This window comes from Tripterygium wilfordii, chromosome 18 (genome assembly GCF_013401445.1).
Source record: "Tripterygium wilfordii isolate XIE 37 chromosome 18, ASM1340144v1, whole genome shotgun sequence".
NCBI lineage: Eukaryota > Viridiplantae > Streptophyta > Magnoliopsida > Celastrales > Celastraceae > Tripterygium > Tripterygium wilfordii.
In genome coordinates this window covers 7,808,056-7,936,251 of record NC_052249.1, presented here as the reverse complement: position 1 = coordinate 7,936,251, position 128,196 = coordinate 7,808,056, and the positions used below count along the sequence as shown (strand labels likewise).

Sequence of the window (128,196 nt, the reverse complement as noted above, 5' to 3'; positions counted from 1 at the left end):
CTAAGATAGAAAAAGGGTGGAAATTTGTGGCTCGTCAATTTCAATTCTGTGGGCCAAATGTTTCGGGGATTCTGAATGGAAAGTATCCTGTGCACCATCCTCCTTGATTTGTTTCCCAAGAATTGTTGTGAAGGTGTTGAGGCTTGTGGTGATTTCTCCAAATCAGGTTGTCTCTCTCCTTATCTAAAACAAGTGTTGTGTTTAAGCTTTCTCCCTCCCTTTATTTATTTGCATTGATGACCATGCATGTTCTTAAAGTTTGGGGTGAGAGTTTGCTTAAATTATTAAGTGTTGATGCATACATGGTTGATTTTGTAGGTACAACAACGTCTGGCTGAAGACATTAAACTTAGCGCTACTTGGGAGGCAACCCAATGAAGTATATCCTTTTGTGTATCCTTTTGTTCTTCATTATTCCATTTTTATTGACAAAATCTTGTGTGGATGTTAGTTTGAATGTGTTGGAATCTGGCTGCAGGAAAGTTTAAATTTCTGGGCATTATGTTTACAGCCAGACCACGCCTAGGCGCTTATTGTGAACGCCTAGGCGCGTATTGTGCACGCCTAGGCGCACTTTATACACGCCTAGGCGTGTGTGTTTACAAAAAAAAAAAAAAAAAAAAAAAAAAAAGGGTCATATGCAAGAAAGGGTTCATGAAGACATTGAAGAATTATGGCTAGGCCAGTACCCCAATCCACTCGATGCATGACTCCAACCCCCAGGTTGTATTGTTTCAACTTGTCCTCTTTTTAGTGCATTATTACATTGTTATGTTTTGCATTGAGGACAATGCATTCTTTAAAGTGTGGGGTGGTGGACTGCATATGGATTATCTTGTGCCAAATTTCACATGATTTTTGTTGTAGCTGAATTTTAAAAAAAAAAAAATTCAGTGCTTGAATCTTGCATATTTATGGGAATTTTCTGTTGAATTGAGTGCTATATTGAAATGCAGCTGATCTTGGTTTGTGGAACCCATCTTATCCTTCTATATGCTTGACGTCTACTCTATTGGATAATCACTTGAATTCACTTGCACAAGAATGTATGCTTGTGGGGTATGACTTGGGTGAATAGATGTTGAATGTGGACTTTCTTTAAGATGATCTAGAACACCGTGTTAGTGATATTCTTGGCACTAGTTAATTACATGCATGTTAAAAAAAAAAAATTGATGATGAATAAAAGCATGTTCCGCTCTTGTGATCTTGCTGAGTAACCGGGGCTCTTGTCTAACCAACTCGAGTTTCGCGTAAAAAGGTAAGACAATCTTGATGAACATACTAGACTAGCTTAACTTCGAAGCCTTTTCAACTCGAGTGATTGATCCGAGGTGTGCTTTATCACATAATGCCCTAAACCAACTGGTTGGGAGTCATTGGTTGAGAACTTGTTACATGGGTTGACTAGAAAGCTTAAAGGAGTGAGCATTGCACGGGCCTAGTAAGATGAAAATAAAAAAAATAAAAAAAAATAAAAAAAAAAAAAAAAGAAGAAGAAGAAGAAGAGAAGTATGTACATAAATAAAAGTGCCTTGGTATTACTACTTGACTGTTCTTGGAATTCTTGGAATGTGACTATGTTTGGCGCCTATGAACTTTTGGAAGCCAAATATTTATACATTTCTTCTTTGCATGTACTTAATTTAGATGAAGTGATTGAGTAGACGGATAATCTTCACTGAGTATATGTTTGGATGAAGTGTGGGGTCTCCACATCTTTTTGATTGCATGACATTGATGTATATTGTTTCGATTCTAGCAATTTCCCTCACATATGTTTGATTTGAGTTATCTTGAAACATTTGTGGGTGTCGTTCTTGTAAGCCCTCAGGAGACAAAACTCCTCCACTAGGGACACCTAGGGGTTTAACGGCTTGTTGCATATGCTAAATGCAATCGCGATTCCTGCGTTAGTGAGTTAGGATGTTAGTTGGTAGATGTACTTTGTTTAGTTTTACTTGAGGACAAGTAAGGTTTAAGTGTGGGGTGTTTGATAGGTATGATAATACCTATTGTTTTTGGTAGAAATATCCCCCTCTTAAGCTTTCTTTTGATAAATAATGAGTGTATTTATGTGTTGATTTGTATTTTGATAGGTTGATTGCGGTTTGGAAGAAAAGCGACGGAAAAAGGGCTGAATTGAAGAAAATGTCCACCGACCTTCGTGTGTTCAAATAGTCATAACTTTCTGTCACGTTATTAGAATAGAGCGCAACAAAAGGCATTGGAAACTAGACATCTCAAGCTTTCCGTAGAATCTAAAATCATGCAAATCTGAGGTCATATGGAGAAGTTATGGTCATTTTAATCATGTGCCTAGGGGTAACGCGCCTAGGCGTGCGCCTAGGCGTGGAACGCCTAGGCGCACAATTTGTGCACGCCCAGGATCACTCCTACACACCCAGTACAGAGAGTTGGACTTAAATTTGAAGTTGTGCACGCCTAGGATTGCGCCTAGGCGTGCGCCTAGGCGTGTGCCTAGGCGTGGTGCGCCTAGGCGTGAAAACAACGCGCGCCTAGGCGCAAAAAGCAATTTTCTGGGATGTTTTAAGTCGCGATTTGTCCGAGCTGCGGGGACTTTTTAACCGAGAACTGATTTTCTGGGGAGCGAAACCAGAGGGGGAAGGCGATTCTTGGAGCTAGGAGGAGAGATTCTTCAGCTCAACTTGGATCTACTCAACTAATTGGGTTTATTCATGATTTTCTCATCTCTCCTTTTGTGTTTTTCTCTCATTATGTGTAACTAAATCTCTTGTGCCAAGGCTAGGATGAAGCCTTGGGTTTGATGACTTTGTTTATGACTTGATTTACATATATATGAGTTGATTTGGGTATAAATCTTGTGTTTTTATGTTTGATTGCAATTTCTTCATGCTTGTGGTGTTTGGCCAACACTTTAGGTTTTTGGATGAAATTGTTTGGAGAATTTGCTTAGACAATAATATGTCAAGTAGATTATGCTTCTTGAAACACTTGATTATGAATGTGTCTCCCTTTAATTAGGTGACAATTTTGTATGAATCCTAATCTCCATAGAACTCCATAAATTCCTATGCATGTTTAGACCAATAAGATGGCTAGAATGTATTTAGGAATATCCGACCTAGACCAATAAGATGGCTAGTAATCGATTTTAGGGAGATTTGGCTTAAGTGCGCTAAAACCGACTTAGGTACGGATTCGTTATGCCCGAATTAGCAAATATGTGTGTGAATTTATGTCATTCCAAGTCATTTCCCAAGGGGGATTCCGAAGCCTTGGTGTTCATCTCATATTTGTTAAATCATCTCATTTGCATTAGTTGCATCCTAATTCTAAGAAAATACCAAAAACACTTTGCTCTTTGCTTGTTTTAGTTGAATTACCAAACCAAACAATCTTGAGTTGAATTTTACTTTTGATTGCATTGTCCATATATACATACAAATATACATTTGGATTAAACATAACACCGTCCCTGTGGATTCGACCCTTGCTTATCATTGTGCTGTAGTCGCCGACTAGTACACTTGCTAGTAAGGTTAATTTAGACCCAACAACCATATACACATCCTAACACAAAACTCTATTTAAGAATGTAGTTTTAACATCCATCTAATGCAGCTCTAGACCAAAATGAGCCACAATAGCCATAATGATACGAAAGGAATCTTTAGTCGAGACAGGTGAAAAACTTTCTTTGAAATCAATACCTTCTCTTTAACTAAACCCCTTGCCAATTAACCTTTCCTTGTATCTTTCAATCTAGCCTTTAGAATCACACTTGGTTTTAAACACCCATTTGCAGTCAATAGGTTTACAATCAAGTGGCAACTCAACCAAGTCTCACACACCATTCTATGACATGAATGCCATCTCATTAGCCATTGTATTCATGCAGAGGGAGGATTGTGAACTAGAGACTGCGTCCTGGTAAGTAACTAGATCTGAAGCAGCAATGATGTCATACTCATGTTCATGTAGATAGACAATATAATCATCAGGAATAGTTGATCTGCGAGCCCTATGTGATCTCCTCAATGAGGCATCACTAGTTTATAGAACATCGAGCTCAACTTGATTAGCAAGCTCATGAGTATGTGCAGGTTCCACAACAATAGGAGATTTTGAAATGGGAATAGGTGCAACAGGTACATGGTAGTGAAAAATATCTTCCCTAAATTCCATTTCTCTTTGGCTATGATCTGTATCATCACCAAAATCATCCTCAAAATACACAACTCTTTCCGACTCAATAATTATGGTGGTATGAGATAGACAATAAAACCTTGAACCTCTTGACCCTATGCAATAGCCAACAAAGAAACCACTTATGGTTTTAGGATCAAGTTTATTTGAATTAGGATTGTATGGCCTCACCTTTGCTTTGCAATCCCAGAAACGAAAATGGCATAAACTACGCTTTTTACCTGACCAAAGCTCATATGGAGTCTTTGGAATAGACTTACTTGGAACCTGGTTCAAGATATATGCAGCTATCAAGAAGGGTATGATTCCTCCTTTCTACAACACCATTGTGTTCAGAAGTGCCAGGCATTGTATAGACTGCATCAATACCACACTCAATTAAGTATTTTGCAAAAGGACTAGGATTACGTCCAGTCTCATCATATCTACCATAGAATTCACCACCTCTATGCGATCTCACAGCCTTTATTTTCTACTCTTTCCGAAGTTCAACTCTAGTCTTAAAGACTTTAAAAGCTTTTAGGGAATCAGACTTCTCACGAAGAAGTTCAATACGACCATAAAAGAAAAGTCATCAATGAAGGCAATAAATATCTGAAACCTCCCAAAGCAGTCAGAGTAAATGGTCTACAAATATCAGTGTGAATCAACTGAAGAGTTCCATCACACTTATCCAATTTACTCTTTCTTACCTCAGCTGTCAATTTACCCTTAATACAATATACACAAACATCAAAGTCACCAAAATCAAGATTAGGAAGTATGTCAACCTTCACTAACCTTTCCATTCTTTGCCTAGATATATGGCCTAAACTCTTATGCAACAACAAAGAGGACTTATCACTCGATGTAGGTCTTTTGGCCCCAATAATATAACTAACAAAAGAAGAGACAATAGACACATTAAGCTTTCATAGATCATCGCACAAGCATCCATTACCTATTAAAACGGTGTCACGGTACAGGCTGAATTTTCTGTCTCCAAAATTAATACAATATCCTAACTTGCCCAAAAGTGGAACATAAATTAAATTCCTCCTAATGGTAGGAATTTAAGCCACATCATATAACTCTAAAATATGTCCCAAAATAGTATGCAGGTTAACTACACCTAAATATTCAACCTTCACTCTCATACCGTCACCCATATAGACATACCCTTCTAGATCACTCGAACTTCTTTTGCTTATTAGTGCCAGCAATGAATTAGTTATATGAATTGTAGAACAAATGTCTAACCACCAAGTATTCAAGGGTATATTAATGACAGTAGTTTCTAGACAAACCATTATGGAAGAATTACCTCTCTTTTCTAGCCAAGTTTTGAATTTCCTACAATCTACCTTCTTATGCCCAAACTTACGACACCACATGCATTTACCTTTAAAGCCTTCATTGTTTGAGTCATTAACAATAGAAGTAGCATTCTGAACACTATCCTTGGCCTTAGAACCCTTTCCCTTAAATTGCTTAGAGCTATCAGAATTCTTAAGATTACACTTTCTCTTTTGACCTTGATTAGTCACCATTGAAATGGCACGAGACCTTTCCTCCTCTTTTGTCAATATGGATATCATTTTATCGAAGGTCCATCCTTTCTTTTGAGCATTGTAACTGGATTAAATTGGATAGAACTGTGAAGGGAGAGTCCTCATAATATGCCACACCAAATAATCTTCTCCAAAGTCCATAACAATTGCTTTAAGCTTTTGGTAATAAAAAGAAATCTTCATGACATGGTCTCTAACACAGCTAGAGCCATCATACAGTGTCAAATGAAGCATATTCAACAATTCATTCTTTTCATTCTTGGAGAATTTGGCTTATTTCTTGCCTATGGCATCAAGAAATTCTTTGGTAGTGGCATACTGAGGAAAACTTTCACGTACGGATTCCTCCATGTAAAATTCCACAATCATCAAACAACACCGGTTTGCATAATCCCATTCTTCAAATTTCATTCTCTCCTCAGTGGTATTAGTATTAGTGAGTTCCTTAGGCTATGGAATCTTGAAGGCAAAATCTAACTTCATCAAAGTTAAATTCATCATGAGAGAGTGTCGCCACATCTTATAATTCGTCCCATTCAACGTCATAATACTAGACATTTGCAGAGAAGCAGTAGAATTGCTAGTAGAATTGCTCATAGCTAAGAAAGAACAAACAAATTATCAAGAGGCATGTAGAACAAAGTCATGCTATATTTTCTAATTTCTCAACTCTTAATGAGTTATAAGTCTTTGGGTCAATATAACGACTTTCACAAGTTAAGGGCAATTCATCAAATGCATCAAACCTTTCACTGATAGGGTAATAAGGAATTTGCAGTTTTTGGCATCCAACAAAATCCCTTGCTAGATAACAATTAAATATCGTTAGGATAATTTAATTGTCCACATGGATCTTAGTATTGATTCCAATGGATCGTGGGAGAAAATTATGAATTTCAGATAGACAGTCCACCATACTAAGACTTACGTTAGGCAAGCACAGAGCATGTAATAAGTGTGTGATTATCGCATCAACCACTTGACATGATTGGTCTCACGAGAGGCAAGCACCAAATCACTCAAATGTCACATTTCCCCCAATTTCATCAAAATATATCCTTTCTTAATCAAAACCATCAAATGGTGCAGCGAAACGATCAATAAATTATGAGAAAACGCCTTTTAAAAAACCTATGATCAATAAATTATGAGAAAAAGCCTTTTAAAAAACCTATTTCATTACTCTCACTTTGTGAGTAAGCTGTCTGGACGACACCTGTCTGGACACCCTGGATAGGTGTTTGGAAACTACACAATTTTTTTAATTTAATTTGACTATCCGGACATCCTATGAAGTGCCCAGACACCCTATGAAGTGTCCGGACACCCTATGAACACCTACAAAGATCTGCTACTGTAACAATCACGAAAAACAAGTATCCATGGCTGATCCGGTGAAAACAACTTCAGAATCACTAAATAAGTTCTGATCATGGTTTAACAGCCTCAAAAGCAAATGGATTGGGCTCCGATACCAATTGTTAGACTCAAATCAAGCTCCCAAGAATCCAATTGATAATTGAGGCATATCAAACCCATTTAAAACAAAATCAAGGACATACCTCCATATCCATTGCTCGATGGAGTTTGTGGTAGTTGTGGAGTTATTGGTGTTGTCGCCTGAAGTGTAGTTGGAAGCTCAGCCATGGCACGCCCAAGATGGAGATAGAGATCTATAGGTGTGTGTGTTTGTGGGTGTCTTGATTTTTCTAGAACTCACTTCCACACATTTCACGCACTTACACATGTTTCAAATACCCTAAATGCCCCTATGCCATAACTTTACAAAACTGTTCGAATTTCTCGCTTTCAACAATTTTAAATGGTAGCTTTTTGCTAATAATCCACTCAATGAGAGTGTCCCGAATCAGATTAGCATCAAATTTGTGAAGCCTCGTTTCATTTTTATACCATCACAAGATAAGATGAAATTGTCCATTAGACCTTTCTGAGATTGTAAAACTTTGCACTTCATGATGTGCATCTTCAAATTTTTTGTTCTATGTTTGTTTGGATTAGCCATGTACTTCGCACCACAATGCTTGCACTTAACTTATAGGTCTTGCCCTTCAATATGTATTCTATCATAATGCTCCCACATAGAACAAAAAATAGCAATCTTCTCTTGTATTCATTATGTATTCAATTAATTGATGCACAATTTATTGAATGTCATGAACCTGATCCAAAATAGCCTTATTATCAGTCATCTTAAAATCGAAATAGTTACTTACAAGATAACTCTTGTTGCCAGAATCTTCAGTCTTGTATTGTTCGTCCAATGCCTCCCAGATATCCTTTGCTGATTTCAGCGTTGAAAACATATCGAACAAAGAATCTGTCAGACTGTTGAGAATAGTTCCTCGACAAGTATAGTTATCCTCCTCCCATTTTTTCTTTGCATCGATCTGATCTTGTATAGCTTTCTCTGCAGGGACTGTGGGACAGGTTGTTTCCAACACATATCGGACCTTCAATGTGGTAAGGAGAAAACCAATCTTCTCTTGCCAACGTTTGTAATTATTTCCATCAAAGTGATCAAGTTTGGACAAATCTTGGGGCATCGCATTCAGAGATGTAATACCAGTGATCAATGGATTCATTGAAGATGAGGAAGCCATCAAATAATTGTTTATGAATTGTTAAGAAATAATAACTGGTATGAAAACTCAAAACACGAATAGAAGGTTTATGAGATGATGGGAACGCTTGCTTCAAAGATAGTAGGCGATTTTCACTCTATCTCATAAACAATTATTGCCACTCTTTATGCAATTGAGTAAACAACGGGCAAATTGTTTTGGGATACAAACTGTCTTGGATAGGAAAGTGTGTATTGCAACCAAACTCTCACCAGAAAAAGAGCAAAAGATAGCCTAGAATAATCAGTAAATCTTTCCTGTTGTTTGTTTTATATTTATAGAGGTCAAAGATGAAGAGTTGTATCCAAAACTAGTATCTCTTCATGACCAGTTGTAACTATTCAAGGTAAAAACTACCTTTTGGTAGTTACTTTCCTACATTCATGCTAATCAACTGGTGCCAAACTTAACAACAAGAAGACATTGGGGTTTGAAATAATCCAACAATCCTTACATAGAGACTGCCAAGATAGGACGTCGGGCAAAGGATTCCAAGCTACGCAGTTGACAGTTTCACCAACTTCCCAGACCCTAAGACATCTACGCGTCTCAACCTCCCAAACACGCACAGTTCCATCAGTTGAACCTTACAACCAAACATTAAGCCATAGAATAATATTTTTTCCACATTTTGAATGAAATTGTAATCAGAACAAAACTTTACATATACCTGAAGCAATCCATTGCCCTGAAGAATCAATAGAGACTGACAAAACAGCACCCTTGTCACCTCTATACTCAAGATAGCATGCCACAGGGTAAGGCTTAAGATCTTTTCGACTTGGTATAGCTTGAGTTTTAAAGATTCAGGGTCGATATTAATCTAGAAATATTAGAAGGAAATCTTGATTAACTTCATAATGAGTGAAACAAATTACAGAAGAAATCTTGCAAGAGTCTAAAGAACAATTAAAACTTTAACTTATGATGCATGAATAAAAGAAAAATTAAGGAGTGGCAATCTTACTCGCTTTTTTCGAACTCCAGGGCACAAATATAGATCCAAACATCGTTCAAAAGATTCCTTAATGATATTCTCATATGCTGGTATACTTCTCAAAGATGTAAATGTTGGACCTATGGTCCTACATGTCTAATTTTGATGATATTAAATCATTTGTAAATGATAAATGAAACATTAAAGCAATATTTGATTTATGTGAATTGAATTTAAATGAATATATCTTATTGATTACCTTACATGAATATATCATTTAAATGAGGCTTTTGCCTAATACTATGTGAATTTGACATTTAATCGTGCTTGATATGTTGCTGGAAATTCAGAATTGCAAACGAACTAGAATGGACTAAGTTAGAGCATTAATTTTCCAATTATCATATCTTAAGCAACTTAGGTCCAAATGACTTGACACTTGAACCACATGCACATGAAGGTCTAATATATGTTCTAGGACTATAATCATGAGAAATTAAGTGCATCACATATATATTTGATCATATGCTTAAATTCCGCCAAAACTAGGTTTTACCTAATTTTGTGCATGTGTTCTTTGTGAACGTGGTGAACCAAATGAACTCCGATTTAAGTAAAATTTTGTGTACATCTTAGTTTCATCATTATAAACATATTTGAATTAGTAAAGTTTAAGATAAAAGATCATTTACACTGAGTTTGTAAAATGACATTGAATTTACACTTAGAATATATTGGTTTTCACTATTAGTGACCTATTTGCTTGGTGGAGTGACCAAATGATTTCCGATGGTTATGAAATTTTATATGGACATTCTAATACATATAAAATGATTTATCATGTAGTAATATGAATTTTCTGGGTTGTTTTTATAATATAATTAACCTATGCGCTTCATATGAAGGTCTTTGAGCTTACATGTAATTGGGGAGTTCTACCTCCAATTTCCTTGTAGGTTAATCATCATTGTGGTCTCATATGACTCAAAATTCAGTATGTTCAAGAGTTTCAAAGTCTGGTTTCTAAGAATGAGCTTGGAGCTCTAGGCAACTATGGAAAATCCTATTTTCACCAACTTACCACTAAGGACTTGACATGATGATCGAAACGAGCCTTAGGGCTAAGCATTGAAATCATATGGAAGGTATTCAAGTTGTCATTGGAGTAAAAAAGGCATGAAATGAATATGTGCAAAATTCTATACCCGAGAGGAAAACCGATCGATCGGAACACGTGCAGGAGTACCATCTCGTGAATGTCAAGAAAAGAAGGAGAGAAGGAAAATACTTGGAGGAGACTCGTCCAACAAGGCTTTTACCAAAAATATACAAACATGTGGGACAAACCTTGTACTCTCTATTAGAAGTTATATATTCTTTGTTTGGCTTGTTCACTCAAGACTTGTGCTACCAAGAAGATTAGTTTGGTGCAACCAAACAAGGCCCTTGCCTAGGGTTTGCTTTTGAAGTTTTGGAGCCAAAATGGATGGACAAGATTGGTCAGTACATTTTCATCCTATGGCTGAGGTTTACTTGTTGTACTACACAACTTTGAAGGGCAAAGATGGAGACCAAGAAAGGGAATCAATGGCTGTGGTTATGACAACCATTTTGCTTGCAAATATTGCCTTACTTGAGACATGTGCAACGGCTCTATAAGGAAGGGTTGAGATTTGATTTGTTTGAGTTATCAATGGCCAAGATTAGGAGCTGCAATGAATGGTAAAGATCAACTCTTGAAGTTTGATCCAATGGCTGCATGCATAGGAGAGCATTGACACAAAAGAGGGGTCTTCTCTTTCATTCAACTTGGAGAAGCAAATTGAAAATTATCCTTGAGAGAAATTTCTTGCTATCAAGTTCATCAATCAACAAGCTTTCTTGCTATTTGCTACGACAATCTTCTCCAATACAAGCCTCTACAATCAAGGACTTCTCGCTACTCTTGCTTTTGCAAAGGAAAGTTCCTATATTCTTACAATCTAAACCTCTCTTGTTCTTAAAATCCTACCTTTGAGAGTGTTGTTGTAATCTTGAAAGTTCCACACCAAATACCTTTGAGGTAACTTGTGAGAACCTTGGCTGAAAACCCCATTGAGAAAGTCCCTTTGTTAGGGCAAATTGTAAACATTGAAGTTTGAAGGAGTTCTTAGAAACCCTTGGTGTAAGGAGTTTTGTGGGTCTCTTAAATCCACACCTTAGTGGAGTTGGGAAAATCCTAGGTTGGTGAATCTAGGTAGTAGACGTAGGAGAAAAGTCTCCGAACTACTATAAATCTCTGTGTTTATTTGCTTCTATTTACTACTTGTTTCAAACTGCAGGATTTTCAAAACCCTAATCTGTCCGAGATTAGAAGGCTGCCTTAAAATTTGAATTTTGATCTGAAATTTTGATATAGGGTTTAGTAAGGTGTTGTGACATTTCATATAAAATTTCGTTGCATTTCGACATTATTTGATAGATGAAATATATGAGTTGAAAAATCTATACGTAGTGTGTTGTTTGAAAACCTGTTTTGTGCAATTCTTGATTTTTTTGATATTTGATCATTACCATATTGTAGCACATCTTGCATTGGATTGACTATTGATTAAGATAATCATTAGAGTTCAAATTTGTGTGCTATTTGTTAATTACCATTAATTTGTTTGAATTTTAAAAAAGAGGATTCCAATTGAAATTTGGGGACACAATTCACCCCCCCCCCCTCTTGTGTTAAACTCGATCCTTCAGTAAACCTAAATTATAACATTATGATTATAATGACAGAAATCAATAAATAAAACAAGAGGATGAACTTCAGAACTAAGAAATTTCATCAGGCATTATACATTACCTTTTAGGAATAAATTTAGGGCGATCCTCCTCTTACATAAGCGGGTACAAATTAATCTCTTCTTGTGTTGGGATATATTCTGGAGAAGGATTGTATGATTCCTCATGACCTGAAAGGGAAAAAAATTATAGAATTCCAGTACGTGCACAGGCAAAACTGTTATTTTGTCAATTTTTGAATATCAAGAGATGGGAAAATAAAAGAGTACCTGGCAGCTTGGGTTTTGGAGCAGGAAAATAAGTTAAGTGCCCAGCCTTTTCAGCTGAGCTGGAATCATCTCCCCACATAAGATATACTGTTGGTTCTTCTTTTGGCTTGTCAAATTTTATTCATCCTTCACGAATTGCCCTAACTAAACCAACAACATGTAAATTCACAAGAGGAAGCTGGTACGTGTCTCCACACTCCAACTGCCACATCATCACCTAGGGGTGGGACCATAAGCTCTAATCAACCAGTACTCTGATGGAACAGAACAAGACTTGATCTAGACTTAGGAGTCTATGCTTTTGTCCTTATGTAGTCTCTATTGTTATAGCCGTTAGGGCTCTTCCTTTAAGTAGTTCCTCCAGAGAGGACTTCTATAATTAATTATGAAGTATCTTGTAACTAAGTTTCTTTGAAGTAATATCAGTTCTTGTTTGTTTAACTACGAACATTCCATCTGGTATCAGAGGTAATCTGTGCATGGTCTATACTCACAAACAGCTCTCTGAGATGGAAAGCGAGTTTAGCAAATTTGCAGAGAAAATGGAACATCAGTTCCATGATCTCACCGCAGCTGTGGCCAGTCTCCAACTGCGGTGCGACCAGATCTCCAACGATATGAACAAAGAGAAGGCAACCACATCAGTTATCCAGGCCCAAAACAACGGGGATCGCATGGGTCGAACAAATGGGCAAGGAGGTGGGTACAGAACGGATTATCATATACAAACCCGCACTCGTCTCGACTTTCCACGATTTAAATAAGGGGACCCAGCTAGTTGGATCTTCTGGGCGGAGCAGTTCTTTGAGGTGCACTTAACACCCATGGATCAACGCATTAAAATTGCTTCCATTCACTTAGATGGGGAGGCACTGGAATGGTTTCGATGGACTTCCTCTACCGCTCTTTGGGAATACTGGCATGATTTTAGGGAAGTCCTCACCACCTGGTTTGGGCCCTGTGATTTCGAAGACCACGCTGAACTCTTGGCTAAGCTACGTCAGACGGCACAGTCAAGGAATACCAACACGAATTTGTGCGTCTGGCAAACCATGTAATTGGCTTAACTGAAGGTTTTCAGGTTAGTTGTTTCGTAGGGGGGTTAAAAGATGAGATCCGACTCGAAGTCAAAGTGTATAAACCCACATGCCTTAAAACAGCAATAGGTCTAGCTCATCTGTTTGAAGAGGAGCTTACTTTGAAAAGGCAGAAGACTATTTGCCACCAACAACCTTAGTCGAACCAAAGAAATTGACCAACACAGATGCTTTACCCCCAATTAAGAGGTTATCACCTACTGAGGCAGTAGAAAGACGTCGAAAACACTTATGTTACAACTGCGATGGGTGGTGGGAAGTGGGACACAAGTGTAAAAGCAAGACATTATTTCTAATTGAAGAGGTCGAATCTTTGCCAACTGAAGAAGTGGAAACTACAGTTGAAACAGAATCCTTACAGATTTCTATCGACGCTTTGGCAGGGGCTCTATCGCCAAAAACTATGCGAGTTACTATCATTGTCAAGGGTCGACCCTACACAGCACTGGTGGATGTAGGGAGTACCCATAACTTCCTCCACCCTCGGCTCACATCTCACCTTTCCCATAAGGAGCTGGAACCACCGGAACTCCAGGTCCTCATAGCGGATGGGGGTGCTATGTACAGTTCAGAAGTGTGTGCTGCCTTACCATTCAAGATACAAGGTTACCAGTTTCAGGCCGATTTCTTTGTATTATCCTTTGGTAACTGCGATGCTGTTCTGGGCACCTCTTGGCTACGCAGTGTGATCCGGTTCTGTGGGACTTCGATGAACTTCAAATGTCCTTTAAGCATGCTGGGACTCAAATCGTGATTCACGGCTTAAGACAAGAACCCATCCGCGCCATCGAAGCTCATCAGAGGGAGCGATGCCTTAGCAATTCAGACACCATGGGGGCTTGGATCTCATGGACTCAAGTAAGCTCACCCCAACTCTTTCAAGTTTCTTTATCTAATCATTCTACTATGGATATAGGCAAGGAACAGAGGACTTTACTACCAGTACCTCTTCCCCAATTCAAGACCTTGCTCGACAACTTCAACGATATTTTCAAAGAGCGTAAGGGATTACCACCTCAGAGACTACATGACCACAACATTTCCACTCAACCTGGGAGTGCCCCAGTCAACGTTTGACCCTATCGATATCCTCACTTTCAAAAAGTTGAAATCGAAAGAATTGTTGATGAGATACTTTGAACTGGAGTCATCCGTAATAGTAATAGCCCATACTCCTCCCTGGTACTGTTAGTAAAGAAGAAAGATGGCTCTGGGCGTCTCTGTGTTGACTATCGTGCACTGAACACGATCACCATCAAAGACAAATATCCCATTCCAGCCGTGGATGAACTACGTGGTTTAGTCATCTTTCCGAAGTTGGATCTCCGTTCAGGATATCATCAAATCCGGGTAAAGGAAGCGGACATTCCAAAGACAACCTTCCGAACGCATGATGGGCATTATGAATTCCTCGTAATGCCTTTTAGCCTCACAAATGCACCTCTTCTTTTCAACAACTTATGAATGATGTCTTTCGGCCATTTCTTCGAAAATTTGTGTTGGTCTTTCTAGATGATATTCTGATTTATAGTTGGTCTATCGATGAACATCTGAACCATTTGTCAACGGTGCTGCATGTGCTAAGGAATCATCAATAGTTTGTTAAGCAGAGCAAGTGCAGTTTCGGACAGAGCCAAGTCGATTGTTTGGGTCACTCCATCTCAGGTGAAGGTGTGGCTGTGGATGCCTCCAAAATTGAAAGCATGATGCATTGGCCTAAACCTTCTATAGTGACAGAACTTCGAGGCTTTCTGGGCTTAACCGGTTATTATCGACGGTTCGTCCATAATTATGTAAAATCTCAGCTCCTTTAACTGCCCTCCTCAAAAAGGGTTCTTTTACTTGGAGTATAGACGCAAAGAAGGCGTTTCATGCGTTAAAAGAGGCAATGACTACTACACCTGCCTTGGCCCTGCCCAATTTCTCAAAACCTTTCATAGTGGAAACAGATGCTAGTGGTAATGGATTGGGTGCAGTTTTGTCCCAATAAAGGAAACCTATTGGTTTCGCCAGTAAGGGGTTATTTGGCCGTCACTTAGGCATGTCTACCTATGAAAAGGAGTTCATGGCTATCATGTTTGCAGTACAAAAGTGGCCAACATATTTGGTGGGTCGTCGCTTCATCATTCTAACAGATCATCAGAGTTTAAAATACCTCTTAGAGGCTCACGCCAGCACCCCTCTACAGCAAAGATGGTTAGCTAAGCTCATGGATTATGATTATGTGATCACCTATCGCTGTGGCAAAGAGAATAAGGCCGCTGATGCCCTATCCAGATTAAATGGGCCTAACCTAGACCCTATTGTCCCCAAGGTTATCTCAGAAGTCACTGCAATTTCTACAGGCCAATTTTCGTTGATGGAAGAAATGAAGAATGGCATGGCTCAGGACAAGTGGATCTTGGAGACTGTCAACAAGATATCCCAGTCCACCTTTAAAGCTAAACACTACTCTAACCAGGATGGTTGGCTTAAGTACAACGGCCGACTGGTTATTAGCCCCCAATCCCCATGGAAGATCAAGATCCTTGAAGAACTACACGATGGTGTGGTGGGAGGACACTCGGGCTGTGAAAAAACCATGCAAACAATACGTAGAAGTTTTTATTGGCCTGGGATGCATAGAGAAGTTCAGCAGTATACTCAGGAGTGTGAATCATGTCAAAGAAATAAACATGAAAATATTGCTTCTCCAGGACTATTGCAACCACTTCCCATACCTCACCAAGTTTGGACTGAGGTAAGTATGGATTTTATTGATTCATTACCTAACTCTAATGGTTTTTCAGTGATTCTTGTTGTGGTAGACAGCTAATCCAAAGCTGCTCACTTCATTCCTCTCAAGCATCCTTACACGGCTGTCTCAGTGTCCAAAAGCTTTTTAGATCATGTTGTGAGGCTACATGGAATACCACATTCCATTGTATCAGACAGGGATAAAGTTTTTACAAGTAATTTTTGGAAAGAATTATTTCGTTTGCAGGGCACTAAGTTATCCATGAGTTTCGGTTACCACCCACAATCCGATGGCCAAACCGAAGTGGTTAACAAGTGTCTTGAAACTTATTTAAAGTGTTTTGCTAGAGAACACCCAAAGGAGTGGACCAAGTGGTTGAGTTGGACGGAATTGTGGTACAATACTTCACATCACAGCTCCACCAAAATGTCCCCCTTCCAGGTAGTATACGGCTATCCTCCTCCCCTGTTTGCCTCTTATCATGCAAGTTCTACTCCATCGCACAAGTGGACCAACAACTACTTTCCAGGGCACGGGTGTTGTAGCAACTCAAAGAGAATCTCATCATTGCCCAATACCGCATGAAACAACAGAAGGATTTACACAGAACTGAACGTGAATTCAACGTCGGTGACAAAGTTTTCTTGCGACTTCAACCATATCGCCAAAGCTCCGTCACTGGTGATCGGGCACTCAAACTCGCTCCCAGGTTCTATGGACCTTTTGCAATCACTCAGAAGATTAACACAGTGGCTTACCGTTTGGACTTGCCCAAAGGTTCCCGCGTGCACCCTGTGTTTCATGTGTCTCGTCTCAAAGCTGTGGTGGGAAAGAAGGATATCATTGTTAAATCCTTACCGGATTTCTCTACTGATGGGGAGCATCGTTTACTTCCTGAACGAATTTTAGAGCGTCGAACCACCCTTAAGCGAGGAAGAAAGGTTCAACAAGTTTTGGTGCTCTGGTTAGGGTTGCCCATGGATGACGCTACTTGGGAGAATTTGTGCGAAATTCTAGTCAAATTTCCTGATCAAATTCCTGAGCTAGATCTCGCGGTCGAGATTATTCTCCAAGGGGAAGGAGATGGTACGTGTCTCCACACTGAGGGATGGCAACGGACTGGGTCGCGGGGTGAAACCCGATCGACCCGTCCCTATCTAGTCTAAAAAAAACCCTACCCATTGGGTCATTGGGGCGGGTCTACCCGGGACCCGGTCAAAAATAGACAGGGTCTAGGGGCGGGTTGGGACGAGAGTAACCCGCCCCAACCCGACCCAGGGTATATATATATTTTTTAAAAAATAATTAGATATTATATATATATATATATATATATTAGTTATAAGTAATATTGTAATTCCCAAATATGTAATAACTAATAAGTTATAAAGTTTTTCTTCTAAAAAAAATAATAAGTTAAAAAGTTATAACTTAAAAAATAAAAATAAAAGATTAAAACTCAATCTGACATTCTTTCAACTATTAATGATGACTCTGTTATGGAGGATGAGGAGATGGCAAATTGAAAGTGTTGTTTGTTTTCATTGTTGTGTTTGTTTTCTTGCTAGTTCAATGGGTTTGTTTTAAACCAAAAATGATAACTTGTTGGACTTTTGTATTTCTTTTAAATTATCAAAGGTATAATAATTTAATTTTACTGATTTTCTTGCTAGATCACCCGCCCGGGACAGGATTGGGACAAAATATCCCTACCCGCCCCAGGTCTATGAAGCGGGTTGCGGCGGGATTTTATGAGACCAGGGCCGGGTTGGGGCTTCAAAAACCCTACCCAACCCGGCCCGTTGCCATCCCTACCACACTCCAACTGCCACATCATCACCTAGGGGTGGGACCACAGGCTCCAATCAACCGGACCAACAACTATCAAGTTACTAATGCTCTGATGGAACAGAACAAGACTTGATCTAGACTTAGGAGTCTCTGCTTTTGTCCTTATGTAGTCTCTGTTGTTATAGCCGTTAGGGCTCTTCATTTAAGTAGTTCTTCCATAGAGGACTTCTGTAATGAATTATGAAGTATCTTGTAACTAAGTTTCTTTGAAGTAATATCAGTTCCTGTTTGTTTAACTACGAACATTCTAGAAGCACAGTAAATGAAACAAATAACATATTCAACCTCAACGATTAAACCAGCTTCTCCAAATAAACAAACTGCTGAAATTAACAATAATCTGCTAAATAAATCATGAGTATAAAACAAAAAAGTGGTAGAAAATGAGGGGGCACAAAGACATAAATTTAACTCACCTTTTTAGCTTCCCATCTCGAATGAATGAACCATCTCTTTGGCTCTGGAGCATTTGATAATGGATGTTTAGCATCATCCCATTTAAACCAATCAACATAAGGCTGTAGCAAATACATTAGCCACTTAGATTCAAGACTACTACGTTTGATGTAAGGAAGTTATAAGGTAAGCAACTACATATAATTTGATGAACATGACGGTTAATAGGTATCACAGACTGCATGTGGTCAAAGTCAGCATGGGGTGCCTTTCCTTCCAGCAGTCTACGCACAATTTTCATCTCTTCTTTGGTCATCTCCACCTCTTCATCATTGTAATCATCATATATCTTGCGCCTAGAAAAGAATCAAACTTCTTTATGGTCAAGCATGATATCCGTCTCTTTGGCTCTGGAGCATTTGATGATGGATGTTTAGCATCATCCCATTTAAACCAATCAACATAAGGCTGCAGCAAATACATTAGCCACTTAGATTCAAGACTACTACGTTTGATGTAAGGAAGTTATAAGGTAAGCAACTACATATAATTTGATGAACATGACGGTTAATAGGTATCACAGACTGCATGTGGATCAAAGTCAGCATGGGGTGCCTTTCCTTCTAGTAGTCTACGCACAATTTCCATCTCTTCTTTGGTCATCTCCACCTCTTCATCATTGTAATCATCATATATCTTGCGCCTAGAAAGGAATCAAATTTCTTTATGGTCAAGCATGATATCCGTCTCTTTGGCTCTGGAGCATTTGATAATGGATGTTTAGCATCATCCCATTTAAACCAATCAACATAAGGCTGCAGCAAATACATTAGCCACTTAGATTCAAGACTACTACGTTTGACGTAAGGAAGTTATAAGGTAAGCAACTACATATAATTTGATGAACATGACGGTTAATAGGTATCACAGACTGCATGTGGATCAAAGTCAGCATGGGGTGCCTTTCCTTCCAGCAGTCTACGCACAATTTTCATCTCTTCTTTGGTCATCTCCACCTCTTCATCATTGTAATCATCATATATCTTGCGCCTAGAAAAGAATCAAACTTCTTTATGGTCAAGCATGATATGTGGGAAACAAAGTGTGACAACAGGATTTGCACTTTACTTGTGTTAGATAAGTTACTTTGTCATTCAACCCAATAAGTTAACTTGTTGGGTCGGGGCATTTCACATCATTTATATATAATATGTTCAAAACACTCCCCTTCACATGTGGGCTGGACAACTCCAACGGCCCAACACTAGAGGCAACAATAAATAGGGGTTTAAATTGCGGAAGTTAACGTTCGAACACAAGACCTCCCATTCCGATACCATGTTAAGATTAGTTACTTTGTCATTCAACCCATTAAGTTAACTTGTTGGGTTAGGGCATTTCACGTCATTTATATATAATATATTATAACAACTTGCATAGAAAAGAAAAGGCAATCTAATTTCTCGCTTTGCAAATATATATTTGGACATGTATAATCATGTAACAGGATCGGTTTCCAATGTTTATACCCAGATTCCTCACTTTGTATCAATCAATCTGGCTCCTTGTATTTCTGTGGGTTGCACCCAATTGATGCTTTAATAAATTTTAGCCATTCAAAAAAAACTGTTAGCACACCAAGAATCTAAACAAAGCCATCTTCCTAAGGCTCTAAACGAGAAGCAACAGCTCGAACCTTTGATATAGCATTTGCGTTTCTATGACAAATAATAAAGAAAGTGAATGGAGGATAAGATGACTTTTAACGAACATATACACAAAGCTATCCTACAGAAAAGATGTTTAAGCAGTTGGCAGAAAATATGCCAGGAATTTTGTCGGCAGCTTAAAACTGTTGAATTAAAACCCAAAAAGCAGGTTTAGAAAAAGCCCACAAAGTGTACGCAAACCCTCATATATAAATAAATAACTTACCAATTTTTCGAGTCATCAACACTGGCAAGCAACGAATCTAGCTTGTTTTGTCGTTCCTTTTTTCCTGAAATATCATATCCAATATGCTTCTCGTCTCGATAAAACTCCAAAGGAACATCCATCCCCAACAGCATTTCGAGGAGCAACCTATTATTATAAGGAATGCAGTCGAGTAATTCGAGTTCATCATGAGTTTCGACCCAAATTGAAAAATCCAATAATATGCAACAGACCTCATCTTCAGAGGAGTCACTCTCTTCAGCCCCGTCATGAGGTTCATCTTTTTTACCAAGATCGTTGTCTATCTCCGTAGAACCCTGAAATACTTGAAATTTTAATATGCAGTCAAGCACAAAAACACATAACCTCAAGTAAAACATTCACAAGTCACAACATCAAAAAATTAGAAAATAGACCACCCGCCTTGCAGTTCAAGTTGTACTTGGAGTGCATTAAACTCATTATCTATTAGGAAATCAAGGTTTAGAAGTGCCTTTGGTAAGAGGTAAAGTGGAGTCTCTTGGCAAGCCAACAAGGGGAGGAGATACATATAAACCTTTGTAAATTCTGACTGTACATAGCCAGCGTTCTTCATCATTTACTCAGCTCTAGTACACCAAAATCAACTTTGTAGCATAGAAATTGCTATTTTATCTTCCATTTCTTATTCAGAAACTAAATCATAGCCATTACTGTGCACCTCATCATCTCCAGAGGATTCACTTTCTCCATCATCCGACTGCCACAAGGATTCAAAATCTTCATATCCATCATCACTCTCTCCAGCTTCTGACTGCATCCAAAAATATAAGAACAGAAATTTTGTTCAAAAAATGATCTATTTCTAACACTTACTCATCTCCCCTATCCAGTCAAAGTTAAAAGGGGGATAAAAGAAAATCTATTTCACTGAACAACTTACTAGTTCAAGTTCTTAAAGTTCCAGTCACTGGCTCCATATTATCCCAATTTATTAGACCAAATTATAGCTTAAAAACCAAGTTTATAAAAATCTCAATGCAGTACAAGCTATCAGCTATGGATTACTCACACTCAAACCAAAACTAGAAAATGACATATTTCCTGATCCATACTCCACGCACTCCAAGAAAAGAAATCGATCAAGACCTCCGAGCAACCCGTAGCAAAAACCGATACGGACACATTGATACCCGAACTCGCACCATATAACGAACAAAACTAAGTCTAGATAACCAAAGACATAAGATTTTGAATCCCACCTCTTTCTCTGACAGCCGCGAAATCTGCTCGTCTGACAAGCGTAGTAGTCCTTGTTCTTGACGTTCTTCTCCGAACAAATTTGTGTTATTGCGTTCTGTTTTCTGAACTTCATTGTTCTTCACGTCCTCGTTCGCATTGCTGTTGTTCTTCTTCTCCTGCATTGAATTCGACTGGTGCGGGCGATACACACTCCCAACAATCGTGGCCTCAGACTATTTCACAAAATGAATGGAGGTTTTTCCACTCAGATCTATGACCCAACAGGATGTTATCAATGTAATCAAGGAGAGCATCATTCACAATTCGGTCTTCCCCAAGACATTATGATAGACCGAGGTATAGCCTTCTTTGGTGATCATGTACAAGTATTTGCCTTCAAGTATGGTTTTGAAATTTTGCGTTCTACATCATATTATGCTCAAGGTAATGGCCAAGCAAAGTTTACTAATAAAGTTTTGAAGAACGTCATTGAGAGAATGGTGGAAAGTAGGCCAAGAGCCTAGAATGAAGTCTTATCAGAAGCTTTTCAGCCTACCATACTTCTAAAAAGATAGGAACATGAGTCACCCCTTTTATGCACTTATGGGCAGGATGCAGTCATTCCTATGGAGATGACAGTCAAATCAACGAGGATGGCACTCAAGAATCAGTTAACTCTTAGAGATTATCATCAAGTCATGATGACAGAATTAGAGAATTTGGACGAGGTCAAACTTGTTGCCTATGAGTATCTCCAAGTTTAGAAATAGAATGTTGTGAAGGATAACAACAAGAGGGTGCGAGAAAAGATGTTTACCATAACAGATTTGGTGTCGAGAGCTGTTATTCCAATTGGCCACAAAGATTCAACATAGGACACAGTCACCATCCTGGGAGGGACCCTATCAGGTAACATAATTAAAGAAAGGAGGAGTAAACTGGTTACAAGATATGGATGAGACATAACACAAGCATCCTATAAATAGAACGTATCTCAAAAGATATCATCCTACCGTATGTGAAGGTATGGATAGAACTGTTCTGGACAAACTTTCTATCTTATAGAAAAAGCCAAAAAATACCTTCATCCTAAACAAAATTTCTACGATATCAGTAAGTACCAAAATAAATTTCTTACTCCATTCAAAAAGTTCTCAAATATCCATGAAAAACACTAAAAAAAAGGGAAAAAAGATACCACCATAAACCCAAAAAAATAAAAAATAGTCCAAAACAGCAAAGAATCCAAAAATGAAATTCTAGAGATTGTTCAGAAGTTATCAGGGGTTGTTAGTAGGGGGAGTTGCACCTTCAACAGAATTTTTCGCAACAGCATCATCACCAGCCTGGGGAGTATCTTCCGCTAGTACATTTGTTGTAGAGAGAGGAACTTCTTTAGAGGAACCACCAATTGGTTTTATTTGGCAATGGAACCTACAGTGTTGACTTCAACATAGACCTTTTCATCTGCAAGGGTGTAGTGTAGGCCCTATCATCCAGCTCCAATACCTTGGAATAGAAGTCTTTAGAGTTTTTGAGGGTGACAGCATTCCTCTGCAGGATGCTAGTGAAAGACTTCTCATGATCCCTCACCTTAGATTGGAGATCGATGATTTTATGCTTCAGGTCTTCAATAATCATCTTTTCCTCATCGTCAGCCTTCAGGGAAGATTGCGGCTCAGCCCCAAGCTTTTATAACTTGGCGTCAAGCTCATTTTTTCTATTTTCTTCAGTATTTAATTCAGAAAGGTGGACTTGGTTGCTATTGAAATCTTTGACAAGGATGGGAAGACCCTTCAAAAACGTTAGGAGCTTTCCCTAAATTGTCTCTGAAAGGTCTGAAGCGTTGAGGACATCTTCAATGGTGATTTTCAAATTTGAGAGCATGGAGTGGTGCAAGCATGACTCGGGCGCCTTGGCACAAAAGATGACTGATTGGTTTTGATGACACCGCGGTCATCACTGACCATTCGGCTACGGTCGGTGTGGTCAATTTTTTGGTTATGACCACATCGAACGTCTCTCTGACTCCCATATATGTATTTATGATTGACAAGTATGTTTTCCATGTGTGTATCTATCATCAGATGTATCTTTTAAGTTTGCCTAGATCTAACACAGCAGCTTGAAGGCGAAGGCGTGGCGCGGGCATGGCGTGTTTGATAATAAGAAATCGAAGTGAAAAGGGGATGGGACCTTCAATGCCAAGAACAGGCAAAAAAAAGGTCAAAATTTGGCCATAGGATCTATTTCCTTATCTGGACCATTTATTCAAATAATCAGTGGTGCAGATTGTAGATTCATAATATTAATATCTAATATTTAATATATATATATATAAATTATGCTTTTATATATAATTATACTTATTACCTACATATATAAATAAATAAATATATATATATATATATATATTGTAGTACCCGGTTTTCGTCCGGCCCAAAAAAAAAATAGAAAAATAGAAAAACTAAAAAATATAATAATAATAATAATTCAAAAGCCCGTTCTGGAGCCCGTAAGCTTACAAAAAAATCAAAGCCTATTTCTTGGACCCACAAACATACAAAAATCCTAAAACCCATTTCTTGGGTCATAAGCCCATAAAAATTCAAACCCAAACCCAATACAACAAAACCCTAGAAAATATCTAAAAAATAGGAGAATTAAATAAATAATAAATAAAACCTTTAAAAGGAAAGGTGACACCTTTAAGGTTTTTGCAAAAAACATTGGAAAATACCAAAATATTAGTTTCTTAGGAGAAAATAAATAGGGTTTGGGGGGGACATTTTGGTAAAAGGATGAAATAGGGTTTTATAGGGATATGGTATAAAAGAAAGAGAGATTGTGGGAAAGAGGGGGCAGCCGCATAGCACAAAACAAAAGGGGGAAGAGCAAAAAAAAAAAAAGAAAAACAGAGGAGAGAAAGAGAGAGAGCAAGGCAGCCGCACAACACACAAAAGAAAAGGAAAGAAAAAACAGAGAAGAGGGGAGAACAAAGAAAAGGAAGGAAAAAACAGAGAGAGGGAGAAGGAGAAAATCGGAGGACAGAAAAAGGGAGTATAAGAGAAAAAATAGGGTTCGTTTTCTCCATTTCTAGGAAGGTAACAATTAGCCTTATTTCTCTGGTTATCCATCTCTGATTCCATCTCTGCATTTTCTTAGTCCTATTTTTTGAAGAAGACGATGATGTATATTCTCTGGTTTTCATGCTGTGTTAATGTATGATATACATCTGATTCACATATTGTGTTGATGTTTGGCTTGCTATATCTGGTTTTGATGCTCTTGATATCTGGTTTTGAGGTCTCCGATGACTCCCTGTGGTAAGGTCTGTTGTTGGTACTCAGTTCTGGTTTTCTGGACTCGGATCTTATTTGCTCACCGAGTTGAAATCTGATTTTACTCTCTGGTGTTGGTGGTTGATTGGGATATCTGTTTTTTATTCTTTTGGGTCTTGATATCGAAATAGTGATGGATGAGTTGGTTTCTTGGGAAAAATGGCACTGATTCATAGTTTGTTCTATACGATTATTTGGGTTTTCAGGAGTCTATTGGTATTTGTATTGTGTTAGGTCTTGTATTGGATATATAGCATGAATATTGATTCACCGAGAATGAAACTTTATTTTTCGTTGGTGCCTTGATTTGGTTTACCTTGAGCACCTTAGGTTTGTGATGGTGAATGATCTTTATTGTGCTTGTTACATTGTATGATATTTTGTACGGAGTTTACTTGTAATTGGTTTGAGCTGGTGGCTGCTATGTGAAACGAAAATGGAAAAATCCTAGTTAAATTATCTGGTTTGTGCGTTGATTTGAGATTGTGTGGGATTGCTTATAATGTGGTCTTAATTTGATTTAAATCTTGATTTACATTTTGAGTATCCCATTCGACCCCATTATTTTTGTGTTTGATGTTGGGGCTTGAACCGGGCTTGATCCCACTTGGGTCGAAGGGCAACTTAGAGGACTTGGGCTAAAAGACATACATGGAAGAATTGGGTTGGATTTGAGCATTGGCCTTCATGGGATATATTTGTATTATATTTGTATTTATTTTTTATTATTTTTTAGTTTTATACATAATTGTAAAGTGTAAGCTTTGTAATAGTGTAGTAAAAATAGTGAAAAGTGCATACATGATATTTTAGGGTGCTAGAAGCATATAGACATGAGGAAATGATTTTTGTGAATAATGATTGCATTAGGATGCATGCTTAGGATTTTGATTTCTCACACTATGCCATGATGCTTAGATATATGCTAGGATTGTTTGAATGCAATGAAAATGAATGCAACGAGTTAGTCATTAGAATTAATCCAAGCCGTCTCACCTTAATAAACACACCAAGATTAACTTATGGAACCTTTATGTTTTGTTTAAATACCAAGGAGCTTTCAAGATATTGGGGTTCCATTGACATTCATCCAAAACATTTAGATTTCGTGGACCCGGAAAGCAAATATGTTTTTAGGGATTAGGAGAATTTATTTAAGGACCTAAAGGGGGGTTTAAAGATATTTGGCCCGTCCGATGGGCCTTAAATGAATTCTTTCTTTTCTCATGAAGAACATAATTGTGAGTAAGGCTTGAATTGAATCTTTTTCATTGATTGTGGGCCTTTTTGGTGCATCAACCAAGTTCCCAAAAATCTCTTCTCCAAAACCATCAAAACCCATTCCAATGTTCCTATCTAAATAGCCTTTTTTCCAAATCATCAAAAACATCAAAACCCATTCCGATATGGATTTTTCATCCAAGACCAAGTAAAACATTGTCGGCCGAGCCGGGAATGGCCATAGTGATCCCGTGCATCTTTTTATCCAGAACCACTTCAAGTGGAGTCTTTTATTAAATATTTTCGGCCAAGCCGGGAATGGCCGTAGTGATCCCGTGCACCTTTTTTTTATCAAAGACCACTTCAAGTGGAGTTTTTATTAAATGTTTTCGGCCAAGCCGGGAATGGCCGTAGTGATCCCGTGCACCTTTTTTTTATCAAAGACCACTTCAAGTGGAGTTTTTTTAAATATTTTTGGCCAAGTGGGGAATGGCTATAGTGATCCCGTGCACCTTTTTCTTTTTTTTATATCAAAACCCATAAAAATAAGATTTTTAAAATCAAATCTTGGTCTAACATTAATGGAATATTTCCACCCATTTGATAATACATGATTTTCCGGGCAAATGGAAAACTCATTAAAACATTTGGGACATACAATCATTCCTCAAAACAAAGTAGAGCCAATTAGGAAAACACTTTTGAAGGTAACCGTTTTCGGGAGTTGTGGGGTGCCTAATACCTTCCCCATGCTCAATAGACCTCCTTACCCACTTTTCTCGTAGACCAAAATGGATGTCCAATTGCATCTTAAAAATCAATTGGTGGCGACTTCATTGTTTTTCATGCCGGTTGCTTCATATATATATATATATATAATATATTTATTATATCAGTCGTTTTGATATTAACCGATTGGTCGGTTTTTAAAAAATACTAGAACCGACCAAACGATCAGGTGGTTAGGCCTTTTCAAATTTTTTTTGACAGTCCTAAATTCAATAAAGATCTTCATAGCTCTATAAATTAGAGACAAGACCATGGGAGCGAAGGAGCCCAACACAAGGCAAGATGGGTAAAGTCTTGGGTAATCTTTGAAGAACTCACACAGAATACAAATTTATTTAGCCAAAAGATCATAAATCAAGTATGTTCCTCATCAAAAATGGTTCACGTATTTTCTACATGAGTCTTGAGCTAGTAAGAGTAGGATATGTCCCTAATCTTAACATAAGTGAAGGAAGCCTTTTCCAGAGATTTAATTGCATTCTTAGCTTCTGGAGCATTGTCTATAGCAAAAGTGACCTCCGGCCACCTACTGACATGTTGCATGGGGCCTGCACTTGGCAATGGACAACCAATCACCAGAGGATACGTGGCAAGGGCAAGAGAGAGAATTTTTAAATTAACGTTTGCTCATTTTGTAGGAAGTGTTGTGTTATATGAGCTGAAATCCTTGAGGTAATTGCTGAAAATCAGGGATGTCTGAAGAACCATGTCCGAAAGGCTATAATCAAGAGATTTGTTGTCATAATATTTTATTCTAATTTAAAACAGTTTGTTAAATTAAAACCAAGATTTTAGTTGGATAAACGCAGAGGAAGTTCATTAGATTTTAGAGTTTGCAGCATACATGTTCCTAAAAAGTCTCAGACACATCTCCAACAATTACATGCCAACCATATTCCCACGTTCAAGCATACAGGAGCACTGTCAATATGGCAACTGTTAGCCATTTTACCTCAATAACAAGCACAATGCCTACAATCCATGAGAGTAGAGCAGAATTTATGTTTCTCACCTTGAAGGAGTATGACCTGGAATTCTCACCATGAGGCCCATTATCATTAAAAAGTTGCGGTTATAAAGAGTTTTGATCCAGCAATTCAAGCAATAAGCAAGAAGATTATTTCCATGCATGATCTCCCTAGACAGAACATGTCCAGATCGTGCCAAAGAAACAAGAGATGAAGATAACCATGATTACCATGAAGGCTATAAGAAGAATAAGAGAGATTTATAATTATCTCACGTCAAATACAGACTTCATGTCTATAAACTTTTCTGCTTTCTTAGTAATGACTCCGGTCAATTATCCTTAACCTAGCTATTTACTTTTCAAGCTTCTGTGGCTATAGCTTCCGCGGTTATGTTTTAGTTTAGAGTGTAAAGCACGCCGCTCAATACATTCCAGGAAGTTTTCTCTTTTCTGTTTTTCTCACTTGACACCAAATAAATTATAAGTTCTTTTCCTTGAAGGGAACCTAGAACTAGTTGTTGTGTTCTTAGACTACATACAACTCGTTTGGTGTTAGGTTAGATTCGGGGTCAGAATTCCCATATCAAGAATCTTTTGATGACAACAAGTCCTGGCACACCTAAAAACATACACATCATTCACAACCCAAACACTCATATTTCCAATTGTTAGAAGTAGCTGATCTCTTGTCCTATGTTGAAGAGAGCAAACACATTTTGAATGGCTATACTGGTAAAAAAATTAAAAAGCAGTGTTATACAGTATCGATTATTGATCGATTATATTATCTAAAATTGGAAGTTTTTGTGTGATTCTGTGGCGATTCCGGACCTATTTTTCGTAGTCGCACGATTGGGCCTTTGACACGTCCAAACCTGACCGTTGGATTCGTTCCAATTCTCCTCTCATCTGACGTCGTTTACAGAGTCCCACTACCGACAAAAGAAGGCTTACGACAGAGACAAAGCTTTCGTGCGTGCATCTCCTTTCCTTCACGGATTGATGGCGTCGTTTGGACGAAAGATTCTGGTGCATGCATATGCTTTTCTTTATGGGTTATTGGCGGCTTCTACACGATTTGTCTTGCAACATTTTCATCTTCTTTCTCTTCCTACTCATTCTCAACTGGGGTAACGGATTCTTTCCTCTTCTCTCTCGCATCGTTCTCGACTGCAATGAACGGAAAAAGGTGAGATAAACGTAGCTGGGAGTGCTTTACATGGGTGGGCAATCCTCAACCATGCAAGCTAGTTTTCAAGGTATGAGTTAGGCCCACTGCATCATTTGGTATCGAAGCCCAGACCCATGTTGACGGTGTGGGTGCCACGAGGTGGGGTCTCCACGGGGTAGGGGACCACACGTGGGACACGTGTTCTTTGGGGAGGGAGGGAATTGATGCAATGTTGTTGGTCATTCCCTTATCCCACATCAGGTAGGTGGGAGCAAGTGGAGTGCTTTATATGGGTGGACAATCCTCAACCTTGCAAGTCAATTTTCAAGGTGTGAGTTAGGCCCACTGCATCAAAGGGGTTCTCAGGCGTGTCCTTCCCCCTCTCTCTGTCGAATTTCTTACTCAATTTTTATTTGGTTGCAGGTCTGATTCATCTGCAAATTAACGTTGGTGTCACTGATTTCCAGATCCAAAGTTTGGCAAAGGCGATGAAGCCAGATAATGAACGCTTGGTGAGTTTTATGGTTTTGATCAAACCAATTTCCTCCCGCACGGGTCTTTTACAGTACTTTTGGGTTTTTCTGGGTTAATGCATCTTCCACGGTTCGTGCAACTTTGTTGAGTTTTGTCAGTTGCCTTGGATCTTCTCTCCCTAGGTAAAAACACAAATTTGAAATTTATTTTTGTTCACGACCCAATGGATTTTCTTCGACTGAGTTCATATCTTTTTTGGGTTCAATTTATTGTTTTCTTAACAATTTCATCTCAAAAAATGATGTGTCAGCTTTCATATATGCTTTTGGATGGGTCTATGAGATTGAGACCTGATTTTCAAAATCAAATTCTGGACTAATGGGGTTTGGATTGATCGCCGTCGTGGTTGAAGGGGAATATTGATAAGTGGAACCGGGTGATTTATCCCAATGTGAATAATGGGGTTTACAGGTAATCTTCTAAAACACTTCAAAATTCTTATCTTTACTGCAGAAACTAGACTATTTGAATGTGATTACCTGTCTGGAAGAAAATGGGAGGATTTTCTCTATTTTCCATCTCTGTAACTTGATGGAGATGGTGTTGGTATTACTCTGTAATAAAAGTAATGAAACAATGGGCTTTCACTGCTGATAGGATTTTATAAAATATATGTTGTTAATTGGCTTGGTGTTAGCTCTCCATTTTTCTCTCTCTCTCACCCTTTATGTTACTTTAAGCCTTGATGTAATTGAACTTCATCATGTTTGCCTTCTCTGCCACTTTGAGGTTCTGAATCTTGGTTCTTTTATCTCTTCAGGTTCATTTGTTTTGTTGCAAGGATGAAGAGACTTTGCTGCTAAACATCTGGGCTTCAAAAGTTTCTCAGTTGAAAAAAAGGTCAAGAAATTCCTAATCATATCGTGCCAAACAATATGGCATCAATTTAATTGTCTCATGTTCTGCTGGGGACTTCACTTTTCTTATTGGAGATTGGTACAAGACGAATCACTTGGTAGGTTCAAAATGATGTATGTCTTTCATAGTCTGTCATGTGTTTGTTGTAATGCTTAAGAGAAAAATTACCAAATTGGTAAGGAATGGTGTTTTATGGTTGCAGATATTGAAGGCTATATTAGATGGCTGTCATAGGCTTCCTTCCCCTCCTGATTAACAGTGGCGGCAGCGGTGCATTTTTCACTTTTGAACAAGTTATGTGCCTTGCCTGCTACTTTCGTTTTCTAATTAACAATTACACAACATGATGCAGATTAATAGCAACAAGACTTCAATTTCAAGTAAATTGGAAGACATGACCACCAAAGATGTTGGCGCGAGCTTTGATTTGCTACGGTGAGTTGGCGTGGGAACCTATAATGTAACTTTCTATTGCCATTGATTCTTATGACTGTGAAATCAATTTCCTATATATATACTCTTTCTTTGCTATTGATTCGTGCATATAATTGAAAGAAAAAGCAGCATAGGAGAGACAACAGACTCGGCGAGAGCCTCCTTGAAGACCAAAATTTGAGATAACGAGTGAGATTGGGGACTTTTAGCGAGTGATGCTAAGTTATGTTTGTAGTTATTCACTCCTGCTCCTGTCACAAATTACTGAGCTGAGGCAGAGTTTTATTTTTTTTTCATTTTATATCTCCACAAGGACTCGCTGGTGATAGACAGGTTATGATAAGACCTTGCGAGTTTTGTCAATTGAGTCTTGCCTTCATTTCCTGTTATGATTCTGTTTAGGTGAATTAGGGACTCTTTAGATGATTAACCATTTTAGCTGTATTGATCATGATACATAAGTTGTTAGTTTGAGGAAAAGATAGATCATGACAATACAAAGGCATTCACTCATGTAATACTCTATTGAATGTTAATAAGAAGAGTTCCTTTCCGCTTCAAATTGTCGTCTTTGTTTTGATAATCTTTCTCATATATGATTTCGTATGTTACATAGCTGGGTGGATTTTGCTTGGTCTTTTGCAACTAAACAGTCGGACCGAGTTGCATGAATTTCCTTGCAACAACTCTGTAAGTTATTGGGTACTTTGTGGGCATTCCAGGTATTGGGAATGTCTAAGCTTCTTAAGCATTTATCAAAACCATTGTCGCTTCCTTCTTTCTGCTCAGGCATCACATCCTCTTATAATTGTCAATATATGTTAGAGTGAACTTAATTCGCCAGTATTATCCAAGTAAAATTGATGTGGTAAGACTTTGCAGTTTTTTGCACCTAGGATAAGAACTCCAAAACACATCCAACAATGACAAATAGTAAAACCATCCCACGAAAGATCAAAAATAAAAAATTACCTGCCTCAAAAGGTAGAGTCCACCACATCTCAACAACGTTAACACACAATAACTCAACCAGAAACACATCTCAACTCTAACCCATAACACAGTTCCACAACCACAAAAACAAAGGCCGCCGCAACGCGCGGGTACCATCTAGTATATAATTATATAGATAGTGCCATATAGGGAAGAAAAAAAACCTCGGGATAATTGAGTTTAGACTATTTAGATTAGATGATCATGTTGGATTCTACTTTGTCTGATTTTATATATCTATTTTAATTTATTTTGATAAAAAAATAATTCCACCACCACCTCGACGCGTTCCCCCTAACACCGCACTTTGCCAACTAATGATTGGCGCACGTGAAGCGCGTCGAGTTTAGCATCATTTTATTTTCCATATTTTGATATAATTAAAGACAACAATTAAAAAGATCTATGTGCACCGTCATTCACTTTTATTAATCATCGTGATTAGCTCTCTCTTGTCCTTCATCTAAACAGTAGCCTGCCTGCAAAAGTTTCCAATTTTTCATTTAATGTTTTGGAGCAAAAAGTCAGGACTTTATAATTAGTTTTCTTGTTAGGATAGAGAGAGTATTAAATTTAATCCAAAATTTAGCTTTTCTTGTTGCGGAACTTAATTACGGAATACACGAGAACTAAAATAAATAATAATTATCAAGGGCTAAAATATTATATATATCGTTGGACTTCCACATTTTTCTCGATTATGTCCTTAAACTATTTTTTTTTTTCCTCATTCTATCCTCAAACTATTGTTTTTCACATCGTTTATATCCTGAGTCAGCTTTCCGGGGTTGACTCCGACAAAAACGCTGACGTGGCATCCACTTTTTTTTTAAAAAAAAAAAATTCAATTAACACGTGTATAATTGAGGTGGAAATTCTCTAAAAAATTATAAAAAATTCAATCTCCAATTCGCCTCTTCAAATCGTAAAGCACACATCTTATAAAACCCAAATTTACTAAGATTTCTATTCCAAAATGGTTGACTGCAAGATTGATATCATCAGTTCGACGAAATCGATCAAAGAAGTTTCAAGAAATCCAAAAGTTGGACATAAACCATTACAATAGTCATCCTAAATGATACCAAAAGTTTAACAAAAAATGGTCCACAACTAATTGATTTTTTTTTTAAAATACACTTGGATGCCACGTCAGCGTTTTTGCCGGAGTCAATCCCGGAAAGCTGACTCAGGATATAAACGATGTGAAAAATAATAGTTTGAGGATAGAATGAGGAAAAAAAATAGTTTAAGGACACAATCGAGAAAAATGTGAAAGTCCAAAGATATATATAATATTTTAGCCAATTATCAAGTGTGCTTAGTTTAGAGGACACCAATAACTCATGTGTGTAATATCTTATAGAGGTTTTGAGTTAAGGAGTCAAAACAAGAAAGTCATCTGAAATTCTGAATTGACTGTGCAAGAGTCCAACAAATGTCACTCTCACTATTCCCAAAATTGCGAAATAACCTAGAAAGAGATACATTTACTTAAAGAGGGAGGAGGCGGAGGCGGAGGCGGAGGCGGTGGACAGAGAACAGTATATTTTGTATATTCCCTTTTCTGTCCCTTCTTCAATATTATTTTACTACAACTTCCTGGGAATGAGGGAGATGTCCAGTTGAAGGAATCAAACATGCAGGGAAGGATTGCTAAATGCTAATGCTATTACCCAAACAATTACTTAAAATACATCATTTTACAATAATATAATGAGTGAAGCAAATTTAGTAGAAATGCATTAAAAAATAACTAAAACTTGTATGCTTTCTGCAACTTCTCTCTCTCTCTCTGAGGCCATGGAGTCCATGGAGTGAGAACATTTTTTCTCTCACAAACACAGAGAAGTAGAGAACACAAAGAACTAAGAAAAAATGGCCAGTTTGATTTTCTCTTTCTTATCCCATCTGCTCTTTTTCAAGTTTCAACTCTTTGAGAGAAAGAAAAGGTAAAAATGGCAGACAGTGAGAGAAAAAGAAACCAATATATATATATATGGGTTGTTCTTCTTTATTGTCTTTTCCCATTCGAGAGAGAATAAGAGATGCTTCAGACAATGTAGAAAGAAAGAATTGGAAGGAAATTTTACGCAAGAAATTATATATATTTACAAACATAGCAATTAAAGCAAATTAATATGGATATATAATATAATTAATACTAAACACAAACCACTATCCTTCTATACAACACTCTCCTCTTTGTCAGTCCCTTTGGACCAATCAAACTAACAAATTACATCTCAAACTCTTCCACAACACAACATCCTGATATAAAAAATCTCACAAAAAAATCACATATTGAAGCACTCTAATGCTCATTATCACAAGCTCAACTTCCAAACTGCAAAAAACAAATCCAACAAATCTCTATTTGATCATTCGAATTTTTTAAAGAAAACCAGACAAAATAAATGGAGTATCCCAATTAAGAGCAACTAACCACCACCGTCGTCGTCATCTTGTGTGAGTCATTGAGAACTATTGGGATCCTCATCTCCACTCTCACTATTCTGGGACTGCTGTTGTTGGTGCTGCTGCTGCTGATGATGATGGTGATGCTGTTGGTGTTCCTCCAACCGGTTATCTTGTTCAGAATTCATATTCAAGCCACCTCTGGAGTAAGCATTTAGAGCTGCCAACATTCCCAAGTTGGAATCAGACATTCCTAACCCAAGATGCTGCGATGGTTGTTGCTGATGCTGCATTAACATGGAACCAAGCTGTAGCGGACTCGTTCGCCCAGACTGAAAATCAATGTTTCCTGGTATGTTAAATCTTGGCATAAAATGCAGTGGCGCTTGCAATGTATTACCATTCCCTCCCGGTGCTGCCGCCGTCCCAAAGGGCCACATCTGCGGTTGTTGTTGTTGTTGTTCCGAAGGCCCAGCAGTGGCTGAAGGTGAACCACCACCACCAGCGGTTACAGGTAGCATCCAGAATGTGCTGCCAGCTACTCCGCTAGTTGGTGCGGGTGCCACCGCCCACATGGCGGCAGCAGGGAGCATATTGGGGGGCCTTAGTAGATCAGAAGATGCCGCTTCGGTTTTGGATAATTTAGATCCTCCTCCATCGCCTCCACCACTTTCGCTGTGTGGTTGATCATCTTCTTTGAACAAATCTTCTCTAAAGCGTTTTCTCATATAGCTTTCGCTAGTATCTCCACCACCACTCTCTCTTCCATTTCCACCACTCGGAAGCGCTTCTGCAATCTGATCTGCAGTCAATAGATGCTGCTGCTGCTGCTGGTGTTGATGAAACCCTAACAAAGCGCTAGTGTGTGCAAAGCTCTCTTCGTAGCGAGGATGATGAGCTAAAGCCAGAGCACCATGAAAGGAGTGAGGAGCGGATTTCGAAGGTGGAGCCAAGAGTGTGGATCCGCTACTCCGCAACGAAACATTCAGAGTCGAGAAGTTCGCCGGAATCGTGCCGGTTCCGGTGGAGGCAATAATTGCCGGCTCTGCTTGCTGTAACAACCACTCAATTGTCTCTCCGTCAGATTTATGCCCTAATTCTCTCGTCAATTGGAAAACCCGAGCAGCACAGGTTGCAGGCATACGTATGCGCCGGCCACGTCCGTCGACCTTTGTGTGTCGGTCCTTAGAGGACCGTTTTACCGTCGTTGTCGTGGTCGTAGTTGTTGCATCTGCTGTTGTTACTATTGCGAGATTCTGTTGATTCTTTTTGGTGGAATCAAGGAGAGGGCCTCCAGATCGGGAGGAAGGCTGAGAGTCGGATCTGGTGGCGATTGCGAGGGAGGCATCGACGAGGTGCGGTGGAGGAGCAGCAGCGGGGGAGGACGTGGAGGCGGAGGCAGAGGCGGAGGAAGAAGATGAAGGAGATGAAGAGACAGAGGATGAAGAAGAACCAGTAGGAGCAGCTGCTGGAGCATGGTGTGGTCCTGCAAGCCCAGCTTGGATGGAGACGGAGCCCATGAACATACCTCCAGATGATCTGGTGCCGCTTCCATCAAAACCCTGGTGTTGGAGAGGGTGGAGATGGTGGAGGCGGTGGTGTGGGACTTGTGAAGAAGTATTATTGTTTTGCTTGGTGGACTGCAAATCTGTGAGTTCCATCTGGTGGGGTTTGTGGGTTTCAGTTCAGAGATTGTTTTTTAAAAAATAAAAATAAAAATAAATTTAGTTGGATTTAAGATCATATGATATGAGCCCCATCTCACTCCCTCTCTCTATTCAACATGTACATTGAGAGAGAATCTTGAGAAACATTGAGAGAGAAGAGAAGAGGCCAAGTTGTAGTAAGTATGAGTATGTGGGGTTTGTTTGCTTTGTTATTGACTCTTGTCTTTCCCTCGCCACCATCATCTGCATGTGAGAGAGAGAGAGAGAGAGAAGAGGCAAGTTGGGCATCCTTATGAGGGAAAAAAAAGGTGAAATAATTTATTTATTTATTTGAAAGAAAAAAAAAATAAAAACAGTAAGTCCGTAAGACAAGTCCACTCGTGGGGTCTTGTATAAGGAATGTCCAAAAATTTGACTTTTCTTTTGCTGAAAAACATACCCCAAGTTACACACTCAGGTCAGTATTTTTCACTTTTTACTATCACTAAATTACTAAATATATGGAAAGAAAAAAAATTAGTAACTTTTTTCCAATCTAATTATGATTACTATTACACTACAACACTAGTGACCTAAAGTAACAAGAAATGTAATTTTGGATTCATGATGCACTATCATTAATTTTAATTGGGGGTTATAAGAGCATCCACATCAGATTAGCTAAACATGAGTCTGTCTGTAAAATTTAGAGATTTTGTCAAAATAGAGCTCTGCATCAGATTACCTAGAGGTTCCCTATTTTACAGAATATGAACAGTAGTTCCCTACATCTAGAGAACCACTATTCACTTCCCTAAACATAAAATAATATTTTTTACTACTTTATTTTCTCCTCTCTCCTCTCTCCTCATTTTTTCCCTCCTCTCTCTCCTCACTCCTTTCTTTCTCTCTCATCTCTTTCTCTCTCCTCTCCTCACATTTTGACTCCTTTCTCTCTCCTCACTTTCTCTCTCCTCTCTCTCTTCTTTCTCTCTCCTCACTCTCTCCTCTCTCTCTCCTCACTCCTTTCTTTCTCTCTCCTCTTTCTCTCCTCACTTTTTCTCTCTCTTCTTTCTCTCTCCTCAATTTTTTTTTTCTAATTTTTAATAACATTAATTTATTATTTTAATTAATATATTGTTTTAAATGTAATTAATTTATTATTTTAAATAGAAGTAGTTTATATGAATAGAATAAATAAAGGAAAGAGAAATAAATATTATTTTAATGCAATAGAGAATATGATAGGTAATCTGATGCAGTGTTGATTGGATAGGGAATCTGTAAAATAGGGGAAAGTGACATTTTGTCTGTATTTTAGGGAATCTGTTAAGAGAAACTGATCCAGATGCTCTAATACAATATTTGATTAGGTAAAGAAAGAATGAATGATTAGTTAATAGTAGTGGGTTGGTTTTGTTGTAAATAGATGTAAAGTTGGTTTTGTTTGTGAGTCTTGGGCAAGTCAAGAAAGCACAGGTAAGCAGCATATATAAAAAGCATCTAATGCAGCAGGACAGCTCATTCCAACCCAACCCCACCCCCCGCAACCCGATTATATACATTTACATTAATACTTTTATTCTCTTTTTAGGTATGAATGTTAGTTAGTCCATCTGGGCACCCCCATTCTTTTTATTATAGGGGCAACTTGTGCGTATGAAAAGACACAATTATCCTGCATCATTGTTTTTTCCCCTCCTTGTGTAGTTTAAGCCCTGAATGGTGGATAAAGTGCATTTTTGTCCACTTAATTTAGGAGGTGCCAAAATTAAAAAAAAATAAATAAATAAATTAGAGGTTGCCCAAATCATTTCAACTTTCCTTAAATTTTCAAACAATAAACACATTAAATAATTCAACAACACTAATCAGCCAGATAATTCATCCTGTGGACCCACTCACCCCCTCTTAATTAATTAAACCACTGTTGTTAGTCTGAACAGATAATCATCTACCATTAATTAATTAATATCAAATCCAACCCCACATCTTCATCTATATCTTCTTTTAACATATTTTAATTACACAAATATCATAAAATCTTTCATCCACAATAAATTAATGAAACTGCAGCAATACTGATAGGGGTATAAATGTAACTTCAGAAATAATTGACAAATTTAATTGACTGTATTGCCTGCTCCTATGGCAATTGGACAGTGGTCACTTTAAGAATGACTGTTCATACATCATCGCTCTCTTGTTTGGCTCTCCATATTAAAAAGGGATTCTTGATAGGGACCTCTACCCTGCCTCTTTTACTTTCTTTGGTCCAAAATTAAATTCTCTATTTCCCAACTAATAAAATTAAATAAAATTAATTCCTTCAGACATCACATTCCAAAATGATGGTGTCACAGGTCTGTCAGAATTTTCAGACAACCCACATGGTCTCTATCTACTTCTCTCAAAATGTATATAGCTAGGGACAAGACCGTCTAAATTTTGCACTTTTTTGTGTCTCAAGAAATTAATTAACAGAACAACAGCAATAAAAACGTAAAAACCCATCAGTCATTTTTTCAGTGATGATCTTCATTTCTTTCTGTTCCAGTTAACTTTCCCATTTTGACCTCTTTTTACTGTCTACTTAATCTGCTCTTTTGCTAAAGAAAAGGTAAAATTGGGTTTAATTAAGATGGTAAAAGCTGCAAATTTCACCTGGACACTTTTCAGTCTGTCTAGCTTTCTTATAAGGAGATGGTAAAAAATTTAAAATTTTGAACATTAACTATCATATAATAGTACATTTTTGTATTTTATCCAATACCATAAAAGTTTTCCATGCATCATTGTCAGAGTAGGACCAATTTTGCTCATGCCCTACAGCTGTAAAGATGAAGTACATTCTGCATGGAGTAGGTGTATGTACATGTACATTTTGTTGAGATTTACTTCAAGAGAAAATCAAATATTACCCAATCATTTTGAATTCAATTTTAATATATATGGAAGTTGTTCCAAATGTTAAATAAAAAAAAAAGAGGCATTTATTTAGCCAACTTAAACAATCTTTTACCCTGTTTTTTGCTTGTGAAATTATTTGTCTGGACCCTAATCCGAATTAGATTATCGTTCGGTTTATTTGTTCGGATTTATACCAATTCATGTTTGATCAGTTAAATACATCTAAAATCCAATCCGGATTAGGGTCCGAACATGTAAATATTTTGTAAACACATGTTCGACTCGAAACTCACTCGGAACCATTTTTTTCCACCCCAAATTTAAATATACGAATTTGAAGGCCAAAGAATATTTATTAATTAATTTGTTCCTTAAATTATAAATACTTGACAAGAGATTGGGGTTTGTTATTAGTTGGCTACAACCTAGAAATGCATTTGGAATTGAAGTTTGGGGACAAAAATAACGCAACATTAAAAAGCATTTAAAAAACTAACTTGAGATTTGGTGATAAAAGGGAAATACTAACTCAACACACATTTCTAGTGCTTGTCTCATAAGTGTGTTTTGCGAGTAAAAGGATAATGCTTGAGACCTCAAAAATTGACCCCCAAAACATTCTCAATTAATGTGGAGTGTTGGATGGTAAACAAGCCAAACATGTGTACTTTTAATCAATGATTATTTTAATGCTACATAGATATTGGATATTTTGGGATCACAAAATGAGAAATTTAGCATTGTCCTTATTTTTTTATATCTATAGATTTATCTAATACACAACCAAAAGGTATATATTATGTATGGAAAAGAAAAAAAAAAAACTGGTATTATAAGATACAAAAAAATATCTTGACTTGATTATATTTGCTAGGTTATCCTAACTTGTGGGTAAAAAAAAACTTAAAAAATAGCTAGAGATGGAAAGATTGAGGATACCGAAAAGGCAGAAGGTTAGAGTAATAATAAAAAACCATTTGCGGCCAAAAATGCCATAACGCATTTAGAGCATCCACATCAGATTACCTAAACATGAATCTGTCTGTAAAATAGGGAAAGATTATAGAGATTTTGTCAAAATAGAGCTCTGCATCAGATTACCTAGAGGTTCCCTATTTTACAGAATATGAACAGTAGTTCCCTACATCTAGAGAACCACTATTCACTTCCCTAAACATAAAATAACATTTTTTACTACTTTACTTTCTCCTCTCTCCTCATTTTTTCCCTCCTCTCTCTTTACTCCTCTCTTTCTCACTCCTCTCTCTCTCCTCACTCTTTCTCTCTCCTCACTCCTTTCTTTCCCTCTCTTCTTTCTCTCTCATCTCTTTCTCTCTTCTCTTCTCTCTCCTCACTTTTTTTCTCTCTCTTCTTTCTCACTCCTCACTCTCTCCTCTCTCTCTCCTCACTCCTTTCTTTCTCTCTCTTCTTTCTCTCTCATCACTCATCTCTTTCTCTCTCCTCTCCTCACTTTTTCACTCCTTTCTCTCTCCCTGTCTCTCCTCACTTTTTCTCTCTCATCACTCATCTCTTTCTCTCTCCTCTGTCTCTCCTCACTTTTTCTCTCTCTTCTTTCTCTCTCCTCAATTTTTTTCTCTAATTTTTGATAACATTAATTTATTATTTTAATTAATATATTGTTTTAAATGTAATTAATTTATTATTTTAAATAGAAGTAATTTATATGAATAGAATAAATAAAGGAAAGAGAAATAAATATTATTTTGATGCAATAGAGAATATGATAGGTAATCTGATGCAGTGTTGATTGGATAGAGAATCTGTAAAATAAGGGAAAGTGACATTTTGTCTGTATTTTAGGGAATCTGTTAAGAGAAACTGATGCAGATGCTCTTATGACGGATTCGGGGGAGGTCCAATGCCAAAAAACAATTGACCCTTCCAGTGGATAATCTAAAGCCGTCAGATTAATCTGACGGTAGATAAGGTTTTTTTTTCCTCACCAAATATCACAATTAAAAAACTCTACCTTTATCTTCTCTCTCCATCCCTCTTCTTCCCCTCCCTCCCTCCCTCCCTCCCTCACTTTATCTTCCTGCTTCGTCAATTCTAGATGCTTCTATTGGATGATAATTATGTATATATGTGCTGTATATCTTTTATCATTAATTAGAGATCTCAGTAATATGTTAACATAATTAGTGGTCACAGATGGATTAGGCATGATTGTTGTAATAGCTTATAATTAGGCCTAACTTCTAGGGAAGAGATGTGTTCACATTGTAACTTGTCCTCCATATATACTGGAGTTGTACACATTCAACATAAGAAATATACACTGTCTTTACCGTGTTCAATTTCTTCATGGTATCGGAGCAAGTTCGTTCTTGAATTTGTTTAATCTCTTGTTCTTCTTTTCCGCTATTTTCAATCTCTTGGCCGATGATGGCATTTCTGTTGGAGGTTCCAACAATTCTGGAGCCATTACCACTTCAAAATCCATTGCGGTTCAATCTTCTATGGTTGAAGGGGATGTCAATCCTTCTCAACGGTTGAGCACTGTACGGTTGAATGAATTCAACTACCTTCCTTGGTCAAGAGCTATCACTCTAGCTCTTGGTGGAAGATCAAAACTAGCCCATATTAATGGTATTAATGTCGCTCCAGATGAACAATCATCCGAATATGCGTCATGGCAAAGTTCTGACCAACTTGTTATGACTTGGATTCTCAACTCTATGGAACTACATATTGCGGAGATCTTTAGTTATTCGGAGTCAGCTTATCTTCTATGGCAGGCAGTTCGTGACATGTATGGAAATCAAAATAACTCGGCCAGGATCTACCAGATTCAGTGCGATATTGCAAGTCTTCATCAAGATGGTAAGCCATTTGTTCAATTATTGGGAAGTTTTAAAAGTTTGTGGAATGAGTTGGAAGTCTATCGTCCTTTTACTACTGATGCTGTTAAATTGAGAAAAAGGACAGAGGAAGATCGTATTTTTCAGGTACTTGCTAGCCTTAGTTCTGATTATGAGGATCTTCGTAGTCACATTTTGATGAACCCAGAATTGCCATCTCTGGAAAATGTGTGTGCTACCATAAATCGTGAAGAGCTTCGCAGGAAAGTCATGACTCGTAATACCAGTCCCAGTTTTTCTGCTGCCCGTGCATATGTGTCCTCTCATCATCGGACCAATGACAAATCCTCAAAGGCAGAAGTGTGAACATTGTGACAATCTTGGTCATTCGAAGGAGCGTTGTTGGATTCTTCATCCTGAACTCAAACCAAAGTTCCCAAGGGATTCAAAAGGTGGTTCTAATCACAAGGCACATCTAGCTGGTCATTCCATTGATACTTTCTCAACTAATCCTATTGACTTGCTGAATGGGTTTGCTGCTTACCTTCAAGACAAGCAAGGTCAGGACATGAAACTTGGAGTTTCTAACAATGATCAGTCTATTGCTCTTCTCAGCCATTTTGCTGGTTTTTTGGACAAATTTGGATGTGATCCTGAGACAAGCCAAGGTATTTTTACAGCCTTTATGACTGCATTAGATATTAGTGTTGTGCATGATCTTTGGATTGTTGATTCGGGGGCTTCAGATCATATGACGAATAAATTAACCAACTTATATGCCTTTGAAAAATTCTCTTCTTATGTGTCCATAGCAAATGGGAAAGGAGCTTGTGTACTGGGTAAGGGTAAACTCAAACTTGTCTCAGATACGGTTGAATCACATGCCTTATATGTTCCTTCATTTCCGTTTCAACTACTTTCTGTTCAAAAATTAACCTCCTCTCTAAATTGCCATGTCATATTTACTCCTCACAAGGTTATTTTCCAGGACCTCGTGACTAAGAAGACGATTGGTGAAGGTTTTTGTTTGCATGGTCTTTATTACTTCTGTCCAAATACTCAAGGTTCCAAAGGACTTCACGTTGCTTTCACTCCTTCTCAAGATCATTTACTTTAGCATCGTTGGTTAGCACATCCATCCGAGTTAGTTCTTAGCAAAATAATACCAGACTTGGTCAAAGAATCTCTCTCATGTGAGACATGTCATTTGTCCAAATCTACTAGGCTACCTTTTATTTCCTCATTATCTAGAACTACTAAGGCATTTGAACTTGTTCATTCTGATGTTTGGGGTCCCTTTCCCGCTTCACTCGATGGTTTTAAGTTTTTTGTAACCTTCATTGATGATTTCTCTAGGGTTACTTGGGTGTATTTGTTAAAAACCAAGAGTGAAGTTCTGAATTGTTTTAAAGATTTTCATTTGTTGGTTGCCACTCAATTCTCAACTCATATCAAAATCTTGCGATCTGATAATGACACTGAATATATGTCCAAAGACATGACACAATATCTAACTTCTAATGGAGTAATACATCAGACTAGCTGTGTTGGTACTCCCCAGCAAAACGGGGTTGCAGAACGTAAAAATCGTGATCTTCTTGAAAAAACCTGGTCTCTTATGCTTCAAATGAATGTTCCCAAGTGTTTTTGGTCTCATGGCATACTTACTGCTACTTATATTATTAACCGCTTACCCAGCCGAGTGCTGCAATTCAATGCTCCACTTGCAGTATTACAGAGTAAAGAACCTGATCTTTCTCATTTGAGAATTTTCGGTTGCACTTGTTTTATGCATCTACAGGTTGGGCATCGTGATAAACTTGATTCCCAAGCTATTAAGTGTTTATTTTTGCGCTACTCAACAACTCAGAAAGGTTACAAATGTTATGATCCAATGTCCAAAAAATTATTTGTCTCCCGAGATGTTCGCTTTGTTGAAACTATGCCTTATTATACTGCATTAAGTCAGGGGGAGCAGCTAGATGATTTGTGTCCTTTGCCACTAGCCTCCAATGATGAAGCAGATGCTATTTTTGGAGATAAAACTACTGAAGTTAGTGATGAAATAACTGCTGGTTCTACTCGATATATTAATGACCAGTCCCTCATGCCAACTGTTCAGTCTGCCACTCCGGAAGAGTCTATTGATATTAGTCAGCAACTTCGTCCACGACGTAATCCTGACAGAATACGTGTTCCTCCAGCAAAGTTACGTGATTTCGTAACTTATACAGCAAGATATCCAGTTCAGAATTCTCTTGCTTATCACAGAGTGTCTTCATCTCATAAAGCCTTTCTTGCGGCTGTTTCTAATGCTGTTGAACCAAGAAATTTTCAAGAGGCACATTCTCAAGCTGTATGGCGTCAGGCTATGGATGATGAATTAACTGCTCTTGCTGAAAATCAAACATGGAGTATTGTTCCTCTTCCTAAAGGTAAACATGCTGTTGGAAGCCGTTGGGTTTCCAAGACTAAATTTCACTCCGATGGGTCCATTGATAGGCATAAAGCACGTCTTGTTACTCAAGGCTTTACTCAGCAATTTGGTGTTGACTACAAAGAAACTTTCGCACCAGTGGCTAAGATGACCACTGTGCGTGTTCTCTTGTCGGTTGCTATTAATCATGGTTGGTCATTGTCTCAAATGGACGTCAAAAATGCTTTCTTGCATGGTGATTTAGATGAAGAAGTGTACATGAAGCTTCCGCCTGGGCATCCTCAAGGTAATCATCCTAATTTGGTTTGCCGCCTACATAAATCCATTTATGGATTGAAACAGAGTCCACGAGCTTGGCATGCTAAATTGAGTACTGTTCTTCACACTTTTGGCTTCAAACGAAGCTCTGCTGATTCTTCTTTGTTTGTACGAATCACTCCTGTTGACAAGCTGATGATTCTTATCTATGTGGATGATCTCATTATTACGGGCAACAATGTTGCTTCTATTATCACCTTAAAAAGTACTCTTCAGCAGCAATTTCCTATCAAAGATCTTGGATCATTGAAGTACTTTCTCGGTATCGAAATGGCTGCTTCTAAGAAAGGGTTGTTCTTAAATCAACGAAAGTATGTTCTCAATTTGCTTCAAGATGCGGATATGCTGAATTCCAAGGCTGCTGTCACACCATTAGACAGCAAATTGAAGCTTGATTCTTCGGGTGAAGTCCTTCATTCTCCTCAATACTACCAGAAGCTTGTTGGTAAACTTATTTATTTGACGATTACGCAACCCGACATCACCTATGCTGTTAGTCTTACCAGTCAATACATGCACTCACCTACAGTACAACATTTGTGCTTAGTTAAACGTATCTTGCGGTATCTTAAAGACTCCATTGGCCGCGGTATTGTTATGCATAATAATGGTCATTTGAATATTGTTGGTTATACCGATTCTGACTGGGCAGGGAACTCACTTGATCGTCGCTCCACTACCGGCTATTGTATGTTTGTTGGTGGTAACTTAGTTTCCTGGAAGAGTAAAAAACATGTTGTGGCTCGTTCTAGTGCTGAAGCCGAATATAGGGCCATGGCTTCAGCTGCGTGTGAATTGATTTGGCTCAAAAGTCTTCTTTCAGATTTGGGTTACACTAACACTACTCCCATGACTCTTTTTTGTGATAATCAGGCTGCCATGCACATCGCCTCCAATCCCGTGTTTCATGAACGTACAAAACATATTGAAGTTGATTGTCATTACATTCGCCAACAAGTTCAGTCCAAGATTATTCAAACTCAGTATGTGCGTAGTCATGATCAGTTAGCTGATGTTCTTACCAAGGTGCTACCATCTACTCAGTTCCATTGGTTAGTGAGCAAGCTTGGATCCATCAATCTTCTTGATCCAGCTTGAGGGGGAGTATTGGATGATAATTATGTATATATGTGCTGTATATCTTTTATCATTAATTAGAGATCTCAGTAATACGTTAACATAATTAGTGGTCACAGATGGATTAGGCATGATTGTTGTAATAGCTTATAATTAGGCCTAACTTCTAGGGAAGAGATGTGTTCACATTGTAACTTGTCCTCCATATATACTGGAGTTGTACACATTCAACATAAGAAATATACACTGTCTTTACCGTGTTCAATTTCTTCAGCTTCCTTCTCCAGTTTAGTCTCTGTCTCTCCTAATGGTTTGAGTAAGGATTTCGACAGATCAATCGACTTTGATTAAGCATTTACCACAATTGATTGTTAGATTCTCATTATCCTTTTTTTTTTTTCTCTCTAATGAATACCGGATTTGGGCATCCTTAAAACCTTTCAATAGTAGTGGATTCTCAAGCAGCTTGTATTCGATGCCATATGATCTTTCCTGGTCCTTTCTAAACCTGGTAAAAGACTAAGGCTATGAAAAGGATTGGCAGATGTGTTCTCTCTCTTGAAAAGGTCCCACAATGCCAAAGTCCGGGACAGAGGAGTAGGAGGGGCTAAGAAGAGGAGATTCTTGCTTAAACCTTACCTTGCTCCCAGTTGTATTTTCATTGGGTTGGAATTTTTAATGGGTTTTTTAGTGCCTTTCTATTGCTCCTAAAAAAATTCTATAAAACCAATCAGATATCTTCCTCATCAGCTGATTGTCTTGAAAATCCCAAAACCCACCAGGAAGAAGAAAAGAAAAAGGGGTGGTTAAACACACCATTATTTTTGTTAAATACTACACCATTTGTTAAATACATCACAACATAAATTTAAAATATGTGTTTTTATAAATACATCACCCTAAATTTATTATTATACCCTTAATCATTTTTTATTAAAGCACATCCACACTATTTTTGTTAAATACAACACTTTGACTAAAATAATCTATTAGTTGTAAACATTGTTTTGTCAAGAAACAGATTTGAGAAGGAACTTGTTAGACAAAAAAAAATTCCAAACTAAAAACGCATGATTCCTTCAAGTGGCCTGTAGTGACATTAAGTAGTAACATGTGGGCTTGGAAATCACAAACTAAAGCTATCAACAATGTCTTGTTGTTCTAAGTGCCTCGTCATCTAAAGAATGCAAAACAACAAGGCACATGATGGGCAGCAAAATGAAATGAACAACAAGGCACATGAGAAAGTTCACTATTTGAGGTAGGAAGAATATCAAAAGTGTGTCACTGTAACTATACAATTTAAGAAAATATCATTGATAAGTAATCCAGAGTGCAGTTACACAAGCAAATTAAGAAGCTAACATGTATATTAACTATTGATGTTGACCTTAAGTAGCAGAAAATACTTCAGAATCAAATGCTTAAATTTCCAAGCACTTTTTTTTTGATAAATCTATGTGCATTTTATTGATACTGAGAAAATAAATTACAAGCCACTAGCTACAAAAAGCAGCCCAAAACAAGAGTAACCCAAACCCACAACATGCCAGAATCGAGAATTCCCAAAACATCAAAAGCCAAATAATGCCCAACAAACCATCATAAAAACCAAAAGAAATAGAAGATGAGCCCCAACAACGCCACAAGCAAGAAGACCACTGTAGAGCCAAAAGTAAACCAAAGCCCACAAAACCAGAGCTAAAATATATAGACCACTCCACTAGAAGAGGATACCCCACATCAGACATTTACCCAATAGCAGACTAAAGAGACATCAGAGGCCAAAACGTCGAAGCCCAAAAATTTCACACCGTAATAGTACATTAGATAAATCCATTTGTCGTGAGATCAATCAAATATGTTGTTGCTGTCTCTGATCCTACAAGACTCTTAAACCGATTAATGTGTGGTGTGTAAATAGCCTCCCACCCCAACATATCTATGTCTTGAAAACGTTGCCAAAACACTGCTATTGGTGGAATGGGAGCATCGTTCTTAAGATACACCTTTACAAAATGATTTCCATTTATAAAGCCAATTGTCAACTTTAGTGGATGGCGAGTTGATGCTTTTGTTCTTCGTAATGGAAGAAAAGTCAAGCATTGTTCCTGAGAAATCAAACACAATGTACAAGTGTAGCACGTACCTATGATATGTCCCATATCAGGCATTGTCATCCATCTATCATATGGGATATTGGACTTATGGTAGTCCAATGCATATCGTAGTTCACAGACTCTGGAATCCCCTCCATACAACCTTTCGTATGTAACTGGATGTGAGTCTAACTCCGCTAATAGCTCTATCCTCACTCTATGCCAACCATCATCACCATAGCCGACTAACCCAGCAATTGCTCTAAAGCCACAATGCCCATCAGAAATGACATCTTGGACACTTTTAATATACGGATGTAGACCTGCAGGGAAACCTACAATAAGATTTTGATAACTCAAACGTGGACGCACAAGCCTCCATTGTACATGATTTTTTGGACATACATTGTGTGTAGGGGGACGCACACTTTCAATTTTGCTTCCACTACTTAATACGGACAATTGACTATCATTTATCGACTCTTTCCTTTCAAATGCAGATAGCTCGCGACGGGTACTACTATCTAGTTTATGATGTTTCCTTGAACTTGGGCGTCCTTTGGTTTTCAACTTAGTAATTGGCTTTACTAAATGGGTCGTCTCAGGTCGTAAAATCTCTGTCAACTTCCTAATCAAAATATTTCTTTCATGATCACCTGCTTCATCGAGCCTTTTAATGATTTCCACAACAGAAGGTATTTGTGTTCTAGGGACGCGAGTATTCCCTATATCATCATATGATTTTTTTATGAGTTGTTATTATTTGCAGCTTCTTCCAATGAAGATCCACACATGATAGTGGTATAGGACGTCCCTCCAGTCTATACAATCTCATGGGCGCAAGGTAACCCGTGAGTTTTTCTGATCGGGCAACCGCATGTGTTTGAATTAGGTAAACCAATGCCATCCGCCTTTTTGTATTCTTTCAGGATGTGTTCCAAAGCAGTAATACACACAAACCCTCTAAGCTCCCTGAATTCCCTGGGTCTGAAGTTGTGTTGCACCACATTCGTACTCTTTTCAAATGATGCTTTTATATCGGTGTGTTGAAGCTCTAAAAGAGTATGGATCTTGTTCTAGCATGTGTCAAAGTTTCCTTGACTTGAGCCAAGTTCGCGTTTCAATTTCGAATATGCACTCTCAGCCCTGCAAGAAAATTATCATATTAATAAATCATAATTTTTTTAGTAAATTAATGCGATAGCATTCTCAAACAAACGAGTGATAAAATTTTCACCTATTTGACGTTGTAGAACCGTAGTGTCGATAATTGTCTGTCCAAGCAGACACAAACATCTCCTTGTAGTTGTACAACCATGTCTCTTTTATATAACTCAATGATCCTGGAACTGAAGAAAATTCTTGTTCCATTGCAGCTAGATTTCGAATATAGCTTGACTCATTTGTTGAACATGTCAAATTAGACCAACAACTATTAAATTTCTCCCATTTTGTAGTGCGAAACAATTTCTTGCATATAGCCAACACTTTTTCCCAATATGCCACCTACACAGCAACTGTTGTGCATCTGAAAAAACTATTGAAACTACATTAATCAATCCTAGCTCCCTGTCAGTGACAAAGTATCTAGGTAGTTCATTCTCATTCATCAATTCTCTCAATCTCGATAGTGCCTATATGTAATTGTCTTTGCGTTCAGCCTCTAAGTAGACAAATGCAACTGAGAATGTCAAGTTAGTAGATGTTATCCCAACGATTTCAAGCAACGAAAGTCGGTAACGATTCGTTTTGTACGTACAATCCATTATCAAAATCTCAGGGAAGGTACGTAACAAGTCAACACTTGTTGGATGTGCAAAAAACAAGTCTCTCATTGTTTGTGTATCATCATTCCATCTATGCCATTCAAGATATTTTCTCTCTTTCAACTTTCCCAACATTTTTTGCATTTGACTCCTACCGGCCCTTTCCTTGACACGATGTTTTACACGTGCATTATAAACAGTTCTCATGATAGAACAATTATCAGGATCCCTTTATTTGAGTGTTGCTAAGATGTCTCTGGGTCGTACCATAGAGTTTGACATGTCGGCAATAAGATTACTTTCTTGAAGACTTAACCGCCCAATAAACGAATGTTCCTCCATATTCACCACCGCTAAATGATTGTGAACTCCACACACTACATGCAACATCCATTCGTCTTTGTCTGAAACTTTATTCCCTTTCAGTATAAATGGACAGTTACATTTTTTTGTTCCGATTCCCTTTCTTCTCTTATTCTCGGGTATATCATGATCAGCTTTGACAAACTTTCTATATTTTCCACTTCGCTCGCATGCAAGGGTAAGTCGAAGTTTTCTTCGCTTCTCAGTCATTGTTGACCTCTTGATCACTAATACGAATCCATTCCTCCTTGCAACTTCACGCGCCCATTTTATCATCGCATCTTTGCCATTGAACATCTATGAGGTTGAGCACTAACTTTTTTAAATAACTAGGAAAAAAATAAGACTAAATAAAAACACAAAATTTTGAAAGTACCTCATGTGTCGTGAAATTTTAAGTGTAATCAACTATACACTATAAATTATCATTATCTGCATGGTTGACAACATCTCTCTCTAGATCCATTGACGACCGTACCTACCGTTTCAAGGACCTACAATAAAAATCATAAAAATATATGGTTGGAGCCCGATGACCAATTCTACTCTAAGAGAATGAAATTGAAGTAATAGTATGGGCGATTTGGTGGTAGTGGAGCTCTCATCAAATCTTACTAGTAGTAGTATTGGTGAAATCGTAGTGGAACTCTCATAAAATATTGAATGAAATCATAGTAGTTGTATTGGTGGTACTGCAACTCTCATCAAAGTTCATGATTGCAAGCATCCGATTGTATATGACGGCATATGCAATATAGAATTCCAACGGAGAAGATAGAGTATTGGTGGTAGTGGAACTCTTTAATTAGGGTTGTATTTAACAATATTAAATATTATTTTCATATTAAATTTTGAGTATGTACTTTTTAGTCATTTTGTAAAGTGGCATTATAGTCCAAAAAATTCTAAAAATTTGTTGGGTTGTATTTAACAAAAACAACGGTGTATTTAACCGTCCCCAAAGAAAAATGAGAGATGGAGAGGATCCAGTGGGAGAGAGAAGATGGTGAGACGTTTTTTAATGGGCAACACTACACATCCATAAATTACCTATCCATAAATTTACATAACCATGTGGCATGACATGTAGGCTGTCCAGCTGGACAATTTCGAATTTAAAAAAAAAAAACCAAAAAAGACCATTAAAACGTAAAATAGGCGCGAGAAACAAAAACACGAGAAACCCTGCATCTCCAAAAAAAATCTAGTTTGTAACTGCCTGAAGAAACACGAACGTCGTTCTCTCCCTCTCCAATTTTCGGAAAACTTGCTGAGTACGAACGATATCACAGTGATCGATATCGATCACCATGCTCGAAAATCAGGTTTCTCTTGTATTGATCTTGTGTTCGATGTGAGTTTCTTGAGGATTTGAAGCTGGTTTTTCTGTTTGGGCGACAACTTCTTCGAACAACAAGAAGTAAGTGTTTGAATCACATATTCATACCTAGTATTTGTTGATAATTTCAAGATCTCTCTGCACTATAGTGTACTTAAGAGCAGTTTTGGTATATGATTTTGCCCAAATCTATCTCGGTTGGGTTTTTCTGCACAATTTCAGATTCAGTTTTAATAACTAGGGCAATGTAAATAGTTATTAGACTTTATTGTGATTTAATTTTTTTTATTTAACAAACCTTTGTTGTTCGGTTAATTTTTTATATATACAGTGTAATTTGTAGCATTGTGTCTTGCTTGGGCTTATTGTTTTCTTTGGTTTTTCTTGTACGAACTAGAAGGAATTTTGGTTTATCCCCAGCACATGCCCTGTAAGAACAACCATTCACCCTTGTTGTTTGATAGTGAAGGGAATGCTTTTAAGTTTCAGCAAAGTGACTTTTGATATCGTGTATGCCTATTATACAGACTATACTCGTGGGAGTGGTGTACAAATAGGTTGATTGAGATGTGTACTGTATATTTGTATGCATGATTTGTTCGTATAAAGATAATGGTTGTGTCATTTCAGATAGTTGCTTCTGTTAAACACTATATTGTTTCTCCTATATTTTCTTGCAGTGATACCTCAATGGGTGTTCCTGGAGATGCTTTTAATACCTCATTGTTATTAAATACATTGTGTTTATAATAATGTGGTGTTTCCCTTTACAGGATGGCAAAAATGAGAGCAATACGGACTACGAAAACAAAAAAGCATAAACCAAAAGAGATGCCTCAACCAAAAGAGAAACCGAAGCCAAGCGCTTTACAATATCGGTCGAATATGTTAGGTATAACATCCCTTCTAAGGACTATATCTTTGCAGCAGAGGCATAAAATGTGTCTTCGTAAGACACCATTTTGGCTTATGTACAAGAAACTACTCAAGAGGAAAGACATGGAAGTTGCACCAAAGAAGCAAGAACAAATAATATGTGATATTATGAGTACTTATGATGACAAAAAGGCAGCTTTTGTCCTAGCAAAGAAGAGTGTTCAACTTACAGAGAATGACATAAAATTGGTATTCGGAGTTGTTTCAGGGCAACGAAATATGAAGATTGGCAGAATGTCGAAGCCAATTGAATCAAAGTTTGTGGAAAGAAGGTTCAATGGAGTGGATAAAATGAAGTCAACTGAGATAAAGAATGCAATCCATCGAGCATTGAGGGGGAAGACAACTAATGATGCCGATGATGTAGCAAGATTGATCATGTTGTACACGTGTCTTGCGCTATTTTTTTCAACAAGAGCTGATCACATTCCTTGGGCATTCATCAAATACATTGAGAACCTAGACAATGTGAAGCAATACAATTGGTCAAAGGCAATCTGCGATAATCTCTTGGATTCAATCAAGAAGAACATAAAATCTCCCACAAAAGTGACTGGATGTGTCACTATTATGTCGGTAATTATTCGATCGAGTATTTTAATTTTCTTACTCATTTACTGTGAAAAATATGGTTTTAAGACTCTTATTTGAATTTTTTTTTCTAACAGTATTGGTTTTGCGAGCACACTGAAGTGTTCACACCAGTTAATGCAACAATTTTCCCAAGATTCTTAAAATGGGACATTAGTGGATGGCCAAAGGATTTCAAGGCACAATACATAGACATCATTATGGAGGACAAGGTAAAATTCTTCAATCTTCTACTTAATTATTCGAATTACATTGCCATTTGATTTTGCTAGCTGGATGTGTAGTTTTTCTTGTTTGAATTACAATGTCATTTAGTCTGCCACTTTGAAAAATATTTAATTCCATTGTGTATGTTATTAATTACAATGTTGAATTCTTAATTACGATGCCATAGCCATGTCTATGAAATAGGCGTTTTTTTCTCTTCTCAGTTACCCGTTACAATGATGATGATATTGTGCTATATACATGAAGCTTCCTTCCAGTAAATTTTTTGAAAAGTCTTAGGACTCTACATTTAACCAGATTTGCTTCTTATCTTTAGAAAATGGTGGAATATTAAAATATAAATTTTTGTCCAAAATTATATTGAAAGAACAATTAGGCTGTATATGTGTGTGTGGGTAGAAAATATGAATTATAAAATGCTGTAATTGTTAGATATTTTTATCATAGATGGGAAAATGTCCACTAACATACTACTTTGACCAAACAATAGCTTGAAATCATATTTCATATCAGACTTTATATTCTTTCTCAAGGATATCTAATTCCATTGTGTTTGTAATTAATTACAATGTCATATGTTTAATTACATTGCGCTTCCTTAAACTACTTTCTTGTTCTTATTTCACTGTAGGTGATTGAAGCTGGATTGGAAATGAATGATGAAGAGAAAAATTTAATTGAAAGCGAGCTTCAATTATCAAACTTGGAAGCTTCAAATAAAACTCCTAGCTTTAGTGATGTTCCGAGTGCATCCGACAATTCTACATCTGAAACTGAATCGTCAAATACTCCAGAACGTCACAACATTGTCAATCAATCCAGTCAATCAGCAGAAGATATTGAGTCGCCTGTGGTCCGGCTTGGTTCAGGTGGCAAAAATCTTATGCAAAGCAGTGAAGAGCCATCTCCAGAAAACATGGCAGCATCTCATGTCCATCATGAATCAACTAGAAAGAAAGACAAATCAATGGTAAGAATAATTGAACTTGAAAAAGAGAAGAATGATGCTAAGGAGGAAGTTGAAAGGTTGAAGAATGACCTTCTGATTCAAACAAAAAAAATTGAGGTAAAGCAATCTGAGGTGGAAGAATTAAGGATGGAATTGTGGTATCAAATCAAGAACAATGAGAAGCTAAATGTGGAACTTGAGAATGTGATTTCTTCCAAAATTGTCATTGAAAAAGGCTATCAATTGATGGTTGATGAAACCGCAAAGTTAAAGTCAGAAGTTCAGGCACTAATTGCAGCGCGTGAAGTTAAACAGAATGAAGATAATATAGAAGTTGATGATGCTACAAATGAGAAGGAAAATGCTGAGGAGGACAGGATTGTGGAGAATATCATTGCAAACATTGTTATCTCTGATTATGTATCAAATGTGAAGGATAATACCCCCAAGAAATTGGCAACGTATCAACGAAAACCAGCATCTACATCAATGGTGAGGCGTATAAAAACAAAAAAGCGCATAGAAAGAGAAGACTCTGATTTTGAGTATGATTTGAAGAAAAAGTTAAATCAAAACAAGAAGGCAAAGATTCTTGTTGAGCAGAATGAGTTGGCTGCTTGCAATGTGGAGGATTACAATATACCTGAGAAGACCATCTCTCTAAAGGAAGTGCAAACAAAGTCGGGGGTTTACCGGTTCTTATCAACTAGAGACAAAAAAAAGTTGACGGATGTTGCTCAGCTTGGAAAAAATAAGTGAGTAATTTTATTGATCGAAAAAAGTTGTCATATGCATAATACCCTGTGATATAATTAAAAACGCTGTGCTATAAATAATTACATTGTGTTATTTGCACAATGTAATTAGAATCTGGAACACATTTTGCTTTAACTAATATTTGACTAACAATGCATAATTTTATGCATTTGGTGTTTGCAGCACTGTGGTATGGTCGGGAGATAATTTCCTCGTGTGGAGTGACATAATTTCTCTTGTGAATGGCAACATGGTGTCAAGCAATGTAAGCATTTGTTAAATTAATTAACATGGGGTTTTGAGTACATTATATAATATTTTGTATATCATTTATAATTATTTTCATACTTGCGCAGATAATTAATGCACAAATTGAATATTTGACAAGGAAACAAGGGAAAGTGATAGCTCCTCATCCTACACAAGTTAGAACAGCTTCAATTGCCATAACCAGTTCTTGCATGGCATTCATTAGGATGAAAAGAGATGATCTCCTCCAAAAGTGTATCGTAGAGAAACTGAAGAACCAAGATGAGCGATACAGATATTACATTTTCCCCATTCATGCTGCCGGAAACCATGAAGTTGCCAATCATTGGACGACCTTAGTTTTGGACACTGAGGATGGATTATGGCTCCATTACAACTCAATTCTCCCTAGGAATAGAAAATGCAGAGATCCGTACCTGACGGACGTTGATGAATTGGTAATGAAAATTTATTTGTACTTCTTAACCCTATTATGCGCATTTAAATGTTTCTTACTTTTGTAGATCAAATATTATTACGAGGTCTTTCCAATGCCATCTGGAAGTCAATACGATCGTGAAGAACTGATTACAATGTGGGACACACCCCAACAATCAGCTACCTCGTAAGATTTATTATATTTTTAGTATCTTAATTTTTTCTTTATTTAATCTTCTTATCCATGGATTTTAATACTCACTATGAAACAGGGTGGATTGTGGTATAATTTGCATGTACGTGATCGATTGCCTATTCAACAAAACAAGCATTGCCAAGAAACTTACCAAAACAGAAATAAACAAGTTTCGGGCCAACCTAGTGCAGACCTTTCTGAATGACGATCCACATAGTTGGGATGTTGATGGAGACAATCTCACTGATTTGATGAAATAGAAAACTATTAAGTTTGTTTTGTTCTTTAGTAACCTCCAACTTGATTTACAAATGTAAAAAAAAAAAAAATTGATGCCTACTTATATGCTAGAATACCAATGTAAGTTCTTTTTGTAAATGTTTTGGGATTTAGATACATCTAAATACATTGTGAACCTATCCTTTAATGGTAGCAATTATAAATATGATGTTGGTGTTCATTATATTGTGAGACTATACAAAGTAAATATTTACATTTTTTGCATAATTTATTACATTGAGTTTTGGACGATTATGAAAATTTACCATGCGTACTTTTTTCGCCCAAATCTATAACCATCTAGGCCATCCAAGTTCATTCAGTTATAAAATTGAACAAAGTGTCCTTAAGTAAATGGATTAGCAATTGTGATTGCTTGAATATATATGATACGATAGCTAAGCACAGTGTACATACTACAATGTAAGTAATTACAATGTGCAATAATTAAAAACAGTGTAAATATTGAAGTAATGTATTTGATACCTAGAACAAATTACAAAAATGCATTTAATGAAACCCAACACAAATTACTAAAAATTGTCAAACTCATTCCCAGAATTAAAATTAATACAAGTCATAAACTCAATAACAACAAATCCAATGTCTAAAAAAAATTACATAACACCAATTGATCGAATTCTCAAAACACAGAAATATCATTTGTTCTTGACGATCCAGCTGCACCACTGCTACTCCCCGTGCTCCTCCTTTTGAATATCCTCCGCTTCATTACACTACGTGGACGTCCTTTCCCTCTTCTGACAATTGGATCATTTGGATTAGAGGATCCCGGGACCAATGACACATATGAATTTGGTGTCATATTCTTCAATGAAACTTTAATCCACTGCATTACATTAACAAAATAACCTTCATTGTCAGCAGCCACATCAGCCAACTGAGAAAAAGATCTACACATATCATCGTAACGGCGTTGTTCATTGGATAATGTCCAACCATCATAATTAATCTTCACACGTGAATGACACCTCCTTACATCTTTCCTCCACCGCGTAAGCACATATTTGTCTGGGAGTACAAAAATATCCCTAGCAATAAACACAACTAGCGCATGCCTGCAAACAATTCCTCTGAACTCGAAACTCAAACATGAACAATTAACGTCCTCACCATCATACATCACATCAAACATAACCTTCTTCTTACCACCTTCACCAAACACAACATCTTCATATAATACGTAATGAGTCGAGCATTCCCTTTCGTCAATTGATTTAAATCCACAATACATCATTCCAGTCAATTCTTTTTGAAACTCCAAAAACTTTTGCACAGTATACAGTTTTTGAATCTGCTTCTCCATATCATAGAATGTAGCACAAGATAGTTGCTTGTGGAAGGAATCAAAATCAGCTTGACTTTCCTTCTCAATCTTTTTCCTAAGAGCATTACTGTATTGTTCCACAAATTGTTTCAATGTCGTCTTCGAATTCACATATCCATCAAAAAATGCATTCATGCTCTCGCTTCGCCCTGTTGTAGACATTCCAGCCCAAAAATATTTCTTCACAAAGATAGGTACCCACAACTCCCTCTCGGCGTACAAAGAAGACAACCAAACATTATCTTCCAACTGATAAAATGAAATCAACATATGCCAAGAATCTGCAAAACAAATAGGAAATACTTGGTTACAATTAGTTTGCAAAATAAAAACTTCAACTACATTACAATATTTAATTGCACTGATATGATAATTAATTACACTGAATATTATTTAATTATATTGTGATACCCACCTTCGAATTCGTATATGCTCTGAGAATCGTAGATGGCTCCAGTCAACAACCGTCTTATGCCATCGTATTCTATGTGAGAACCTAACTTCTCCGGCACTTTCTTCATTATATGCCACAGGCACAATCTATGCTTGGTATCTGGGAATACAACTCTTATAGCATTTTTCATTGCCCTATCTTGGTCAGTTATTATACCTTGAGGAGCAACACCTCCCATACAAGCTAGCCATGTCCTGAATAACCAAACAAATGTTTCTGTATCTTCCGAAGATATGAGACCACAACCGAGAAGTATAGAATGACCATGGTGGTTAACACCAACAAATGGAGCAAATGGCATGTCATACTTGTTGGTGAGGTATGTCGTATCAAACGTCACAACATCACCAAATTCTTTGTATGCTGCCCTACTACGTGGATCAGCCCAGAAAACATTCTTCAATCTCCCATCATCATCCCAATCAATCAAAGAAAAGAACCCCTCGTTGTTAGATTGCATTTTAAGGAAATAATTCTGAACTGCAACAGCATCACCTTCACCAAGACGCATACGCCTTACTTTAGAAATAAGGTTACGAGTATCTCTCTCAAGAAATGGTAAATTTTCATGACCACCAGCTCCAATAACACAAGCATTATGACTCTTGTTCGGCCTAATCCCTGCCATATCATTAATCTCCAGCTGCCTTTTCACACATGGGTTAATTTCCCTATTGCACCTAAAATATCTTGATTGGCTTGGACTTAATTCGTGGTTGTGATTATTGTTAAACTGAGTTATCTCCCACTTACCATTAATAGAAAGCCGTCCAGCAATCCTAGCCTTGCATTCATTCTTAGAGAATGCACGATGACAAATAGAATTCTTCGAATGACTATAAAATTTGTCAGACCTACCACACGTAAATACCAAATATTTGTACATCCCACTACTATCCTTACTTATGGATCTCCTCTTAACAGAAAACCCATTGTGTTGACCAAAATCCTTATAAAAATTGAACAAGTCATCCACAGAATCAAACAACATCCCAATCATCGGCGTGAGAACATCTACACTATCCACATGATCTAATTGGTCATGGTCATTATCCTTCAGAGTGAACTCCATATTGTCACTGCAAAATTGCCATTTAATTACAGTAAGTATTGCACAATGTAATTAATAATTCAACAGTGTAATAAGCCACTGTACACTTAATCCCAAACTACATTCACCACTCATCAACATAAAAAGTAACGAAAATACCAAAACTAAGAACCTACAAACAATTGCATTTGAGAGATCTGAGCATCATACCAACAAAGAAAACAAAATCGCATGCCATATCAAAATCGCAGATAATTGTACATAAGTTCATACACGAAATAGCGTTGCATTCATTCAAAGAACTCGTAAACTAATGCAAACAAACCTAAACGAAGCATTCAATGTTTGCATCTTCAGTTCTTTGCGATTGATTGTTTTTGAAACCAAAGGCACCAAACAACACGTACGTAAGAGGAAGCTCCGAACACCACCGTAAACTCCTAGATCAAACTCGTATAGAAAAACAATTCGCCATTGATTGTTTCTCAAGCTTCAAAGGAGCAAAAACTTGTTCGCAGGTTGCGAGAGAGAATAGACGAATACAATAGGAGTAAACGACAAAAAAATATCTAGATGAGAGAGAAACAGGAATTATAGAATTAATTATATCTTTTATTTAATTGATAATTTGGTTATTTAATTGGATATCTATGTGGCATGTTGAGTTGTACAGCCACATAGATTAGGGAAGTTTAGGGATGGAAAAATTAGGGACACATATCATTTTCGTTTTTTAATTGTAATATTGTAATAAATGCTGAAAACTTAATAAGTTTATCTATTGTCAGATTAATCTGACTGCTTTAGATTCTACACTGGACCCCTCCAGTGAACAATACCAGCCATCAAATCAATATGATGGTTAGACAAATAACTACTTTATTTTTACTTCTCAGTTCTCAGCACATATTGTAATTAAAAAATATATAATTTTATCTCCCATCTCCATCCCTCTCTCTTCCTCTCCGTCACTTTTTCTTCTTCAATCCAAATTTCTCCAATATCACCTCCATCCTCTTTAGCGCTCATGGCCTCCTTCAGCCTCTTACCAATGGGACCCTCATACCTAACCGTGAACTTGATTTCTAGATCCTCATGATCGGCGTTCTCATCGGAAATATATGGGATTTTTATGGATCCATCGACTTTGAGTAAGGATTTGTCATCAGAGTCCCTAACCCCCCCTTTCCAAAATAGGGAGAGGTTAAGTTCATATCCAATTGGTCTCCGCCTAGTGCCAGTCGTGGACATTGGCGTCGAACCCTTCCTCCACAATCCAGCGCTTGTCGCCTTTGCCACACTTGCCATTGACTTCTGGATCAATAAGTAGAAAGACATAGACTAAACTAGGAAAGGAAACATCTAGGATTGATGAAGAATAAGATAAAGTGAGGGGAGGAAGAGAGAGAAAATAAAGTGAGTTTTTTTTCTAATTGTAATATGGACTGAAAAATATAAAGGAGAGAGTTGCTTTTCAGCCATTAGATTGATCTGATGGTTGGTATTGTTCATTGGAGGGGTCCAGTGTTTTTTTGACACTGGACCTCCCCTCAATCCGAATGGATGAACATTAGAAAAAAGGTTAAATGATACTTGAATCAGCTTCTCTACTCGTCTATCATACACTTCACTTTCTTTTCCCTCCTAAACTTACAAGTTTTTTATCATATTAATTTGTTATCTCAACCAATATTAAAATATTTAATTTACTCTCTTAACCACATGGACATATTTTTGAATTTTTAAATTGAAGATATAGAAGATAAAAGAGAATATTAACCAACAAAATATTCTTTTTCTCCTCCTAAAATTGAGTAAACCATAAACCTATTAATAGATAGATAAGAACCATTTAATTCTTATCATGTCTTGGTTGGCTGGTCATACACGTTTGAATTTTTTATCATTTTAATCTTCTAACAAACATTTTTAAATTGACCTTAGACTACAATAACCGTAAACATATTCGAATTTGCCATCATTTTTTATTCTTCTAACAACCATTTATAAATGTCATTTATCATTATATAAATTATAAATATTTTACTCACTTGAATAAATAACGATATTAATTGTATTTGAAAGTTTAGTCCTTAATTATATTTTTAGTCATTATCCTTTTCACTTTACCCCTATTTGAATATAATTTTAATTAATATGAAATATTTGAAAGTTTCATGATATCATAATAGTTGTTTTTGAAATTCTACACATAATATTATGATTATCTTTATATCACTATAAAAAATTTTGCCACCTTTTTGAAATTTTAAATATTAGTTTGTAAAGTGTTTTAAATTAATTCTGAATTTCAAATTATATCCAAACAACTAACAACTTCTTTTTAATTAGAATTAATATAATATGTCAAATCAAATTACTATGATATCTCTGCAAAATAATCAAATCTAATATTAATTTTGTTACGAAGGAATTGAAATTGATCAAATCTCACAAGAGCCCGAGGAGCATACATGTTCTAGTAATTTTATAGAGAAAGAGTAGGAAAATTGTTCAAAGAATATATCACAAGTTGAGGTTGTGGAGAGCAAAGAATTCACAAGTCAAGCTCCAGTTTTAGAAGAAGTTATAATTGATACAATTTCACAAGCACCTGAGGAACATCCAATTCATGAAGACAATTTTAAAATTGTAGAGTATGATAATTCTGTGGAGAACAAATCATAGTAGGATGAGAATTTGGAGGATAAAAGAGATTTTATTGTTGAAATTCAAGAAGAAATTATTGAATTTGATAAGAGAGTTGTAGAGGACATTGACACTATTGCTCTTGAAAGTCAAGTTTTGTCTGAGGAAGATTCAAGTTCAACGGAGTATTATGTGGTTCAAGAATTTCATAATCAAATTATCATTCCTACAAACTGTGAGGTCGAATTTGTTGATTTTATTGGGAGTGAAAATTTTAATTTCAGCATTAGTTCCTTGATAGTGAAGATTGTCAAAGAGTTGATGTTGAGAACTAAGAGTTTCGACAGTCACAATTTCACGGAATTCGTTGAGTTCATGTGTATGTTGAACAAACTACATTATTCGAAATACTTGTTTCTTTGGAGAGGAAGACTACAATATCAACCAATGGGCTCGAAGACTTTAAAGGATTTATTATCTACGAGTATCTTGGTGAAGACAATTCTTTTTAGTCAAATCATAACTCAAGGGCGAGTTATTTTTCAAGTGGAGGAGACTGATGTAAGACGAGTTTAGTAGTTTTATAATAATTATGAGACTTAGTTTAATTATTTCCTTGTCTTGTTAGAAGTTCATTTCTAATTTTATTATTAGTACTTTTTGGTAATTTCATATCTATTTAGGGTTTTATAGTTTTAGTATTTATAGGGTTGTAAGCTATCAGGCTAAGGCATCTTTAAATATTGAATCTTTGAAATAAAATAAGTCTATGTTATTTTTTTCTCAATTTTCTTAGTGGATTTCAAGTTATGTTAGCTTAGTCGTGAACTAGCCAATCGATCCGTACTTCCGCACTGCGTCAGTAAGTCTCCTAATTATTATAAAACTACTAAACTCATCCTACATCATGACTCAATGTTGCAATCGATGGTGACTCAGTGAGTGCGATGGAGGAGACACTCCGAGTTGGGTACTTGTGTACTGCCAAGTCGAAAAACAAGACTAAAAAAATGACATAGTTTTATCATTTTCATTTTTTGTGTTATTCTCGACGGTGTCGTTTCAACATTTTACGGTTTAGGGTAAAGATCAAAACGACGCCGTTTAGAGTTCCAGTAGTCAATGACGGTCAAATGGATGGAAGAACCACTCATGACACAAAATCAAAACACAGGGGGTCTAATTCTTGTAAATTCAAAATGAGGGGATGCATGTAGAAATTACCACAACCACAGGGGGTGTCTGTGACATTTGACCTTCAAATAACATAATGAAAAATAAATAATCTTAATAGACTTAAAAGGAAAAACAAAAAATCTCTATAAGAAGCCAAACTTACTTAAATCAACATAATAGTTTATGTTGTTAATCTTAATTTATTTCATGCAAAATATCATATAATATAACTATTTTTTGTACGGATAGAACACATGAATTTAAGTCAATAAAAACACTAATTTCTTAGCTTTGTCATACGCAATGCGTTTGGATTAATATGTAGTATATCAAATGAATTTGGGCTTGTAGAATATATATTTCTTACTTTTTTTTTAGGAACCCAAATCCAAGTCAAAATTCGAGGAATTCTTATTCAAAAACCTGTAAGAAAAGCAGAAATAAGAACCGATTTGAATTGATAAAACCAATGAAAAAAAGAAGAAAGAGAGAATCAATTAACATACACACTGATATGCACATATTTTATCTCATTTTTGTGCATATTTCTTTATTCGTTCTTGGTATTTTGATGGAATTGGGTTGATATTACATGAATTTTTTGTGTTTTTATTACAATGTGAACTGTGGGTCACTGTGAGATAGATACAATTAAACTCATTATGCCATGTAGTTTCACTATCTCACGCACAAATAACCTACCAAGGGTGCTAACTGGGCTAGTCTTCCTAATAGGAAGGAAATGGACTTCGTCAATCGGTCAACTACTAACCAACCACAATTATATTTACAAAGGCATCTAGGTAATCCTGTCAAAAATTTATAATGACATGATCCCACTTCAACTCGGCAACTGAAAGTGGCTTTTGTTGGACCAAGATTTAGTGTCTAGGTCAACATTGTGTTTTTGATGATTGTGTGCCAAAATGTGTGTGAGCATAATTGACTTGAATATGTCTTAAAATGTGAAAAAGCATGTTTTGATGATTGTTCACCAAAATACATGTTGAATACGTGATCTTGAGTGTAAACTATGATTATATCTTAACTAAATGATTCATGTGTGAATTGTTTATGCTTATAAGGCTATATATGTTAAAAGTTTAATTATTTGATCATAACTAACCTATGTTTCAAGCATGAAGCACAAACGAGCTTACAAACATTTTTTGAGAATATTTCAGGTTAAGTCTAAATACTCTAATGAATATGTGAGTTATCCGGCGGTCCAAGAATGGTCTTGGAAGACCTAGGGCTTGCTAAGAAATTCCTAAGTACCCTTGAAAATCCACTAGATGCAAATTGGAGTAAATTTGGAAAATGTCATATTGGCAAGTGAGGTGGCCAAGCATGCTATATTTGTGTGGATGACATGGCTTCCTTGATTTCAGATCTAGCATGAATATGGAAGTAACCTTATTTCTTGCTCGTTTGTTTTCACATAAAATTTCCTTCTTCACTTTTTCTTAAGAGTAAATTAAGAGCTGATTATTTGATGATTTCCATACAACATAAGAAGGCTGAATCTGCAGAATAATGAAGAAGAAAATCAAAGGTTCTTTCCATACAAATCAAAGGGAGCTGATTTTGTCAAAAATGAAGAGAAATTCAAGAAATCATATTCGTCCCTTGTGAAGACAAATTGGAGCATTTCTTTCCTACTTTATGAAGACCAAGATTGAAGGCTTGTTTCCTAACTTGGAGAGTCAAACCGTAGCCAAATTGGAGAGCATTATGATATCTGATACATGGGAGGATTGAGAATACTTTTGCCAGGTAAATGAGAGATCACATTACCTTATTCTGAAGAGGAAATCGTGGAGATAACTTTGTGAATCAAATCAGAATCAAAGGGTTGACAAACTCTAGTCTCAACCATATATTATGGTCGTGCATCAAGAGAGACTAAGAAGAACACTTGTGCAAGCTATTGAGCCGTGAATCATCTCTATCAGTTCTCAATTATTTCATTCTTTTCAATTTGTTGCTGTAAACATTGAGAAAGAACCTGAGCCAAACACATGTAAAAACCCTTAATTGTGGAATACCATCCTTGTGAGGATCGTGAGAGTTTTGTGGTTTGTCTTGAAAACCACGTGTGTAAAAGTTAGGAGGGTGAACTTGTGAAAATCTCTGAGTTTCGGTGATGAACTCCGGAAAATCACCATTTCCATAGTGGATTGAACTCTTAAGCAAAGGTGCTTAGGGAGTGGACGTAGGAGGACTTGGTGAAGTCGACGAACCACTATAAATCACTGGTTGCATTTCTCTTAACCCTACTCTTTATATTTCTTTTATCGCACTATACTTGCTTGCTTGCCATCGTATACGTACTTGTCATAATTTTCCGATGTTCAATGCATTGAGTTCAAACTAACTTAAATCACTTCTAAGCATTCCATATTTAAGCTACATGTTTACATATTATTATTCAGAGTCTGTTCTGTAGTACACACTAATTGAATTATACCCGTGTGTTACTTAGTGTATCAAATATTTATAGAAGCGTCAAGATTACATGCTAGAGAGTATTCATTGATTTCTCATTTTGTATACATATATTTGTTTAGATTTATTTTGTCCATATATATATATACATTAGTTGTAATTAATTTATATTGACCGTGCACTCTTACTCATATATATATAATACTTGCAAATGCCATATTGACTTAAATATATCATATATCATTTTCCGTCATTATTTGTAATATATTTGTGCGTGCTGTGTTTTGTGCGACGACTTTACTAAAGAGGATTCCTAATAGGAATTTGGAGACACAATTCACCCCCCTTTTGTGTGACCTAGATCCTTTAGCTTTTACAATCCTCCCGGTCTCTAGTGTTCAATCTTAACTTGATGACAAGTATGACATTTCATTGCCACAAAATATGCTATATCAGCCTTCACGCCACTTCACCAATACTATCTCCTTATATCTTAGTACGTCTTATTAATCGAGAATAATAGGCCTCCCTATGAGGTCAATAGACAAAGTCTTCTTGGCTTGTACTACCAGTCTATAATTGACTCTTAACACTTCCGTCATCATCTAGAATCCAACCCTCCCAAAAAGTACTACAATCATCATCACGTGCATCGCATTTATGACCCTATTAACCAAAGCAATTAGATTTATCAAACTGCTAAAAAACACTCCACTACCCAAATCAAGCAACTATAGTATGTACTCATCAATATATGACATCTAGCATGCTCTGCTTTCGGATTGTAAAACTCACCACAATCATACAAAATCTATAGCACTCGGCTCGAGTGAGCTATGATACAAGTCTCTACAATGCAAGATTGTTGGTGCTGGACGAGCTATCGAGTGGTAAAGGGCCAAGTCTCTTGTCCCATATCGTTCAAGGGAAGATGTGAAGTATGATATATATAACATGCCAAACTTTCAGTAATCACATTATAAATACTTGTCATATATTATGAAATTTGTAATCACAGTACCTTTCAAAATTTTGGTATTCTGATTACGTGTAATATGATTCATATTATAATTGTGTTACATTGAAACCAAATGGAGACTTACCGTTTGGGAATTAAGGGAAATACGAATAAATTACACATCATCACTTGCAGTGTGCTGAGGCTCAGAACATACTTGTCATTACTCCATAACTAACAAGAGGTGAAAAAAGGAATACTGCCAAAGTGTAGGGGCTCCCTGAAAAACCAATAATGATAAATATCATCAGGCATGACACCAATAACTTGACATTATTTTTCTAATCAAAGACTTTTTCTATGCAAAAACTATTTTTAATTATGCAAAGACTATTTTTCACCATAATATCTAAAAACCTGCTCTCAAATCTCTAGTGGCAGGAAATGTATACACCTGATCAGAGCCAAAACAACCATTATAACTATCTTATTCATCATGTAGGGTGGAAGAAAATAAAACGTGAGTAAAGACAATAATGTCTTCAACATATGGAGACATTTTATATTCATCACAAAAATCACATCAAGGAAATGAGCACAACAGGTCTTCAATATGCTCGTCCATTAACCGACGTGGATGGTGATGGTTGGTGATAGCTACTGGCAATGTGGTGGTGAGGGTTCTGACTCTGGTTGACATTCAACGCATTAATTGATCTATTCCCTTCACAAAGAAGAAGCTTTCTAGGATGAACATCTCATAAATTAAGGAATGTTCTTACTCTCGCTTCTATTGACGGAATCTTTGAAATTAATTTTTGTTAAGTTTTTGTTGTTTCTAAGTAGATGGTCTTCTACCTCGCTTCTCTCCCTGATCATTTTCTCTCAATGTCTCACAACGAGATTGTTGCATTGGAGAGGGCATCTACTACTGCCGAGGCTAGGCACAAGCTTGAGGCCGAGGTGGAGTTGTTGAAACACGAGCGGGACACCAAGACAAGACACCTCATGGACAAACATATGAAGTCCAAGGCCGAGGTTACCAAGTTTCAAGGAATAGCGGAGGAGGCTGAGCATGAAGCTAATTAGGAGAAGGCTGCTCGGGCCTTTGGGGAAGGGCGCCAAAATGGTTTCTTGACTACTGTGGATCATTAGAAGCGGTCATCGAAGTACAACTATGCTATCCTACAAGAAGGATTCTTCACTTGGCGAACAACGTCTAAGAAGACAAAGAGGATGCTCATTGAAGCCGGAATGGATCCCAACATTCTTAATGACATATGTCCTACTTTGGAAAGAAAGGATGAGCTTGGGAAGTTCAAGGAAGATATTCTGGAGTAGTATCAGCTAGCTAAGGAGAGGATTATAGCTGCTATTGAGGAGGACTCTGAGGCAAAAAAATGATGATAACTTTTAAGATTTAACTCATCGAGTGGAGGCTAACCCACCTACAGCTCGCTCTCCATTCTCCTTTTCGATCCTTATTTTAGTGAGAGTGAAGACATCAATTCTCCAGCTCCTGTGGAATAAGCTTATCATGCGGCCTTAACCCCGACGGGGATCGTGGCCATGAGAATATCGATGAGTGAAGTCTCATTGTATATTGGACAATTCTTTTATCCATTCTTGCACTTGAACTATTTTTTTTATTCATTTATGACTTTTCTTCGCTTTAATTTTCATCGTACGTGTTTGTGCCGAGGTGAGTCTTCGGGGATCCAAGCATCTCTTTGCTTCTTGATATATCCCTTCCATGATCTTCTAGGCCACTTCTACACAAAAAATTTTCTATGTTAGTGTTTTTTGAGCTTGGTCTCTTTTGAACACCAAACAGTTGGTTGCAGTCATTGAGCTGCATTTTCTGGGATAGACGAGCTTAATTTGTTTTGCTAAGTCTATCCTTGTTTTGGCCTTCTCGTCAGCTCATTACCAAACTTGCATGTTCAGCCACATTTTTAGTTGGGAGTTCTAGTTTTATGCTGAGCTTCTTTGCTTGGAATTTTCACTTAGAATTTCCTTGAATTTTTAAACGTCTGCTGAGGAGGACTCTTGATCTCGTTTGTGTAAAGCTTTTGTTCGGCCATTGTCACTGAAATTTATTTTGAGTGTTTTGTCGAGGAGGGCATTTTCACTAAGAATTTTTCTCTAAGTATTAATATTTGACAAGAGCATTATTCTCCTTTAGTCATGTAGCTTTACTACTGGTATAAACGGGAGATTTTTCTTCTCTTTTTTTGTTGTCATGTCGAGCTTGATGATCCGACATTGTTCAATCTGGAGGGCTTCTCAATAGTATTTCCTCAAATAACTCATTCAGTGATTCAAAATCTCAAACTTTATTAATTCTTGGAAAAATAAGTACATATGGATATTGCTCCTTGGCAATTATACATAGCATTGTGAAACTTGTCAATATTCTAGGATTTCCTCTCCTAAGGGTTGTATGGGTCTTCCAAATTGTAAGTGCCTTCCTTTAACACTTCTATTACCCAGAAAGTACCTTCCCATGTCTCTCTAAGTTTTTCGGGTGCTTTCCCATTGACTCTGAATTCCTTAGAACCAAGTCTTCCATTGAGAATTTTATCTCCTTCGCTTGTTGGTTGTAATACAGAGCAGTTCTATGCTTGTATGTTGTTGTCATGATTTTTTATTCTTCCATTATTTCCTCCAATAGGTCAAGGTTGTTCAGGAGTAGCTCTTTGTTCTCTAGCTCAGAATAAGTGATGGTCCATTGAGTGGGGACACCAATTTCCACAGGAACTACTACTTTGCTGCCGAAAGCAATGGTGAAAAGGTTTTCCCTTATCAAGGTCAAAGGAGTAGTGCGGTATGACCAAAGCACACATGGAAATTACTCCATCAGAGTATTTTTACCTTGTCTAGTTCGATCTTCAGCCTTGGAGGATGGTGCGATTTTTCACCTCAGCTTGTCCATTTAAGTAAGGATGGGCAACCGAGGTTATCCTTAGATCGATGTCCAAGTACTCATAGAACTTCATCATTATGTTCACATATTGTCTCCCATTGCTAACAATGAGAGCTCTTGGCAATCCGTTTCTGTTGATGATGATCCACTAGATGAAATCCATGACTTTGTTTTTTGTGATGGTAGCCAACGATTCCACCTTTACCGACTTGAAGGGGTAATGCGCTACCACTATCAGGAATTTCCTTTGCGCTGTTACCTGGGGAAAGGGTCCAAGGAGGTCAAATCTCCATTGAGTAAAAGGGTCAGGTTTTGAATTGGAATCATCTTAGTAGAATGGAGGTGAAGTGTATTGGAGTGCCTCTGGGATCTATTACACTTCTGGATGAGTGACTTCGCATCTTGCTTCATGGTTGGCCAGTATTACTTTGTGAGTAAGGCCATTCCTCCCATGTGACTTTTACAGATCCCTTCATGGACTACTAGAAAGACATAGTCAGACTCTCGAGGTGTTAGGAACCTTAGGTATGAGAGTGTGAATGACCTCCTATAAGGCACTCCTTGGATGAGGAAGTATCTTGTAGTCCTTTTGTGGATACTCTTCATCAAGTTCTTGTCCTCGAGAAGTTTGCCTTGCTTAGAGCATTTTGATGCTCGGAGTTTTTCCTCAGGGGATTGCTTTCCCTTGAGGCAGTGTTCTTTGTACGATAACCTCTAGGCCTAACCATTGTGAATTGAAATTTTTCTTCTCTTCCTACAGACAACGTCAATTTGATGATATAAAAAAATAGGATCTTCTTATGACATATCAGGTGGTTAGACTACTATCAGAGGTTGATTGTTTGGCTACCTACACAAGAGAAAATGTAAGCTTTGGGAGCGTCAAGTATGTTCTCGAGAGGGACCACTCCGATACTCAAGTTAGTTCATGATGTATCTAATGGAGAGTGCTCAGAGCTATATCTCTCTCTCTCTCTCTCTCTCCCCTTCTCAAAACTATTAGTTTGTAAGGGTCAAAATTAGGATCACTTACCTAGAGTGGGAGTTCATCTGTTGCATAAGTTGGAGAGTTCTAATTATGGTAGTAGTGTATCTTCTTCTTCCTAGTCTTTAGGAGGATTTTTTTGGATGACAGATCTTATTAATATTCATTTTCTAATTGGAGTCAGACTCTTTTAGGACTCTAATTTTCCTCTGGTGTTCAGACACCTAGGGTTGCCGAGGTGCATCCTCAATTTGTTATCAAGGTGTCTCCTCAGTTGATATGATCTTATGTCCTCATTTAAGAATTGAGGTGTCTTCTCAGTACCAAGGTCATGTTCTCAGCTATTTAACACATATCCTCGAATATAAGCTCGGTAGGCTTGTCCTCAGAATCTATTCTAGAAGCCACGTGTTAACATTTTATTGGGAGGATCATTTTGCTATTATCAAATCCTTTGTTGAAAATAAGTTTGGAGTCAACCATGAGATTTCTTCTTCTTTTCCAACTCAATCCATTCTAAAGCAACACTCTCAATTGATTCTTTTGTATAAATTTTCTTATCATCCTCCCATTAAACCATGGATTGAATGACTACTATGACCTAAATCTATTAACAAGCAACAAACAAACAGAACCTCGACCAACAAAACTGTGAGAATATTGTAGAGCTATTGAAGTTATCGTGCATATATTGATTCTTACCTTTTTTGAACACTAAGCCAATAGGAGGAGTGCACGGCAAGCGATCATGTGGTGGAATCATCACTTACCTAGGACTGTCTAGGTCGTAAATTTAGTATTAAACTAGATTCAACAACTTCACAGCACAAAAACCTAGATTCAAACAAGAAAACCACTTTCATATCTCAATAGAAGTGGAGTATAGATGAGAGAAAGCTTTATTGTTTGTATTCTCTCATCTTAACTGCTACTAAGTTTATAATAATTTGAATATTTTACTTTATAGCGCCAAAATCGTTCACTAGTGTTTGATTTCAAATTAATCTCATCTCTATTCGCTCCTACAACACCTGTGATGATTGCTCATGTAAGTGAACTAGTCATGCCTATGACATACCTTTAATGTTGTATAAATAATTTCACAAATCTAAATCACAAAGTGATAAAATGAATAACCATATCTATAAATAATTATCGGATGCAAGACTTTGTGAAAAAATAATGGTCTACAAAAAAATCACATCCTATATAATCTAAGGGATCAAACGTGTACAAGAAAAGAATCCCTAGTTATATAGGTTTAGTCAATGGATCGGCCACCATTTGACTCATAGAGAAGTGTTTTAAGACCACATCTTTTTGTGTAATCATATATATCTTTCATAGTGATACTTCAACTGTATATGTTTAGTTTTTTAATGGTGTTTAGTTTTTTAATGGTATTTAGAATCTTTAGCATATGCTAGTGTAGTCATACCTCCATTAAGCAAAAAGACATATCTTGAAGTTGATTTGCAATCGTCTACATCTCTTCCCCAATCTGCATCAAAGTATCCAACTAATGACAACTCTTTTCCTCGATAAACTAGTACATAATACATTTTTCTTTTCAAGTACTATAGTATCCTTTGATTGCTTTCCAATGCTCAACCCCAGGATTCGATTGAAATTGGCTTATTAGCCCAATGGCATAGCTGATATCTAGTCGAGACATAAGCGTACATCAGACTTCCAACATTAGACATTTTACCCTTTTTTTTTTGGAGTCTTGGGACCCATATTTTGACTAAAACTTATATTCCTTTCACAAGGAGTATCTGTGGGTTTATAATCATGCATATAGAATCGTTCCAATACCTTTTATATGTAAGTATCTTGAGATAAACTCAAAAGTCATTTCAAACTATCCCTTTAGAATTTTTACTCCTAGTACAAAATTGGTCTCACCCATATCTTTCTTTTCAAAGTTTGATGCCAACCATATTTTGATGGTTGTAATCAACTTATTATTCCAAGCCAATAAGATGTCCTCAACATATAAAGACAAGATCACCAAACTATTCTTGAATATTTTAACACATACACAATGATCCGCATCCATCATTGTAAACCCATTTTTTAAGATAACTCGATGAAATTTGAGATTTCATTGCCTAGATGCTTGTTTTAGGCCATAGATGAATCATTTGAGCTTACATACTTTACGCTTATGGCCCTTAACATCAAAATCAATAGGTTGATGTATATAGATATCCTCATCTAGTTCTCCATTTAGAAATGTTATTTTTACATCCATTTGGTACAAATCCAAATCCAAATCCAAATCCAAACGTTCGACTATAAGTATGATAAGGTGAATCAAAGCAATTCTCACCAATGGTTAAAAGGTTTCTTCTTAATTGATTCCCCATTTTTAGTGTAGCCTTTGGCCACTAATCTACCCATATACTGATTTATGTTTACATCATTCGTACACTTGATTTTGAGAGTCTATCCTTCAATATTAAATCGATGACGGAGAATGTGTTCACTCATAGTCCTTCGAGGTTGAAATTTAACTTAATTTGCTCCTCTTGAGCATTTTTAATTAAAACATCGCTCCTTTTGTTCCCAAGAAATTAAGATACATTCTTAATATCCTCAATTGGGCTACTGTAAACATCATTTTTGATATTTTCAATTTCATAAAACTTGAAATCTTTATAACCTCTCCTCTTTTAGGCCATTTATTCTTAAAAAATGTGATATTTCGTGACTCGACGTTTGTCCCCCCACTTTCTTCATCTTCTCAAATGAAGACATATCCTTTGGAATTCTCATTGTATCTTATAAATTTAAAATTTTTCTCCCAACTTTTCATATCTGAAAATAGGAGTATGAATGTAGACAGCCACTTCCAATAGTCTTAAATGCCCCAATTTGGGCTTTTCATTGATCCATAATTCAAAAGTGGTTGACGTGACAAATTTCGATGGTTGTAAAGCCTTCTTTAGCTAGATGATTAGTGGACATTGGACTTCAAGTTACATTTATAGGCTCTGTTTGATAGATAAATTTTTCAGTAGTGTATACTGTAGATAATAAATGATAGCAGATATGACTCCTAAAATGCTGCTATGTGTTTGGTGTTATTTTTGCTGTTAGCATATATGGTGTTATAATTGTTGTGTAAACTACGTGCAGAGGTATTATGTATTTAAGTTTTAACATATTTAAAGAGCGGCAGAGTGTTGGGTCTAAATTAACCTTACTAGCAAGTGTACTAGTCGGCGACTACAGCACAATGATGAGCAAGGGTCGAATCCACAGAGACGGTGTTATATCTAATCCAAATGTATATTTGTATGTACGTATGGACAATGCAAACAAAAGTAAAGTTCAACTCAAGATTGTTTGGTTGGGTAATTAAACTAAGACAAGCAAATAGCAAAGTGTTTTTGGTATTTTCTTAGAATAAAGATGCAACTAATGCAAGTGAGATGAATGAGATGAACACCAAGGCTTTGGAATCCCCCTTGGGAAATGACTTGCAATGACACAAATTCACACACATATTTGCTAATTCGGGCATAACGAATCCGTACCTAAGTCGGTTTTAGCGCACTTAAGCCAAATCTCCCTAAAATCGATTACTAGCCATCTTATTGGTCTAGGTCGGATATTCCTAAATACATTCTAGCCATCTTATTGGTCTAAACATGCATAGGAATTCATGGAGTTCTATGGAGATTAGAATTCATACAAATTGTCACCTAATTAAAGGGAGACACATTCCTAATCAAATGTTTCAAGAAGCATAATCTACTTGACATATTATTGTCTAAGCAAATTCTCCAAACAATTTCATCCAAAAACCTAAAGTGTTGGCCAAACACTACAAGCATGAAGAAATTGCAATCAAACATAGAAATACAAGATTTATACCCAAATCAACTCATATATATGTAAATCAAGTCATAAACAAAGTCATCAAACCCAAGGCTTCAACCTAGCCTTGGCACAAGAGATTTAGTTACACATAATGAGAGAAAAACACAAAAGGAGAGATGAGAAAATCATGAATAAACCCAATTAGTTGAGTAGATCCAAGTTGAGCTGAAGAATCTCTCCTCCTAGCTCCAAGAGTCGCCTTCCCCCTCTGGTTTCACTCTTCAGAAACTCAGTTCTAGGTCTAAAAGTCTCGTGCGGCTCGGCAAGTTCGCGAATTAAAACATCCCAAAAAACTGTCTTGTGCGCCTAGGCGCGTTGTATTCACGCCTAGGCGCACCACGCCTAGGCGCACGCCTAGGCGCAATCCTAGGCGTGCACAACTTCAAATTCACGCCCCAACTCGCTGGACTGGGCGTGCACAAGTGATACTGGGCGTGCACAAATATTGCGCCTAGGCGTGGAATGATTCCAAAATCTCCATACGACGTCCGATTTGCACGATTTTAGCGTCTACGGAAAGCTTGAGATGTCTAGTTTCCAATGCCTTTTATTTCGCTTGATTCCGATAACGTGACAAAAAGTTATAAGTATTTGAACACACGAAGGTCGGTGGACATTTTCTTCAGTTCAGCCCTTTTTTCATCACTTTTCATCCAAACCGCAATCAACCTATCAAAAAATACAAATCAAAACATAAATACACTCATTATTTATTTAAATGAAGCTTAAGAGGGGGAGATTCCTACCAAAAACAATAGGTATTATCACACCTATCACAGAGCCAGGAATTGATAATGGGGTGGGCTAACGCATTTTGGTTTGTTTGAGAAATTTCTATAGGGGTTCGGGGGGCAACACTCCATAAATTTTTATAGTGCTATTTTACAACAATACAACTTATTAAAATGATATTATGGATGAAAATTCATCTTAATGTTTGGTATTATAAAGTAACCCAATAGTTTAACATAAATACATATTGAAATTGATGAAAATTAATTAAAGACCATATAAGATAACTAGAACACGTAAGTATTGTTATGTATTATTATTTAATATAAATAATAATAGAATATGTATCATTCATTACTATTAGGTAATAAAACATCATAGTCTAAAGATACAAACATATATATATATATAGTGTATATATAAGTATATATGTATATATATATAGTAATGTATATATGTAGTATATATATGTGTATATATATATATATGCTATATATATATGTTGTAGGATATATATATAGTATATATATATGTGTACATATAATGCTATATATATATTTAGTATTGGGGTGTGGGGGTTAAGGACTACAGCCTAGTGTAGTCCCCCTCCCTCCACCCCTGTATTTAAATAAATAGCAAAATACATTATAAATAATTTATAAAACTAATTATAGCATTATTAAATAAATAAATAAGATTTAAAATATGGTTATATATATTTGAATGGTAAAATAATTTCATACATATTTCTTAAAACATAAACTAAGATATGTTTTTTAATGCATAAATTCATACATATAATTTAACTAATTCATACATATTTCATAACATTTTTTATTCTGTCTAATAAATTAACACAAATATCCCTTACGAATATTACTAATTTATGAACAAAAGTAATCATATTGCGCTCGATAGTTGATTTGCAAACATGTCATAAAACTGAGTCATATTAGCATTGTCAATGACCAAATAGTCATCAACTCCATCATCCATAGCTTCACAAAAGGGGTCGGGCACCGAAGCATCTCCCACAATTGACATTCTGCCAATGTCATTAAAATTAATGTCTATAACAACATGTAAGCATATAAATTGGTGAAGTGTCATGCATGTTAACACAATCATGTACCTTTATATCATAGAAAGTCATTGCATTCAAGATCTGTCATTTCTTTTTTGTAACCCCAAATGTCCTTTCGATGACATTTCTAAGTCGAGCATGGGCCTTATTGAATACTTCACGGGGTCCTAATGCGTGTGCTCCATTATGAAATACATCAACATGATACCTCTCTCCCTTGTATGGTGCGAACGTAACTATCATGGGCAGAGCCGTCCCATCCAACCGATACATATGTGTACATCATATCAAAGTCACACACTGCTAAAACATTTTGGGTTGTAACTCCTTTTCTCCCAATATATCTTTGTCTATTCTCTGGCCCGAATACAATCCTTGAAACATATACGATAAGAAATTTTGGAATGCTCTCGTATATACCTAGGAGTTTCATGTAATGCATTACCCCTAGGTTAGATAATAATGCAGAACAGTGCAGGATTTTCCACATCAAGATTCATGTTCACAAGGGCCTTAACAGAAACATCATATGATGGATCAATAGGAATCTATGATTGCACTAGTATCACTGCCTGAACAGGGTTGCACAATTGGGACAGGCTGCACAGGTTCAACTTTCTTCACATCATAATTTTCATGTTTCGTTGCGTAATAAAAGAATTGTTTCTCATAAGTAAAGTGCAATTGTTGACACAACTTATCAAACCAAGGATCTTTAGCTCTTCTGTGGCTTTCTTCATCTTCCTGCTTCCTCCATTGTTGGTAGAACCAGGGGTGGGAACGCTTGTCTTGATAGGTGAAGAACTAGTGGAGAACTCACCAACCAATTTGTCATAATTTGAGTCTACGGAACTTGGGAGTGTAGCAATCAACTCCAAATGATTGGATGAAATCATTATCCGATACCATTGCTACCATTACTAAAGAAACATTGTTATCACCAGTGAGAGAGCTTCCACCCCCCCTCCACAACTTATCTTTCTCCCCAAGTAGAGGGAAGCCTCCATTCTTAAACTTCTTGAAGTTAATATTCTCCTGCACAATAGAAGTAGCATATGAGTGCTTGTATACATACTTGAATATTGACACTTTACTATACAAATCATGTAACATTGATGACAAAAAAATTTACCTAAATTCTAGCTGCCCACCAATCATCAGTGGCCTCAACTTTGTCAGTTTCAAAATTGATCCCCAAACTTATCTCAACAATCATAAGCCTATTGAACGACTACCAATTTTGTTCATGTTGTCATGCTTTGTTTTCAATTTTTGTGGGGTATAATTTTTACCACTACCTTTGTTGAATTCTTCAGCTACCTTATCCCACTTCAATAGCCTAACATTTTTCTTCTTCCACTCATACAACATATCTAGAAAAACCTTGGTGGTTTGACTATCTCATTTAAACTTGTCATCTCCCTCTATCAAACTTTCCTTTCCTTTCCTATCCTAGTAATCTCCTAAACTAGTCAAAACATAATAATGTTACAGTCAAAACAATATTCCCAAGCATACATAATGAGGAAGATCACATAAAAACTCACATTGGGGATAGATCAAGAAACAAATGGCAACAGTGAGAGGAGAGCACCATATAACAATCGGTTAATTCATGAAAATGAGATATAATCGTAATTGAAACCAGCAAACGCATCTAAAATGAGATAGTCAAACCAACAGACGTATATAAATTGTAATTGAAACCAACGAACACATATAAACCTCTCGTTCTGTATAGATATCCATATTCTGATACCAATATGTGGTAGGTATAAATCAACAAAACAACAAATGCATAAAAATACATATGATTTATAAAATCGAAACCTTACTACATCAAAGCAAAGAATGAAGCGAGAAGACTGCCAACTGATTTTCCTACGCAATCAATATGTATAGACTAAAAATGAACAATATCAAAATCGGAATATAGCAATTTACTGGATTACATGTAGTTGGCTAACAAGTCCTAATCGACAACAAATGTTAGGCTTAAAACCAGAATATGCCCTAATCGAGAACAGATAAATAAGATTGTGTTGAATAGGAGAGACTCTTATCAGTGTGTGAAGCAATCAATTGGAGAAGCTTTAGAGGAGATTGGTACCGTTGGTGGACATCATGTTACACAACTTTAAAGGAGAGGTTGCGCCGCACCGTCGGAGAAGGGGAATTTTTTTCACAAATAAAGCTTCGCGTGAAAAACTAGAGAGTCAAATGGCCTCTAGTATACCAATTATTTAGAGCAACTTGGAGGGTAAAGTAGTAAATGGAATTTGAAATGGTCTCCAAATGGTTGAAATCAGAACAATTCCAAATTGAGTCAAAAATTGTCATGAAATTGCTTGGGAATTCGGGACTGAAAATTGATGTTTGTTGCATGAGAACCATATATGGTTCTAGAGCCATATATTGTGGTGATATATGGTTCACCAAACGGGCTGATAGTGTCTCCATCTCATTGCAATTGTTTTCTCCACTCAATAGTTATAGCAATCATCATAGTAGAATTTTCCCTGAAAGTTATAATAAGGTAACCAATAAAGGCATTCAACAATCTATATATTAATTGAACACGGAAAACTTTCAACAGATCAACTACATTTATGTTAACAACCAACACAAAGCAAGTGAATCAAGATTGATGATCTGGGTGTGTGTTGACTATTGAGTGGTGTTTAGAGAACCAAATAAGTCTGAACACAATGTGAGACAAGCAAATAGTGTTCATCTATACCCAATAAGATAAATTGAAAAGAACCCACAAAAGAATTGCATTCATCTATATCATAATCAATCTCCACTTGCATTTTTCAGCATGTAAATCAAAAGAAATAAAATTGTTGATCAAACAAATATTTATGTCCAATAATCAGGTATACAAAGAATGGGCTAGTATTACATTTTCATAGGGTATACAAATATTTATGTCCACTTAGTAATAACTTTTTACATGTTAATCTTACCCAAAATAAATATATACCACAGAGTTGCCAATCTAAAAAAAAGAAAACCAGAATTACAAAGTTCAAAATGTACTTTCAAAAGCCAAAGAGAAAAGTACATCCTGGATAGAACATTCCCACCATTGATCCTTTATCCCTCTCAATAAATCCCTCTCTAATCCTTCAAAGTTATTTAAATTAGAGAAATATATGTGGCTCATCTACATGTTCGTAATGAATAAAACAAATCAAACATCAAACATTTAAATTTATACCAATGATTTCGACGATGCCCTCTACTTTCACTTCATTTGTGACATCTGTTTCAAATTGCACTTGAGAATCTCCATTTTCTTCAACTTGCACACCATTATTGTTTATAGATGCTTGACCATGTTGTTTAGCATCTTTTTCAGATAAAATAGCAACTTGGCGTCTCCCTCTTGTTCTTGTCGTTTATGCTGGCTACATAACAAAGAAAAACCCTAAATTACATTTTAAATACTGTAAAATTACACAAGTCCATAATATAAACCATGTTAAATGACATGACTAACATGACATACCTTCGTAAATGTTATTCATCACACTAAAAGAAGAAAACATAATGACAATATTAGTTACAACATTCAAGTAGTTACAATTCATCTCCATTTTTATGTTCACCACTAGAATTATTTAGAACAATAATAGAAAGTTCATTAAGTGTTTCTCCATTCACATCAACCCTAACGATCTCGATTCCATCATTATCTTGAAAAATATTTTCCATATTTTGAGCGTGATATGAATCATTCTCACTGTACGTCTTTACCTCATTTTGTGAATCTATGTTAGCCATGTCAAATAACTGAATAAGTCCCTAGGTTTCGTATGAACAACAACACACCAATAATTTGCCCTACAATCTTCAACAAAATAAATCATTTTAGCTTGAGAAGCAAGAATGAATGGTTCATGCCTAATATGCTCACCAATGTGTACTAAACATTTGAAGTTCACAAGAGTAAACCCAAAGGCGTCCTTTTTTAACCCCACGCCAATAGTTGTATCAATGCAATCATACATAAATAAAAGAACTTGTGAGCGGATCCGCCAGCAAAAAGAAGCTCAGATTGGGAGCTTCTTTGCAGCTGAAATGCGGTATTTTTTGTAACATAGGTCCCACAAATTTTATAAGTTACTTTTTTTAATGAAAAAGGTGGGGCCCACGTTTTATTAATTTTTTACTTAACAATTTTGATTAATTATACTTAAAAAATAATTTATATTTTTTAAAAGATCTAAGACCTGAAAGAAAACCAACAAAGGAACAACAGAAGGAGCTCTTCTCCTCCTGATGGGAAGACGAAGCAGAAAATAAAAACAGGACCAGCCAAAACAAAACAAAGAGAAGGAAAATCATGGCTCCTTAAAAACAGTCCTGGCAGCCAAAGTATGGTCCCTCTCCATCATCGAAATTAGCTCCGTTAGGACCTCATTTGAACCAAACCTTTGAAGAGAGGGTATGAACACCTCTTTTAGCCAAAGAATGGGCTAGGCCATTATAATCTCTACGCACAAAAGACACAGACCAGAAAGAAAAACTCTGTAAAAGCCAACTAATTTCCCCAACCACCAAGCCCCAATCTGAGAGATTGTCATCCCGATCAAAAATCCTTAAGCGCATTAATAATTGATGTGCCAAATATATACATAAATTTATGCATCTTTTACACATAAATTCATCCCATTTTGAAATGATTAAGAGTTGATATTGCTTAAGAAAGCTATATTTGCATATTGTAGGTGCCAAGGCAAGAAATGGAGGAAAATAGTGCAAAATGAAGATTTTTACTCCAGAACCAATTTTCGATCGATCGAAGCCATTCCCGATCAATCGGACCTGCCAAAACACCCAAAAACTCATGGAGACAGATTGCATTTCCGATTGATCGGAACAATGTCCGATCGATCGGCGTTACTATTCACAACACCCGCAGTTTTGCCAAAAAGTTCTGAATTCACGTGTTTTTGAGCCAAAACGACCCCAACTTGTTTTGGAAACGACATAAGAGTTTGGGGAAGTATAAAAGGGCATAAAATAGGGTTTTGGGGGAGTTCTTGGAGCTGAGATTCATTTTCTACCTTGGAGGCCACCATTGGAGCCTAGAGAAGAAGAGGGTCCACAAGAGGGTTCTCTCTCCTCTTTTATCTTAGTTTTTATGGTTGATTTCCATTGCTTGATGATGTATCTTGACTCTATGAGTGGCTTGGTTTCTTTTCTAGGGTTTTAATGTAACCAAATCTTGAAGATTCAATAAACTTGGTTTCCTTATTTCTTGATTTATCTCTCTTATTGATTGTCTATGGATGTGCTTAATGCTTTTGGATGCTTGATCACCATCTAAATGGTTTGTTGCCTAGATTGAGACCGGAAGGAGATATCTAGGGTTTGCCTCAAGCCATAGATGACATAGGGTGCATGAACCATAGGAATATAGGTTTGTGACTTATGCAATCGCTAAATAATTTCCATACTTCTTAACGGGTTTTTGATATATTAATCGGATTGTTAGGAATAACAGGGATTTATATTGAAAATACGTTTGATGTATCTAGGAATAGAACATTGAATAGGTTTGGAAATCGATTGTCATTATTAAGAGATGAATTAGGGATTAAGGGACCAAGAGAGTTGAATTGGATAGGTAAGGTGAAATTAAGTATCGTAGTGTTTTCCATCTCTGATTATATTTGTGATTACTTAATTTCTCTTTTGTTCCTTGCTTTAGTTTAGTTTAAAAACAAAAACCAATCACGAATAATTTCCCCCAATTTTCATAGTTGTTGCTTGTTTTGACATTGATTTTGATTGCCAACACATCCCTAGTGGAAACGATAATTTGCTCATCTCTTTATTACTTGTGCGATTTGTGCGTTTGCAATTAAATCCATATCAATAATATTCAAGAACGCCCTCAAGATGGATAGCTTGGAACCCCAAGTAATTAGCCAAACGCAAGGCTGTCAAAGCAGAATACAACTCTGCCAAAGACGAGAAAGGGCCACCGGGCGCCCATAAGAAAGAGCAGCAAGAGGTCAGCCCCTCTCATTTCTGATGATGCTTCCCAAACCCGAAATATTACGCTCAACATCAAGAGCAGCATCAAAGTTCACCTTCACAGGGCCCTATTAGGAAGGCCCCAATCATTTTATACAAAATAAGTCATTTTAATATTTTATTAATAACAAGAAAATGAGTAAAATATAATATCATAAATAAATTTAATAAGAAAATATTTTTATTCAACATCTTATATTGCAGATTATTTGGCCGAGGATACTGACTAGTTACAGATCGCTTGACAATATCCTGCAAAGCTGGTTATGTATTTACTTGCTTTGTACCAGTAGCCCCTGGAAAAGGCAAGCCGAATTTTTATCGTAATGGGATGGGCTTTGTTTTGTATTTGAGTCAAGTTTGCAAGTCTAGTGTGAGAAGGCGGAGAATCATTTGATTTGTCTAGATCGATGCGATGTTATATTTGCATCGCTGCAAAAGTATCAGTTTTGGCGAAGAAGGCTTTCTTCCATTCAGTTTGTGTTGCCAACTGATTACAAGTAAAGCTGACAAATCTCATTACTGAAATTTTAACAATCACTACTATTTTTATTTTTTTTTCGATAGACACTATTATTGGTAATGCTTGTCATATTAAATGAAATGAAAGATTAAATAAGCAATGGCACAGTGGGATTTAGAAGAATGAAATAGCAAGCTCCTTTATTTCGTCTTTTCAAAGGTACTAGTCCTCAGCAAATCAACCATTTAATTCCCTTGTGATTTCAACCTTGTGGCTATACCGTGTATATCAAGTCCCTGCAATCATTCCCCAAAATATTTGTACCGAACAAGAGGCGAATGCCATTATTTTGTAGCAATAGAAATGCAATGGCAGCAGTCAGCGGCATTTCAAATGGTAGTTGAGTATTTTATTTTTTTTTTAAAAAGAAAAGAACACACAATTCAAGCACATTAGCCGTCATCCCAGATCACATTTTGGCAAGAAAATCCACTCAAGTTTTCCAAGTACATTGGTTTTGTATACCAAGTCTGCTCAAAATTACAAGGCAAGTTTTTTCTTTCGTATGAACTTGGGGAGGAAATTGTATACAAGGCACCAAGGCAGCAGTCATGCTAAACATCTAATTGCAATGAAAATAAAGAACATACGAGGAAAGAGCATGCCCCCCATTTTCTAACAGTTTTGGGGGAAAAACAGATGGAGAAGGAAGAGAGATTCACTAAAGTAACGTCGACGTCAAAAAGTTCCCTCTCCAAAAGAAAAGTTTACAGAAACAAGCCTAATATGCATCAAGGTGCTCTCAATGAGTCCTGCCGCCTAAGAGGGATGCCTTCCGCACCAAAGCCATCCTCTTCTGTGTGCTTCGATAGCCTTACAGATGTAGAATTAGTCAAACTTGCACCTGATTCCAGGATGACAGTATTTAGAGGTTTAGGATATTCAAAACATATAAAGTGAAATCATCATTCACATGAGTGATTGCAATTAAGGGGCCACATCGCCTTTCAATGGTAAAATGCAGAGACCACCATGGGTCCGTGGCTTCCTCATGGATGACATGAACACATATATGATTAAAATAGGGATCCACAATGAGCATGAGAAAACGAGCATACCATCAGCCATATCCTTTGTTTTGTGAAGAAGAAAGGTTCCTGAAAGGATAGTAACAAACCCACACATCTCTGTGACAATCTGTGTTGGATTTTGCCTATCCCAATCCTAATGAAACAAAATCATAAATTCAACGGAGGAATTTCAAGCGAACTCGTAATATTGTTGTTTCTGCTCAAACAACAAAACTAAATAATTTGTAACATATGACACTCTGTGTGCATATAGAAAAAAAAAAGAAAAAAAAAGAAGAAGAAGCTTTGCATTATATAACAAATCAATTGAACTAAATTGCATCTTAACTTAAATCAATTCACTTTATCATGCTTCATTTCAGAGCAAATTGATTAAAACATAACCTTATATGCATCAGCCGTATCCACTGTATCAATCATCAATTTACTCTACTAAAATAAAGACGAGTAACAAAGAATTCCAACACTAAGTAATGAAAGGTTTGCTCATGTTTCTCTATATGAGAGACTTTCAAGTAAAATTGTTCCTTAAAAGGAAAACATTTAATGGCCATACTATTAACAGTAATCTATGGAATATTCCTTTTAGTAACCAAATCATAGAAAGGCTTACCTTAAACATGATGATACTAGCCAAAATGGTTAGTGTGGTGAACATAACATAGTATATAGGAGACACGACAGCTGTATTAAATGTATCAAGTGCCTGCATAGAAGGACAAAAAAAATTAATAGGATGAAATAAGAGAAAAATAACTAACTAGGGAAAAGTCGATCAAAAGGAATTTGGTTGAAGAAAAGGAAGCAAGGGAAGCAGCTGCAATATAGTGATACAAAGAAAAAGTAAATACCTATCCTAGTGCCAAACAAGTTTCTGGTCAAAAAATATGAACTATAGATCACACCCTAAATTTACGACTAAACCTGAACCAAATATAGAAGTCGATGCATTGCAAGAGACAAGGAGGGAATATGAAATTAAATAGCCTAATGCCAATGGTCAATCACTCTAAGGAAGCTCAACAATTAAATCCACAGACAATTCCGCCAAAAAATATAAAGGCATGAATCAATACAAATAAATCTGAACTGATGAAAAATTACAGGAACAGACTTTTTTTTGGGTGGATAATGTTGTTTATCATTTATTTTTAGCATGAGAGAGGATTTGAACCTTCAATCTCTTCGAAATAAAAGAATACACTTAAGAGTATATCCAGAATAGACTTCATAATCAGAATAAATGGTTTTAAACTCTCGAGCAAGAGAAAGAAATAAACCCAATCTATAACCACAAATAGAAAACTACAGAAAATCAACAATATCCTAACTGTTGATGACTGAAACAGATGTACAAGAAGATGGCAGGTAACCATTGCAAGAGCTTCTAAATTCTAGAGATTCCTACTCGAGTTACAATATTACCTGAAAGGGCACATGAAACAATAACCAGTTCCAAGCCACATATGTACAGAATTCAAGAAACATGACGATCCTCTGCTCTACTTTCTACCATCTTTAGCAGTGACACTGACTTCAAGTTCCTAGATGCTAGAATGTTATGATGATAGCACTTACCAGACGCAAACAATAAACAATCCCACAATTAAGCATACGAACCAACCGGCAACCATAATGCAATCAGTTCTAATAAAGCAAAAGCAAAAAAAAAAGGAATATGGGCTTCTTTCCAAAATAGTCTTCAAAATGTTAACTACCTCTAAGGCCCTAACTACAGCGAAAATATGAGACCCATGAGCTAGTTTCTACGTCCATCACTAGGATCACCCATCATATGGCAATGATGGAAAATCTACGGAGAATTTATATATACGAAAACAAACTAATCTCCATTAAGTCATCCCCATAAGCTAATAGGCGTTACTAAGCCTCAAATGTTACATCATTCTAAAATGCTCCATGGCATCTTATAATCTATATAAAAGATATCCACTAACAGTGGTATATATTGCAGAATAATAACAAATAACCATTATTGGGGAAGGCAAATATGTTTGGTGGCTTCTGGATCTGGCGATAATCATGCAATCCAACTGGATCCTTTTATCCTTATGCATGAACCTTGGGAAGCTCTATTAAGAGGAAGGGTAGTCACGTGAAAAACCAAGAACATATTTCCAAGACCACAGATTCAAATCCCCCCTTCTTAACTGGGGACACCTCATGAAGCCTGGATATGCAGCAAAGAGAACGACAGGACACTAACTCCACCCAACACATCCATCCACCATAAAGGCATAAAAACCCATCATAAAGGAAGCACAAAGAAAACCCATATAATTGTATCGACCAAATTTCGCAAATCATCTTTTAAATTCATAAAATCTTTGAAACAGCAATGCTACAATAATAAACCACTCTACTGGACAAAAAAAAGATAGGAAATCTGCATATGCCTGCAGCATATCCTGGGAACTTGGAAATATGCATGCCATTGGCAAATGTAAAACCTTGCCAATCAATAGGACGTTTTGTATATGTTCCCCATGACCAAATATTGCAAATGCAGGAATGCCCCCCAAGAAGCAGACCACATTTCGGAATTTAAACCTCGCTCATCATCATTTTTTTGTCCTTGACTTATTCGCTGTTATTATCTATGGCAATGTTTTTTTGTTCCACAAACTCGCTGCAAGCAGATGTGCTGATCTGACATATTTTCCTCACCTAAAAGGCACTTTTTCCATTGTTATCCAATTGACCAACTGTTTTCATCTAGTGTCAATAAAAAACTGGTAGAAGGACAACATTAAGAAATGAAACATATTTTGTATCACACCCCCTCTTTCTCAATCTTCCTCAATAAGTCATCATATGCACTTCCGAATCTCCACCATTTCACGATACTATGAAAATATCAACTACGAAAAACAGCAACAAACAAGTTTGTTGACACAATGAATCCATCCTATAATCAACTTAAAGCAAGTGGAAAAAGGGCTTCTTCACGGTTATATTAGATATCAAGTACAATCTTTAATCTGCCAGTCGGCATAAAACTCAGAGAACATAGCTTTCTAAACTTCTAAAGGTGTTAATTGTATACATGAGCAACGACAACCACCATTCTCTAAGGACCTAGCAACAAAAGTTCAAACACACCACAGTAAAGAACATACTTCCCCAAATGGATAAAAATGTCGAGAGGATAAAAAAAAATTGGAGACAAGAAACGATTGCTACCTTGTTCAAATAATTCATTTGTGTGAGCACACACGTGATTACAACAACAGTGAAAACCCAAGTTTGCGGATATATTAGCTGATTCATTCCCGAAAACGTTAACTTCAATGCAATGCCAAGGGCCTTGACACTCATGACCTGTCAAGTTACATTCTCAGGAGTGGAAAACATCGAAAGAAAATAATAACTTTGAGAAACAACCTTAAGAATTAAAGTAAAACCATGTAACTAACATACCGACAAAGAACCTACAAGGGAACAAACTCCAATATAAACCATTATGTGTGTCTGCCCATATTCCGGGATAATGTGGAATATTAGTATAAAAACAGTTGTTATGACCACAGCAGCATAGAGTAAAAAGCCTGCAAAGAGTGAGATGGAGCATGAGTAAAATTTATTGAGCAAAATAAATAAATTGGCAACTTATTTATAAGCATAAGTAAGAACCTAAAATATGCATGAGGATTCCAAAGGATAAGAAGAAAATTTATCATAAAGAAAAATGATCCACCTGGCTCTGTGGCAAGATCCCAAACTTCAGTGACAGACTCAATCTCACGTTCTTGAGGAGCATGCAAAACAATTGATGTTGAACCGACAACACATAGGACACAACCAAGAATTCCAAAAATGTGTAGCCTCTCTCGTAAAATTATATGCGCAAGAACGGCACTGCAAAATCACACCACCATGAGAACCTGAAGAATCGACTAATGAAACTCAGTATGTGCACCTTTCTACCTGATTATTATGCTGAGAGCACCCAGAGGAGTAACCAGTATTGCTGGTGCAAATGCATAAGCTGCGAAATTAGCAATCTCTCCAACAATCACTGTTGAAATAGACATGAAATAAAAAGTAAGCATTTTTATTTTGATATGTAGTAGAAAAAGTTATCCATTATTACAACAACATGGATTATTAAATGGTTTTTGTTTCCTTTTCTTCTTTCTTTCTTTTTCTTTTCTTCTTTAGTTTGGTTTCTTTGAGACAGGGGTGAGGGTGGGGATTTTACAAGGTAGCTTTGCACACTGAAGAAGTCATCCCAAACCAATCCATGGTTAATGAAGCAAAAAAAAGGGTGCCTCCACCGACAACTGAAGTGATTCCAGGAAAACATATCACCATTACATCTTTTGAGTCTAAGACAAAATGAATGTAGTTATTCCTAGGACAGCAAAGTACATATGTATTTCACGACCAAACACAATCACATAAGCACAATGCATCGCACCATGTGAGAGACACAAAACTATGATATGGATTATGGAAGTACATCAATAAAGTTTTCAAAATGGGATAACCACATCGAGGTAAACGTAGATTTATTTATATTATAAATGCACATTCAGCACCCACTTGATTCAACTGTAAACGGGAAACATTTTGTATAGCCAGCCACTTGATTCAACTGTAAACGGGAAACATTTTGTATAGCCAACCACTTCATGCTCAACCAAGCTACCAAAGAGATTCTTATAAGTCACCACACAGCAATTTGAAGCACGCAAACCAGAGGTGAAGTGCTTGTATAATGGTAGACACAAAATTATTCATAATTCCATATCTGCCTCATTTGCAACTTCAGACTGTGTCAGGTCTAACTACAAGTCAATTAGGTACTAAATCACAAAACCAGCATAAAGTCCTCTTTTTTTATAGACACAAATACACCTCATAATACCCTGGAATCATGCTTTCATAAACATTGATAACCATTTCTCTCTTCTATTTCCATAATAGATGCATTAATCTATACTCTACAAAAGATATAAGTATATAACTACTCTTCTGCTTGTTTTTGGAAGATAACATATATACCCACAAAGCATTCACTAATAAAAAAGAATGATAGAAAACTCACTAGTTATCATGCCCACCCACCATAAAGGTTCATACAAGTAAGAATAGCCTCCAACTCCTGTCAAACAAATTTTATAACCTGATTTCAGTAAAATCGGTTGCATATGATAGAATTACAGTTTCACAATATTACATTATAAAAGAACAATTTTATTTTTTGCAAAGTAACTAGCACAAATACTGTCATCACATATGCTTCCCAAGAGAATAAAGATAACTACATGGCAACTCTTCAGTTGATCAGAAACATGATGCAAACCCATTGCAGAAGTACTCACCTGATACATGGCAACTCTTCACCGAATATACATATAAAAAAAAAGGATGAAAAGATAAACAACACTCGTGCACAAGGCTCCCGCAATAGGCGGGATCAAGACAGACAAGATGTACGTAGACCTTACCCCCACATAATATGGGAAGAGACTCTTTCTAGGAATTGAAATTAGTAATCTCTTGGTTGCACCCCTGCAACTCTACCACTAGACCACACATTTGCCTTTGCACAGGTGAATAAACCAGACACAAAATTCGACCACATACATAGATACAAAATGCAATGAATAAAATAAATATATACAGCCATTACTATCCAATTTCATTCATTCTATAGTAAGTATTCAGGTGTATTTGGATGTACATATCTTCATCAGAGGGAAATTCTTCTTTCATAAGTGATCTCAATTCTCTAATACATAAGCTGTTGATGAATTGTTCAATCTCAATTCTAACAAATAGAAGAGTAGCAACGGAACTTGCCAAAAATTGATAATATACTTGAGCATAAAAAAAATTAAAAAAAAAACTTGAAGGAAAGTTTATGACTGCGACACTAGCAACCAATAGTCAAAAACAGTCGACAATCACATCAAATTTCCATTAGAATAGATCCAGTCAACTAAACTTCCCTACTAAGTCTACAGAATCGAAATAGTTCACATTTTCCGATTTCGGCTTGAACTGCACTAAATTTCACAATAATGATATAAAATATTTGATACCTGCCCTGATGCCACTAGCACCGGCTTTCTTGAGGCCTTTCTTCTTGACTATAAAGCTCGAACCAATAAAGAAACTCGACGAAAGCGCCAAAACTAATCCCTTGATATTATCAGAGGACATGCCCTCGCGCCAGCTCTGAGGCTGAGACGCCATGGCAAGCAAACCACTAGTAAATGGAAAACCCTAACTTCGACAGATAAATCTATTAAACATCACCATAAATCGCAACGGAATGAATCTGTGCCAACTCGGACCGAGCCGCAATGACAATCCGACCGAAAATGCAAAAACACCTAGTGTTCTCAGTCTGTACTAAGGTCGATTCTCAAAGTCAAGTAAAATCTGTAGAAATGTTGAATCCCCGACTCGGTGATGAACTCGAAGCGAGCTAGGAGAGAGATTGCAAGGATAGGGCGGAGTATTTACAGATGAGCTCTATCGTGTGAGGAGAATTTGACTCCGATTGGACTCAGGGGAGGTGAGTTGCAAAAGCGAATGGATCTAATCTAAGCGAGGGGAAGCAGATTTCCGAAGAGAAATTGAAGATCGTGTCGGCGGTTGATGAAATGCGTGAGAGAGGGAAAGAGACAGAGGAGTTGGGCAAGGACAGCTGTGACTGACGCTGCTTTTTCTTGGATCGGAAGAGAGAGAGAGAGCGCTGTGAGTGAGAGAGAAATGACTTCTCCAACTCGAAACGAAATGTATGTGATGGGTGCACTCCATCTTTCCTAATCCACATCATCAATTATATTATTATCCATGTTTTTCTCCCATTTTATGTTTCAAAAACAATACATGTACATAATGTTGATATTGATAAATATCATAATCTAGATGACATGAAGAGAAGTGTGGGGATTATGATCTCTCAAACTTTTCCTCATACCACCTAGATTATGGACATTTATGGATATGAAAATTTATATTATTTTGGTTTATGTTTTTGTTTCTCTTTCTTTTCTTTTTTTTTAAGATATACGTTTTTTTTTTGAAACGGGGTTAGAGGAAGTGTAGGATTCAAACTCACACTTTAATGGATAGATGATCCATTACATACAACGTGATTATCAACAAATGACTTACTTGCATATGTTTTTGTTTTTGTTTATCACATGTGTTAATATTTACATAAAAAAAAAGAAATTACTTTTGGATTCAAGGGACTGAATGTGGGATCTATAACTAAAAATATGCTAATATTTTGGATATTTATCATTACATTTTTTTTGTTAGTTTGTGATAATTGGGGTGGTTGACACCAAGGGAAGGGGGATATAATTGGGGTGGTAGTCCTCTAATGTTAATAAATTCTAGTCGGAATCCCATGTAATGCGCGGGTATGTTTTTTTTGTTGAGTTTTATTTGTTAGTTTTTTTAGATGTTATATTTTATATTTAATTTTTTTTTTCAATTTCTTTCTCAAGTTTTACAGACTGCTATATGGAAAAAAGTTATTCCGCATGAAGCTCGAGTACTTTGATATTTTTTTGAGTTTTAAATGTTATATTTTATATTTTTTTTAATTTCTTTACTCAATTTTTAAACGCTGTGATAAGGAAAAAGTAATCCCGCACGATGCGAGGGTAAATGTTTTTTTTTAGTTTTATTTATTATTTTTTAAAAAAGCTTTTTATCTCACATATGGATATTTTGCATTGTATTTTAGATTGCTATTCATAAATTTCCATTCCAATACAATATTTGAAATAAATAATTTCCTGTATTTATTCTTTAACTGTATTAATATTAAAATTATTTATCTTAACAACTAATGGTCCACTAGCAATTTTTGCCTCATCCTTTTTGAAGCATCGCTGAAGCTAAAAAAATTGTCAAAAGTTCGATATCTTTTGAAGACAGTACATCTATTTTGTTTCGGTCACCACATAATTTCCAAAGTAATTGCTTACCAAATGCCAACTCTTGGTTCTTCCAAACAACTCAGCAATCAAATCCATTCAAATATTTGGCTAGCCTACCAATAACATGTCGATATATTTCATTAGCATCACCTCCATTTATTTGATTTCCTCTCTAAGCTCCATTTATTTAAATCACCCCCTCTCGAGGAAAAAAAAGAAAAAAAACTAAGATAAAATAAAAAAGGAAAAAAACTCTTTGATGGTTTATGAGTTTATAGATGAGAATATATATATATATATATATATATATATATATATATATGCCATGATATTTCTCTACAATCAAAACGACTCGAGTAAAGAACAATGCATATTTAACTTGTATGGGCAGAAATATTTCAATCCTAGCTTTTGTGCTTGCATAAATAAATAGAAACAGGAATCAGCTGTAATACCTACCATCAAGTGCACGATGGACGTTCAGGAATTCAAATGGAAATTTACACCAAGGGCATGTGAGTTTTTGAACGTAGGTAACCCATCTTAGGATGCAAATCACGCTGCATATAAGAGGAAACAATATACACCAATAAATATTACTATTTGGATCATGCATAGAACAGAACCAATATCATTAATTTTGAGACATAAAAATCATATGCATTCCTCACCAGCGTCAAAGCAAGACCGAAGCAAGAAATTAATTGCATATTCATTCCAACACACCGTTTATGATTTTTCTTTGTTTTGGACTCTGAAACTCATGGGACCCAATATTGTGCTTCTTCAGTGGCAGACACCCAATTGCAGTAGCAATATCAATCCCTCCAAATCTTGAAACACTAAAACAACCCACTTCAAGACCCAAACCCTGTTATTGATCAAAGCCAAAAAAAAGGACAAAACGGTGATGCACAAAAGCCTTAGTCTTAACAACCTCAAAAGCTCTCTTAAATAATCTACAAAAATAACAATGTGCAAATTCAGAGGAAGATTTTTTTCTATAATTTGTTCACCCAAAATCTCGGATACAACTTCCAAAAAAACGAAGGTTGATTTGATGAAAATGGTCTTTCTCCAAAGTTAGTGTCTACCCTCATCATAGATATATGATGTCAGCATGCATGTGAGGTTGCATGCATTCTAAAATGAAATTATCAATCGAAATCATCTGTTTGAGTATTGTCGTAACATCCCTGGCAGAACCAAGTTTCACTCAAGACAAAATCAAATGAAGAAATAACTTGTTTGAGATGAACATCGTTCTTTTATAATTCGCTAAACGCATAACCAAGATGGAAAACAATATAGCGTTAATTTATGGAAGAATAGAGATAGAGGGGCACCACATCGGAAAATGCATTAGCAGCAAGCTTAGGTTGTCCAAATGGCCAAATTTCAATTCTTTAAACTTTGCTCTCGTTATTACTATTAATCTTTGAGACCATATTGTGATCTACACTATACAAAATTCAAGATAAATGCTCGTTACCAAAGACAATTTCATATTCTTCTCAATTCTATTATGCAGAAATTGGTAGAGAAATCTGTAGATAAATTTGGATTTCAAAATCAATCAAACCTTGTATATTCTCCATGAGAGGTAAGAGAAATTAGAGATCAAAACTTGCAAATTCCTCCTGAGCCTCCCTCAAACCTTGCACTGAGCTTCCCTCAAACCTTGTAAATTCATCGCCCTGACTAAAGACGGGAACATCAAACCCCCGCAAGAGGGACGAAAACCTCTACAGTGTTCCCTAATTGCCTACGATGAAAACAACCAGACATAATTGAATTTCCAAGATACATAAATCTCTCATATGCATTTTATCAAACAGTTCCTCTACTTCCCTCATCCGATCCGAATCAGCTAGAAAATTAATCATCGCAATCCGTGTAGTTACAGTACTCAACAATAGCAACAGGAATACATGTTGATAAGATGGTTTGGAAATAAGGGAAGAGTTCAAACTTGTAGATATTAGCTGGTGTCAAGCTTGCGAGCAATGGGAAAGGAAGTAGAAGGCGCATTATTTCGTCAATTCATAAAATCTCAGCGAAAGAGAAGTGGAGAGAAGAAGTTCGTTGAGAAGGTCTTGTAGTGGGGGAGAGAATGAAGCAGTGGACACCATGGGAGAGGAGCATCAAAATCATCAACTGACTACACAAGTAACGACTTGGTTTTAAGTTTTTTTAATGAGCTCGGTTTTACTTTTTTTTAGAACTGACTTTGGTCATGTTTTATTGGAGAAATTGTGAGTGTCTGAAATAGAGATAAAGAAAGGATAGAGAGTCTACATAGGAAGAAACAGAGAGGTTTGGTAGGCTAGGTGTCGAAATAATAACAGGGGTTGTTAGAACCTCTGCTTTATATATAAGTATAGATTTTAGTTTTATGTTATATAAAAAATTTAAATTTTTTATATAACATAAACTTATATATAGAAATTAACTTGCTAGACTAATCAAATAATTTTGAGTGAAAAATAAATATATACAAAAATGTGTTGTTAATCCAAAGAAAAAAGTCTTCTCTCTTCCTTTTCTCATGAGTCCGCTTGAGAGGAGAAGGTGAAGGTCTCTATTGATTTCAATTGAGGAGTTGAACTCTCTTTAAGGTTTATCATGGATGAGTTATCTAATTAGTGGAAAAACTTTGTACTTACAGAATAGGAGGAATCAATTCTAATATGCGATGATAGTGTACATTCAAACATTGCAATAGAAAGTGGAAGTTAGTGTCATAGACCAATTATTTTTGGGTCTTCCCATTCCAAAAGAAACAATTCGTCGCATTTTCAAAGATGTCTGAAAGGTTTTTGTTGTTCCATCATTCCTAGATATTGGTGATAATGTCTTTGTGATCACCTTTGCATCAAAGAATGACAAGGACAAGCTAATTCAAGACAAATGCTCGTTACCAAAGACAATTTCATATTCTTCTCAATTCTATTATGCAGAAATCGATAGAGAAATCTATAGATAAATTTGGATTTCGAAATCAATCAAACCTTGTATATTCCCCATGGAAGGCAAGAGAAATTAGAGATCAAACCTTGCAAATTCCCCCTGAGTCTCCCTCAAACCTTGCACTGAGCTTCCCTCGAACCTTGTAAATTCATCGCCCTGACTGATGATGGGAACATCAAACCCCGACAAGAGGGGCGAAAACCTCTACAGTGTCCCCTAGTTGCCTACTACGAAAATAACCAAACATAATTGAATTTCCAAGATACAGAAATCTCTCGTACGCATTTTATCAAACAGTTCCTCTATTTCCTCATCCGATCCGAATCAGCCGCAAAATTAATCATCGCATTCCAAGTAGTTACAGTACTCAACAACAGCAACAGGAATGCATGTTGATAAGATGGTTTGGAAAAAAAGGGAAGAGTTCAAACCTGTAGAGATTAGCTGGCGTCAAGCTTGCGAGCAATGGGAAAGGAAGTAGAAGGCGCATTATTTCGTCAATTCATAGAATCTCAGCGAAAGGGAAGTGGAGAGAAGAAGTTCGTTGAGAAGGTCTTGTAGTGGGGGAGAGAGTGAAGTAGAGGACGCCATGGGAGAGGAGCTTCAAAATCATCAACTGACTACACAAGTAACGGCTTGGTTTTAAGTTTTTTTAATGAGTTTGGTTTTACGTTTTTTTAAAACTGACTTTGGTCATGTTTTATTGGAGAAATTGTGAGCGTATGAAATAGAGATAAAGGAAGGATAGACAATCTACATTGGAAGAAACATAGAGGTTTAGTAGGCTAGGTGTCGAAATAATAACAGGGGTTGTTAGAGCCTCTGCTTTATATATAAGTATAGATTTTAGTATTATCTTTCCCAACAAATTTAAATTTTTATATATTTAAAATTTTTATATAACATAAACTTATATATAAAAATTAACTTACTAGACTACTCAAATAATTTTGAGTGAAAAATAAATATAAACAAAAATGTGTTGTTAATCCAAAGAAAAAGTCTTTTCTCTCTTCCTTTTCTTTTATGAGTCCTCTCAAGAAGAGAAGGTGAAGGTCTCTATTGATTTCAAAAGAGGAGTTGAACTCTCTTTAAGGTTTATCATGGATGAGTTATCTAATTAGTGGAAGAACTTTGTACTTACGGAATAGGAGGAATCAATTCTAATATGCGATGATAGTCACATTCAAACACTGCAATAGAGAGTGGAAGTTAGTGTCATAGACTAATTATTTTTGGATCGTCCCATTCCAAAAAGGAAACAATTCATCGCACTTTCAAAGATGTCTGAAAGGTTTCTGTTGTTCCATCATTACTAGATATTGGTGATAATGTTTTTACGATAACCTTTACATCAAAGAATGACAAGGACAAGCTAATTCAAGATAAATGCTTGTTACCAATGACAATTTCATATTCTTCTTAATTCTATTATGTAGAAATCGGTAGAGAAATCTGTAGATAAATTTGGAATTCGAAATCAATCAAACATGAGAGGTGAGAGAAATTAGAGATCAAATCTTGCAAATTCCCCCTGAGTCTCCCTCAAACCTTGCACTGAGCTTCCCTCAAACCTTGTAAATTCATCGCCCTGACTGATGATGGGAACATCAAACCCCGACAAGAGGGACGAAAACCTCTACAGTGTCCCCTAGTTGCCTACTACGAAAATAACCAAACATAATTGAATTTCCAAGATACAGAAATCTCTTGTACGCATTTTATCAAACAGTTCCTCTATTTCCTCATCCGATCCGAATCAGTCGCAAAATTAATCATCGCATTCCAAGTAGTTACAGTACTCAACAACAGCAACAGGAATACATGTTGATAAGATGGTTTGGAAAAAAATGGAATATTTCAAACCTGTAGAGATTAGCTGGAGTCAAGCTTGCGAGCAATTGGAAAGGAAGTAGAAGGAGCATTATTTCGTCAATTTGTAGAATCTCAGCGAAAGGGAAGTGGAGAGAAGAAGTTCATTGAGAAGGTCTTGCAGTAGGGGAGAGAGTGAAGCAGAGGACGCCATGGGAGAGGAGCTTCAAAATCATAAACTGACTACTACACAAGTAACGGCTTGGTTTTAAGTTTTTTTAATGAGCTTGGTTTTACTTTTTTTTTTAAAATTGAAGTTGGTCATGTTTTATTGGAGAAATTGTGAGCGTCTGAAATAGAGATAAAGGAAGAATAGAGAGTCCACATAGGAAGAAACAGAGAGTTTTAGTAGGCCAGGTGTCGAAATAATAGCAGGGATTGTTAGAGCCTCTACTTTATATATAAGTATAGATTTTAGTATTATCTTTCCTAACAAATTTAAATTTTTTATATAACATAAACTTATATATAAAAATGAACTTACTAAACTAATCAAATAATTTTGAGTGAAAAATGAATACATACAAAAATGTGTTGTTAATCCAAAGAAAAAAGTATTTTCTCTCTTCCTTTTTTCTTATGAGTCCTCTTGAGAGGAAAAGGTGAAGGTCTCATTGATTTCAATAGAGGAGTTGAAATCTCTTTAAGGTTTATCATGGATGAGTTATCTAATTAGTGGAAAAACTTTGTACTTATGGAATAGGAGGAATCAATTCTAATATGCGATGATAGTCACATTCAAACACTGCAATAGAAAGTGGAAGTTAGTGTCATAGACCAATTATTTATGTATCATCCCATTTCAAAAGAAACAATTCGTCGCACTTTCAAAGATGTCTGAAAGGTTTCTGTTATTCCATCCTTCCTAGATATTGGTGATAATGTCTTTGCGATCACCTTTGCATCAAATAATGACAAGAACAAGTGTTGTTGGTGCACCTCTGGTTGCTCAACCGATCTTTATTCGCTTTCAGCGGATTTTCATGGCACATTACCATTACAAGAAATACATTGCCACGAAGAACTCTTCTCAGTAAAAATCCATGACCTCCCTTTGTTGGCTATGAATCTGAATGTTGGCATGCTTCTTGATAACTCTCTCGGCCAGGTTGAAGAAGTTGATACCCTTGATGACAGTTTTGGTTAGGGGCCCCTTTCTGCGGGTTCTGGTTCGGGTTTGGATTCCTCTTACTCAGCCTTTGGTAAGGTGGAAGTAGATTCATGTGGGAAATTATGATATTATTGTTGAGTTTAGATATGAGAACTTCCTCGTATGTGCTTCAACTATGGGAGAATTGTTCATGCCAAAGAGGGGTGTCCTCTTGCGATAGATCATCGGATGCGCAAACCAAGGAAGATGGACCAATATGGAATATGGCTAAGAGTTGGTCCACCATCCCGTCACCGTTCCATATGGTCTTTATCCCAATTGTCTACCTATACTCTATATATATATATATATATAGAGGAATTCTCATATAAGGGTCTAATGTAAGGATGTAAAATAAGGGTTACGTTTTAATGGTGCGGATGAATGAGACGACAAGTGGGGTCCACTATTTTGGGTCCCACATGTTTCAAATCAAGTTGATCCACCATCCCGTCACCGTTCCATATGGTCTTTATCCCAATTGTCTACCTATACTCTATATATATATATAGAGGAATTTTCATATAAGGGTCTAATGTAAGGATGTAAAATAAGGGTTACGTTTTAATGGTGTGGATGAATGAGACTACAAGTGGGTTCCACTGTTTTGGGTCCAACATGTTTCAAATCAAAGGTGTAAACATAAACCCTTATGTAAGAATTCCTCTATATAGATATATATTTATAACATCATTCCAATGATGTCGTCATCACTACCATTTCACATTTGCAACCAAACTGCACATTCACAAACTCTAGATTTCAAGTGAAGTTGGGGGTGTTCGGACAACAACTAAATGTGTCCAGACACTTACTTTGAAAATCAAGTTAGAGCCTTCGAGAAATATTGATGAAGACCAGCTGTCGGGACACCTTCAGAATCCGTCTGGATAGCTGTCACTGATCTGCACTTTCAAAACAGAATTTTGAGAAACTTTTTGGGTAAATCTCAATTGCAACTAATGGAGGACAATTTTGTAAGGGTAAATAGGTATATTTAGACACAAGAAAGGGGTGAAAACCCTAAGAGAAGAGGGGCCTCTCATTTCATCCTCCATTCTCTTAGCCACCATAGGTGTAGTGTAGAATAACTTTCTCTCTAGGTTTGCTTTGTTGTTTTTGATTCCTCTATTTGATTTTTGTATAAACTCTTATTTAGATGACAATAGATTGGATGTTTATTGCAATAATCATGAGTGACTAGTTGACTTTTCTAGTCTTTAGTCCGGAGAGTGGATGCAAGTTTTGATTCCTCAAGGTATGTTTAAAGAGTCGTAACTTCGACCTCTCTTCTTTAATTTTGTGATAGTTGTGTGATTGGGTGCATGAGAATAACATATTTTATTGTGTTTTTGGATTGTATAATCTAAGGATTCGATTTAATATGTTTGATTAGAAATTGTTAATGTCTGATGCATGATTTCCTTAATTGATTGAGTTTCTATTGCATAGCTATTAATTGTTTGTATTGATGATGGAATTTTGTGGAATTTATAGAATATGCATGTGGGAGTTATGATTAATTGGTATTTGAGTATGAAACTAGGGTACTAGCAAAGTCAAGCCCCAAGGGGAAACATTAATCTATTAGAGTAGGTGTATCTTTTTGCGTTCATTGTAGACGAAGAGACCCGATGACCTCCATATAGGAATCGAAGTCTTCATGCCCAATTTTCTTTACATATGCATAGTTAATAATATCGCACAATGCATTAGGTATGGTTGTGCGTGTTTGCAATTATACATTGAGCATTAGAAATTAATATCCATTGGGAAGGATTAGAGGCTAGAGCTTTTAAGTAATTAATTTCCTAAATTAGTTCTTAGTTTAGATACATGTTGACATGCTTGCTGACTCATTCGACCTCCTTTTACTTTTCTTGTAGTTTATTTGTTATTCCTTGCGTTTATCTCTTTAGTTACAACATTCATCCACCTTAAAAATGTATTTTGCTTCCTTGTGGATTCGACTCCAGACTCCCGAAATTTATTACTTCACGACTACCCTATACTTGGAGTAAGTACACACACACACATTTTTGTGTCGGTCAAGTTTTTGACGCCATTATCGGATAAGCAATTGTGAAGATGGAGGGTGGCTTGTAGACACTTTTCACCATCAAATGAGGAAGTTGCTCGGTCACATGACTAGGGTAACTTCGTTCCTTCTTTTGCCGCTTTCATAGTTTAATCTAGTGTAGTTGAAAAAAGTGGGAAAAAAATAGAGAGTGAGAACTTGGCGGATGGGATTAACTTAGTGTTCTGGGGGCGATGGATGCCACCTTGTTTGTTTTGTGGTAATGAAAACGGTGTTTGAGAGAGATTTGCGCATTTTTTATTCCCTACTACTTGCTTGCATACTTGGTGTGGTTTTTTCTTGAAAAATTATTGTTGATCCATCTTTACCTTTGCTTATTCACCTTAATTCTTGCTTTGACTGCTCATTTGGTGGAGACCTTTTTGCTTGTCACTCTTTGATTGCTATCTTGGGGAACATTCTTCTCCTAGATTTGCAATATTGTGTTGATGGTTCAGCGCATTTGCTATTCTTTGAGTAGTTGTTATGTACTATTTTATTCCTAACTTTTCTAGGATGAACTATTAGGGTTCATGCTCCAGTTATGATGTAAGATTGTTGGTTTCTTAATGAAATCCAGGGTATATATTGTTTGGACCTATGGTCCTATATGTCTAATTTTGTTGATATTAAATCATTTGTAAATGATATTGAACATTAAAACAATATTTGATTTATGTGAATTGAATTTAAATGAATATATCTTATTAATTATCTTACATGATCACATGCTTTAAGTGAGGCTTTTGCCTAATTCTATGTGAATTTGACATATATACATGCTTGAATATATGCTGGAAATTCAATTTTGCAAATGAACTAGAATGGATTAAGTTAGGGCATCAATTCTCCAATTATCATATTTTAACCAACTTACGTCTAAATAACTTGAAACTTGAACCACATGCACATGAGGGTCTAATATATGTTCTAGGACTATAATCATGAGAAATTAAGTGCATCACATATATATTTGGTCATATGCTTAAATTCCGCCAAAACTAGGTTTAACCTAATTTTGTGCACAAGTGTTCTTTGCGAACGTGGTGAACCAAATGAACTCCAATTTAAATGAAATTTTGTGTGCACCTTAGTTTCATCATTATGAATATATTTGACTTTAGAAAGTTCATTAGAAAATGTCATTTATACTGAGTTTGTAAATTGGTAGTAAGGTTACACTTAGAATTTATCTGTTTTCACTATAAGTGACCTACTTACTTGGTTGAGTGACCAAAAGATTTTTGATTGTTATGAAATTTTATTTGGGCGTTCTAATATGTATAAAATGATTTATTATACAGTAATCTGAATTTTCTGGGTTATTTTTTGAATATAATTAACCTATGTGCTTCATATTAAGTTTTTTGAGCTTATATGTAATTGGGGAGCTCTTCCTCCCATTTCCTTGTAGGTTAATCATCATTGATCACGTAACACTCAAAATTCATTATGCTCAAGTGAGTTGAAGTCCATTTTCAAGAATGCGCATAGAGCTCTAGGAAACTATGGAAAATCCTATGTTCGCCAACTTTCCACTAAGGTATATTATGAGGTGAATGGAACCAGCCTTAGAGCTACATTGTCTGAAGAATTTTGAGCTGCAAAGTCAAATTATTAAGTGAATAATTTAGTCTTGCAAGTGGCACAAGGTTGAACCCGATTATGTAAGATTGGCTCATGAAAACATTTATATGCATGGTTTTCATTTGGATAGTACATGAAAACTATAGGAGTTGAGTTTAATTTATTTAATCTTGTAGAAGATTGTCTCTTGTTGGAGGGAAGCTCTTAAAGAATTTGATTTTAAGTCTTGGAGCCTAAGGCTCCGTATTGGATAGTATAATTTTCCTGTCCAATGTATAATTTAATCCTCGTATAAGTTGATGTATAATTTAATCCTATCCGGTGTTTGGAAATAATATGATATTAGGCTTGTATAGTATAAGATTTGTGGTAATATGTCTGGATTACCCTCAATTAAAGTGAGATTGAGGGTTTTTTTTGTCATTTGATATATTATTTCTTATACTAAGCGCTCCGTATAAAATAAAAACGAGTTGGAGGTGTTTTAATATTATAGGGTCGGCCTCGTATAAGAACCACTTTTGTATAAAGTTATACTATCCTGAGTAATTTAAAAATAGCCCAAACACCCGATAAGTTCATTAAAGGATAATGTTATATCATATGGAGTCTTATCCACTCATCCAAACGGAGCCTAAAATACTTGGCTTAGAACATGCCAACAAGGTCATTGTGAGATTTGTCAAAGCATGGGCATGTGAAGGGCGATCAAGCTTAGTTTACCAAAAGTGGACAAGGCTCTTTTTGCCCACTAGAAGAAGATGTCTTCAGCTGCAAAGAAGTACTACCTGCCCCATCCAAACAACACTTGGCTCCTACAATCAAATAGAAGATTTCCTTGAGACTTGTTCCTTTTTAAAGTTTATGTGTTCAATGGACCAGATCTACTCAAGCTTGCATCCTACGGTCCAGTTGTGTTTTTCTCTATGAAAGGTCAAGATGAAAAAGTCCAAGTTTGATCCAAGAGAGGAGCTTGTGACAACACATTGTAGACAAAGCTTGCACCTTTTCTCACATGCTTCCAACGGATTATTACGGGGTGGCTAGGATTTGTTGATTCAAATGTATCAAGGGCCAAGATTGAGTCATGAATGGAAGGCCAAGATTAAGAGATTGAAAATTAATCCAATGATGGAGAATGTGCAGAGACAAATGAAGTTCGGAAGCACTACATGTCCATAATTTTGGTGTCCATAAGTGTCCATAATCTAGGTGGTATGAGGAAAAGTGTGGGGGACTATTTAAAATAGTCCCCCACACTTTTCCTCATGCCACCTAGATTATGGACACTTATGGACATTAAAATTATGGACATATATCATTTTGGAATAAAGTTAGGATTCTCTCACATTTGGAAAATTTGGAGAAGCAAATTGAAAATTATCTTTGAGAGAAATTATTGCTATCAAGTTCATCAATCATCAAGCTTTCTTTCTTATTGCTACATCATCTTCTTCATCAAGTGAAGAATCTTCTCCAGTACAAGCCTCTACAATCAAGAACTTCTCACTACTCTTGCTTTTGCAAAAGGGAAGTTCCTACGTACTTTAGGCTTTGTGTTCTCAACATCAAAACCTCTTCTACTCTAAATATAATATCCTACCTTGAGAGTGTTGTTATATTCTTGAGAGTTCCACACTAAATAGCTTAGTTCTAACTTGTGAGAACCTTACTCTTCAAACCTTGCTAAAGTCTCATGTGAAGGGCAAAGTGTATTCTTGAGTTTGGAGGGGTGCAAATAACCCTTGTGTAAGGAGTTTTGAGGGGCTCTTAAAACCACACCTTAGTGGAGTTTGGAAATTAAATCTTAGGTTGGTGAATCTAGGTATTAGACGTAGGAGAAGGGTCTCCGAACTATTATAAATCGCTGTGTTGATTTTGCTTGCTTACTTGCTACTTGTTACAAATTGCAGGAATTTCAACAGGATTAGCAGGCTGATTTAAACTTTGAATTTTGATCTGAAATTTTGATATAGTGTTTATAAAGGTGTTGTGACATTGCATATAAAATTTTGTTGCATTTCGACACCATTTGATAGGTGAAATCTGTGTTGCAAAATTTGTGCGTAGTGTGTTGTTTGAAAATTTTGTACTGTGTAATTCTTGATTAATTGATATTTGATCATTCACCATATTGTATCACATCTTGCATTGGATTGAATATTGATTAGGATAATCATTAGAGTCCAAAGTTGTATGTTATTTGTTAATTAACATTGATTTGTTTGAAATTGTAAAAAATGATTTCAATTGAAATTTGGGGATACAATTCACCTTCCTCTTGTGTTAAGCACAATCCCTCATCTACCCTTTATTAAAAAAATGTGTTGTTAATTGTCTTATCTATGACATTATAGTTATACAACAAGCTCTTTATTATTTTTTTTAAAAAGTAAGCATTTTTAATTATTCATTTTTTAGTACTATTGTGAATCAATGAATAGAGATCACGAAACGATACAACGAAACAAATAACTACTATGATTTCCAAGAATAGAATATGAAGCAATCAAGAACGAATATCAATTACTGGTCAAGCGAAGGAGACGATTCATTGAATCATACAAAACAAGAAATATCGGGCACTAGAGGCCAATAAATATAGAATCCTATATTCCATGAATAAAGAAAACAACCAACCTACATCTTTCAAGACCACCTCTTGGCTTGTGAATAATTAAAATACGATTACAACATTAATCGAGCTCTCAAATCAATATTTTATTTTCAAGCAACCAAATCAATTAATAACCTCCATTAAATTCCACTCGTAAATCAAAGCAAAAGAGAAAACAGTACTCGCACCTAAGGGCGGATGCAGAAATTTATATTAGTGTGGGCAAAATAAAATTTTTTGGTTATAATTATGCCTTCGAAAAATATTACTAAAAATCATAAGTTTATATAATAATGAGTAATGGGAGTGTTTACAAATTGCAATAATATGTACCTAATACCGACCTATTTCAATTTTCAAAGTGCAAACATCAATATCCAACAAATAAACAACATATAAAGACAAATCAAATAAACATAGACAAATAGAGATAAATCAAAGACATTTAGATTCTAGACAAATTGAAAATGAGGGAGATGAATCGAACACAAATAGAAGACAACTAGACTAAGACAAGCCTTTGAGACTTGTGAGGGAGGAACCAAAAAGTGACGAGAGGTTGAAAAGAATGGGGGAATGCTAGGCTGGGTTGGGCTGGAACTTAGGCCAAAGCATATTAGGGTGGGTTGAAGAGAATGGGGGATTGTTGGGTTGGGATGGGTTGGGACTTAGGACAATCTGAGATTGAGGGTGGGCAAAAATGAACTTCTATCAAAATTTTTTTTACCTATCGGTAAAAAAAAATTGAGGGTGGGCACTTGCCCTCAGGTATGTCTGCCACTAATTGCACCTCTAATGGCATCACACACAGCACCATTGGCTAGGCCGTGTGTGCGAGAGAGAAATGAGAAAGCGATAATACCTCTCAAGTCCACATCACTAGCGAATTCATCGGCTGCCCGTGACGTTCGATGGCTACTTTGGTGTGTCTGGTCAGCTTTGGTCACGTCAATGGGGGCATCATCTAGGTTTGTAGAAAACCAAAATCGCGAGGGAGAGAGACACACGCATGGAGATGTTATGTAGTTTTAGTTTTTTATATATATATATTTTTTTATTTTTTCCTTTATTTCGATTTTTATCCCAAAGTTCTGTCCTTTCTAAATTTATACCCACTTCATTTCTCATCCATTTCGATTAAGTTACCCCATATTTTAAAATTAGTTCAACTAGACCCCTCTAAAAATCTTAAGTTTTACAATATAACTTTTCGCAATTGAAAGATTTTTCAGGAAGATTTTTCAAGTCCTAACTCGATCATCGAATGTTCAAGCATTTCTGTTCAGTAACTTAAATTCCAAATTTATTCCGATTTGGTAACTCCAACAGATTTTCAAGCTTTTTGATAGTCAACACGTTTTTGTGACATGTGAACATGGAGGTGACTTTTCATGGATTGAGCATCCCTCTTAGTAGAGTTACTACATTCGCCTTTCAGCCAATTGGTGCTAGAAGTGGTATTCCATTGAATAGAAAAGCACAAACAAGCATAAGCCTCGATAAAAGGACCAAAGGTAGTACCAAGAGGATGCCAAACACTTTCAACAATTCATGGTACAAGAAAAATTAGTTTAATTTACTAATTTATCATTGCTTTTATGTTAAAGTATTATGTATAAGGGTAAAATAGGTTTTGAACTTATAGATAACCTAATTCGACCATCCCCCTCCTTCCAAATGATCCCGTTTTGGAGAGGAAGTATTTTGATAAAAATTTGATGAAATTTTCCCCAATTTTCTTCAAATCCCTCCCCTTTATTTTTTCTAAACTATCCAAATAAGTGAATTGGGAGGAAACTCATTTCTCTTTTCTTTTCTTCCCCCAAAATCCCTCATTCCAAATGCACTCTTAAGGTTTAGGGTTTTAACAACATAAAATAAATTATATACTTAAATTAAGAAATTTGTTTTCAGTCAATTTGACTTAGGTTTTCATAACAACATCAGCCGAAAATATGTTTTTATGTATAAATATATCTCTAGAAAACTTAGGTATATTTATGCAAAATTTAAAAAATGTTATTGGTCGGAGAGGGTCACTTGCGGGGTGGGAAGTAGATCCAGCCTCGCACCGCTCCTCATGTGGGTTGAGTTTTTTTGCCCCGTCCTAAAGTCGAATCGGGGAAATCCCACATGGATCGGGGTGGTCTCATTGGGTTTGGGCGGGTCAGGTAAGAATTGTCATCCCTAGTCAAAATGTAGTTAAATCGGAGTGAAATCGTAAATTGAGCAAAATCGTTTGTAAAATCGTTCAAAATAGTAAGTTATTTTATTTTGAACGATTTTAACAATTTCGAAATATAGGGTTACATTACTTACATATGATCTTTCTTTTAAGAAGAAAAAAGTTCATTAAATTTCAGAACATTACTGAAATAGAAGCTTGGTCTCTCATAACCAAAGAACCAACTTCTGAAGAGCAACTAGCCACCCAAATATTTCTATTATTACCATACTTGGCCCTTCTAGTTAGGGAATGAGCTATAGCATTACCAGCCTTGAGAACATGCTAACATCTAATGACCCCTACATTCACCATAATGGACTTTGCCTCCCTTACAAAATGACCCATGCTAGACTCAAGATAATCATCCTCCTTCAGCGCATTAACAACATTTGTATAATCCACCTCTAGGACAAAATCTCTATACTCCCTATCCCTTAGGAAATTTTTTGATGTCCCTCTTTGGAACCCTACCAAAATCCCGCCATATGATACATGATCCATCGCGAAATTGACTTTGACAATTTAAAACAAGACATATCATAAGATGGGATTGCATGGATCACAGATTTTAGCATCACCTCCTTGCCGCTACGGCAAAGACACTTCTCATTCCATCCATTAATGCACTTCGTAACTCTGTCTCAGATATACTCAAATATTATTTTCTCAGATCTACCAATCAAAGCTGGTAATTCCAAATAGCGCTCATGTGTTTTATCAGCCGAGAGGCAGGAGTATTCCGACTAAAAAAACATTAGACTTTTGGATATTCACAAGCTGGCCAGAAAGTTGTTCATATTTATGAATAATCTCTAAAAGATCACTACATTCATCATTGTTCGCCTGACAAAATAATAGATTGTCATCGACTAAAAATAAATGGGTGACACATGGAGCCCCCTAGCCACTCTCACCCCTTGAAACACCCTATTATTGTGAGCAAAATCCAACATTCTTGAAAAAAGCCTATTCACAGATTAAGAACAAATAAGGGGAGAGGGGGTCACCTTAGGCGAAGACCATGAGTAGGAGTCCAAGAACCATGAGCCTTCTCATTAATAATCATAGAGTACCTCATTGACTGAAGACACTCCATAATTAAACACGCCCAGCGATCACTAAAACCCATCTTCCTCAAAACAGCCCTAAAAAAACCCTATTCCATGCAATCGTAAGCCTTAGTCATATCAAGCTTTATCGCCATATAAGGGTCCCGCCCCTACCCAACGTCTTCAAATGATGCATTACTTCAAAAACAATCAAAACATTATTTGTTATCAAACAACCTTTAACAAAAGCCCTCTGGGTGTCTGAAACAGCTAGAGGCAAAAAAGGTCTTCAAACGATTAGCCATTACTTTAGAGATCACCTTATAAACAACATTATAGAGGCTGATTGGACAAAATTCAGAGACATGCTTTGGATTAGCCACTTTTGGGATAAGGAAGATATGGGTATCATTAACTTGATCCGACATCTTCCTATTCAGAAAAAAATCTTGCACCATCTGGACGATTTCAATCTTAACAAGGTGCCAATATTTTTGGAAAAAAAATGAGGAGGCATACCATCAGGCCCGAGAGCCTTCGTAGTATGCATTTGGAACAAAGCCCGTCGAATTTGCTCCTCGGTTGGCTTCAATACAAGACTACCATTCATAGCCGGTGTCATAACCTCATGAAAATCACTAAACACTTCACCCCCTATCCTCAGGAAACTTAGACTGAACAACCCCTCAAAATAATTAATAATAATAGATGCAACATGCTCTTCATCTTGAACCCAACCCCCGTATCGTCTTCAATCCCTTCAACCCTATTTTTCCTTAAGCATTGACTTGCTTTTTTATGGAAAAATTATGTATTATGATCACCATATAGTAACCATTCAACTCTAGATCTCTATCGCCACATCACCTCTTCCCTGTATAATATCATGTTTATCTCAGAATTCAATTTGCATATCTCAGCCCGATTCACCTCAGGATCATTCTCGTTTATTTTGTGGACAAGAAATATGGGCCAATTAAGTGGGCCGGGCTCTTTGAATAGTTATGGCTGGGCTTTGCTTATCTGATTTTGTAACAGGGCTTTGCTTATCTGATTTTGTAACAGGGCCTTCCTCTTTCCATTATAGGGCTCGATGGATAATAGCCGACCTCTTTCTACCGAATCGATGTTTCCTTTTAGCAGTGCCGGAGCCTCTTTCTAACTAAAGTAGGAAGTTAGTTCGCTTTCCCTGAGGTGTTCCAGGCACATCTAATCTAATATGGCTCGTGCTCCTAGCCCCCGAGGAAGAGAAGAAGAGGGTCTTCCCTAGTCATAGAAGGGGGAGCTATGCTAGTCTGCAGATACTGCGCAGTGTGCACAACCGAAACTAGGAGGAGAAGTGCATCTTTACGATCCTGCATGTGCCGTTGGTACGAAGATGTTTGTGCTTTATTCTTTCTTATTCATCGATTATCATCTACCTCCGATTTACGCTGCGTCTTTGCTTCTCATGATTCTTCCTTGTTTTATTAGAAAAGTCTTCCTGAAAATTGTTCGAATTGAGTATATTTTTTGTATTCGTTCTCTTAATTTCTCGATGTTATGTTGCTTGAAATCGACAATTTCAAAAATACTGGTTGAATTTTTGTTTTATTAAATATATCAGATTATTTTGGTAATTATGATTAGCTTGAAATACCGGGAAAAAAGATGATGAAGGATACCCGAAGCTGAAGTAGATACCGCATTAAATATTTTCTTTGAAGGTTTTTTTTTTTTCCCCAGATGATCAGATTTTTTTAAGTGTGATGATATGCTTAATTTTTTGGAGGGGGCTGGAACTTGCACCTTGTGCAAGTATTACATCATATTAGATTATTGTGACAGCGTTGTATGAAATATTTTTCCTGTTCCTTAAGTTATATATCTGTTATTTGAATAAGTTTAATGTTAAAGCTAAATTTTGTTTCAATGCATATGTGAGATTATTTTGAGATTCCTTTATAGTTCATTAAATAATTTGAATTTTTTTTTGTGATGTTGAAACTTATTTCATGTCATTATATGATGTTATTATGTCGTCATTATAGTTTTTTAATGTTGAAACATGCCATTGAACATGTTCTATGTGACTGTGGGAAATTTTTATTGTTTTTGCATTCTGTTTTGATATTTGTAGTTAATTCTACAAAATACATATCCTACAATACGATTTTACGATTCTGCTTTTACAGTCTGTTTCTGATTTTAGGTAAAATCTCAATTTTAACTACATTGCAAGAGAGTGAATTCTTGAACATGAAGCGTAAGCGTGGGCACAAGAAAGGAAAACCAAAAGCGCCCCCTGTTGTGGCTGCAAAGGAGGCAGTCTCAAATGTAATTAGTGTTAATTCAGAAGATAATTCTAATGCAGATGAGTTTGATAACGATGAAAATGAATCTCGGATGCAAAATGAGATCAACACTCCTTCTTCAACCGGCACTGACCAGCCAGTGAATCTTGCTAGCATTAACCCTGATGGGTCGATAGATAAGGCTGCTGGTAAATTTAAGCTTAAGCTTAAGACTTCCAAAATGTTGGAGTCTCAAAGTGACACTGATAAGAGTAGTGGGGGCCAACTGGGTATGGAGAAAAGAGGTATGGTAACTGAGAGAGTTGAAGATAGTGCAAACTCATTGCGTCAAACAAAGATGGGTGTTTCGGGGAGCATGTCAAAGAAAGCTGGGAGCATTAAGATTAAGTCTTGCAAGGTGTTCGGTGGATCTAGTAGTGTCGACAGTGGGACTAGCAATGCTGCGGTGGTGCAGACTGAAGGTTCACAGAAGAATAATTTGAAGGCATCTCAGCAGAATAGTCGATATAACAAGCAAGAATTAGAATCTGCCTTGATGGTATGTTGAGGATGCAAGATGAGCTGCTGTTGAGTTTCATAATTATTCACACATCTTCACATATGTGATTGTGGAAGTGTCTTTATATATTGATTATGAATATATACTTATTGGTTTGGTTTTTTTTTCTTTTCACAGGTGATAAAAAAGGTTATGAAAATGGATGCAGCAGAACCCTTCAATGTCCCAGTGAATCCTGAAGCTTTGGGAATACCTGTAAGTATGACTAGTTACATGCATACTTCTGCTGGTGCATGTAGAGAACCAATATTATTGTGTTTGTAGCCATTTGTGCTGTCGTGTTAAAAAGCTCTTTAGATAGGAATTGATGCTCCTCTACTTTCTTTGATTTTGGGTGCTTGTAAAATTTATGGAGAATGACTTGTCACAGTTGATGTTATTAGCATACACACTTGCTCAATTTTTGTTGGTGCAGTTGAGTGTTTTTCCCTGAAGGGTAAGGATCTCAGCATCTCTGTTAATGATAGATCTATTTCCTCAAAAGATTAACGTGTCTCTACAACTCACTGAATTTGTAAGATGAAAGGTGGTTACCTGAGAAAAATATATTATTTTTTAGATTCCAGTTATGTTTTTAGAAATGTAATTAGTATTGTGCTTGGGGTTGATCAACCATTGATTGTTATTGCTTTGGCATCTTGAGTGTTGCTATAATGCTTCAGCATCTCTTTTTGTTTGACCAATACGATAAATTCATCATCTTCCTTATTTTTTTCCTTTGTTTCCTTTCTTGGGTTAGGATTATTTTGATGTCATAGATACACCAATGGATTTTGGGACAATATGCAGCAATATTGAACGCTGTAATAAGTATATGAATTCCGAGGATGTCTTCAAGGATGTACAGTACATTTGGGAAAACTGTTACAGGTATAACAATAAAGGTGACTATATTGTTGACCTTATGAAGCGTGTTAAGAAGAATTTTATGAAATACTGGACAGGAGCTGGGTTATACACTGAGCAACCAAGGGGAACTAATGGTGAGGGTTTTCACTTTTATTTTTATTCCGTTTGTTTCAACTGGCTTTCTTAACGTAATTTACTTTTGACTTGAGATTCTTAAGCTCATGGTATGTGTGGCCAAGAGCGTGGTACTTAACCTACGTCCATATACTTTTTAAAGCTCTAGTCAAGTGATGTTTAAGTGCATGCACTTCTCCAATCCATCATTGTCAAGTGAAATTGGTCTTCTGGACTCTACCAACCCTTTGATTTTTATTCATTTTATGTGTGAATTTGCTGTTAATTGATGAAAAGGTTAGGTGCTAAATGGATTATGTACTTGGGGTAATTAAATGTTGGCACGAAGATATGTGTGCCTGTGATAAATCGCTAAAATAATCTCAACACATAATAATTTTCTTAAAAATAAAGGTGTGCACCTGTGTGTGTGTGTTTGTGTTCTGGTGTAGAGATGTGGAGCTCTGTTTTTCTGATAGAAGTCCAAGACTCCAAGTATGTGATTATTGTTTTGTGTTAGGTGTTGATGGCACTCAAGCAGGTGTTGATGGCACTCAGGCAGACGATAATACATCATTGAGTCAGGGGAGAGTGCAAGCTAGAAGTAGCCAGTTAAAACAGAAGTCACAAAAACGTCATGGGTATGTTTTGCTCATTACCACGTTTATTCTTGCTGAATTTATTTTTTATTTATTTTTTTCTGGTGTTTAGACTTCAAACTTTAGCCATTGGTCAAAGGGGTATGGTATGATTTTTGAAATTGTGTTTAATATTTGCTTGAGGTTTTCCTTCATGTTAAAACTCATGTGATCATCAGTCACGTCATAAACTAATTATTTTGTACACCTGACATTAAACATGTGTTTCAAATTATTAAATCTGCTATTATACTTTCAAATAATTTACTGACAATATTCTCCCTTTTCCTTGCCCAAATAGAGTAGATGTTCCTTAGATGTGCAATCTTTTCTATGTGCAGAAGGCGTCATAAACATGATTGTTTGTGTGCGATATGTGTTCTGAAGCGACGTAAAAGAGAGCGAGAGGAGAATTCTAGAATCAGTAAAGCCCTGATTGGTGCTGAAGAATTCAGACAAGAGGTACCAATCTGTTGACTACAGTAGGTCTCTGTTTATTTTTTTGTCAATCAACAAAAGCAGTTGACTACAGTAGACCTTTTCTATTATTCCACAAATTTCTAGTTCACTTTTGAGTTCTTTAATTTTTTTTTTAAATTTTTTTCTTGAATGGAAAATCTTATTACAGCAATGAAGGGGTGCAACCTGTAATACCTGGAATAAATTTTAGTTTTAGTTGCTCCATCGTTGATTTTCCTCTAAGTCACTTGTTTGGAGAAGAGAGCTACTGAATTATCTAGTAATATTTTGTAAACAGGGATAAAAAAAAGTGTTTGAATAAGAGGATATAGGATATAATCTGTATTTATATTTCAGATTTAATGATTTTGTAATTTGGCAATTCTCAATGCAGTCTGCACATGTATTGTTGCATCTGTAACATATCTAATGGTTAAAAATTTTCTTCTTTTACCAAAAAAAATACTAGAGGAAGATGGTCATGATTTCTCTACTCGGAGAAAATTAATGTTCTTTTACATCTTCACCTCAGGAAACTTCACTTGTCGAAAGTCCTCGTGGTGAGGACTCGTCATGTTTTCTACTCGGTGAAAATTAATGTTCTTTTATATCTTCACCTCAGGAAACTTCACTTGTCGAAAGTCCTCGTGGTGAGGACTCGTCATCAAATGTGGAGGAATCATTGGATTTGGATGTGGATGCGGATGTGGATGCAGATGTTGACAATGAGGTGGAAGGAAAGAGAGGAGAGATGAAAGTGGAGGTTGCTGAGCCGCAATACAGCCCTAAGGATGAGAAGCAGGAATCACGGGAAGAGGAAGAGGACGAGGAGGAAGAAGAGAACAACATGGAGATTGAAAGGAAAGAGGGTGAAAGTCCTGTGGAACCTCAATTAGGTGATAGATCAAAAGAGGATGGACAATCCCGGACTGATGAGAAGTCAGGTATGGCAGTCCAAGCTAATACTCAGAAAGGAGATTTGTCTATGCAGGATGAGGAAGAAAATGCAATTTCAGATAGGAAGAATAAGGTAACTTCGATGGCATCAAGTTTTTATTGCTTAGCATCAGCATGCTTCTTTTTTTTCCTATCCATTATAGAAATGCCTATGGATGTGTTTTTCTTTTCTTTCAAAAGAAAGCAAATTGTCCTTGATGAGATTTGATGGATTATGGGTGGTAGTGTGGTACATTTTCCATAACTGCTTGATATGTATTGTATGAAATAGGTTTTGGAGTGCTCTGGGAGATCTTGTGAATGAAATTCTGTATATCATTCTCTATGCTTTGCGGTATTTAATTTTTTTTGCAAGGTTATATCCAGATTTTCCTGTGGACTTTTGACTGACTTCATGCAGCATTAAACCCTGTTAATCTCAGCATTTCACCCTCCAAATTATAATCCCTTAATAAAAGACATGTCTTAGCATATTTTTATACAAAAAGGATTATGTTGCATATAACTCTTTGTTTATATTGGTTTCAATAATTGTGGTAAAGAAGTTAATATTTTATTTCTGGAAAAAAGTAGGCATTAGTGTCTTCCTTTTCTTATGTGAGACACTTAGCAATTTGGGCAAGTGGTGGTTGGCATTCTGTCTGGTTCATTCATAATGAAATGTTGTAATGTCTGGCTTCACTTGTGTCTATCCAACTTGGATTAGATTTGTCCAGATTTTCCTGCATAATAGTTTTAGTTTCTATGATATTTTAGTTATTTTTTTTTCCTCTCTCTGAGGAAACTACTGATCCAAGGTTGAATTGCAGAAGTTGCAAGAAAAGGAACAAAGGGCTAAAATGTACGAGCATTTCCTTCTCGAAAATCCCATGCTTCCGAGTTTATGTGGGTTTTTGTTCCCCAGCAATCGGAAGTCTCTTTGGAGTGGGCCTCATTCACTGGTTCCTCATCAGGTTACTGGTCATTCTAGTTCCTTGCATGCCGCAGTTGAGACTTTGATGAAGTAGGTAGGTACATAGTTTTACCTGATGTACATCTGTATGCTGGCTTCTGCAGCCAACTTGATCTGATGTAAACTAATCCATTACATCTTGTTATAAGAACCTTGCAAAAAATGTCTTTTTATAGAAGAACGCAGACATTTTCATGGGGGCGGGATGTTTAGCCTTTTTTTTTTTGGGGTGCAGGGTGGTGGTGTTTCGCATTTAGTGGTTCTTCCCTGCAAACTGAATAAAACAATGTTGTTAGATTTTAGGCTGTGAAGTACCAGATTGACATGCTATGATACCACTCTTTTGAGAGGCTTTGCGGATAATAATATGGCAGAACCATTTTAAGAAACAAGCTAAATGTGGGAATTTTGGGCTGGGTTTCGCTCGAAAGCGGGAGTAGTAGTATGTGTTAACGAGCCAAGCAGCGGTTGTGGGCTCCGCAAGAGTCATTTGGGTCTCTTCAAGAACCAAACAAGAGAAGATAACTCACACCAACTCCAAGTTACTGGCAGTGGATGGACACCAAATCTATAGGCCATCTATGAACCGCTGTTGCCTTCAACCTCCATATTTCTTCATACATTTAACGTTGTTTTTAAGAAGCCATCCTTAAGTGTCATCTCTAGTTAAAAGAAACTTTAAGACGTACAGGTCCCAAAACACTTGCACGAAGCCATGCATCTTTCTACCAATGCACAATTGAATAGGAATAGCTTGTGACAAAATACCCTTTCTCCAGCCTGGAGTCCATTCTTTGCATTCAGGATTCTTTCAATTGCCACAATTCACCATGCATGCAATAAAACAAGATTGATTTAAAAATCAACAAAGGGATTCTCCGCTTAAAAATTTAAATAGAGAACACCATACCATTAGAAGCTGTTAAATCGCCTGTGCCAATAGGCAACAGATTTGAGAACACCAACAAGTAGTCTAACCTGCAAAAGAATTCAACTGAAAGTTCAGTGTTATCACACCTTGAATGAGCTCGACATGCTCTAATAAAACTGCCATGAGTTGAGAAATGTTAGCATTCTGGAACAAAATCACGTCTCTAAATTTGTTTGGCACAAAACCCGACCCAGTTCCTTAAGAGTGTGTTTGGATTGAGGGATTTAGAGGGAAGGGAAAGGAAGAGAAATAGAGTTTTATTCCAATTCCCTTGTTTTCATAGTTTATTAAAAATTATGGGGAGGGATTTAAGGGGATTTGGGAGGAAGATTTCGTTAAATTTTTGTTAAAATTCTCTCTCCAAAATAGAGTCATTTGGAGGGAATGGATTACTAATTAAGTCATTTGTAAGTTAAATATCTATTTTACCCTTATACATAATATTTTAACATAAAAATAAGGATAAACTAGTAAATTAAACAAATTTTCTTTCCTTCTTTTTTTTATCTATCCAAACATAGAGAGGGAAAAATAGTCCCCTGTCCCTCCCCCTCCCCTCTCTTCCCTTCCCCCAAATCTCTCAATCCAAACACTCTCTAAGAGTCTGTAAAAATGCAAGGCAACAACTTAATTAACACCCGATGACAAAAAGAAATGGCAAGTTGCCATTTGTACTTCTGCCAAACTTACTGATTACCCTCACGTTTACACTCATTTATAGTTCAAATCCATCCATAAAACAATGCAAGAAAAGTGCAATTGACCAACCATGTCCTCAAAAGCAAGAAGCCGTGAGCAGTTTCCTAAACAGGTGATATATAAGGGTAACAAAGATTGAGCCATCGAATTTATCAATTCAACCCTAGTTACTCACTCTAGAGTTTCGCCACTGATAAAAAAAAAGTTATTTGTCCGGTGGACAAGTATGTGGGTTCCATGTTACGAAAAAAATAGTTTAGCCACTGACCTAGTGGTAAAGGAAAGAGTGGGCACATACTGTTACAACATAGCAACGATGTTTTCTTCTTATAAGAGAGTTAAAGAGATCTAGACTCACTGAAGAAGTAAGATTAAGTTGTATTTTTCTCTTGTTTAACAGGTACATTTATGTTGGCATATAAGCATGCATATGATTAACCCTAATAGTAGCCGTAACAAATTGCATGCATAAATAGTAATATATATTGATCAACAGAACATGATTTACAAGTACAATAACAACTGCTTTAATTAAAAATACTAAAAACGAACAAAAGTTATAGGGAGCGAGGTACGCCCAAGTCAACAAATCTCCTCAAAGAGAATTTTCCCCAACCAATTAGTGCTTCTGCTTTCCGGACAATCTCTACCCAAGATATAATGCTCCACACCACGAATAAGTAGCACAACAATACCAATGGACTCAATCGAACCAATAAGAATAGCACTCTCAGAAAAGACAGACAGTAGGAGAAAGAAGAAGAATTTTGTTCTTGTGTGTGTTGAACTTGCTGCCAAGCTCTCCTTATATAGGAGAGCCCAGCAACCACTAGCCCAGAAAAATTAGTGATCCATACTGATTTTCAAGCCTAACTGACCAACAACTGGGCCAGATTCATGACCTGACTCTTCTTCAATGTCTCAATAGACGCATGACCAGGTAATGGGTAGTGGGCTGCGTAGATATTACGGGCCTGACTCTTGACCAAGTCATATGTCCACATTAAATGAATCTGGATTTCTAATGGGCCAAAAAATTTTAAAAAAACTTTTGTGCAAAAAATTAGTAGACCATTGGGTCTTTGAAAGCCCAAGCCCATATACGAGCCCGGCCCGCCCGCTCTCCTCTCCACGCATCGCCCGACTGACTGACCTGCCGGCCCGGTGCGGTGAGTCGCGGTCGCGCGTGTGTGTTTTCAATCCAACCCCATAGTGGAGAAGCTCTCCCTCTTACAAAAGCTTGGGTGCCCTTGGGCCCAATGCCTTCATACAAACATTAGGCTTATAAACACAACATCCACTTTGTATTTCTCCAATGTGGGCTTCCCATACACACACTTATTGTACTTTGTTCTTCATGATTAACATGACTATTTTGGAGTCAATTTCCATTCAACCAAAAAATTGTTTTGGACCATATTAAACTCCAAACTCTTCTCTTCATATTGAAGATTAAGACCCATCAATTATTATTCGATGACTCTCATTAATTAGTCATTAAATTTAGGTCAAACTATGGTTGACCACCATTTTTCCAACAATCCCCCACATTGAATGGAAACAGACGACAACTCGAACACGGGAATACGTCTGAGAGTGCAGTATAATCAATACTGCATTGAGATAGGTAGCTTTTGGCTTTGAACCTTCCCTTGTGAAAGCCTATCGGACTTACTTAACTAGTTAGTGGATTGACGCCTTGAACTGCCAGTTGTTTGTGTAAGCCTAGTCAACATACCTCACACAACACTGATCTAATTCATAATTGGTTCTCGGTTGTGTTCATTATTTTGGCCATGAACTTCTTGGGTTTAGTGAGTGCTTTAGAAAATATCGCCTTAAAATACTTTCATAGAGCCGGCCATACTCTTCACTCACATAGTTGATTTCCTATCAAGAGTTTCCTCTAATACTCCACTTGTTTACACAAGATATAGGAATCATTAAAAGCATAGCTTAACCTTATACACACTTTCTAACAGTATTTTGTGCATCATAAGAATAGGTTGGAGTAAAACTCCGTACTGCTCACACTTAAGTTACACCCAACTTGTGTTGTCTTATTGAACCTAGTGCCTGGGATCTCCAATCGCTAAGTTAGGTTTCCATCAAGGTAACTTATTCAATCAAGACTTTCAAGCCCATTCCCCTCGATGTGCAGTCTATCACCTCTCGACTCAAACCTTCTGTAAATGGATCTGCAAGATTTTCATTAGACTTCACAAAGTCTATGGAAATTATTCCACTCGAGAGTAACTACCTAACGGAATTATGTCTTCGACGAATGTGTTGAGACTTACCGTTATATATCATATTTTGTGCTCTTGCAATTGCAGCTTGACTATCACAATGAATGTATATTGCAGGCAATAGGCTTTGGCCATATTGGAATGTCTTCCAAAAAATATCGAAGCCACTCTGCTTTTTCATCGGCTTTATCGAAAGCGATGAACTCCGATTCCATCATCGATCGTGCGATGCAAGTTTGCTTTGAGGACTTCCATGATATAACTACCCCTCCAATAAGAAATACATAACCACTAGTTGATTTCGATTCCTCCAAATCTAAAATCCAATTGGCGTCACTCTATCCTTCTACAATAGCAGGGTATTTACCATAGCTCACAACATTATTTTTTGTTTTGTTTAGGTACCCTAATACTCTCAATAGAGCTTTCCAGTACTCATGTCCATGATTGCTAGTGTATCTGTAAGGGCAAATGCAATGGGATTTAGGTTGCTGAGCCAACATTTTTGTTGGCCCGGTCCCACCTCTATTACACAAAAAGTCAAGTCAAACACGTATTCTAATACAGCCACATCAGCAAAACACAAATTTCTATACACTTTTTCTTCCCACACACTTTATCTTTACACCCAACCCAACAACATTCCATTCCTCCATATTATCCACAACAAAACTACACCAAAACATCAAATATCAATACATCCACATCAGCAAAACACTTATCCCAATACAGCCACATAAGCAAAACACATTTTACAATACAACCACATCAGCAAAAGACAACATCTTTGTTGGCCCAATACCACTTCACCATTGCATTTGCCCTAACACCCTGAACTTCTTTCCTTTCAGAAATTAGGTGGGACCAACATGTGTTTAGTATGTACATATATATAAAATCATTAGAAATTAATATCGAGTGATTTGGGAGTGTACGAGTGGTTTTAAAACTGAAATTTTTGACTATAGAGGTAACCGTCCGGACAACTTTTAAAAGCCGTCCGGACAGACACAGAGGAAACTGAAACAGGGTGATTTCAGGCATAGGTGTCCGGACATCTCCCAAAAATTTGTACCCCGAGAATTGTTTTAAAACACCCATTTCGCGATTTCTTTCAAAATAACCGACCAAAACAAACCCTAAATCCCATTTTCTCTCAAATTTCCTCCCTCCCATCAATCTAAGATCATCAACCAAGGTAAGATTATCCTCTTTCAAGTTGTTTCAAGTTGGATTCATAACTTCTCTCTCTAGCTTACATATTCTTAAATTCATCTCTTTGTTCTAATCTTTTAAGGTTTGAACCCAAACTCAAATTCATGAGTTCCTACATCATTTGAGGTGTAAAGGAAGCTTGAATCCCTTCCTTCTACTTGTTTCTACAACCTTGGTAAGTGTCTTAAACCTAAAAGCTAGTATTTAGAGATTGGGTGATTTGGGATTCTAGGGTTTTATGGATTTTGTAGATTTGGGGGAAAATCTTTAAATTAGATGAAATTAGTGATTTAATAGGTTGATTTAGACTTGTTTATGGTTGTATTGCTAGATTCTATTGTTGATTGGAGTAACAAGCTTGAGTAGGTGAAGTTCAAGAGCTTGGAAAGTTTTGGGTAAGAGAAGATAATGGGTTCTTGATTTATTGGATTAATTTGTGTTAGATATGTGAAATTGAAGTTGTTTGTATATTGGTTGGAGGATGGGTTTACCGAATAATAGGTTGGTTGAGGCCGGGAAAAGTCAAGGTTGAGTATTGATTTACATAGCTAATTTTTGGAGTGCGAGGTAGGGAAATTTCACCCTTTGCTAATCTCTTTGAATGTCTTCCTATTGAGAACATTTATCCTTCCCCATTGTTCCTTATGATGCCTTCTCGCCTTAATTGCACCTAAGAGAGAACAACCCCATTTTGTAATATCCTTATTGTATGATTTGAATTATATTGCATACCCTACTTGTTCAATATTTCATTGAGCATGAATTACTCTTGAACATGCATCATGTAGTAGTGTATATATATATATATATATATATATATATATATATATATATATATATATATATAGGTTGTATGTATACTCTATTGCATGACCATGTTGGACATGCATTGAAATTGCATGGAAGATGTCAGGTATGGACCCGTATATCTCCTAGTTATGATTGATGTGAAATGTGGAATGCCGTTGGGCCGTTCAGGGTTCCCATGAGTACGGGAATGCCGGTGGGCCGGATCAGGATTCCACATGTGCCCGAAACACCATACGATGTTGCCGTTGGGCTGTTCAGGATCCCGATATGTATAGGGATGCCGATGGGCCAAGTTAGGATCTCGTATGGTGTGGTTATCTACTTGTGTTTGGTGTACATGATGTTAGTTATCATATTGTTGCATTTGTGTCTTTATTTAATACTTCAGCCTTATATTGTTCACTTACTCTTTATTATTCCCTACTGGGCCTTTCGCTCGCCCTTTCTTTCTCCTATTCCCTCCTCGCAGGTGAGTCTAGTTTCGGTACCAGGGTCGCGGATCAGGAGGAGGGTGCGTGACATGAATGGACCCTTGGAGAGTGATAGACCTAGATAGATCTAAACTTTGATTATATTATTACTATTTTGTCGTACCTATATTTCCTAGTTGGGATATATTATGTGATATCCCTATACGATGGTGGGATGGACGGTTGGGAGGGTACTCCGTGTGATCGGGACTCCCGAACCGGGTTTGTGGACTTTGTGTCCTGACGATATCTTATGTCTGCTAGATTGCTACTTGTGTTGATTGTTGATTTCACATGTTATTGTGGTGGAGAAATTATGTGTGATTGTTAGGTGGCCTGAGGCCCTGCTTAGATGTGAAATTGATTGATGATATGATATGTTAAGTGGCCTGAGGCCTTGCTTAGATTTGAGAATTTAAATTGTGTTATGAATTGTTAGATGGCCGGAGGCCCTGCCTAGGTTGTGAATATATTTGTGATTTTGCTACGTGTTTACTCCAGGTTGGCATCCTCCGTATTATGGGGAGGTGCTGTCAAAATTTTCGGTGGTGTGATGATTGAATTTATTATGGTTTGATTTAGACGGTACCAAAAGTAACGCATTCCGGGTCGAGGCGTTACAGTATCTGCTTAGTTTACTAACAAAATACGCAATATCCGGTCTCGTTTAGTTCATGATATACATGACATTACCAATAATGCCAGAGTATACTAGCTGATTAATATTGTTTCCAATATTCTTATGTAAGACCATGTGAGGGAGAAAAGAATTCTTCGCATCCTTGATGCCATGTCCTTTGAACCATTCAATCACTTTCTCGATATAGTGTGATTGAAATAAAGCTAGGCCTTTCGAAGATTTGAGAATCTTAATGCCTAGTATCACATCAGCTTCACCCATGTCTTTCATATCAAAGTTCTTCGATAGCATTTTCTTGGTTTTGTTGATGATCTCAACATTATGACCAAGAATTAGCATATCATCGACATATAGACAAAAAATTACACACTCATTATTCATAGTTTTTGTGTAAACGCATTTGTCGCACTCGTTGATTCGAAATCCATCTCAAATCTTTACTTGATCAAATTTCTCATGCCATTGTTTTGGAGCTTGCTTAAGCCCATACAATGACTTGACAAGTCTACATACTTTTGTTCTTGTCCTTTGACCTTAAAACCCTCAGGTTGTTCCATATAAATCTCCTCATTGAGTTCACCATTTAAGAAAACGGTTTTTACATCCATTTGATGTATCACCAATCCATATAGCGAAGCTATCGAGATTAACATCCGAATAGATGTAATCCTCGTGACTGGTGCATAAGTATCAAAGTAGTCTAGACCCTCCTTTTGTCTATACCCTATGGCTACAAGCCTTGCTTTGTACTTATCAATGGATCCGTTAGCTTTTAGCTTCTTCCTAAAGATCCATTTACATCCAATTGGTTTATTCTCGGGTGGGAGATCTACCAATTCCCAAGTATGGTTACTTAGGATGGATTCCAGCTCGTTGTCAACAGATTCTTTCCAGAATGGAGATTCTGGAGTTGACATTGCTTCATTATAAGTCTGAGGTTCGCTTTTTAACATGAATGTTAGATAATCTAAACCAAAGGACTTAGAGATTTTTGATCTCTTGCTTCTTGGTTCTATTTCATCGGTATCTCGTTCATCGATTTCTTCATTCTTAAAATTTGAATCTCTATTCCGTTTTTGAGAGGTTTCGTCTCATTTACACGGGAAAATATTCTCAAAAAATTCTGCATCTCTTGTTTCCATGATCGTATTAACATGGATGTTATCAATTTCATATTTATGTACCATAAATTTGAATGCACTGCTATTTTAAGCATATCTGATGAATATGCAATCCACCGTTTTAGGTCTGAGCTTTACTTGCTTTGGTGGAGGTACAACCACCTTATCAAGACACCCCCACACTTTCAAATATTTGAAGGATGGTGGTCTCTTATTTCATATCTCATATGGAATGCTACCTGGTTTCTTATGGGGCATTCAATTAAGAATGTAATTAGTAGTCAAGAATGCTTCCCCCCATAAGTTCTGTGGTAGACCTGAACTTATGAGCATGGAATTAACCATCTCTTTTAGAGTTCGGTTTTTCCTCTCAGCAATTCCATTTTGTTGAGGTGTATATGGTGCTGTAGTTTGTTGGATTATTCCAAACTCAACACATAACTCATCAAAGAGAGCATAATCATATTCTCCTCCACTATCGAACCTTAGTGCTTTAATTTTCGTACCAAGTTGAGTCTCAACCTCATTCTTGTACTTTAGAAATATGTCTATTGCTTCGTTTTTGCTAGTTAATAAATAAACATAGCAATAACAGGTACAATCATCAATGAAAGTAATAAAGTACTTCTTTCCACCTCTACTTTGAACAAATTTCAAGTCACATAAATTTTTATGGATTAATGCCAGAGGCTCAATACTTCTCTCAATATTGGGAAAGGGCTTCTTGGCAAAATTTGCTTCAACACATGTTTCACATTTGTGGTTGACATCCAAATTGAATTTGAGAATTAAACCTAGGTTTGCCAACTTTTTCATTGTACTATAGTTTACATGTCCTAATCTACCATGCCATAGAAAAGGAGACACAATCATGTAAGCTGAAGACTTCCCTTTATTGATAATAGTCTTTGGGTACAAGAATTTAGACTTTTTGTCTATTATAGCACAGTTGGCTTTAGAAAGCCCATCATTAATATACTCATTTCCCAAATAAATCCCACCTTTAGAGAATACAAACTTGTTTGACTCAAACACTATTTTGAATCCTTTCTTGATCAGATTGTGTAGTAACCGGTTTTCGTCCGGCCAAAAATACAAAACTATAAAAAAATATAAATATAAATATAAAAACAAAAAAACAAAAAAGATAAAGTGGTGGAAAGGTAAAAAAAAAGGGGGAGGAGAAAAAGGGGAAGGAAATCGGTGGAAAAGGAGAAGAAAAGGAGAGAAAAGGTAGGGGAGAAAGAGAGAAAAAGTAGGGGGAAATTGGGTAAATAAAAAAAAAAAAGAAAAGAAGAAGAGGGAGGAGGCGGCGACAGAAAAAGGGGTGGAAAAGAAGAACAAAAAAAAAGGGGGAAGGGGGAGAAGAGAAGAAAAATGGAGAGCAACTCAACTTGAAGAAGAAGGGACCGTTGGGAGAAGAAGACCGACGGAAGGAGCTAAGACGTAAATCGGGTTTCATCCTCCTAAGAAGGTAGTTATCCGTCCCTCTGAATCTGATTTCATTTCTTTGTTGTGCCTTGATTCTAGTTTGTATTGGTTAGCTTCCATGTCTGTGACAGTAAAAAAGCTTGCCCATATGTTCATCCTTCCTCAAACTCTATGTTTTTGATAATACCGTTTCTGAAGATACTTGTGAATCCATTTCTGCAAGTTTCTGAAAATATATTTGTTATGCCCATGTGTGTGTAGTTCTATGTCATTATGCTTAGTTCGGGTTCATAGTGTGAGTACGTGCGTATGTGTTTATTATCTGGTGATGATGAATGATCGAAACTCTGTCTCATGTATGTGATATACTAATTTGAGTTTGATTTTAACTTGTCCGTGCGTTGCTAGAATATCTATGGTTGATCTTGAATGAAACATGGCCTTTGTTATTTTTTGATCTGAGCATGTATCTGTGAATGTATATATATATGGGTTTGTGTCCGTGTGTATGTATATATATATATATATGGTGGGGGATGTATGAATTTGTTTGTTTGTGTGTATATATATATGCGGTGGGCGTGTATATATATGTGTGCATCGTGTGTACATATGTGTGCATTGTGTGTGGTGTGTGCATATATATATATATATACAGTGTGTGTATGTGTGTGGTGTGGCTGCTGGACTTTATATATATTCTGTATCTGTGTTTGTATGTATACCTCTCGTTTTGTATATTTGTATAGGTGGTTACATATCTATAATATATATGGACCTAATTTGATTTGAGTTTCTATGATATTTGAGCACCATTTTAACCCTCCCATTACTTTTGTGTTTGATGTTGGGGCTTGAACCGGGCTTGATCCCACTTGGGCCGAAGAGAATACTTAGAGGATTTGGGCTGGATTGAAGCAATGGGTCTTGCGGGTGATATTGGGTTTTGTACATTTTATATTTGTCTTTTGTACATAATTGTAAAATGTAAGTCTTGTAATAGTGTAACAAAAATAGTGGATGTAAAATAGAAAATGCATACATGATATTCTAGGATGCTAGAAGCATATAGACATTAGAAAATGATTTTTGTGAATGATGATTGCATTAGAATGCATGCTTAAGACTTTGATTTTTCACATTATGCCATGTCTTAGATGCATGTTAGGATTGTTTAAATGCCATGAAAATAAATGCAACGCGTTAGTCATTGGATTAATCCAAGCCGTCTCACATTAATAAAACACATCAAGATTAAATTATGGAATCCTTATGTTTTCTTTAAATACCAAAGAGCCTTCAAGATATTGGGGTTCCATTGGCATTCATTGAAAACATTTGGATTTCGTGGATCCTGAAAGCAAATGTGTTTTTAGGGATTAGGAGAATTTATTTACGGACTCAACGGTGGGTTTAAAGATATTTGACCCATTCAATGAGCCATAAATAGATTCTTTCTTTTCTCACGAAGAACATAATTGTGAGTAAGACTTAAATTGAATATTCCTTGATTGTGGGCCCTTTTGGTACATCAACCAAGTCCTCAAGAGTCCCTTCTTCCCAAATATCCAAACCCACTCCAAGTGCTACCTTATCCAATCTTTGGCCAAGCCAGGAATGACCTCAATGATCTCGTGCACACCTTTTTTTCAAAACCACTCCAAGTGGTGTTTTCTCCAATCCTTGGCCAAGCCGGAAATGGCCCCAATGATCCCGTGCACCCTGTTCTCCAAACCACTCCAAGTGGATTTTTCATTTACATTCCAATAAGACCCATCAAAATGGGATTTTCAAAAACAAATTAGAGTCAAATAGGAAAACATTTAAAGGTAACCGTTTTCGGGAGTTGTGGGGTGCCTAACACCTTCCCCATACTCAATAGACCCCCTTGCCCATTTTTCTCGTAGACCAGAACGGATGTCCAATTGCATCCTAAAAATCAATTGGTGGCGACTTCATTGTTTTTTTTCAAGCCGGTTGCTTCAGCTGGCGACTTCACTGGGGAATGTTGGTTGTTGTACCAAAGGGGTCGGGCCTTTTTGTTAGTGTTTTCCTATTTGGTTGATTTGTTTATTTTGTTGTACATTTTTCTTTCAACATTTTGAGGAATCTAATGTGTTTGTTCATGATTGTAGATAAAATAACAGGTTTTTGGTTTGATAAAATTTGAGTGTTTATTGAGGATATGGTATGATTCCCCCGCACACACATCACTATTCACATGCACACAAATGACCCATAAAAACCGGGTCCTACTAGTGATTAGTGAGGGTTGATCTTTGCTTTTGATGGATTTTGTCCTCACGTAAGCAAGGAAAAACATCCTCCTGGATTGACGTCCCTTCAAGATATTGGGGGATGGGTTCCACTTCCAGATATGGGGTGTGAACTAACCTGATCCAGTGGCCTCTCGCGTAGCCGCGTTATAGTTAGATATGCCACCCATATGCACATTACATAACCCTAGATCCGGTTCGAGACCTTCAGAAATTGGTAGGAACCTGATTTTGTTAGGAACAATGGGGGATTCTCCTATCCTTAACTCTATTTATTTCCTGTACATTTAAATACCATGTACCTTTATTCCTCATTTACATGTTTATATGTACTTGATACATACCTGTGTATATACATTCATTGAACCATACATGTACATCCTTTATACATTTGTCATATATGTCAGCCTAGGTTATGATCATGCACAAGCATAATGGCACATACATGTCCATATATACTTGAATACTCATATATGCCCATATATACTTGTACATCTGCTAATTATCCATACTTGTCCATATGTACTTGTACATCTTTTAATCATCCATACATGTCCATATATACTTGCATGATTGTTAATCACTCATACATGTTTATACACATCTTACACTCGTTCTTTTAATACTACCATGCATTCACTACACACATTTTTTGCATTTTGACAAACTAATAAGTTCATAGTCATGCATGAAAAAAAGAAAAAAGAAAAAAGAAAAAAAAGAAACCATTTCACTCTTGTCATTGCCATCCTTATTACACAAGATTACAGTTGTGCATTGCTCAAACAATGAAAAATGGACAGCAAAAAAATACTGGTGCAGTTTTTGAGGAAATTGACTCTTAATTTTCTTGTTGATGGGGTTGGAATGGATCATTCTTTGTCTGATTCTGAAGAGATTCATGTTTTGGCTATCGATGACAGCCTTGTTGATAGAATAGTTTGCTCAAGATTACTTCCTGTAAAGTGACTGCGGTGGATAGTGGAATAAGAGTACTTCAGTTTCTGGGTTTAAATGAGGAGAATAATTGTTCTGTTGGGTTTGATAGTTTGAAGGTGGATCTGATCATCACCAACTACTGTATGCCTGGAATGACAAGATATGAGTTGTTGAAGAAAATCAAGGGATCGTTTGCCTTGAGGGAGATTCCGGTGTTAATCATGTCATCTGAGAGTAATCATGTCATCTGAGATCGTAGTGACTCGAATTGACAGATGCTTGGGAGGAGGAGCAGAGGAATCTATTGTAAAGCCAGTGAAGTTGTCAGATATGAAGCGTTTGAAAGATTACATGACCAAAGACGGAAACCAAGAGGGATGCATCAACAACAAGAGAGAGCTTCCAGAGACTTGTGATCTATGTTCATCATCACCGTCATCTTCTACTCTCAGCTCTCCGCCCCCATAGCTGTCAGATTCTCCGTCACTACCATCATCACCATTAGGGCCGTGTTCTCTACCACTGTTGGAATCTCCTATCAGACGGTTTAAAAGATCCTACTTGGATTAGGTCTTGACCGTCCGTTATGTACCCTGTCTCATTGTGCAAATATTCATAATTTCTCGGGGAGTGCGAAAGTTTTTTTTATTATTCTATTTTATTTTTATTTGAGTTGAAAAAAAAAAGAAGAAAAGAGAAAAAAAAAAAAAAAAAAAAGAAAGAAAAAGTTTGTCGGGAAATGAATAGTTGAGTGTGACAGTTTTGTTTTTATTATTATCTATTTGAAGAAAAAAAAAAAGAAAGAAAAAAGTTTGTCCTCAAGCGGGAAATGAATAGTTGAGTGTGATAGTTTTGTTTTTTTATTATCATCTAGTTGAAAAAAAAGAAGGAAGAAAAGAGTTGTCCTCAAGCGGGAAAATAACAGTGGATGGTGACAGTAAAGTAAGTACTGATGTGACAGGCACCGCAAATGTCTTCGTATATGCAGAGCCATTTCCGTCTTCATCTCCATCTCAATTGCAAAAATCAAGAGCTATGCCGAGACGCTCGCGCACCGTCGCCTCAAGATTACAGTCCAGGCTTGCGTTGTTCAACAAAGCTGAAATTATTCCTGAGTGTAGAATCGACGAAACGGTACAGCGAGAAGCACTCAACAAATGGGCGATGCGCTACTTGAGGGAGCATTCCTTGCTGTTTCTAGTAGACCCAGATCCAGGAAATGACTTACTGGTGTATCCTCAGATCGTTCGCTCCTTCTATCACACTCTCATCGAGCTACCACGAAGTGAGCGGACTAGGAATCAACTGGTCTATCAGGTCATTCTAGATGGTATAAAAGTTCAATTCACGACAGAAGATCTGTGTTGCTGCTTGGGATATCCACCAGTAGATGATAAGCCCACTGGATCGCGACAACCGATCTGTGCGTCAAAGCAGAAAATTGTTGATGATATGTGTGGAGGAAAAAAGAATAGGCACAGCAACGCTACACGTCGTGCTTACTTGCCTTCAAAGATGTGGTTGCTGGATGATGCTGTCAGGAAAAATCTGTGCCCTATTAGCCATGAGCAAGAACGACGAGGAACATTCTTGTCAGTCTTATACTCTATGTATAAAGGGCAGTGGTTTGATATTGGGAAGATCTATCTGGCCATTATCTTCAAAGCCAAGGATTTTGTCGAGAGGAAGCCAACAAAGGCGGGGAAGTTATTTTTCCCACGGCTTATCACAAGGTTGCTTTTGTTCAAAAGCATTCGACCTCCTCGGCCTCAAGCATCTTTGGGATATCAGGTCACCATGCTAGAAAGAAGGACATGGCTTCAGAGCATCAACCATTTGAAAACAACTTCTGCTGGAAAGAAGCAGACCCAAGAGTGTCCCTCAGCATCACCACCTGGTGATTCCTCATCAGTAATTGCAGCATCTCCACAATTAGATCGCATGCGTGCAGCGATAGCCCGGCTAGAGATGGGGCTACAAACACTAGAAGATGGACAGCACAGGCTGGAGCACATGTTGGTAGCAGTCATGGATATGATACGGAAGTGAAAACATAGCAATCCAACAGTCAGA

At 36.6% G+C, this 128,196-nt stretch overlaps 6 protein-coding genes, 2 long non-coding RNA genes and 1 pseudogene across 10 annotated transcripts; 3 read left to right on the top strand and 6 right to left on the bottom strand.

Moving 5' to 3' along the window:
• Positions 1 to 8,601: 8,601 nt before the first annotated feature.
• On the bottom strand, positions 8,602 to 23,756 carry LOC119983417 (annotated as a pseudogene).
• A 5,855-nt stretch (positions 23,757 to 29,611) lies between these two features.
• LOC119984628 lies at positions 29,612 to 31,482 on the top strand. Its single transcript, XR_005464943.1, has 4 exons — positions 29,612 to 29,749; positions 29,878 to 30,038; positions 30,388 to 30,582; positions 30,688 to 31,482. It is a non-coding gene; the product is annotated as an uncharacterized LOC119984628 (long non-coding RNA).
• Positions 31,483 to 34,000: 2,518 nt separating this feature from the next.
• Positions 34,001 to 36,221, bottom strand: LOC119984285 (transcription factor TCP8). The gene is made up of 2 exons (XM_038828150.1): positions 34,360 to 36,221; positions 34,001 to 34,260 (listed from the first exon to the last, which is right to left on the bottom strand). Exon 1 carries the CDS (start codon positions 35,990 to 35,992, stop codon positions 34,388 to 34,390), a length of 1,605 nt encoding a protein of 534 aa, XP_038684078.1. The 5' UTR covers positions 35,993 to 36,221; the 3' UTR covers positions 34,001 to 34,260; positions 34,360 to 34,387.
• Positions 36,222 to 49,274: 13,053 nt separating this feature from the next.
• LOC119983416 lies at positions 49,275 to 50,066 on the bottom strand. Its single transcript, XM_038827103.1, has 2 exons — positions 49,674 to 50,066; positions 49,275 to 49,571 (listed from the first exon to the last, which is right to left on the bottom strand). Exons 1-2 carry the CDS (start codon positions 50,064 to 50,066, stop codon positions 49,275 to 49,277), a joined length of 690 nt encoding a protein of 229 aa, XP_038683031.1.
• Positions 50,067 to 52,406: 2,340 nt separating this feature from the next.
• On the top strand, positions 52,407 to 55,872 carry LOC119984846. The gene is made up of 7 exons (XM_038828976.1): positions 52,407 to 52,620; positions 52,713 to 52,847; positions 53,495 to 54,567; positions 54,752 to 54,833; positions 54,925 to 55,275; positions 55,342 to 55,442; positions 55,528 to 55,872. The coding sequence occupies exons 1-7, from the start codon at positions 52,423 to 52,425 to the stop codon at positions 55,709 to 55,711; spliced, it is 2,124 nt and encodes a 707-aa protein (XP_038684904.1). The 5' UTR covers positions 52,407 to 52,422; the 3' UTR covers positions 55,712 to 55,872.
• Positions 55,873 to 56,373: 501 nt separating this feature from the next.
• LOC119983415 (protein FAR1-RELATED SEQUENCE 4-like) lies at positions 56,374 to 59,891 on the bottom strand. Its single transcript, XM_038827102.1, has 4 exons — positions 59,591 to 59,891; positions 58,909 to 59,023; positions 57,494 to 58,611; positions 56,374 to 57,359 (listed from the first exon to the last, which is right to left on the bottom strand). The coding sequence occupies exons 1-4, from the start codon at positions 59,889 to 59,891 to the stop codon at positions 56,374 to 56,376; spliced, it is 2,520 nt and encodes an 839-aa protein (XP_038683030.1).
• Positions 59,892 to 75,255: 15,364 nt separating this feature from the next.
• Positions 75,256 to 77,726, bottom strand: LOC119984652. Of its 2 annotated transcripts, XR_005464945.1 has the most exons (3): positions 77,543 to 77,725; positions 75,481 to 76,467; positions 75,256 to 75,393 (listed from the first exon to the last, which is right to left on the bottom strand). It is a non-coding gene; the product is annotated as an uncharacterized LOC119984652 (long non-coding RNA). The 2 variants fall into 2 exon arrangements; XR_005464946.1 differs by lacking the exon at positions 75,256 to 75,393 and having other exon boundaries at positions 75,893 to 76,467; positions 77,543 to 77,726.
• A 4,679-nt stretch (positions 77,727 to 82,405) lies between these two features.
• LOC119984406 (probable magnesium transporter NIPA3) lies at positions 82,406 to 89,829 on the bottom strand. 2 transcript variants are annotated; one of them, XM_038828327.1, is made up of 9 exons: positions 89,109 to 89,829; positions 88,109 to 88,165; positions 86,986 to 87,076; positions 86,756 to 86,916; positions 86,479 to 86,606; positions 86,242 to 86,379; positions 83,651 to 83,743; positions 83,065 to 83,170; positions 82,406 to 82,850 (listed from the first exon to the last, which is right to left on the bottom strand). In XM_038828327.1, the coding sequence occupies exons 1-9, from the start codon at positions 89,260 to 89,262 to the stop codon at positions 82,738 to 82,740; spliced, it is 1,041 nt and encodes a 346-aa protein (XP_038684255.1). In that variant the 5' UTR covers positions 89,263 to 89,829; the 3' UTR covers positions 82,406 to 82,737. The 2 variants fall into 2 exon arrangements, with proteins under 2 accessions (XP_038684255.1, XP_038684256.1); XM_038828328.1 differs by lacking the exon at positions 83,065 to 83,170.
• A 17,810-nt stretch (positions 89,830 to 107,639) lies between these two features.
• Positions 107,640 to 113,539, top strand: LOC119984485 (bromodomain-containing factor 2). Its single transcript, XM_038828468.1, has 8 exons — positions 107,640 to 107,890; positions 108,712 to 109,352; positions 109,491 to 109,568; positions 110,113 to 110,356; positions 110,857 to 110,977; positions 111,316 to 111,436; positions 112,056 to 112,463; positions 113,200 to 113,539. Exons 2-8 carry the CDS (start codon positions 108,759 to 108,761, stop codon positions 113,395 to 113,397), a joined length of 1,764 nt encoding a protein of 587 aa, XP_038684396.1. The 5' UTR covers positions 107,640 to 107,890; positions 108,712 to 108,758; the 3' UTR covers positions 113,398 to 113,539.
• The last annotated feature ends 14,657 nt before the right edge of the window (positions 113,540 to 128,196 follow it).

Coding starts and splice junctions, on each gene's coding strand:
- LOC119984285 (XM_038828150.1), bottom strand. CDS start 35,992: ATGGAACTCACAGATTTGCAGTCCACCAAGCAAAACAATAATACTTCT.
- LOC119983416 (XM_038827103.1), bottom strand. CDS start 50,066: ATGTTCAATGGCAAAGATGCGATGATAAAATGGGCGCGTGAAGTTGCA. Junction 49,572..49,673: donor CCGACATGTCAAACTCTATG/GTACGACCCAGA, acceptor CATCGTGTCAAG/GAAAGGGCCGGTAGGAGTCA.
- LOC119984846 (XM_038828976.1), top strand. CDS start 52,423: ATGTTGTACACGTGTCTTGCGCTATTTTTTTCAACAAGAGCTGATCAC. Junction 54,568..54,751: donor GCTCAGCTTGGAAAAAATAA/GTGAGTAATTTT, acceptor TGGTGTTTGCAG/CACTGTGGTATGGTCGGGAG. Junction 55,443..55,527: donor CCCCAACAATCAGCTACCTC/GTAAGATTTATT, acceptor ACTATGAAACAG/GGTGGATTGTGGTATAATTT.
- LOC119983415 (XM_038827102.1), bottom strand. CDS start 59,891: ATGGCAAGTGTGGCAAAGGCGACAAGCGCTGGATTGTGGAGGAAGGGT. Junction 58,612..58,908: donor ACATTGAATGCTTCGTTTAG/GTTTGTTTGCAT, acceptor GCAATTTTGCAG/TGACAATATGGAGTTCACTC. Junction 57,360..57,493: donor GAGCATATACGAATTCGAAG/GTGGGTATCACA, acceptor TTTGTTTTGCAG/ATTCTTGGCATATGTTGATT.
- LOC119984406 (XM_038828327.1), bottom strand. CDS start 89,262: ATGGCGTCTCAGCCTCAGAGCTGGCGCGAGGGCATGTCCTCTGATAAT. Junction 88,166..89,108: donor TGCTAGTGGCATCAGGGCAG/GTATCAAATATT, acceptor TTTGTTTGACAG/GAGTTGGAGGCTATTCTTAC. Junction 87,077..88,108: donor GTGGGTGGGCATGATAACTA/GTGAGTTTTCTA, acceptor CTATTTCAACAG/TGATTGTTGGAGAGATTGCT.
- LOC119984485 (XM_038828468.1), top strand. CDS start 108,759: ATGAAGCGTAAGCGTGGGCACAAGAAAGGAAAACCAAAAGCGCCCCCT. Junction 109,353..109,490: donor AATTAGAATCTGCCTTGATG/GTATGTTGAGGA, acceptor TTCTTTTCACAG/GTGATAAAAAAGGTTATGAA. Junction 112,464..113,199: donor TTTCAGATAGGAAGAATAAG/GTAACTTCGATG, acceptor GTTGAATTGCAG/AAGTTGCAAGAAAAGGAACA.